This window comes from Dasypus novemcinctus, chromosome 12 (genome assembly GCF_030445035.2).
Source record: "Dasypus novemcinctus isolate mDasNov1 chromosome 12, mDasNov1.1.hap2, whole genome shotgun sequence".
NCBI classification, from domain to species: domain Eukaryota; kingdom Metazoa; phylum Chordata; class Mammalia; order Cingulata; family Dasypodidae; genus Dasypus; species Dasypus novemcinctus.
This window is the reverse complement of record NC_080684.1, coordinates 96,705,673-96,841,147: the sequence shown is the minus strand read 5'-3', so window position 1 is coordinate 96,841,147 and position 135,475 is coordinate 96,705,673. Positions and strand designations below refer to the sequence as shown.

Here is a 135,475-nt window from a genome sequence, read left to right as displayed (position 1 = left end):
CTATGATCAGAGAACTGGCCTTAGAAATAGCTGACACTGGATAGCAGCACAATCTGGGTTCTCCATGACTTCCCTGAGTTGCTCCAGCAACCCGGCCTGAAGCCACCCACCTCTGCACTTCTTGTTAGGCAAGCATGGGCATCTCATTATTAAAGCAGCCAAAAGCATCATAGCATTTAAAGATACTTGGTAACAACAGGGAAGGGACCTGGGATTTGGGGACCCTAGGATGCAGAGTCCCCTGGTGAAGAGGCCCCAGACTGATATCAGGTCTACCAATTGATCCTGAAGTCTTTTACCTGGTGGGTCTCAGGCCAGCAGCAGAGCCCACCCCCAGAGTGCCTTGCACTCTCAGAACATGCTCTACTCGTAGGTGATTGTTTTGGTTATCACTTTGCTCCAAACTACCCCAAAACCTAGTGGCTAAGAACAACGACTTATTTGCTCACAGTTGTGCAATTTGGGCAGAGCCCAGCAGGTCTGGGTCATTTCTGCTCCACGTGGCACCTGCTATGATGATGCCTCTTCTTCACCTGCCTAGTGCCGCAGCTGGGAGCTGTCTGGGCAGCACTTTCTTTCTACGTGGCCTTGCCTCATGTCCCGTTTGGGCTGCTTCACAGAACAGCACCTGGATTCCAAGAAGGAGTCTTCCAAAGGGATAAAACATGATGTGCAAGTGATTATCAAGCTTTGCACTGGCTTGCTAACATCCCTGTGGTCAAAGGGACACATGGTCCAACCCAGACTTGTCAGGGGAGGGACTGCATGAGGCTAATAAGGCAGGACATGCTCATGGGGAACCACTAAAATGACAGTCTACCACAGTGATCATCACATTTGGGAAAAATCAAATGCAGATGACTGCCAGGAGAAGGGGGAGAAATCTCCCTACATCCCCTCAACTGCTCCTTCTTCCACAAGAGGGAATGGCTTTTAGACAGGATTGGATCAGGATATAATACAGGGGCATGGATTTGACTTGATTTCCTATTTATTGAGTACCTACTGTGTGCAAGGAGCTGAGCTCAGCTCATCGTCTTTATTGAGCACCTAATTTTTGCAAGGCCCTGATCTGGGTGCCAGCAAAGCCAGCTTTCATCTTTATGCAACAGCTGGTATGTATCCTTCAAGCAGCAACCGAAAACAAAGAGCCACTCGGTATCATGGCTAAAACGGACTTCAGCCCTGCTGTGAGTTGGAAATGATAATAGGGTCAAGTATGTGTCAAATGCTCCACACACAACTTCATTTCATTCTTAGTGCTATTATCCTCAGTACTATTATCACCCCCTTTATGAGTATGAAACTGAGACTCTCAGTTACTGAAGCCAAGTAAATTGTCCAAGATTACTTTAATAGAATCCTGGGACTTAAACCCAGGCATTTCTCACCAAAGCCACTTTCTTCTCTACCGTGCAATCACATGGCCAGCACCACAAAGACCTAGCCATATTGGTGCTGTGGGGTACAGCGATAGGACTTCAATTCAGCCCTTGTCATCAAGGACTTCACAGTCTGCAGTGGGTGAGTTACAAGCCTAGAACAACCTTTTTGGAAAGTAGCAAGGAGGTATTTAGCAAAAGTGAAATTATATTTTACAACCTAGCAATTCCCCCTGTACATACCTAGAGACACTCATAAACGTGCACACGAGGAGCCCCATACAAAGATATTTATTGCGGCATGTTTTTAATAAAGGAACCCAAAAGTCTGTCAGCAGGAGGACAAATGGGAAAATATACTGCAGCTGAAAGGAATGAATCACTTCCACATCTATCAGCATGGAAAGATGCCACCATCTATCATAGTGGGTGCAAGTGACAATCTGCAGAGTGAGTCACACAGTGTGATCCGTGCCCTTTATGCAGCTGTGGCAAAGCACGCCCCAAACAGCACGCAACAGACACGGTCTTGAGTGCATCGGAAGGTGCGCTGGGAGGACACTGCAGAGAGCCAGCTTCCCCCTACATTTAATTTAGCGCGTGTCAAACACACCTTTACGCTCTAAATTGCCCTCCAACAAGAGCACTCACAGGCTAGAAGGGCGACCAAAGCCCACGAGGCCGACGAGCCAATTTAGAGTTAACTGAGCCATTTCAGTGGTGCAGCGAGAGGACAAACGTGGCACTTTCTATGACTTGATCATCAGTTAAAGGTTCCATCTCAGGACCTTGAGAGGAACCCTTTTAAATTAAACACAATACTTTGGAGAGCCTTTTGCTCCTTCTGAGCATGCAGGAGAGAAGCTGCAGTTGTGGCCAAATAAATAAAACAGGCATTGACTTTCAAAGGCAAATAAGACCTTTATCCCACTGGTGGCATTTCCAACAGTTTCAGGTTTGGGAAGTCCTTAGATGGATTCGTGGTGTTTTGGACTTTTCAAGGTAGTTCAGGGACCAGATTTCAAGCAGCATTAACCGAGTGGAATTCACGCAGGGCCTCGTTTCCCTGTGGGGATCCAGACTCCTCCCGTTTCACCTGTGGGGAAGCCTTGAAAGCAATTGCAGGGCTGTGACCTCGGGTGCAGTCGACCAGACCACGTCCCAGCCCAGCTCGCCCCGGCGGCGGTCTCCACCTTGCAGACCAAGTATGGAAACCATAAACCCAGCATGCTCATGCGCAAGGAGGGGATCTAGAGACCACTCGGTTGCATCTTTCTGACCATGCCCTTCCTTCCCTCCCCAGTAGCCACACAGGCCAGGAAACTGAGGTCCAGTGAAACGAGCTTATGTTCACTCCAGAAATAAAGAGTCTGCGTGGCTGGCTTTACAAATCCAACCCGTCAGTGATGGCCCCAGCTGGCGGGCAGGTCCTTTTCTCGGTCTCCCTCCGGGAACCACAGCCTTGCTGCAGACAGGGACATGCAGGGGCGGCAGCACACCTGGAGGAAAATCCAAATGCACACTTGCAGTCAAGAGGCAATAAGAGATGTTCTGGTCCTAACTGAGTGGCTAGCTGGATCTGTGTCCTTGGGAAGACCCTCACTTGTTGGAATCTGCTTCTCATTTCTGGAGTGGGGTGCTAACAGCTCTCTGGGTTTGGAAGGACTGCTTGAGAAAAGGTGCAGCAGGTGCCTGACACCGGGCCCAGCCTTCTCGTAATAAATGGCTGTTTCCTTCCTCCAGGCCTGGGCTTCCCAAATATGTTCCAAGGAACACCGTGACACGTTAATAGGTGTTAGGTGAAAAACTGTCCTATTGTCAAATGAATTTGGGTTATACTGGTTTAAATAAAACTAAGCAAATCCTTTAGTGCCAGACTTCTCAGAACTTTGACTATGCTCAAATTCATTGTATGGCTCAAAATTCTTGCATATTGATTTTACTGTTCCCCGCCATGCTTGGGGGAGAGCACACCATCAGTTGCTGTGACGGAGGCTGTGATTATGATAATGGTTTGTTTAAAATGGCAGGTTCAGAGGCCTGGGAAGTCAGCCCGGGCAGGGAGGCCTGGTTTTCGGGGGACGGTTCGATGGTGGTGGAAAGCAGCATGCTCGATATCAAGGCGAAAAAGAACGACGCTTGCCAAAGGGCCTGGCCAGTCCCTCCCTCTGGCCAACTCTGCAGACATCCCACCTGCAAGCAGAGTAATAATCAGAGAAGGTGGGAAGCCTGGCCTCGCGGCAAGGGGAGCACGTTTCCTGGCTGGTACTGCACAGAGCAGGCTGAGCAAGGGCTAGTTCAACCTTCCTCTCAGCCCCAGGGCTGCAGGCGTCCCTGGCTTACCAGCAAGAGCGCTGAGGTGACCTGCTCAAGGCCATGGCCGGGAGGCAGGCCTGGGTTGGCCTGCTCCATATCCCTTTGCAGTGGGCTGGAGTACTTACTGAACGGCCACTAGGTGCTGGGTGCTTGGCACCATGGGGAGACAGGGATGAGTCATCCTCGTGCTCACAGGGCTCCAAGTCTAGAGGGTGACAGTGGAGGACACAGGTGAGAGTAAGGGAATGAAAGGGTCCAGAGAGGAGGGGAGCGGGGGAGAAAGGGGTGTGTGTGTGTGTTGGGGAAGGCTGGGGCTGGAATTCAACAGCCTGGGCTTCCCTGGGTGGGATGTTAGGAGCTGTGAAGCTCTGTTCCCGGTCATAGGCAATTTGGGGTGAATGTTGCTGGGGGCCCTGGAGCAGGTCAGGGTCCTAGTACAGATTCAGCGGGATAGAACATTGCAGATCTTCGGGGGGGGGGGAGGTTGGATATTTGTGAGTGCTGCTCTTGGGAGGTCAGAAGTGACGAGTTCCACAACTGTTTCCTTGCTCCTCGACTGGTTCCCGCAGTACTCAGCCTCTGGCTGTCGCTAAGCCCTCAAGCCAGTGCAATCAATTCCAAGCCATTATAAAGTCATTTCAAGCCCAGAGAGACTCCATAGTGCCCAATTATTTTAACCTGTGGCCTTTAAGGGACTTTCCCAAGGTTTGGTTTTATTTTCTGTTAGGTCTCTTTACCTCTTTGACAAAGGGGCACCTCCTCACTCCCCAGCCTCCTTCAAGTGTCCACCACAGAGAAGTCGAGTCACCCTGGGGAGGGAGAATCTATTTTCTTGCAGACCCAGTGGGACCACATCAAAAACAATGGCTAGCCCTTGGCTAGCACTGGACGTGCCCTCGTCAAGGAGAGCTGTGACTTGGAGCCATGTACCCCAGGAAAACGAGTTCTTAAATTGAATCCATTCCTGTGGGTGTGGACTCTTGTAAATGGGACCTTTGGATGAGGTGACTTCAGCTAAGGTGTGGCTCAGCTGAACCTGGACTGGTCTTAATCCTGTTACGGAAGGTCTATAGGGAAGGTCATGGAGAAAGGCCAAACGGGGCAGCCAGAGCTGAACATCAGTGGAGCCCGGAAGAGAAAGGAGACGTCAGGAGAGACCGCCGTGCAAGGAGAGGCTGCCGTGCACACCACCGAGAAGAGGCCACCGTGCAAGGAGAGGCCGCTGTGTGCACTGCCAAGGAGAGGCCGCCATGCACACCACCGACAAGAGGCCATCGTGCAAGGAGAGGCCGCCGTGTGCACCGCCAAGGAGAGGCCGCCGTGCGCACCGCCAAGGAGAGGCCGCCGTGCAAGGAGAGGCCGCTGTGTGCACCGCCAAGGAGAGGCCGCCGTGCAAGGAGAGGCCGCCGTGCACACCACCGAGAAGAGGCCACCGTGCAAGGAGAGACCGCTGTGTGCACCACCAAGGAGAGGCCGCTGTGCAAGGAGAGGCCGCCGTGTGCACCGCCAAGGAGAGGCCACCGTGGAAGGAGAGGCCGCCGTGTGCACTGCCAAGGAGAGGCCGTCGTGCAGGGAGAGGCCGCCGTGCGCACCGCCAAGGAGAGGCCACCATGCAAGGAGAGGCCGCTGTGTGCACCGCCAAGGAGAGGCCGCCGTGCAAGGAGAGGCCGCCGTGTGCACCGCCAAGGAGAGGCCACCGTGGAAGGAGAGGCCGCCGTGTGCACTGCCAAGGAGAGGCCGCTGTGCAAGGAGAGGCCGCCGTGCAAGGAGAGGCCGCCGTGCACACCGCCAAGGAGAGGCCACCATGTGCACTGCCAAGTGACAGAAGTCAGGGACCAAGGGTCAGCAGCAGCAGCCGGCTCCAGAGCACCACAGCCTCTGAGGAGAAAGCAGCGCCTTGATGGCACTTGATTTTGGACTTCTCCTAGCCTCAAAACCGTGAGCCAATAAGTTGCCGTTGTTTAAATCGACCCGTTGCATGGTATTTGCTTGGCAACTAGGAAACTAAAAAGGCAGATGCTTACATTGCCCCCATTTTATAGATCTAGAAATTGTGGCCAGCGATGTCCCCAGGTCCCCTAGTTGGCGAGTGGTGGAGCTGGGATTTGAATCTAGGCGCCTAACTCTGAAGCCCACATGCTGAACCACAAGCTGACCAGGCGCCGAGGCTGTGTAAACGCCTCTGTTCTCAGGAACCTGGGAGGGCGGGGTGAGGCGTCTACAATGTCTGTGTGAAGAGTTTAGAGGAGGAAGTTCACACGGAGATTTTCATATTTGCTGCTAGTCTTTAAGTTCTTCCTGATCAGGTAATGCCAGAGATCTTTTAACACCAGGGGAAGCGGGAAGAAAGACTGCAGTAGCAGCCTTCGATTTGGGTGAGGGCTGGTCAATATTTGCAAGGAGGATTCCTCCGAGCAATATTTTCAGGCAACCGTAAGTATGTGTCGTCTTAGCCTGTGGCACCTGAAGTCATCAGAGCACCAGAAAGGAGATGGGCTCAGAGGCTGGAAGGGCTTTAGAGGCTACCCACTGCCCATCCACTCCTGTACCTAACAAAGAGGGAAACTGAGGCTCAGAATGGAGAGAATGGTCAAGGTCCCAGAGCAGGTCAGACACAGACCTGGGATTCGAACTCAGGTCCCCGGCTTCCCACGTGGTGCCCTCAGCTGACTCAGCTCAAGGCCGGTACAGGCAGGCCTCGGGTCTCAGGGCCTTCCCTCCAGATGCCGGCTCAGCCCTGACCAGCTGCCAGGCCCTGGGCCAGTTACTTGACCCTCCTCTGGGGACAGTCGGAGACCCCTCCTCATTGGGCGGTGGGGAGGGGGCCCCTACACATAGCATGCCACCAACACGCTGGCACAGAGTACGCACTTGATGGATGGGGTTTAGTGTAATTGTTTTCCATACATCTTGCACCCCAGAAATAAGTTCAAAAGAAAAAGAAAGGGGTGGGGGGGACCTTTGCAGCTGGAAAGCACAAAGCTGAGGGGAGAGATGAGATCAGACCCGGGAGCCCTGTCCTTGGACTTGGAGCAAGCTTTGCCTGCAGGGACGCATAAACATATTCCCCACTAGCTGCTTGCCTTTGTCCTTCAGCAGTTGAACAGAAGAAAAAATTACTCCAGAAAGGTCCCTGGTGGCAGTCTCAAAAGCTGGGGAGCACCATGCCGGGTAGCACCAGAGCACAGGCCCCGGAAGAGACCCCGAAATAAGGAATCGTGCAGGTGGGGAAGCGGAAGAGGAGTGGGAAGGAAACCAGTAAAATGTGTCTTATTGCACAGGTGAGGGCAACCGGAAAGTAAGCCCCCCAGGGAATGTGGTCAACCGCGTGGAGCTCGGCCTCAGCCTGATCCTCCCTGGGGCACTGGGTGACAGCCGCTGGCCTTCGGAGGCCTCTGCTCCAGCAGCCATTGAGCACCGCCAGGCAGAGGGCAGTGCACCGAGGGCAGCTGGAGGCTGGGCCAGGGATCTGCAAGGGGAAGCGTCGGGGTGGGGGTGGGCAGTCGCACCTGTTGGAGGTAGCACCAGGAAAGCCAGCCCACTCGCCATTGCTCAGCTGCCTCAGGGTCAGCTGCCTCGGGTCCGGGAACATGGACATCTGTGTTCTCACACATGCATACACACCAATAAGCACAGATACACAATCCACGCACAAAGGCAGGATCACCCGAGCACATGTATTATACGCACAGGCAAATGTACAAACGTGCATATACACAAATTTACATATGTGTACATGAACACACATGCACTGCATATGAAAGGATGATGAACACACACACATCCAAATACTAGAGTGCAAGCAGGGACAGCTTCACAGGTATGCCACCTATGCAGATACGCAGGACCCTGCAAGGGCCCCCTGCTTGGTTTAATGCTCTACTGTTGTCAACCTTCTTAATAATTTCTAAAAAATCAATTTTATTGATACATATTAATGCTCTAATAATGATTGAAGTGTTGAATGCAGAACTATGTGATTACATCAAATACCATTGATTGTACACTTTGGATTGCATCCTTTATTAATATGTATCAATAAAATTGATTTGTTTTTTTAAAAAGGCAAACGAGAAAACCTCTAACCTTTAATAATCACTTCTCAATTTCTATGCTTCCCCTGCCATACATAGTTGTTATTCTGTCTTTCTAATTTAATTTCATAGTTTTTGAACCCCGTCTTTGCGTTTTCACTTTGCGCTGGGCCTGGAGGGCACAGATGCACAAGCAGGTGATCTTTATCTCACGCTGTCGTGTTCTCTGCCCCGGTCTTGCCTCACCCTGGAATTCCCACGAAGCTCCATTGTCAGCCCTGAAACCGAGGCTTAAACAAAAGAAAGCTGAAACGTGTGGCCGGAGTTGCTGCCCCGGCAGACAGTGCTTGGGTGATGTCTGCCGCCGACCTCTAGGTGGCAGCACCAAGCCGAGCGGAGGACGGGAAGGAAGAGAGCAGGTGTCCCGAGCCCCTCCCGGAATCTACCCTTTCCAGGAAGGTAGGGCGATTGCCCAGAGCTTCAGAGTCTCCGGGCATCGCCTAGTCCAGTCTTAGGGAGCCTATGTTATCATCTAGTGCAGTTCATTTTAAAAGTAATTGTAAAAAAATTTTGCTAATTACTAATATAACACGTTTATTATACAAAATAGCACACACACAAAAGTAAAAATCATCCGTACCCTGACACTTTTTGGTCTGTTTTCATTTTACAGGGTGTTTCATCCCAGGTGTTACCTATCAGTGACCCTCTAGGCTATGTTGATTTTCTTGGAAAACCCCGCAGGTCAGTTGTTTCCGTCCTCTGGAAAAGTCCTTCTTGGGAAGGAGTCTTCTCCCTAGTAAACCCCAGTGCAGAGGGCCATTTTACTTACTTAACACTTTTCCACTTAGTTTGTCCTGTTTTCAAGTTGGTTTATCTAGATCTGCCTTAGCTTTTAAACAATAGGAGCTAACATTTTGATTGAACAGTCTGCACTCAATGAGTTGCAAACAGGAAGCAGCTTTTTTTTTCTCCTTTTATTATTACCTGTGTCACCAGACCACACGGACTCCCCTCTTCTCACACCTGAGCGCCATCTAGGGGACATTTCACAGCTTTCTGGTGACTGCCAATACTTTTTTTTTTTTTTTTAATATTACATTAAAAAAATATGAAGTCCCATTCAACCCCACTGCCCCCACCCCCCACTCCCCCCACAGCAACACTCTCTCCCATCATTATGACACATCCATTGCATTTGCTAAGTACATCTCTGGGCATCGCTGCACCTCATAGTTAATGGTCCACATCATAGCCCACACTCTCCCACATTCCATCCAGTGGGCCCTGGTCCATGAAGCACCACCCAGGACAACTCCAAGTCCCAAAAACGCCTCCACATCTCATCTCTTCCTCCCATTCCCCGCACTCAGCAGCCACCATGGCCACCCTTCCCACACCAATGCCACATTTTCTCTGTGGACCTTGGATTGGTTGTGTCCATTGCACATCTATGTCAAGAGGGGGCTTAGATCCACATGGATACTGGATGCAATCCTCCTGCTTTCAGTTGTAGGCACTCTAGGCTCCATGGTGTGGTGGTTGACATTCTTCAACTCCATGTTAGCTGAGTGGGGTAAGTCCAATAAATCAGAGTGTAGGAGCTGAAGTCTGTTGAGGCTCAGGGCCTGGCTATCATATTGTCAGTCCAGAGATTCAAATCCCCTAAATATATCTTAAACCCCAACACCAACTACAATTCCAGTAAAGTAGCATGAAAGTCTTGTGAAAAGAGATCCCATCCAAGTCCAGTTCCAGATGGAACTGCCAATACTTTGTAAAGTTCACCCTCATTCCTCCCGCCAAGGCTTGACCCTGGCTGAGGGCTGAGAGAACCGGCAGGAGAGACCCTTTGTGGCTTGGTCCCCTTCACTGCCTCCCTCTCGGGGCTCCAGCTTCTCCCGGGTGTGAGGGTGGGAGCGGCGAGAGGAGGCACCTCTTCTCTAGGGCCTCTGTGGTCACCCTCTGTTGCTGCTTCTTGTTGGTGCCTTCCCTTGGAGGTGGGGTGCAAGAGGAGGGAGAGGCACTTGGTTCAGCTGCTCCCCATTCCACTTCGGGTCCTGTACTTCCTCCCCACCCCCAGCCCAGGATAAGGTTGGATTGGCCTGAATTTATTAATAGAGACGTGCTAATCAGAGATTCTGGATTCAGTCTGTCAGAATGAGGGGCTGGGAGTGGCTCTAATAGTTTTCCAAGAGCAGCAACCTGGACTCCGTGATTCAGTAAATGAAGTCGAGATGCTGGAACTTGCCTTGATATATTATAGAGGAAGGAATCCAAAGACTTAGAGAGGTGCATTTATTCAATGTGACCTGCTCTCCCATCTCCTGGGATCAGACAGAGAGCTCTCCCTTCTCCAAGGCCTTTAAAGTATGGACCAAAATAGACTTTTATTATTAATCTAGTAATGGAACAACTTGTACATTGATGTAAAGGCAGTAGTCACCAGAGGTTTTGAGGGCAGGGAGAAGGAAGAATAGGCAGAACATGGGGCATTTTTGGGACATTCGAATTCTTCTGCATGACGTTGCAATAATGGATACAGGCCTTCATACATTTGATCAAAACTTATAAAATTGTATGGTACAAAGTGTAAACCATAATGTAAACTATAGATGATGGTTAGTGAAATGCTTCAATATTTGTTCATCAATTTTAACATGTACCACATTAATTAAAGATGTTATTAATAGGGGAAAATGTGACAGGGGAAGGGGGTGGGATATGTGGGAATCCCCTATATTTTCGATGTAACTTTTCTGAATCTAAAACTTCTTTGAAAGTAAAGAAAAAAAATTAAAAGTACGTTAGAATGGAGAGAAACAGTGAGGTCTATACGGATCAAAAAGCCTCGTTCCAATTGGTCAGCTGGGGACACAGAGCTATGCCACAGCGCAGATTAGCACCTGCACAGAGACAAAAATATAAAATGAGTATGCAGGGTGCTTGCTCAGAGAAATCCCGGTTAGAAAAGTTCCTAACCATAATAATGTGCAAGTGCTTGCTGATTGGCAAAACAAGCTGGACATTCCGGGTGTGATTTTACTTCCCCCTGCAACCTCTGCTGGACACTAAGCGAAAGGGTCATTTCCTGTTGGAAGAGAGGAGAAACAGAACACTTACCTGAGGGACCATTAGCATCCCCGTAAATCCTTCCTCTCTTTAATCTGTTTGTATCGTTTTCTATTAAATAAGCCCTGTGTTGCACAGACCTCTGTGTGTGGTGATTCTGGCTTCAGGTGGCGAGAGGAACAGCAGGTTCCTAGAAAGGCCCTGGAGAGGAGGCCTCCGCGGGCAGCTGTGGTGAGAGGCGCCATATTTGAAGTGGTCAGCGGGGAGGGGGCCCTGGGGCATGAAGGCCACAGAAGGAGCTCAACCAGGCGGGTGTGGTTACCCTATGGGAGAGAGGGGCGGAGTCGCAAAGGCATGGTAGGACCTGAGAGATTTTGGCAGGAGCTAATTTGGTCATGGTGTACCTAGGCCTGGGGTTGTTGGGTGACCCATTAAAATCTTAATCTGTACAAGTGAAAAAACTAGTGTCAGAGTCTCAACCTGAGTCACCATAATAGAGAGGTATGCTCCCTTCTCCAGTTCCTAGAACTGAGCCAGTTGACAGACCCGGAGTCCCTTGCTGTAGGGGAGGGGGATGGTCCCCTTGAGGAGGGGTCCTGCTACACTGTCAAAAAGTTCTATGGTGAAGGCTTCTTCTATCCTTCTCCAAATGGACTGCACTGGGAAAAGTGAAAAATCAAGACTTTATGAAGATTACTGGGCACTGGCTCTGAACTGATGCTAGTTCCAGGTGACCCAAAATTTCACTGGCTTCGACCAGTCAGAGTGGGGCAAATGGAGGTCAGGCAACAAATGGAGTTTTGACTGAATTCCATGTCACAGTGGGCCCAGTGGGTCCCCACGCCCACCTTGCTGTTGGCTTCCTCTGTGTCATAAATACATGTTGGGAATAGACAAACTCAGAAATGGGAAAAATTGCCAGATTAGCTCCTTGACTGTTGAATGAGGACTATTTTCATAGGAAGGGGCAAATGAAAACTCTTAGAACTGCTCTGCCATATCGAAAAAAGTGACTTAGAGGCAATAACACATTCCTGGAATGTTGTGGGAAACTGGCTTCCCTGTTTCTTATTGTAAATGTTACACCTGTTCTAGTGTAGAGGTTGTGGCTGTTTCCCATCATAGATGATGTTGCAGTTTTTTTTTAAGTTTCCTACCGATATTTATTTTTTTAAAAGATTTATTTTTATTTATTTCTCTCCCCTCCCCCTGCCCCAGTTATCTGCTCTCTGTGTCCATTCTCTGCATGTTCTTCTGTGTCCGCTTCTATTTTTGTCAGCGGCCCCAGGAATCTTGTTGCGTTATCTTGCCGCATCAGCTCTCTGTGTGGGTGGTGCCACTCCTGGGCAGGCTGCACTTTCTTTCGCGCTGGGCGACTCTCCTTACGGGGTGCACTCGTTGCGTGTGGGGCTCCCCTACACGGGGGACACCCCTGCATGGCATGGTACTCCTTGTGCGCATCAGCACTGCGCGTGAGTCAGCTCCACAGGGGTCAAGGAGGCCCTGGGTTTGAACCACGGACCTCCCATGTGGTAGGCAGACGTTCTATCGGTTGAGCCAAGTCCACTTCCCAATGTTGCAGTTCTAATAGCAAACAGCTGCTTGATAGTTTCCAATAAATACGAAGCGGAAACTAGGGTCAAGGCTCTCAGTTCCAGAAGCTGTAAGTTCCCTGGTTCCATCTTTATCTCCTCTCTTGTGTCTCTCTCTCTGTCTTTTATTTCTTAAATTCTGCATTGCCTTCCCTTCGAGCCAACCTATTGTGAGCTGATTGTAGCACTGGAAGAATGAAAGAGATTAGCTAATTTCACTATCAAAGGCTTGAAGGATGCAGGGTGACGACTTCAAGCACACCCCCTTTTGTCTTGCCTGTTTAGCCTAGACAGGAGAGAGAGAGACAGATCTTGGAGAATTACAGGGGACTAGTATAAACTTAATACATTGTGCCTTCAACTGCAGCTGCTGTTCCAAATGTGGTCTCTTTGCTGGCGACAAATCAATATAGCCCCTGATGCTTGGTTTGCAACTATTGATAATTTAACGGCCTTTTTCTCCAAACCTGTTAGAAACGACCACCAGAAGCAGCTTGATTTTCCTGGCAGGAGCCTCTGGACACCGTCACAGTTTTAATTGCGGAGCTAAGTCCATTCTCAAGTTCTCTGTTGTAGTCGAGATCAAAGGGACATTTGATATTTGTTCCACTACCATGTTGACATGGCGTTTATTGACTGGATGATCAGGAAGTAGCAAATCTCCTAGCTGCTTTGGGAAGACACAAACATGCCACAGAATTTCAGGAATATGCCAACTGGTGAAGTTTCTAGAAGCCCAGGGGTTTGGGGCAGTGACAAGTTGTATTTTCTTAAAGACCACAATAGTGTCTCTCATCCTTGACACTTCTCCCTCCAAGAGGTAGAGTCTCTGTTCCAACCCCTTGAATCTGGATGGGGAATTTTTAATAAAAGGGGTGTACCTTCTGTCTGGCTCACTCTTTTTTAGAATGCTCATCTGGGGAAACCAACCATCTATTGTGAGTAGGCACAAACGATTCTGCATGGAAAGACCAAATGGAGAGTAACTGGGCCGCTGCCGGACAGCTAGTGTTGACTGCCAAACTGACTGAAGAGGCCTTTGCCTTCAGAGAATTCCCATTCTCACCCTTCGTGTCTTACATCTAAGCACCCAGATACTGCAGAGCAGGGACAAACAAGCCTTGCTGTGCTCTGTCCTAATTGCTGGTCTACAGAATTTGCAAGCATAATAAATAGCTCTTGTCAGGTTAGTTTGTTAGGCAACCATGGTAACTTGAATAGACATGTCAGAGTATCTTCTCCAAAGTGAAGAAAAAGTTCATGCATCTTGCACCTCATATCACTAATAAAATACCCAGTGAGCCTCTTGGATTCTAGAGATGACACGTTCTATCTTTGGGTGTGCTACTCTGGCCACTTACCAAGTAACACATAAGGCTGGCAGTTTTGAGTTTGGGTTAATTATCCTGCTATTAGTCTTTTAGGGTATCTCAGAAACAATTTATTAATTCATTTAAAAATGTCCTCTTGGGATTTTTATAGGAATTGCATTAAATTTAATTCTTAATTTTGGAAGGACTGAAACTTTGACAATTTTACGTTATTGGATTTTTCCATCCAGGAACTATGGATATCCATTTATTTGAGAATTGTACTTCAGCAAATTTTGAATTTTGTTTTCTTCTCAGATTCTTGTTAAAGTCATCTCAAGAGTTTTAAAATATATCAGGGTTTCCTTCCCTCCTTCTCTCCCTGCCTCCCTCCTTCTCAGCTTCCTTCCTTCCTCCCTCCCTCCCTTCCTTTTCTCTATTGTGGCTAATATCTCCCCCAACCTATTTCATTCCAATTGGTTATTATTAGTACAAAGGAAAGCCATTGATAGTTGCTTACACCCAGTTCCTTTCTGAAATCTTATTTGTTGAATAATTCTTATGTAAATATTATAGCTTTTCTAGATATGCAACCATATCATCTCCAAATTATATAGTTTTATCTCTTGTTTTTAATATTTATTTCACTTATTGTTCCTGTCCAGTTGCATTAGCTAAAAGTTAAAACGATGTTGAATAATACTTGAAAGTGGGTTTTTCTGGCACTATCTAGAAGATGGCTAATGGCTCGCCACTCAGCAAGAGGCTTGCTGTCTCTTCCTGAGAAACACTCTTGCTTCTGTTTGTAAAGCAGGCACTGCTAAATATATGTCACACGTGTAATATAGGTCTGTGTCCAAGGAGATGGGCCTGCCTCCACGTCCAAGCAGCTGTGTGAGGTGTGTTATTAAAATGAGCACCAGGCTAAGACACCCAGAAGGTTCCCGTGGGTGGATAGTAACGGCTGCTCACAGGGGGCTTCCAGCCTGGGCCATGACGGTCTCAGCGGTGGGACAGTCCCTGCAGACCCCACCCCTACCAGCCCTGGGCTACAGGGAAACCTCTAGAGCCATGGAGTTTACTAATAGTGTTTATCTTATAATTTATCGTACTGATTGATTCCCTATGTTATCGCCATCATTGCAGTGCCGGAATGAACTCTACTTGGTTAGCAATTCCTTTAAAACACAGCTGGACTTGATTTGCCAATATTTTATCATTTCTTCTGTCTGCGTTTATAAAGGTTAGTTTATAGATCTCTTTCTGCGCTATCTTTATCAGGTTTTGGAAACACGGAGGAAAGAGTTAATAATAATGACAATAAAGCACATCTTTATATTAATATTTATTATTTACATTTCAGGATAAAAAGATATCAAATAAAATTCATTAAAGCTTTGAGTATAGTAAAAGGATCAATACTGCAATCAACCACTGAGTTTTTAATAAAGTCTTTGAATATCATGCTTTTTCAAGAAAATTTTCTAAGCTTACTGTTGAATTATTTAAATACACTGAAATAATTTTTGAACCATCAAATTTCATGAATTTCATAAGTTAGCCTGAGCAAAGTTTCACAAGCATTTGAAACAGCTAAATTATTTGAAGAGTCTTAATATGTGCAATAAAGAGTAAACTAAAATGTTTGTAAGCACATGATTTTCTTGGGAGACAGGAGTTTGAGGTCAGGTAAAGCAAAATTCATTGATTGCCCGTGGTGTTGTTAATAAGGGGTGAATGGAAACAATATACAAAATATAAGCTATGGACCATAGTGGTAGTAGTCTGATTTTTTTCATTATCTGTAACAAATGTTCCACAGTAATGTTAGGTGTTGGTGGTGGGGTGATGTATGGGAATTCTACACATTATGCATGATCGTTTTGTAAGCTCACAACTTCTCTAATAAAAAATATATGTTAAAAAATGAGTTGGCTGGTCTTGAAGCGTTCTCCTTGGCCTTGAATCTAGCCTGCAAGCCCTTTTTGATTAGCAACTAGGTGACCTCCATTCCAAAAGAGAACTTAACCTTCCTGAATGTAGGTTTTCTTTCTAAACAGGAGCTGTGTGCTTTCTCCCCACATTTTAAGGATGTGGTAGCAGCAGTAAATGAACTAGGAAGTTTTCTTTCTATCTTTCTCTCTCCCCTGGTATTATTTAGGCGATGTAGGAATTGTCAACTCCTTAAAAGTTAGATTGAACTTGCCTGTATAACTGCCTGGGCCTGAGACATTTATAAATGCTAGTTTTTAAACAAGACTTTCCATTTTCTACGATATTCTGGGTTTTTGGTGGCTTTTTTGGTTTGTTTGATTTTAGTATTTTACCATTAAAAAGGAGGTTTATTTCTAAAAAAATAATTAAAAAAAAAAAGGCAACTGGATTCACCTCTCAAGGGTCTGTGTCCAAGGCCAAAAGACCCCTCCCAGGAATCTGTCCCCACCTCCAAGTGGGCTTCTGTGGCATCGTATTAAAACAAGCATCGGGTTAAAACAACATTAAACATAGACTCATCTTCCCCCCGCCCCCCCTTCAGCATTACTATTTCTTTTTGAATCAGTTTGGTAATTTATATAGCTGTGTATTTCATCTAGATTTCCCAAACTATTGGCATATAATTGCACATAATATTCCCTTGTAAGTCTATTAATTTTTTCTATCTCTACAGCAATATCGACTTTTCTCCTTATGCTTTCTCCCTTCACATGGTTTTCTCTTTTAAAGTTTTAATGTAGGCAGGGGCAGCGTTTCGGCACGTAAAACACTCTGAGGATACAAGGACAAAATCCACGTGTAATCGGTAATATCATCAATACCCTCAAGGCAAAAGGTTTTCTAATCCGGAAGCAGACAGAGTCCTGGCTATAACTTTATCCGTAGTAACACCTCCCCGTCCTCGTTCTGGGGTCCCCTCGGGGAAAACTCCCTAAAAGGAGCCAATACCTCCTGCTGCCGAAGCTCCCGCTGTCCTCCAGCGGGGAGGGGACTGCCAGCCCCACTGTGCGGCGGCGCCAAGGCTTCCACGCCCTTCTAAGAGCTTGCCTCTAGTAAGCAGGGAACGTACCACGGCCGAAAGTTCTTTGTTCAGTGTTGTCTTCTCAAAATTAGGTTAAAAAAATCTTCTGTGCTTGCCAACTCCACTCGCTTGCTGTTTATATATGTAAATGCTTCTTTAAAAAAAATTAGAGAAAAGCCATTGCATCCTTATCCCCACTGAGAGAAAAGAAACTTGGGCCCGGTTGTCGTGGGAGCCCTCGTCACCAAGTCCCCTGTCCTTGAGGCGGAGGCTCTCTCGGGCCACGAGCAAATCCTGCAGTGTTGACACCACCCGAAGGAGAACGGTTGAAACCTGGGGAGCTGGAAGAAGCCGGCTTCAAGCAGAGGCCTGGAAGCACCGGGTGTCGAGGTAGTGCCTGGCCGTGTCACGCCCAGGAAGTAAAAAGGGCCTCTCCTTGGTTTGCTCCCGGCTCTTGGTGTTGCACAAGTGCTGCCATTTCACGGGGATCCAAAGGAACCAGAGCCGACGGGTCCAGAGCGGAGCGGCGTTCTGGGGCGGCCCCGGCACACCAGGGGCCTGGGCCCCCTGTCCACTCTGGGGAAGGGCACGAAGGACCAAGGTGTGTCCTGTCTGCCTCCAGCCAGAGCCTGGTGCCAGCCCACCCCCGGCCACCTGGCCGCACTCGGCTTGAGGCTGCACGCAGTCTGCTGACCCCAGGCGTTGCCTCGGGGTTTTCCGTGGAGGGGTGGCGCGCCGGGCGGAGGGGCTCTGCACTCAGTCCAGCTCAGCTGCTGCAGTGTTCCCGACAAACGCACACGTATCCTGTGAGCTTGATACCTGGTGCCGACTCCCTGGAGTCCATCAGCTCTGGGACGCTGGAAACGGATATCAGAACTCTTTGGTAGTTTCTTTGACTTGTTCTGGATGAAAAAAAATTCAAAGTTGGTTCTTCCCCTGTACTGCTCTCCCTGCTGCTGGCTTTTTTTTTATTTTTTTATTTTACTCATTAATGAAAACTCAGAGTCTGAAAAACACTCACGTAGAAGTCTGGGAGCAAGAGGTGAGCAGTAAGTAACAGGACAGCGGCCCCACACACGTGCCAATGGCAGCGACAGCACCGTGGGCGCGAGAGGAGGCCTCCAGTGGAAGCGGAGGGTGCGGGGCCGGGAAGGGAACCTCCGAGCGGGGAGGGAACGAGGCAGGTCTCCATCGTGAGCTTTGTAGAACAGACTCCAGGGTGGGGGAAAAGGCTGGACTCCAGCTGGCAGAGGCTGGCACAGGGTGGCCCCTGGCTAACACGAGGCCTGCCCCCAGGGATGAAAACAGAGGCTGGAGGGGGCCGGGGGATCAGCTCTGGCCCTGAGCATCCCTCCTGCATGGGTGGGGGTGGGGAGGCAGGGGCTTCGCTCTGGGAGGAGGACTGGGAGCAGGAGACAGACAGGCCGTCTCTGCGAACGAGTAACCTGGGTGGACAGACCCTGCCCGGGAGCTTGACTCAAGCCGTGGACCTGCCCTGGACCGTGGGCTGGCGGGTGAAGGTGCTGAGGGAGGAGCCGGGAGGGCTGGGTGTGGAGTGCCCGGCTCAGCGGGGCAGGCTGGGCTGGGGGTGGCATAGCCACGAGCACTGGGGGGCCGGGCCCAGGTTGGAGGAGCCGGCAGAGGGGATGGGAGGGGGCTGGAGACCAATCCCCCTCCTGGGATTCCCCCATCGCAGCCATGAACAGGGACCTGCCCAGTTCCCGGGGGATGCCCAGCCTCTGGCTCTGAGTTCCTGGTTTCGTGAGAACCTACCCTTCTCTAGACAGTGGTGAACCCAACCCAACCTTCCTACTGCTCCCTCTCCATTGCAAGATGTGATTCTTTTGAATTGGCAGGTTTTGAATGAAGCAGGGGAAGTGGTGAGCATGTGTTCCCGGGTGATTAGAATGGGGTGCTTAGACAGAGGGCCAGTTCTATAATCTTCCATAGCTAGGAAACATTTTATTGGACGCTAGATGTTCATTTTACTTTGTTGAAATTTGAATTGTGCTGTCTTCCTTCAAAAAGTGTTCTGACAGATTATTTTTACTTGCACATCAGTTTGATCCTTTCAAGATTTGGTTTTAAGCTTGATTAGAGCAGATTTAGAGACGTCCTTACTCTGGGCTAACTAAGCTCTACCTAGTAGGCATTTTTCTTCTCAGTTCTCTACTGAATATGCTGGGTACTGAGTGAGGACTCTCCATTCTGCCTTGTTGGAACTCAGTCTTTTTCTCTCTCTCAGTGAGTGAAGGTATCTCTCTAGGCGTTATTCACTCTTGTGGGATTCTTGTAGAATTTCTCTCTACACATGCTTAGTTTTGGGAGTGGAAGGTTAAGTCCAGCCCAGTTCCACTGCCATGGCCAGGCTGGAAGGTCCCCCATTCCCCTGCTTGTATTTTGCTCTGCCTCTCTACTTTGCACCATTGGGCCCGTTCGTGTTGGTTTTGACGTGAGTCGGGGGGTGTGCCTGCACTGGGCAGTGGGTGCCTGCCTCAGGCACTGTGTGTGCTTCCGGGTGTGTGAGCTTGTGCAGAGGCTGGGTGTGCACGAATCTCCACATGGCCACACTGGGGAGCGAGCCTGGGAGACTGTGCCAACCAGCACTGGCGGAAAAGCAGGTTAGGAGCAAGTGGTATTCTTCCTGATGTGTAACAGATTCGAATTTTCTGCCCTTGTCATTTGTCATCGTCTTTTTTTTTTACATTCTAATTTTTTTTCAATAGGCAAAACTTCATTAATTTATTTTTAGCTACTTTGCCCCCTTATGTATGCTGCTTATATACGGCCATGGCAGTTACTACTCTTATTATCTGTTGGTTAGCATTTCCTTCAGTTGTTTGAAAGTTATACATCATATCTTATACATAGAGGAGAACAAAAAAAAGAACATGGTTTTTCTTAAAACTTACAGGTAAAATTTTAAGAAAAGTAATGAAATGAAATCAGGCTAGCCATCACCCATAGTCAGAAATTTATTTATCCCATAACCATATGTTGAGTATCGTTCTAGATGCTTAAGTACATTAGTGAAAAGGACAGATAAAAAAATTTTTGCCCTTACAGAGCAGGTGGGGATAGAAAGATGATGGAAAGAAATGGAGCTAGTGAGGAGAGAGAAACACTAATACAAAAATACATACATGATACAGTATGTTAGAAAATGACATGTGCCATGCAGGATAAGGAGCATCAGAAGTTTTGGGGGGAGGAGGTGGGTCAAGGCATGCCTCATTGAGAAAGTGCTCATTGACCAGAGACTGGAGAGAGTGAGGCAATTAAGCATGTGGATATCTGGGGGAAGAGTGTTTGGAGGAGAGGGAATATCAGTGCAGAGGCTGTGAGGCAAGAGGAACATCCAGGAGGCCGGGGGTCCAGATGACAGTGAGCTGGGAGTGGAGAAGAAGGACAGAGGTCGGTGAGGCCGTAGGGGGCCAGATTTTGTAGGGAATTGGAAGGACTTTGCTTTTACTCTAACAGTAATGGGAGAACCATGGGTTAGTTTTTATCAGATGACTGCTTCTGGAATCTGCTTCTGCTTCTGTCTTGCAAATAGATGATGTTGGGGGACAAGGATGGAAACAGGAAACTCTTTTAGAAGGTGTGGTGGTTTGAAGCTGTATGTACCCTAGAAAAACATGCTCTTAAATCTAACCCATTCGTGACCTTTTGAAGAGACTGCTTCAGTTACGGTGTGGCCCATCTCATTCAGGATGAATTTTAATCCTATTACTAGAGTCCTTTATAAGAGAATGAATTTCAGGCAAGGAGAGAGAAAGTCATGGAAGCAAGAAGGTGAAATCAACAAAACCTGGCAGAGAAGGGAGAGACCAGCAGATGCTGCCATGTGCCTTGTCATGTGGCAGAAAGGCCAAGGATTGCCGGCAGCCCGTCTTCAAGAAAAAAGCATTGCCTTGATGATGCCCAGATTGGACATTTTCTCAACCTCAAAACTGTAAACTAATAAGTTCCCATTGCTCAAATGGAATCATTTTGTGGTACTTGCTTTAAGCAGCCGGGGAAACTAAAAACAGGAGGCTTTCCCACAATTCTAGATGAGAATAATGGTGAGTTAGACCCACATGTTGACAATGGAGGTGGTAATAAGTGTGGGCAAATGTTGATTAGAATAGGATAAAGATAAAATGGACAGAGAGATGTGCAATGGTGAATACAGACAACTCTTTAAGAAGTTTCACTGCAAAGAGAAGAGAAACAAGATGTAAGATGGTGGGAAAACGGGCCAACGAAAGGTGTCATTTTTAAAAAGATGTAAGAAACTATATGTTGCGAGCTGATTGGAGTAACCCAGTAGCGAGGCCCAAACTGCGGCTCTAGGGGAAGCGATGGCGGGGAGGGGTTTTGCAGCCCTGTGCTCCAGCGCATCAGGGCGGGGTTGGCTGCGGACAGGAGCTCGGCAAGAGCAACGGGCGTGTGGGCGCAGCCGCTGGCGGTGGGGGTCTGCGGAAACTTTTCTCCTCCGCTTTCCCAGTGAGGCAAAAAGCAGGTGGATGCTGAGCGTGAGAGGGGCTGCCGTGGACTCGGTGGCTGTGGGGAGAGTGAGGTGCGACCTGAGCCCCCAGGAAGCGGAGAGCCCACGGGCGGGGGTGCAAAGTACGGTAAGGCCAGGAGCCGGTCAGGACTGTAAAGCGACCCGTGGGTGTGGGTCCCTCCCCTGTGCAGGTGCACGGCGCACCAACAGTCAGACTCAACCTAGGTTTTGGTTTTGCCTAACCTTGGGACAGGTGGGGGGAGTCGACAGTGAGTACAGGTGGCGTCTAGAACACAAGCGTTTTCTGCATGTTAGGAGCATCCCTTCCTCCCAGGAGCTCCACCCCCACCACTTCCTCCGTCCTCCCTCCTTCACGCTGACTTTCACAGCGAATTCCGCGTTGATTTCTCCCCTGTGCTTTTCTTTAGAGGTTTACCATCTGGCTATGCCCTGCTAAACAAATTATTAATTCTGAAAAACTGAGGGACAAGCCCGATCAGCTGATAAGCAAAGGCCACTGCGCCCACCGTTAGGTGAAGGCCCCCGAGTCCCTGGGTCGGAGCCGGGCTCCAGCTCCCCCACGACTTCTGAGCAAGGAGAGGACCTGAGCAATCTCCTCGTGGCCGTCCTGCCACATGTGTGCAGGTGTAGGTACACAGGTGTGCTTGTGTGTTTGAAGGGTTCTAAATTTTTGAGGAAGGAGAGAAGGGAAGATGCCCTCCTCTGCTCTCCTGTGACATATCAGGGAAGGGGAGGAAGGACGTGAGAGCTGCCCTAGCCTCCCGCAGGAAGAGGGAGAGGTAGCGTGACGAGGGGCTGGGGAGAGGCACAGCAGAGGGGGGCGCTGCCGGCTGGGGGCCGGCCCAGGGCTCCCGAGGAGTGGGCAGCCTCTAGACCCAGGAGAGGTGGGTCCCCAAAGTGAGCAGCCAAAACTCACCCGAGGTGCTAGGCACACAACCACAGCATCGCCTGCGTGGCAGACCTGCTAGAACACTCAGTCTCCAGAAACGCAGGCCAGACGCCAGCATCGTGGTGCCGGGGGTCCGGCTGCAGATAAGAGTGTGGCCCCACTGCAGGCCCTGCGCCGCCTCGACAACACGGCGCCATCACCTGCAGGTGGGCGACACCTCGGCCGCGCAGGGCCTCGTCCACGTGACCCTCCACCGCAGGCGGAACAAGGGAGTGACGCAGAGGTGGGGGGATGGGAGGGGCGGGAGGGGAAGCCCCTGGGTGGGGCTGCACCTGGCGTGGGGCATGGGGAGAGAGAGGGCCCCGGGTCAGCCTAGAGAGGGGCCTGGAGCGGGACAGGGGAGAGGGAGCCCACCCACCCAGGGCTGGTGCTGACGCGGGGGTTTCTGGGAAGAGCTTCCGTAGGATTGTCACTGTTGTTGACGATGAGGATGACAACCTGCTCTTATCTCATCACTACTTGACAAAACGACCCATGTGCCTTATCTTCGATCACCCTTGCCGTGGGGTGTGCAGGGCAGGGGTACATGCCCAGGTGACAGAGAACACCCTGACCTCACCCTGCCACAGGCGGGCGGGTGGGCGGCAGAGCAGGGCCAGGTGCCCTCAGCCTGAGGGGCGGGGGGGGCGCCTGCGCCTGCTCCCCAATCCCACCCCCTGGGGTTGGGGGATTCTCCCATTCTCCACCCGTGGTCACTTGCTCACGTGCCATTTGGGGACAGAACTCCCTTCCTTTTGGGGTGATGGTGAGAGTCGGAATCAGCCATGACAGAGTCCCAGGGGGCCAGAGCCCCCTTGGAGGCCCCCTGGGGAGCAGGCGCCCGTGTCCGCCCCCCACAGCGGCAGCCAGGGCTCCACTGGAGGCCTCTGCCTCCACCCCCTCCTTCAGACGGGCCCCCAGCGCTGACCTGTATCCCACTGCCCTGGCCCCCCGGAAGTCCCAGGAGACACCCCCAGTCCCGGGCTGCACCCACACCTGCTGCCCCCCTGCCTCTGGCCTTGGCCTCCGCCTCCCTCCCTGGCAGGGAATTGCCTGTCCAGCCCCGGCCGGAGGCCAGAGCCCCAGAGGCCGTCATGGACATCACCGTGGCCGCCGCTGGGCCCACCCTCTCCTGTGTCATCCCCGGTGCCCTCTCCTGGCTCATTCCAATCGCCCAGCAAACGTGTTGTCTCCACCCTACAAATGCCAACAAGCCTCCAGCACCCGCGCCTGAGCCCCGTGCCTGCAGCCACAGCCATTTCCCGGCTTTCCTCGACAGCCCAGTTCTGTTTACCTCCATCTGCCCCCCCGTGAACTTGCTCCGAGGGTTTCCCTCCCAACACTTCACCCAAATCCCTTATCAAGCTCCCCCTGGCCTCCGCGTGGTCAGGTCAATGCCAGCCCTCTCTGTGTGCGTGTCAGCGGCACCTGGCATCGTGGGCCCCCACTTCCCTGGGAAGGGCGTCCTCCCCTCGAGCTCGGGCCTCGCCGACCTCCAGTCCCCCTTCCTCCTTCACCCTTGGGTCCCCGGCTCTGCACGTGGGATGCCCAGGGCTCAGGCTTGGGCCAGCCCTAATGGCCCCAGCTCATGAGTCCTTCCCTGAACCCCCATTTCAAGTTGCACCTTCACCCTTCAAGCCCACACGTCCACCTCCCCGGCTTCATCTGTCCACACAGTGTCCTCCAGGTGCCACACCACACGTTTCATTCTGTCTAACGTGCGTCTCGTCACCAGGACGTCAGCCCCAGGGGCAGGAACACCCGTAGGTCTTGCTCAGTGCCGGCCCTGGCCTGGACGAGGCCTGGCACGCAGGGTCCACGCAGAGGGCTGTTGCCGGAGGGACGAGTCTAACACTCTGGGCTAACCACGTCCTCTCCTAGCAGTGAGGACCCCCAGCCGGTGCCATGCAAACTCGGCGACAGCTTGCCCTGGTCAGACTGCCCGGTGTCCCACTGCGTGCCCAGGAACTGCTCCATTCCCTACAAGGGCTTCGTCATCGCCGACAGAGACTACTACTCGTTCCAGCCCGACAGGCCCCTGGTCAGCCAGCGCACCTTCACGCTGGCCCAGCACGGTGAGGAGGGGACCCTGCTGGGGGGCCCTGTCTGGACAGTGGGCAGCAGGGGGCCAGGCTGCAGGGGGTGGGCTGGGGAGAGGGGGGTTTAGGTCTCTTGGGGGAGGAGTCTTTGCAGCAGGGACGACGTGTGGGACCCTGGCCACTGGTGAACCCCACCCCACTACTGGCCGCCCCCACCGCCTGCCAAGGCACTGGCTTCTGGGAAAGAGGGCTGCCCTTGGGAAGGACAACGCTCATGCTTCACGCAGAAAATGCCCAGCTTGCAAAATGCACTCATCAGCGTGCTCTCATCCAATTTCCACAGCAACCATTTTATAGATGAGACACTTGAGGCCCAGGGAGCCTTAGGTGCTTTTCCACAGCCCAAAGGTGAGCAGCAATAAACTGCCTGGTCCGACTTACCGAGTGCTTCCCACACTCGAGACACGGAGCTTCTCCTCTCACTGCACTCGCCGAGCGGCCCGTTTGTCTCTGCGAGGCCACGTGGTACCTGGAATGATGAATGACTTGGGGGGCTGTGGATCATTCGTGTATCAATTGTTAGGCTTTGCTTTACTGTATGTTAGAAATAAATGCAAGCAATTCAAAGTCACAGGTTCAAGGAAATTATTGCCTAGAATGAAGCTAAATACTAGAAGGGGAGACATTTTGTAAAAGTTTATAATCCATGCAAGTGGCTGGCTTCTAGGACATACTGGGAGCTCTTATTTAATTCTCAAAACAACAACAAGGTATGTGGTATTATTATTGCCATTTGACTGATGATGAAACTGAGACAGAAGCGGTTTGCCCGAGGCCACTCAGCTGCCAGTGGCAGAGCTGAGGCTCATCACAAGTCCATCTGGATCCCAATGCTCCCCCTTGCAAGTGTGCCTGTGGGGGGCCCTGGCCTTGCTTCCTGCCTCTTTTCCCACAGCTTCACAAAGCTCTTGCCTGGGAGAGGGATGGCACAGGCCCGGGGTTCATTCCAAACAGGGTCCCAGAGCGTGTGTTGGAAGAATGAGAAGGTCCTGTCCTGAGCGGAGCCCCCGGGCAGAGGCTGCTGGGAAGGCCGGGGACCACTAGACGTGGTGCGGTGGAAACTACGGAAGGCGGGCGTGTGCCACGACCAGAGGGCAGAGGGCGAGGACCCCGGGAGAGTCGCACAGGCTTCCCGGAGGAAAGAGCTCGGCCGCGACCTGAAGGGCAGTTGGGAGGGGAGAGTGGTGAAAGCATTCTTGGCAGAGCAAGCAGCATGTGCCAAGGCCAGGAGGCTCGAGGGGGCAAGGCATGTTGGGAAAGCAGCTAGTGGCTGTGTGCTGTGGGCAGTGGCCGGAGAGGAGAGGGGGTGCGGGCAGGTGCCCGGCCCTGGAGAGGCTTCTCTGCCCAGCAAAGGAGATAGAGTCCAACGTCTGGAGCAGGGGTTGGCAAATGTCTTGTGTAAAGGGCCAGATGGTAAGCATTTTAGCTTTGCAAGCCCGATTGCCTCTGCCGTAATTCCTGAGCATAGCTGAAAACAACACATAAGCAAGTGTGCTGCGTTCCACAGACAGTTGTCGTGGATACAAACTTTAAATTTCACTTATTTTCCAGATTTGAGAAATATTCTGTATTTGACTATGTATTACTGTCTGAAAATGTGAGCATCCACCACTGACACATGGGCCGGACCACACCAGGCTGGTGGCCAGATTTGTCCCGTGGGCCTTGGTGGGGCAGTTGCTGCTGCAGAGGACAAGGGGACATTGAATGACACCACGTGATCCCATGTTGAGGAAGTCGGAGTGGAGGGAAGCTGGGGTGGGGAGATGGGGATGAGGTTCAGGGACGGGAGATGAGGGGAAGGCTGAAGTAGGTGAGCCCAGAAAGAGGCCTAAGGCGTTTGGGGTTTGGCCCGGGGGCAGGGATGCAAATGATGGTTCCTAAGTAGCGGTGATTCATTCCTTATTTTGTTCCCTACTGAGCACCTACCTGTGCCAGAGTGCAGGGACCAAGCTGTGTCCCTGTCCCTGTGGAGCTCCAGGCCTGCTCTTGGGGAAGGCTTCCTGGTGGAGGAGGCGGAACGGCTCAGGCACGAAGGTGCGTGCTGCTCGGCCTCCGGGGGCATCTGTGGAGTCGGGAGGTCAGTTCCGGCCACAGGCGTTGGGCAATGAATCAGGGAGGCTGAGCAGTGGCAGGGGACAGATGCGCATCTGCTCTGCTCTGAGGTTCCCACTCAGAAGACCTTGGGCATTTCACTTCCTCTACCAGTTTCTGCCTCTGAGGAAGGAGTGGGCAGGCTAAATGTCGCCGGCGGGGTCTAGGTCAGGCTGGGGTTCCGGGTGCTCTGTTGGCGGCTGCGTCCTGGAGCTCTGTGCTGAGCATTCTCCCTTCATGCTGGGCTCAGGCGCTGGGAGTGCAAGGCTGGATTGACGACGCCTGCTGCGGCTCTGGGTGGGGACGGGGGTCAGCACGCTGTCTCTGAAGGGGGCCTGCCCGTGTTCGCTCATTCACTCATCGATACTTGACCCCACATTCCTGAGGGGCGACATCTCAGGCACTGAGTACAGGGAGGGGGCTCCACCTCTGCCGCCCCAGCTCCTCATGAACTCGGGGAGACAGACCCAGACACACGCACACATCAGGATGCGGTACGGGCTGGAAGGGACAGGCAAGGGAGCGGGGGCTCTGCCCCGTGGAGGAGCATCCAGAAGGTTCTTGGAGGAGCCGTCTCTCACGAGCCCTGGCAGAGGCTCAGGACCCTGGGCAGGCGGCCAGCAGACGCAGGAGGGGCCTGCGTCATGGCACCCTCTGCTGGGAGGAGGCCGCAGGGGCTAGAGGGTGGGCACTGGAGCTGGGCATCGAAGGCTCCGTCACGGTGGTCGGCGCTGCTCAGCGGGTTCGTGCTACACACGTCAAGCAGCCTGCGCCGCCTTCATTCCTTTCCGTGCGTCCCACCCAGCTTTCCAGACAACCCCTGAGGCCGGCAGAAGGGCGGGTCTTGCCCAAGGTCACTGCGCTGGTGGGGGCAGCGCTGGGCCTGGCCCCGGGGTCTGTGCACCCGAAAGCCCCAGGAGGCTGCCCTGCTGGGGCGCCCACTCCTCACACAGCCCCGCCTTCCTTCCCAGTCCAGCCCCCCGCACCCCAAGACCTGCACATCAACGGCTCCGGGGACGCTCTCGAGCTGAGCTGGAGCGTGGCCCTCGGGGGTCCCCGGGGAAGCTGGCTGTCCCAGAACGACCTGGAGTTTGAGGTGGTCTACAGGCGGCTGCAGGACTCCTTGGAGGTAGGCAACCGAGGCAGGCCCGCCCTGCGCCCGGGTCCTGGACCACGGGCCTCCTCCAGCACCCCCTCTCTCCCCAGGAGGCCCCCACCCTCCTCTCCAGCTCCCCCCAGGCCATGCTGGGGCCGGAGCTCCTGGTGCCCAGCAGCAGCTACGTGGCCCGAGTGCGCGCCCGGCTGGCCCCGGGCTCGGGCTTCTCCGGGCGGCCCAGCGAGTGGAGCCCCGAGGTTCGCTGGAACTCCCCGCCAGGTAAGCAGCCCGCGGCCGGGGGGCCTCTGCGGGCAGGGTGGGCGGCACGGCTGCTGGACGGGGCTCAAGGGCACACGGCGGGGCTCGGGCTCCCCCACTCCCTGACGGAGGGTCCCGGCCCGCTCCCCCCGTGGGCACTGCGGGGGCAGAGGCTGCACGTGGCTCCCTCCTGGCCTGGCTCCTGCACCTTCCGGCTCACACCCCCGACACCCGTAACCCCCAGCATTCACCCCAGCTGTGCTCAAGGCGCGCGATGTCTCCCCTCCAGGGGACGAGGCCCAGCCCCGCAACCTCCAGTGCCTCTTCAACGGGGCCGACCTGCTCAGCTGCTCCTGGGAGGTGAGGGCCGAGGTGACCAGCTCGCTCTCCTTCACCCTCTCCTACAAGGCCAGCCCCGACGCCGGGTGAGCGGCTCCTTCCCCCTCGCCCCTGCCCAGCCCTGGCCCTGCCCGCCCCGGGCCTCCTCCTCCCCTGGAGGCCCCGGCAGGAGCCCCCGCCCAGCCCCGGGCCCTTCCCCCTCCCGCCTCACCCCCGCCTGGTCTCCAGGGAGGAAGAGTGCGCCCCGGTGCTGGTGGAGAAGCCCAGGGCCCCTACACCCGGCACCAATCCCTGGGCCCACGGTCAGTACACGGTCTCTGTTCACCCCAAGAAGGAAGAGAGCCCCATAAAGAGCTCAGAGAACAGCGAGTGTGTCCCCAGCCTCCCGGGTGGGTGGTCTCTGGCCTGCGCGGCTTCGTTGTGCAACCAGAATAAACTCGGGGCCCTGCATGGCGGGTTCCTCAACTTCAGAGAAACCCAGTCCAGGAACCAAAAGTGATCGAAGTAGTTTTATCTCTATCTGAAGTTCTCCAAAAACATTACAAGTCATGCAATTGATAACCCAACCAGAGCAATTCCTAAAATACTTCCCCCATCCTCTTGCTCTGTGTTCTCTCCAAGTGCAGTTTTAGAACCTCTTTCCTCCACTCAGTCCCAACTGTCTTGCCATCACCTCCCTTGGGTGGGACAGTAGCTATTTCACATTTCGTATGTGTCTAATGAAGTTCCACAGGCCAAAAGTCCAAAATCAGTTTCTGTGGGTCAAGGTCAAGGTATAACAGGGCCGTGCTCCCTCCACAGACCCGCGGGGAGCATCCCCTCCTCCGCTCTCCCAGCTTCTAGAGCTGCAGCCCTGGCGTGCCTTCCTCCTGGTTCCCTCCTCCATCTTCAGAGCCTGCAGCAAAGCGTCTCCCAAGCTCTCGCTGCTTCCCTAACTCCCCTTCTCCTCTGCATGTCCTCCGTTCCCCCTCGGCCTCCTTTCGGAAGGAGCCCTGTGATTGCATTGAGGTCCACCTGCATAATCAAGGAGACGTCTTGACTTACTCGCATCGGCAAAGGCTCTCTTGCCAAGTAAGGTGACCTCTTCACAGGTTCCAGGGTGAGCGCGGGGACGTCCTCCAAGGCCACTGTTCAGCCAACCACGGCCTCTCTCAGGTCTCTACCTGGCAACCACAGGAGCAGCCCAGGGCAGGGGAGCCCAGGCAGGGCTCAGGCTCCAGCCCCCAGCCCAGGCGCCGCAGGGTGCACGGCAGAAGCCGCTGAGCCAGCCCCTGTCCCCAGGCTGGCGGTGGGGAAACCGAGGCCAGGAGGGGTGTTTCCAAGTAGAGCTTGAAGAGGTCCCGGGCCCCTGAGCACCTGCCTCAGAGGCAGAGTCCGGGGCACACCTTGCGTCCCTGAGGCCATCCCTGGACGGCTCCAGGCTCCTGTGGGCACGGAGGGGAAGTAGGGCCGAGGCGCAGGCACCGCAGCCTTCGCGTCACCCCCCTCCCAGCCCTGATTCTGGTTCAGGATCTTCATTCCATCCATCTGCCCTGCTCTTCCCCCTGCTCCCCTCAGCCAACCCCGCCTGGGGCCACCTTAACACCCCCCAGCACCCGCCCGCAGGCCGGCATTGAATCAGCATAGCAGCGCGGGCCCTGGGCTCACAGCCCGGAAGGCAGCCCCCTGCCCGGACCCTCCCTGGGCCACCTGCCCCAGCCCTGCCTTGACCCTTGGCCATCATTGCCAGGCTCAGCCAGCCCAGGGGTGACCTGACCTGCAATTGCTCCAAGTCTGTGGCTTCTTGCTTCCGGCTAGACTGAGCCTCCATGACCTGCCTCAGTCTAGGACGTAACCAATCTTGGACTCAGCCTCCCCAAGGCAGCGCTGGGGTGGGGGACGCTGGGTTTCTGACACACCAAAGCCTGGAGCCCTGCTTTGATGTCAACCGGCCCTACCTGGGGCCGCCCCAAGCAGCTCCCTGCCTGACCTCCGGGGCCAGCAGGCACCCCCACGGGCGGGCACGAGTGGGGGGCGAGCCGCGTGCTCCGGGCTCCCTGGAGTACCTGTGTCTGCCCCGCGGGGGTGCAGGTGCAGCTGGTCCCCCTGTCCCAGGCCCTGGAAGGAGGGTGGAGGCCCCTGCTGGGGCTGAGGGGAGCCCCTCCCTGAGGGCAGGGGATGGCCCTAGCCCACTCCCCTCGGGGCTGATGACAGGTGCATGGGGCCCCCAGGACAGCCCAGCTGCACTGCCCCCCGGGGGCCCTGAGGACGGCGCCCTGGCCTCTGGCTATGTCACCTCTATAGACCTGGCGCTCAGCCCACCCCCTGCAGCCCCGTGTGTCTCCCTGACTCCCCCTCTGGGCCTCTCCTCTGACCAAGCAAGTGGTTAAAAATTTCCAACTGGGACTTTAGTTTTATCAAATACTCTTCTATTTATAGTGGTTTTGCTTTATGATTTTTTCTGTGCTGTTCAGTTTTAAAAGCTTTGGGATCTTCATTATACCTCCATGGATAGTTAATTTTTTCATTGTAAAATATTCTTCTTGGTCCCATTTAAATTTTGTTTTATCTGATAATAACCCTGCCACCTGCATAATATATTTTGTCCATCCCATTATTTTCAACTTAAGCCATTTTATTGTGTGTGTTTTGAAGAGTCTCTAGATACATTAAAAAAAAAAATCTAATCCAAACTATGAATCCCTGCCTTAGTGGATCCATTCACTTTTATTGTGATAACAAATAGATATTTGGTTTTATTTCATTTCTTCTTTTTTGCTTTCCTTGGTCCCCGTTCCAGATGACTCCCTGTCTCTTTGCTCTTTGTTTGCACGTTGCCTGCTTATTGTTTTTGCTCATTGTCTGAGTGTTGTCTGCTCTTGTTGGGTTGTTTTATTTTCTCACTGTCTGCTCATTATCTGTTTGTTTTTTCTTTAGGAAGCACTGCGAACTGAACCCAGGACCTTCCCAGGTTTCTGGATGGGAAGCAAAATTGCAAGAAACCTCTTTGAACAGATGTCTTTGGGTATATGTCCAAAATAGCTTTTAAAGCGTCACGACGGAGCCCAACGAACAGTATGTGCATTTTAAACTTTGATAGCTATTTCCCCCAAGACTGCTTGCCACCAGGAAAGTACAAGAGTACCTGTATCCCCATATCCTTTCCAATTCTGGAAATTATCAGTCTTTGTTTTCAATATTTACCTATCTGGTAATTTGCATATACCTGATTACTACTGAAGGTACACATGTTTCTATTTGTTGATTGACCCATTTTTCCTTTTGTAAAATTACCCATTTAAGTAACTTGCCCATTTTTCTTCTAGGTTCCTGTTGATTTGTGGAGTCTTATTACTTGGTATGACTATTTGCTCTTTTTCTGCCATTTCAAGCCGGACGACCTCTGGGGCTTCCAGCCCTGAGTCCAGCAAAGCCTGGACTGGCCCTGGGTCCTTCCCCTCTCGAGGCTCCAAAGAGCACCCGCCTCATCTCGCAGCAGGACAAATCGACTCAGGCCCGCCCCAAATCTCTGCCCCCCACTTTGTGAAGTTCTCACAGGGCCCCCCACCAACACTTCGGCTTTGCGGCTCTCTCGGGCCCCCCCTTCTTTTGTCTCAGGAGCAAGGCAAATTCCTCTGCCTTTGTGGGCAGTGGTAAGGGAACGTGTTCTTTGCTTGGGCATGCTCTTTGGGATCTTGCAGGCACCCCAAAACATTTTCGAGGACTTCTGGCGAGTTTCGCTTTCCACCACCACACTGCAAACCATTTCTCACAAGCCGTGCCTTGCATTTCGATTTCTTTTGGGGTGCCTTTTGAATCAGCCCTCCTCCTGGGTCTGTAAGAAACTGGGGATGAGGGGCACTAACTGCCTTGTCAGCACCAACAGGCCATGGGAGGACAACCCCACCCCTAGGCAGTGATCCCTCTCAAGAGGCAGAAAACAGGAAGAGCTGGAGTCCAAAGTCACCCCTCCCCAGAGGGCAGCCAAGGACACAAGCATGATAGTTACTCCTCCCCAGAGGACAGTCAAGGACACAAGCACAAAGTCACGGGCTAGGTATCGCCGACAACCTGCTGCTTTCTTTCACACAGTTCATCCTGTAAAAGTAGACCTCCCTTATTCGTTTTTCGTAGCCTGCTAGTATTCGGGGGCATGGATGTGAACGTACCATGATGTATTCGAACCATCCCCCTTTTGATAGATATTTAGATTATTTCTGAGTTTTTGCAATGGTAAACAATGCTGTGATGAACATCTTCATGCATTTAGGTGCTGAGAATAGATAACATACAGAATGCTCAGTTAAGTTTGAAGTTCAGATAAACAACATTATACTGAAAAATGATCCGTTACTTATCTGAACTTCAAATTCAACTGGGCACTGTGTGTTTTCATTTACTAAACCTGGCAACTGCTTCAGGTTGAGTGATAGTCACCTCAGCTTCCTCCAGCTCGGCACACCTTTTCCCAGGCCACTAGTGCACCTTGGTTTCTCCCCAAAGACTGGAAAAAATGATGCAAAAAAATTCCATCTCCCCTCTGGCTCTCATTTGCATGGTTTCCATGGCAACGGAAGCAGTCAGGGATACGTGTTTGTCTTTGGCGGTCAGCAATTTGCTAAAGTTTTCACCCCTCTACAGAACAACAGGATAGGGGAGTTGCCCCAGCGGGGAGGCGGAAGATGACAAATTTCCAGAATCTCTCCAAGAACAGACGCCTTTAAGGCACACCCCCGGAAAGCATGCCAGATCCGAGCCAGGCCCTGGAGCCTGAGGTGAGCAGGACAGTGGTCAGGCCTCTGCCTGGTTGGGACATAAAGATATAAACAAGGGATTGCAATATGGTGATAAAGGGACATGTGGTATTGGACAGAGCGACTGAGAGGGGTTCCGCTTGGGCAGATGTGGGGGTTACAGAGTGAGCAAAGGGGCTTTCCCCAAGGAGCCCACACCTGCGTCAGGACTTGCAGGATGACTCACAGGGCCCCAGGCAGATGAGGACACCTGCACACGGAACCCACAACTTGCCCTAGGTCACTGCAATTCAACTTCTTGCCCACAAGCACCACTGGGGGCAGACCCTTTATTGGGACTGGGAAAAGAATTTCAAAACAACGGAAAGGCTCTTCTGGAGCACATAATCTGCTGGGGATAACAATTCAGTGCAGCCATCAGCCCTGTGTAAGAAGCTGCTGCAATCCGGGCAAGAAAGCATCTGCTGCTGACAACCTTGGCCCCTGGGCGTCTGCCCTGTGCTCTTCTGGGGCGCCCCAGCCAGTGACCGAGCCTGGCCATTCCTGCCCCAGGTGGGGCTCTGCCTTCAGGCAGGTTTTCTCCTTAGCGCCTCTGGGTGGGCAGGGGTTTTCTCCAAGCCTGCACAGCTATCTTTCAGCTCCCCCTGCCCAGTCTTAATTCTTTCCCTGTTCTTTCACCCCAATAAGTCTGTTACATGTCCAATTTCAACTCGGGGACAGCTGCCTGGAGACCCCAAGCTGTGACAGCTCCTTAATGACCGCCTGCTGTGCGCTCCGCTCTTACTGGGTGCCCAGCCCTGGTCTAAGGGTAGACAGGTGAGGGAGATGGCAAAAGGGCTTTCACGATCTCCCAGGTGAGGCCAAACACTCTTACCATTTAGATCCCAGGAAAGTATGTTGTCCCTAGTCATCTCTTCTCAATCTCCTGCCACCACCAAATCAATTCAGCCAAAGGATTTTTCCACCAACCAACCTGTGTCATTTTGGGTCCATGTATGGACCTTTGCATGGGAGATGTTGGTTTCGAGGGCGAAGTCTCAGCCACACTGCCAAGGGTTTGAATCCTGGCTCTGCCACTTACTGGCTGGCTGATGTTGGGCAAGTTACACGGCCTCTCTGTGCCTCAGTTTCTTCAATTATAAAATGGGCATGATAAAGAGTATTCACATCATAGGGCTGTGAAGATGAAATGAGTGGATCCAGGTAAGCTCTCACTAGTTCTTGGCTATTTGTATGGGAAATGCAGTCTCAGTTTTCCACTCTCATGACTAGGATTGCCAGATAAAATACAGGATGCCCAGTTAAATGTGAATTTCAGATAAACAATGAATAATTAGTTTTTACTATAGGTATGCTGCTAATAGGATGCTCCCCATCGTCCTTCTTTTTTCCTCAGTCCTTCTAGGATTTTCCCATGCATTCCACCTGCTTCTCATGCTGTTGGCAAAGAATTCAGCCTTCCACAGCCCCCTGTCCACACACCATCCTTTACTCATCATATCTGTCCCCCAACTCACTGGAATGCCTCAAAGAACAAAAGGCATTTTGTTTAACAGAATTCAGACTGCTTAGAACGTAATTGTGATTTCAAATAGCAACCCCTCATCAACAACTCCCACACTCTACAGCAGTTTAGGGTTGTTTGGTTTTATACTATACATATCATATTAAAATTTTTTCATTTAATGATGTCCAAACATTTTGAAATATCTTTTTTTTTTAATTAAAGTTAATAGATCACAAGGAATTTTGCATTAAAAACATAAAAAAACAAAAAACATAAGAAGTTCCCATATAACCCACTACCCACCCCCACCACATCATTCTTGGAAATTGTATTTTTTTGAAGATATGTACATCACACAAAAAAGTTACACTAAAACATATAAGAGGTTCCTGTACACTCCTCACCCCCCAGCCCCACTCCTCCCACACCAACAACCTCCCTCATCATTGTGTCACACTCGTCACACTCGGTGAACCCATTTTGGGGCACTGTTGCACTACACAGATAATAGTTTACCCTGTGGTTCGCACTCTCCCCCAGCACATTCAGTGGGTTATGGCAGGATATATAAAGCCCAGCATCAGACCCTGCAATATCATTAAGGACAACTCAAAATCCCAGAAATGTCCCTACATCACATCTCTTCTCCCCTCTCCCTGCCCTCAGCAACTACTGTGGCCACTTTCTCCACTCAATGCTAAAATTTCTTCTATTACTCATCACAATAATTTTATAGTAGAATATCAGTAAGTCTACTCTAGTACATATTTTATTCCGTAATATCTTGAACTTCTTTCTAATGCATGGAGGTCCACTTCATTTTGAACAGCATAGCCTACTTTAGAATGTACCAAAATTTGCATATTAACTCCACTATTGACAGTCAAGTTGTTTTATTTTACAACAGACATTGCTGCAATAAACAGGGAATTTGAGAACAAAAATAACAAGAACAGATCTCTGCCATGTATCAACAAATAAACCTACATACTCAAAACAGTGGGATGCCAAAAGAGAGAACAATGTAATAAATTGAATGTCTAGAAACTAAGATACAAGGACTTTCTAGATCATAAAAGTGGCATTTCAACTACATGGACAAAGGATAGATGACTTCTCATTTGGGGAAATCACAAAGCTGATTTGTGAAAAGAATTTCACAAATGAAATTCCAAAATACTTTAAAAATTTAATGGGAAGCTTAAAACCCAAAAAGAACTAGAACAAATATAAATTGGCACAAATGCAATTTTGAAGTGGGGACACCAAAAGTGGAGCCATTGACATCAGGAGCTCCCTGGTGGAGCCAGTGACAACTGGCTTTTTGTGTATACCAAAAAGCCATGCGTACAAAATTAAGAGGCAAACCACAAAGTAGGAAAAAAAAAAGTGCACCGTTCTTGAAAGGCCGCGCACAAATCATTTAAAAAACTTCATCAGAAAACGCTGACCACGCAACAGAGCAAAGGCCTTGCCGGGCTTAGCTCACTAACATACACCAAAGCCCCAGAAACTAGGAAGATGTGCAAACCTGGTGATTACCAAATAAGGCAAATTAAAACAATCTGATGCCAGATTTTTTTTCCATATCAGAAAGGCAAAGATTTCAAAGAACGGTAATCCCCAGTGAAGGCCCGACATCCACGGAGCCCTTCCACGCCGTCAGTGGAAGCCTGAGTGGGGATGGCATTTGTGGAAGGGAGGAGCGCTAGGTGCTTTGCACTGAGCGTCCTGAGACGTCCACGTCCCTCGACCCTGTTCCGTATTCCTGCTCTTGAGCAGTGCTTCCCCACTCGCCTACGGCAGCCCCTGGGTTCCTGCTGCCGCTCTCCTTGCGCGTTTCCCCACGTGCCCCCAGCTAGCCCGTGAAGGGCTCCCGGCAGCCCCTTTCAGCCCTTCCCAGGTCGGTCTGTGCTCGTCTCACTGCAGGGCCTCGGGGGCCCCAGAGTCCCGGTCATCATGGGAGAGCCCGCAGGGGCTTCCCGGGGTGCACAAACAGCTGCTCGCGTGCCTTCCTTGCAGCCCCCAGCCGGCCTGGACGCCCCATTCCGCGGAGCGGCAGGTAAGTGTGGGGAGCTTGCCCAGTCTCCGCTGCTCTTCCAAGCCCACAGCGCCCCAGGGCCACCTGCCTCGGGCCTGTCCTGTTGGGGGACGGGCGGCTGACCGGCCTCAGGTACAACCACAGGGGCCTCAATTTCAGAACAGGCTTGGCTCGAACCCCGACTCACTCTAACTTAGACACTTTTAAAAATCACTGAAAAAGAGCAACAGCAAAAGAAACTGGATGAAAAAGAGCACAAAGGGGAAACAGTATGAGCACCTACGGAAACGCTAACGATGCCAGATCTGAGAATAAATTAACTGGAAAGTGTGCGTGTAGACGTGATTTGCTGAAGGTCAAGCACAGGAGGCCTGGCTCACCCCTTTTCCAGGTTTCCACCCCGTTCCGCATGGAGGCCCCTCCTCGGCTCTGCAGGGACACCAGGGAGCAGGACAGCGGCTCACTGGGCGAGAACGGCCCTCTGTCCCCGCACTCCTTCCGCAGTCCCGGGGGTCTCAGCACACCTCCCAAGCCCTGCTTGCGTCCCAAGGGGGCAGCGACAGGTAGTCCTGTTGCTTCATGGCTTTGAAGAGCTGAACGGCCGGCACTTGGGGCACGGCCTGGCCCGGGGGCTTCTTGGCGTGGATAAGCTGCTCCAGGCCCCCCGTCTCGGGACCAGGTCCAGGAGAAGAGGGCTTGCTCCTGGGTGAGAGGGGGCCGGGCCCGAGGCCAGGGAGGAAGCAGTAATCGCCCACCTGCTGCAGGACCAGCAGGCCCTCGGGGTGCGGGGACACCGGGGCCTCGGGTGCCCGGGGCTGCCCTGGGCTCGGGGCTGAGCTGCCGGCTGCAGGGGGCTTGGGGCTGCCCGGAGTGGGCTTGGGGGGCTGGCCCATGGTCGCAGGGAGCCCCACATAGTCCTCAAAGCCTGGCTGCAGAGGGGCTGGGGCTCTGGGGGCTCCAGCGGCCAGGCCAGGACTGAGGCTGGGGTTCTGGTCGGAGGGGAGGTCCAGAGGGGAAGTCAGGGAGACACACGGGGCTGCGGGGGATGGGCTGAGTGCCAGGTCTGCAGAGGTGACATAGCCAGAGGCCAGGGCGCCGTCCTCAGGGCCCCCGGTGGGCAGCGCAGCTGGGCTGTCCTGGGGGCCCTGTGCACCTGCCATCGGCCCAGAGGGGAGTGGGCTAGGGCCATCCCCTGCCCTCAGGGAGGGGCTCCCCTCAGCCCCCGCAGGGGGCCTCCACCCTCCTTCCAGGGCCTGGGACAGGGGCACCAGCTGCATCTGCCCCGCCGCGGGCAGACACATGTACACGAGGAAGCCCGGGGCAGGCGGCTCCCCGCTCACGCCCGCCTGTGGGGGTGCCCGCTGGCCCCCGAGGTCAGGCAGGGAGCTGCTGTGGGGTGGCCCCAGGTAGGGCCCGTTGAAGTCAAAGCTGGAGACCCGGCCCTCGGGCCTGCCCGAGGGGGCCGACAGCCCAGGCCGGGGGCTGGGGGGCTGCTCCGGGGGCAGGTCGGAGGCGGCTGGCGCCGAGCCAGGCCCAGATGGCGCGTCACGGGCATCCCTAGGGCTCTCTGTGGTGAGAGGGGACACCTCGCTGTCCCCGCAGACGGCAGGGAGCACCCTGCGGGGAAGACAGAGGGGAGACGTTGGGACCACCCCGTGCAGGTGCCCCAGCTCAGGCGCGGGGCGAGGGGTGCCTCGGGACTCCCGAGCCCACCCCGGGCTCCGGTGCGCATTTCAGGAGGGCGACCTGGGGGGGCTGGGCTCCAGAGAAGGACGGGCTTTTGTCTCACCTCCCCGCGGACCCCGTGCCCAGACCCCCCTGCTTTTGCTCTCCCTCTCCCCTGGCCTCGGGGATGTCCCACCACCCTAGGATGAGGCCACCCGTAACTCCTTCAGTCCGTCAATCAGGCACCCAGCTCTCCTTAAGGAAGAGACTGTGTGAGCTGAATGCCCTGGCCTGAGGGGCTGCACCCACTGCCCCCACTGAGGCTCCGGGGAAGCCTGGAGGCCTCAGCAGTGAGGAGCCTCCCAGGCAGGGGGGCAGGCAGAGCTCGTAGGTTCCAGCCTCCTGGCGCTCTGCTAACCAGGGGCCTAGGAAGTTCTTACTGATGTCCACCTGAGGTGCCTCCTGCTTTAGCACAAATCATAAAGACTTCTTCACAGTGAGCCACAGCCCAAAGCCCCTCACCAGAGACCCTGATGTGCACGAGGAGGTCGCCCCCTGTCCTGCCCGGGGCGCAGACACTCACCCCTCGAACTCAGGAAGGTAGCCGCCCCACAGCTCCTTGTGTGGGGTGCTCCTGCTGAAGGCCGCCGTGCTGCCCGGGAGCTGGAACCCCTTGCCTCCGTTCTGGGAAGAGGAAGGACGTTTCTGCCTGTGGGGTCTGAGGGGCCTCGGGAAGGGGGCGTGGGCCAGGGGGCAGTGGTGACCAGGAGGGTTCCTTGAGCCTCCCAGACCTGGAAGGACTCTCACGGGCGTCAGGCCGCGCCCCGGCCTCCGAAGCAGGGGAGCGAGGCCCAGGGCGGGTCTGCGGCGCCCCCGAGGTCCCCGAGCACCAAGGCCAGGGGTTCTGTTCCCAAGTCCTGTCCCCAGGGGGCCCGAGCCCCTCCCACTCCTCCTCCAGGCTGGCCTCCCCCCCCCCCCCAACCAAGGGCCCCGGGAGCAGGCCACACCCTGCCCAGCCCCAGCCCAGTTTCCCTCCCAGCGCCGGCTCCCTTCACGGAGGCTCCTGGCCCACCTGCAGGCCTTCACCTGCGCCGTGCCCTCAGCTCACAGGCACCTTGCCCACCTCCCCCCGGCGCCACCCCGATCCTGCCAGATGCAGCTCAGACTCCACCCGCCTCCCCACCCCAGGAGAAGGCGTCCCTGCCCTCAAGTCTCCTGCTCCTGCTCCACCTGGAGCTCCCGGCCGGCAGGGCAGGCTTGTTCGCCGCTGGGGCCCGGGAACGGCATTGCTGACCTCTTAAAGCTCCCCCGCCACGCCAAACCCACGGGGAGGGGAAGGAGGGGGTGGGGACAGAGGCACCGGCAGGCAGGAGCGAGAGCCCACTCCCCCCACCCCACCCCGCTGCAGCCGCCCTCAAGGCCCTACCTGGAACAGGTGGCTTTTGCTGGGGTTGGGGATTTTCTCCTCCCACTTCCGGTTCAGCCTGGGAAGACACCAGGGAGGTGAGAGGGGCCAGCTGCTCCCATGTTCTCAGTCGGAGGGGAAACCGAGGCCCAGGGAGGAGGTGGGATTTGCTCAAGGCCCCACGGGAGGTTGGTGACTGAGCAGGGGCTGGAGGGAGCCCCCGGCTGCGTGACGCCCTGGCACCGCCCGCCTGCCCCGTGGCGACCCCTTACCTGTAGCCGTACATGCCGCAGAAGCGGAGCGCTGGGACCAAGGCGAGCGTCAGCATGACCAGGATGAGCGCCAGCACCCACACAGGCAGAGCTGCCAGGGCAGCCAGGACGGGAAAGGGGGGTGAATGCTGCAGGAGGGGCGGGCGGAGGCTCGGGCGGCGAGGGGGGCTGGGGCAGGGCCGGTGCCCTCCCAGACCCTGCTCTGGGTGGGCATAGAACCCCAGAAGGGCCTTGGCACAGGGGATGCCCGGGTGTGGGGGCGGGTACATGCTAAGCATTGGGCTGACCCCCCCCACAACGGTCAGTGCGCAGGGAGGACTCGGGACAGTAAATCGTTTCCAGTGGCAGCTGATACATGGGGAGGCAATGGCTATAACTCATGGCAATCAGGGAAGACTTCCTGAAGGAGGCAGCATGTAATTGGGCCTTGGGGAACAGGGAGGTTTTGGAGAGGCAGAGATGGGGGAAAGGCATGTTGGCAGAGGAAGGGCCCTGACCCCTCCTGCTGCTCAGACCTTGATGCCCCCACAGGTCTCCTCCAGGACCACCCTCTCTGCCTTCCCCTGGCCTGGAGGCTCAGCCCTCCCTTCTGCCTGAGCTCGGTCCTGGTGGCTGTAACAGGTGCATGCCCCCACAACCTGCTTTGTCCCCCTGACACCACGCACAGGCCCTCGTCATCGTACGTGTCTCCAGTGGTCACCATGAGAACAGGTGAGGGGCCAAGGAAAGGGACAGAGGTGAGGAAGATTAAAAACTATCACAACGTTCCGATCCCAGGCCGCTGTCGGCAGGTCCTGGTGTCTGTGCTTCCAAGGCAGCCGGAAGCTCGGGCTGAGGACGCACTGGGATGTGACTGCCACAGATGAAGCCATGGGTCACATTAACAGAGGCCTAAGCTCCAGGCTGCGGGAGGGCTGAGGGCGAGACCAGCTCTTTAGGCCTCTCCCGCAGTCTGGTGGCACCCCAGCTATCCTTTTCCAGTGACCAGCCATGAAGGAGGAGAGGATGCCTGGAGAAGGGGCTTGGGCCCTCAGATCCCCCCACTGCCCCTTGCCCACCGTGCAGCTGGGCTGTGGCAGAGGGGCTTTGGCCGCCAGGGACACATACCCCACTCCGTGGTCCAGGTGTACTCCTCACTCCATTCGCTCCAGGGCCCATTGTAGCCTCCGGAAGTGGGCTTGACCCTCACCCTGGCCCTGGCCAGGTACGTGGTGGACGGCTCCAGAGGTGTCAGGGACATGCTGTGGGTGTTCTGGAGGGTCTCTGTCTTGCTCTTCTGCGGGGAGAGGGGAGGGGGCTGAGGCCGAGCCACCCTCCCGGGCCCTGGGGCGCAGCTGACGCCCTCCCCGTGCCCATGCCCTGGCTCTCCCCGCCTCCCTTCCGTCTGTGCTGCGGCTGCCTCCCCAGAGCTGCTGCACCTCCCTCCCCCCCGGGTCCGCCTTGGTGTCCTCAGGGGCAGCGCTCAGATGGCACTGGGGGCTCCACCTCTCACCGAGCCCCTGCGACAGAGGAGGCTGCAGTGCCTCAGGGTCAGCCCTCGTTTTGAGACCCCCAACCTCCTCCTCCTCTTGGGGTGCCTGGGCCCCAGGGATGGCTCCCGGGGATGCAGGGTGTGCCCCAGCCTCTGCCTTTGAAGCAGGGCCTCAGGGTCCCGGGGCCTCTCTGAGCTCCACCCGGAACACCCCTTCTGGCCTCGGTTTCCCCACCTCCAGCCTGGGGACTGGGCCTGGCTCAGTGGCTTCTGCCATGCACCCCGTGGACCCCAGGCTGGGGGCTGGAGCCTGAGCCCTGCCCGGGGCCACCCGCTCCATCAGAGCCATCTGCTCCCAGAGGCTGCACACGGGGGTTCTGGAGAAGATTTCGCTCAACAACTGTCCCCAGGGCTTTGCAGCTCTTGAAAATCCGTCCCAGTGGTCTCGGGGCCCTCCTGGCCTGGTGGTCTGTGACCCTTTGTAATTCAGTGTCGAGTGAATTCATTTCACCTGAGTCACAACTGTCCTCTGAGTCTCAGGAGGTGGGAACGCGGCCAGCTGCCTACTGAGGTCAGGATAGCAAAGTCCCTGTGGCCACCCCCAATGGGTCCCCTGGACCCCTGGGAGGTGGCAGCCCTGCTAGGTGCCTTCCCGTCGCGCCCTCCCCGCCGCAGGGCCTCACCTCCCAGGTGGCCGCCTCCTTCCTGTACTGGACCTGGAATGTGTACTCTATGTGGTTGTAGAACAGCTTCTTTGCCGACCAGTGCAGGCTGTAGCTGCCCCTGTCGTTGGTCACGTTGAGGTCTGGAGGCTCCATCTGGACTGGAGGGAGGGAAGCCCACAGGGGTGGTCCTAGCATCGGCCCTCAAATGGGATCGTCCCAATGTCCACTGCTGGCAACGGCCTCGGTCTGCGCTGGCCCCAGGCCCTGGGAGGCCGGGCTCTGCCTTCCCACATCCTCCCTGTTTGGAGCTGAGCAGCCCTTCTCTTGGGATATGCTGAGATCCGCTTACTTAGAGCAAGGCAGCCCTAGGCATGAACTAGTTCTAGTGGTAAAGTAAAAAGAAAAGCACTAGGGATTGGTTTCCCCTTTAGAGCGGGGACCATGTCCCCGCACCGTTGCGCCTGCTGGCCCTGCGGCCATGGTTTCCTTCAGTCCTAGAAGCAGCCCCGCATGGGAGGTACGAAACACCGTTCCCATTTCCCAGAAGGAAAGCGCCGCGGAACACTGCTGTGACTTGCCGAAGGACAGGCAGCCCATCCACGGGAGGGGCCAAGCCTGCGTCCGGGAGCCCGGCCCCACAGCTCCGCGCACCTGCTCCAGGCGCTGGGCCCTGAGCTCAATGCCAGCTCCACCCCAGGCATCACCCAAAGACAAGGACACCTCGCAGGCCTCCACTGAGCCACGGAGCCCCCCTCTGTCCAGAAAGGGGAGCCCCGTGCCGACGGCACCTCCCGCTCGGTGGGCTGACCAGCACGTTGGAAGGAGCAAAGGGCAGAGAAAGGAGAAGCCAGTCCTGGAGTCAGAAGCTCTGGTCCCACCCCCACTAGCCAAGCAGCCTTCAGGCCTCTGATAAGCATAGTGCTCGCGACTGGGGCTGGCTGAGGTCCCCCATGTGCCACGCTTCTTCCCAGGGCTTTTATAAATGTCATGCACTTGAACCCCAGGAGTCCCTTTTGTCAGTAAGGAACCACAGAGGGTATGTGGTGGGTTCAGACCAGACGGGCACACACCCGAGACGGAGGGAAGGAGAGCAGGGCATCATGGGACAATTCCAGGACTTTCCTCTGCACTGGAGCTCTTGCTTCCTGCCAGGAAGTAGGGACAGTACCCTGCCCAGGTCTGCAATCTACTTGCACACAACACGCAGTGGCAAATGGAAGCAGGAGATCATAGACCAGTTATGCTGGTGACTGATTCGGCAGCTAGTGGAGAACGTTGGAAATCAGGGAGAGAACGTGGGAAGGCAGGAGAGCAAGGTCAGCAGGGCAACCTTCAGAGAAGCTGCAGAGTGAGAGAGGAGAAGAGAGCAGGAGAGAGGGGGAGAAAAGAAAAAAAAGTAAAGAAAAAAAAAAGAGGGGAAAGGAGCTTTAAGAAGTGTCCCTTGGGTTATCAACTGTATCTTTCTAAAGATTTTTTTTTTTTGCTACCCTTTTGTACTTCTTGAGAAGTTCAAGTGGAGATGGGAACTATTTTGTTCATGTTTAGTTCCTGATGTTCTCTGAAGTTGAGGAACCCGCCATGCAGGGCCCCGAGTTTATTCTGGGTGCACAACGAAGCTCGCAGGCCGGGGACCACCCACCCGGGAGGCTGGGGACACACTCACTGTTCTCTGAGCTCTTTATGGGCTTCTCTTCCTTCTTGGGGTGAACAGAGACCGTGTACTGACCGTGGGCCCAGGGGTCGGCCACGGGGATCTGACATCGGTGCCGGGTGTAGGGGCCCTCGGGCTTCTCCACCAGCACCGGGGCGCACTCTTCCTCCCTGGAGACCAGGCGGGGGTGAGGCGGGAGGGGGAAGGGCCCGGGGGCTGTGCGGGGGCTCCTGCTGGGGCCTCCAGGGGAGGAGGAGGCCCGGGGCGGGCAGGGCCAGGGCTGGGCAGGGGTGAGGGGGAAGGAGCCGCTCACCCGGCGTCGGGGCTGGCCTTGTAGGAGAGGGTGAAGGAGAGCGAGCTGGTCACCTCGGCCCTCACCTCCCAGGAGCAGCTGAGCAGGTCGGCCCCATTGAAGAGGCACTGGAGGTTGCGGGGCTGGGCCTCGTCCCCTGGAGGGGAGACATCGCGCGCCTTGAGCACAGCTGGGGTGAATGCTGGGGGTTACGGGTGTCGGGGGTGTGAGCCGGAAGGTGCAGGAGCCAGGCCAGGAGGGAGCCACGTGCAGCCTCTGCCCCCGCAGTGCCCACGGGGGGAGCGGGCCGGGACCCTCCGTCAGGGAGTGGGGGAGCCCGAGCCCCGCCGTGTGCCCTTGAGCCCCGTCCAGCAGCCGTGCCGCCCACCCTGCCCGCAGAGGCCCCCCGGCCGCGGGCTGCTTACCTGGCGGGGAGTTCCAGCGAACCTCGGGGCTCCACTCGCTGGGCCGCCCGGAGAAGCCCGAGCCCGGGGCCAGCCGGGCGCGCACTCGGGCCACGTAGCTGCTGCTGGGCACCAGGAGCTCCGGCCCCAGCATGGCCTGGGGGGAGCTGGAGAGGAGGGTGGGGGCCTCCTGGGGAGAGAGGGGGTGCTGAGGAGGCCCGTGGTCCAGGACCCGGGCGCGGGGCGGGCCTGCCGCGGTTGCCTACCTCCCAGGAGTCCTGCAGCCGCCTGTAGACCACCTCAAACTCCAGGTCGCTCTGGGACAGCCAGCTTCCCCGGGGACCCCCGAGGGCCACGCTCCAGCTCAGCTCGAGAGCGTCCCCGGAGCCGTTGATGCGCAGGTCTTGGGGTGTGGGGGGCTGGACTGGGAAGGAAGGCGGGGCTGTGTGAGGGGTGGGCGCCCCAGCAGGGCAGCCTCCCGGGGCTTTCGGGTGCACAGACCCTGGGGCCAGGCCCAGCGCTGCCCCCACCAGCGCAGTGACCTTGGGCAAGACCCGCCCTTCTGCCGGCCTCAGGGGTCGTCTGGAAAGCTGGGTGGGACGCACGGAAAGGAACGAAGACGGTGGAGGCTGCCTGGCGTGTGTAGCACGAACCCGCTGAGCAGCGCCGACCACCGTGACGGAGCCTTCGATGCCCAGCTCCAGTGCCCACCCTCTGGCCCCTGTGGCCTCCTCCCAGCAGAGGGCGCCGCGACGCAGGCCCCTCCTGCGTCTGCTGTCCGCCTGCCCAGGGTCCTGAGCCTCTGCCAGGGCTCGTGAGAGACGGCTCCTCCAAGAACCTTCTGGATGCTCCTCCACGGGGCAGAGCCCCCGCTCCCTTGCCTGTCCCTTCCAGCCCGTACCGCATCCTGATGTGTGCGTGTGTCTGGGTCTGTCTCCCCGAGTTCATGAGGAGCTGGGGCGGCAGAGGTGGAGCCCCCTCCCTGTACTCAGTGCCTGAGATGTTGCCCCTCAGGGAATGTGGGGTCAAGTATCGATGAGTGAATGAGCAAATACGGGAAGGCCCCCTTCAGAGACCGCTCCTGAAATGACCGCAGCAGCTGACAGCGAGGGGTCTGCTGGGACACACCCGCCCAGATGGGAAGACACACCGAGGCGAAGGGCCTGGCTCCTGTTCTGAAGCGTCTGCGCCTGATTTGAGGGATGGCGCTTAACCACAGAGCCAGTCACAGCGCAAACAGGAGGGACGTGTTCCAGGACTGGAACTCGGCCTTCAGGCCTGCCGCGGCCAGAGCCCCTCAGAACCACTCCTCTCTGCACGGCAGACACAGCGTGCTGACCCCGTCCCCACCCAGAGCCGCAGCAGGCGTCGCCAATCCAGCCTTGCACTCCCAGCGCCTGAGCCCAGCATGAAGGGAGAATGCTCAGCACAGAGCTCCAGGACGCAGCCGCCAACAGAGCACCCGGAACCCCAGCCCGACCTAGTCCCCCGCCGGCGACATTTAGCCTGCCCACTCCTTCCTCAGAGGGAGATACTGGTAGAGGAAGTGAAATGCCCAAGGTCTTCTGAGTGGGAACCTCAGAGCAGAGCAGATGCGCATCTGTCCCCTGCCACTGCTCAGCCTCCCTGATTCATTGCCCAACGCCTGTGGCAGGAACTGACCTCCCGACTCCACAGATGCCCCCCGGAGGCCGAGCAGCATGCGCCTTCGTGCCTGAGCCGTCCCACCGCCTCCACCAGGAAGCCTTCCCCGAGAGCAGGCCTGGAGCTCCACAGGGACAGGGACACAGCTTGGTCCCTGCACTCTGGCACACGCAGGTGCTCAATAGGGAACACTCTTCCTTACTCTGATTTGCATCTTCCTCTCGTCCCCCTGGCCATATCTACTTCAGTCCATACGAGTCCCTTCCTGCCCTTCCTGCTCCTTCCAATCCTCCTTGCTCTCCAACCCCGCTGCCCCCATCTTTCCCCCAGACCATGTCACAGTCCTTTAATCAACTGCATCAACAGAGAGTGAACTCTATCTCCTTTGCTGGGCAGAGAAGCCTCTCCAGGGCCGGGCACCTGCCCGCACCCCCTCTGCTCTCCGGCCACTGCCCACAGCACAAAGCCACTAGCCGCTTTCCCAACATGCCTTGCACCCTCGAGCCTCCCGGCCTTGGCACATGCTGCTTGCTCTGCCAAGAATGCTTTCACCACTCTCCCCTCCCAACTGCCCTTCAGGTCACGGCCGAGCTCTTTCCTCCGGGAAGCCTGTGCGGCTCTCCCGGGGTCCTCGCCCTCTGCCCTCTGGTCGTGTTACACGCCCGCCTTCCGTAGTTTCCACCGCACCACGTCTAGTGGTCCCCGGCCTTCCCAGCAGCCTCTGCCCGGGGGCTCCGCTTAGGCCGGGACCTTCTCATCCTTCCAACACACGCTCTGGAACCCTGTTTGGAATGAACCCCGGGCCTGTGCCATCCCTCTCCCAGGCAAGAGCTTTGTGAAGCTGTGGGAAAAGAGGCAGGAAGCAAGGCCAGGGCCCCCCACAGGCACACTTGCAAGGGGGGAGGGGGCCCAGCATTGGGATCCAGGACTCTAAATTCAGACACAGCAGCTGTGAGTGTAGGCAAGTCTCACTCTCTCAAGGCCAGTTTCACTGTCAGTGAAATGGGATCAAAATAGAAATGACTCGGGAAACGGACTTTGGCCCAGTGGTTAGGGCGTCCGTCTACCATATGGGAGGTCCGCGGTTCAAACCCCGGGCCTCCTTGACCCGTGTGGAGCTGGCCATGCGCAGTGCTGATGCGCACAAGGAGTGCCGTGCCACGCAAGGGTGTCCCCCGCGTGGGGGAGCCCCACGCGCAAGGAGTGCACCCGTGAGGAAAAGCCGCCCAGCGTGAAAGAAAGTGCAGCCTGCCCAGGAATGGCGCCGCCCACACTTCCCGTGCCGCTGACGACAACAGAAGCGGACAAAGAAACAAGACGCAGCAAATAGACACCAAGAACAGACAACCGGGGGAGGGGGGGAATTAAATAAAATAAATAAATCTTTAAAAAAAAAAAAAAATAGAAATGACTCAGCCTTACTTTAAGGATTACAGAAGACCAGGCAGCTTCCTAAAAGCTAGCCACCTGCGTGGTTATCACACGTGTCTATTAGTTTCTTAAAAATGAACTTCCAGCTTTATTTTAGGCTCAGTCTGAGCACTAATATCTTTGAATCAGTGAGTTTGAAGTGCTGGTGGTATTTGTTTAAAATATACAGTAAAGCAAAGCCTAACAATTGATACACGAATGATCCACAGCCCCCCAAGTCATTCATCATTCCAGGTACCACGTGGCCTCGCAGAGACAAACGGGCCGCTCGGCGAGTGCAGTGAGAGGAGAAGCTCCGTGTCTCGAGTGTGGGAAGCACTCGGTAAGTCGGACCAGGCAGTTTATTGCTGCTCACCTTTGGGCTGTGGAAAAGCACCTAAGGCTCCCTGGGCCTCAAGTGTCTCATCTATAAAATGGTTACTATGGAAATTGGACGAGAGCACGCTGATGAGTGCATTTTGCAAGCTGGGCATTTTCTGCGCGAAGCATGAGCGTTGTCCTTCCCAAGGGCAGCCCTCATTCCCAGAAGCCAGGGTCTTGGCAGGCGGTGGGGGCGGCCAGTGGCGGGGTGGGGTGCACCAGTGGCCAGGGCCCCACACGTTGTCCCTGCTGCAAAGACTCCTCCCCCAAGAGACCTAAACCCCCCTCTCCCCAGCCCACCCCCTGCAGCCTGGCCCCCTGCTGCCCACTGATCAGACAGGGCCCCCCAGCAGGGTCCCCTCCTCACCGTGCTGGGCCAGCGTGAAGGTGCGCTGGCTGACCAGGGGCCTGTCGGGCTGGAACGAGTAGTAGTCTCTGTCGGCAATGACGAAGCCCTTGTAGGGAATGGAGCAGTTCCTGGGCACGCAGTGGGACACCGGGCAGTCCGACCAGGGCAGGCTGTTGCCGAGTTCGCACGGCACCGGCTGGGGGTCCTCACTGCTAGGAGAGGACGCGGTTAGCCCAGAGTGTTAGACTCGTCCCTCCGGCAACAGCCCTCTGCATGGACCCTGCGTGCCAGGCCTCGTCCAGGCCAGGGCCGGCACTGAGCAAGACCTACGGGCGTTCCTGCCCCTGGGGCTGACGTCCTGGTGACGAGACGCACGTTAGACAGAATGAAACGTGTGGTGTGGCACCTGGAGGACACTGTGTGGACAGATCAAGCCGGGGAGGTGGACGTGTGGGCTTGAAGGTGCAACTTGAAATGGGGGTTCAGGGAAGGACTCACGAGCTGGGGCCATTAGGGCTGGCCCAAGCCTGAGCCCTGGGCGTCCCACGTGCAGAGCCGGGGACCCAAGGATGAAGGAGGAAGGGGGACTGGAGGCCGGTGAGGCCCGAGCTTGAGGGGAGGACGCCCTTCCCAGGGAAGTGGGGGCCCACGATGCCAGGTGCCGCTGACACACACACAGAGAGGGCTGGCATTGACCTGACCACGCGGAGGCCGGGGGGAGCTTGATAAGGGTGAAGTGTTGGGAGGGAAACCCTCGGAGCAAGTTCACGGGGGGCAGATGGAGGTAAACAGAAGAACTGGGCTGTCGAGGAAAGCCGGGAAATGGGCCATGGGTCATTTTGTTAAAGTGTGTGGCAGTAGGAGATTATCACCCTCATCATCCATAAGGACAATCACACGGAAGCTCTTGCCAGAAGCCCCGACGTCAGCACCAGCGTCAGGCAGGCAGGTCGCCCTCACGCCGGCCCTCTCAGCCCCATCCCTAGGCTGACCCTGAGCCCCTCTGTCTCCGCCACAGGACCCCCTCCAGGCCCAGCTCCACCCAGGGGCTTCCCCTTCCTCCCTCCCCCTCCGGCCTCTGCGTCACTCACTCGTTCAGCCTGCGGTAGAGGGTCAGGTTGACGAGGCTCTGGGCGGCCTGGGTGTCCGCCCACTGGCAGGTGATGTGGCTGGTGTAGTTGTTGTAGCAGCGCAGTGTCTGCAGGGGGACGGTCTCTGCCCGGGAGAGGCAGGAGGGCTCACACCTCTCCCCTCCAGTGGCCCTAGCCACGGGCCCCCAGCTCCGCCGGGCACCTGGCCCTGGGGGGGGCTCTCCCGGTAGGCTGAGGGGGCTCTGGGCCTGAGGGTCCCGGGGGTCAGCAGTTCTAGCTGATTCCCAGCACCCTTTCTGAGCCCCGGGCTCTGCTCAGGCCCAGGCCCCACCCCAGCACCCCGCAGTGTGGCCTGGGAGGAAGGCACCCCCACCCCCACGCCGCGGGACAGAGCCAGGCCGCAGGGACCCCCGGCCTGGGCCCCTCGGCCGCCTGGGGTCTGCCCGGCCTGCAGCCTGGGAACGGGGTCTGGTCCCCGCAGTTCTCAGCGCGGCCCAGGACTGTGGGAGCCCTCAGGGGGGCGTTCCTCAGAGCCAGAGCTTCACCCCCACTGGACCCCAACGTGAGGAGAAGGCGGCGCTGGAGCGGGGAGCAGGGCGCTGTGGCGCCTCAGGGGAGCGGGGGTGGAAGGAGCGGCAGAGAGAGGCTCGCCGGGGACATGGAGGCCAGAGGCCTCGAATGCGGGGAAGCGGCACAGCCTGAGGCGGCTTGTGCCGGCAGACGCGGCCTGTGGGAGGAGGGACTAGGGGAGCGAGGAGAACTGAAGGCCGCGGCCTCCTTGTGTATCCACGGGGTGGCCTCCCCCAGCCCCAGAAGGGAGCCTGGCGCGGCGGGGGGCAGGGAGCAGACTCACCTTGGCTTCCCGCCGCGCCGGGCCCCCAGCACAGAGCCAGCAGGGCGATGGGGAGCAGCCCCCAGGTCCCTGCCATCTCCCCGGTGGTCTCTGGCTGGGCGGGTGGCTGGACAGGGGAGGCTCCTCCTGAGGTAGCTTCGGGACCCTCAGCACGGGGCCCAGGTGGGCCGTGTCACAGGCTCGTGAATCCGTCCTCTGGGCCCTGGCTCCTCTGGCGCCTGCGGAAGGAGATGTCAGCTGGGAGTTTCTCCTCTGTGACCCCCGCCCCACGACCCGCACCCCAGGGACGCCACCGGTGTTGGTGGGGAGAATCCGGGGATGCGCCCCAGAGGCGTTTGCTGCTGTCCCCACTGCTGTCTCAGCCTGGCACCCTGGGGACAGTCCCTTCCTCTTGAGCCCTAGAGTCTTTGGGTGTGACCACCAGGGAGGCGGCCTTGAACAAGGGCGCCCGCTCCGGTCAGGGCCTGGTGATGGGAGACGCTGAGGGGGCTCCTGGCCGTAGATGAGTGCCACGTTCCCCTGGGCTGCTGTGTGTGCATGCCGCCCTGTCCTGCCCCGGTGTGAGCTCACACACACGCTCTCTTGCACAGGCAGAGCCTCTCGCTAACCCGCCCCCACTCCACTTACCGTCATCCCTCCCACCCCACCCTCTGAATGCCAGTTCCCTTTTCTTCTCAGAAGCCTGGGGATTTCCTCATTTTCTTTCTCTCAGGCCCTGGGAAGTTCCCAAGAGGTGCCTTTTCTTCCAGTAAGATTGAAATTTCACCCAGGATGCACACATGCTCACACCGCCTGGGAGAAGCTTGGCTCCGGGCCCAGCTGACCCGAGCTCTGCCCCCGCCAAGCTGGGCGCTGGCTAAATCCCAATATTCCTGAACTCTCTGTCCATAGCAGTAAAACGGGCACAAGTACCTGGATCTCCTGTGACTGTCGTGAGAACTACATGTGATGTCCAGCAAATGCTCAGGAAAACAGAGGGTGCTCAGAGCTGGGACCGAGTGTTTGCCCACGTAAGCGCCTCTAGATGGGGACAATTGCCATGGGTTGGCACATGAGGGTCCCCGGGGCTGGTCGGCCTCCCCGGACCAGCCTAAGAATTCCAAAGCTTACGTTTCAGTCTTATCACAAATAGGAACACCACGTGTGTAAAGAGAGCAGTTCGCCCCAGAGTAAGTTACAGATTTATCTCAATTCCAATCAAAGTCAAACTGGATGGTTTTGCAGAAACTCGTAGGGAAAAAATATGTGAATTTTTTGTAAATAAGGAGGCTCTAACCAATAGCAAAAATATATCTCAAGGATCTGATAAGTAAAGTACGGCGTGATGTCACACACATACACAAGAGGTAGGTCAATGGAGAGACTGGCTGGAGACAAATTCTACTTTACCCCAAGAATTTACTAAATGCTAAAGGTGAGATCACGAATCATTGTGGAATGATGGAAAACTCAATAAAAAGTGCAAAGATCATTGAATAACAACATAAGAATATATCAGTTTAAATCCCCATTTCATGCCACAGACCAAATATGAGGTTAATTTTAAAAATTGAACGTAAAAAGTTAAAACATATTAAACTTGCAAACCATAAAAGTGATACTTTTGAACTAAGCTTAAAAGAAGTAGAAGAGGGAAGTGGATTTGGCCCAACAGATAGATCGTCCGCCTACCACATGGGAGGTCCAGGGTTCAAACCCAGGGCCTCCTGGCCCATGTGGGGAGCTGGCCCACGTGCAGTGCTGATGTGCGCAAGGAGTGCCATGCCACACAGGGGTGTCCCCCGGGTAAGGGAGCCCCACGCACAAGGAGTGTGCCCCTTAAGGAGAGTCGCCTAGCACAAAAAAAGTGCAGCTTGCCCAGGAGTGGTGCTGCACACACGGAGAGCTGACACAGCAAGATGACACAACAAAAAGAGACACAGATTCCCTGTGCCACTGACAAGAATACAAGCGGACACAGAAGAACACACAGCAAATGGACACAGAGAGCAGACAACTTTGGGGGGGTGGGGAATGGGAGAGGAATAAATTAAAAATAAATAAATAAATCTTTTTTTAAAAAGCAGTAGAAGAAATCAGATGGGCAAAGACGAACAGATGTAACTTCATAAAAACAAAAATCTGTATTTTTTAAAAATAACCGAAGCATAAAGCAAAGGACAAAGTGCAAAAACTGCAGCACAATTATGAAGGTTAATATCTTTACCCTGTAAAAGGCTAATACAAAGTAATGTCATCCACAAATACAAGCAGAAAATTCTCACACACACAAAATTCATATTAGCAGTTGATCTGTATTGAATGTTTACCAAGAGCCAGACAGTGTTCAAAGGGCTTTACAGTATTAATATGTCGGTTGCTATTAGAACCCCACTTTAGAGATGAGAAAACAGGTCAAAGGTGTTAAGTAACTTGTCCGTGATCACACAGCTAGCAAAGGACAGGCTGGAATTGGAGCTCACAGCAAGTTGGCTGCGGGGTCTGTGCTCTTCACCACCACACCAGTAAAGTCATTTCCCAATCATCGTTATCGTACATGTTTATTCGACCTATACTGACTCAGCAGACACTCCTGCAGACATGCATAGATAGAGTAGAAACTAAAGAAAACTTTAAAACAACTAAATTAGCACCCTCAAGGAGATCTGCAGCATGAAAGACATTTAAAAGAACTGATTGCTACACAAAAAGCAAACAGAGTTCTTGAGATTTGAAGGTTTTAGATCCATAATTACACACACACACATATATATATACACATATAATCTCAGTAATGGTCTAAATTGCAGAATGAACACTGCAAACAAATATGTTTGTTTGCCCAGGAGGTATGGGCTGGGAAATGGAAAATCAGAGAAAGTTGAGACTTGAAAAAGATATCTCAAAAGTCCAACACCCGGAAAAAGAGGACAGCAAGAATTAAGGACAGGTATGTAAGACAGAGTCAGCTACCTACCTGTCCCCTTCTTCCCTGGTAACAGAAACCCAGGTTTTAGCTGGGCTTATTGCTACATAGAATAAACAATATCCTATACTCCCTGGACACTAGGTATGAGCATATGACTGAATGTCATCCAAGGAGATGTGACTGGAAACATTTGGTGTGCCTTCCAAAAATTCTCCTCAAAGAGTGTTGACTCAGGTGAGGGGATCCATTTTTGCCCTTCTGATTGTCCTCCTTCTTCTGGCCTGCAACTCAGAAGTAAATGGCTGGAGCTTCAGCAGCCATCACCGACTATAAGGTTACCTTGAGGACAGAAGCCACAGGTCAGGATGATGTAGCAGGAAGATGGAAACTGGATCCCTTTTGTCCCTGTGGAATAACCATACCAGCCTAAGATTGCCTCCTTTTGGACATCTTTTATGTGAGGGTAAAATAAACTTCTTTGCTGTTTAAGTCACTATTGTTCGTGATTTTTCCATCTGAATCCAAACAGATACAATTGGAAATAGCAGAAGAAAATTTCACTGGGCATAAAAAGCAACAACAGACCTCTAAGTGAAGAGCAAGATTCATTTATTAAAGCGACTATCCAGTCACATGCTGGGGAAATTTCAGTCCCCCAAGAAAAAAAGAGAAATCCTAGATGCTTCCAGGAGACAAACAAACAGAACATGTTACCTTTAGTGGAACAAGATGAGGTTAGTAGATTTCCCAAGAGCAACCCTAAACTCTAAAGAGTTAATGTTCTCAAAATACTAGGGAATATATGTTTAAACCTAAAATCATAAAAAGCCATGTTTTCTTTGAACTGAAAGAGAAAAAAAAAAAGGGTTATGTAAGGACAAAGACAGTTTTTCAGAGGTTTTCGTCACAAAATTACTCTAAGCTGATTTTCAGAGGGAAAAAAACATTCAAGAAAGTAAGATGGCGTGCAATACCAGAGCCAGTGGTGAACAAAAAACTGAGACTTACAGTTAAGTAAAGAACCTGTTACGCATGAAAATAAATAAATAGGGAAGCAGACGTGGCTCAACTGGTAGAGTGTCCGTCTACCATATGGAGGGTCCAGGGTTCGATACCCAGGGCCTCCTGACCCCTGTGGTGTGCTGGCCCACACGTACAGCTCTCATGCACAAGGAGTGCCACGCCACACAGGGGCGCCCCTGCATGGGGGTGTCCCACGCTCAAGGAGTGCACCCTGCAAGGAGAGTCGCCTCTCATGAAAAAAGTGCAGCCCGCCCAGGAGTGGCACCTCACACATGGAGAGCTGACGCAGCAAGATGATGTAACAAAAAAAAAGAGACACAGTTTCCCAGGGCCACCGAGTGTGCAAGTGGACACAGAAGAACACACAGTGAGTCAACACAGAGAGCAGACACCGGGGGTGGGGGGGGGGGAATAAATTAAAAAATAATAAACCTTTAAAAAAATCAGTTGACTATAAATTTAAAAATAAATAAATAAATAAATACACAGTAACAATATGGAACCAAAACCCAGACGGTTTCAATGTGGGAGTTGGCTGTGAGATTAAGGAAGGACAGCAGAGAATTGAAAGCTCGCTTAGAGTCTTGTCTTGTTTGGGAAGAGCATGTAAATGTTAATTAAACCCATATACTGAGGGAAAACTTATGTTAAAATATATGTGCTGAAAATGTAAAGCTGGAACATCACTAAGAATGAGGGAGAACATCGGGGAAGTCGCATGACAGAGGGAGTGAGAAAGAGAGAAAAAGGAGAGGAACAGAAAGGAGAGGAACAGAAAGGAGAGGAGAGGAGGGTAGAAGAAAGGAGAGGAGGGAAGAGAGAAGAGAGAAAAAATAAGCGTCTTCCCTCGCTAAATAAAAATGTATGACAAAATTTCTAAACTCATGGAGAAATGTAATGGGAGGAATAAAAGCTGAAAAATAAAAAAGCAAACCATAAATTCACTCAAGACAAAAGCAATTTCATATAAAAATCTGGCAAACACATTTTAAAAAGAGTCATAATCAAGGAAAGATTATTCCAGGAATGTGAGGAGAGCCATTAAGAAATCTATTCATGCCATTTAGGACTTAGATTTTTTTAAAAAAATTTATCTCGACAGATGCCTCCACATATTTGATAATATACAAGTCATTCCTGATTAAACAAACAAACTAATAAATTTCTTGGCAAATTAAGAGTTAGAATTTTTGCATTTCTGTATCCATCAGAAACCAATGGCCAATGTTAGTAGCTTCCATGTCAAAAGGCTCAAACTGGAGAAGACTGCCCGCCATTGGGTTGCTGCCCAGTAGTCAATTCTTCCCCAAATTATCTCTCAATTCGGTGCAATTTAATCAAAATTCCAAAAGGATTTTTAATAAATTTGACAAGCTCATTCTAAAATTAAAAATAATTAAGCCAGTGTGGCCTAGGAATATAACACTCGACAATAGGAAAAGAAAAGAGTAAGGAAAATAACCTAGGATATGTAGGAATTTAGGAAGTAAAACTGACAAAAAGATGGACCACTTACTCATAATTAATAATCTTGAGAAAATTAGATGATAATTTAGGAAAAAATTAGATTACTACTTTATATGTCACCCATCCTTCCAAATTCTCGGTGATCTAGATTTTTATCTTTGATTGAAAAATCAAAGATAAAATGGAAAGCATGAAAAATATTCTTGTAATTTCACAGGTTGAGCAAGACACTAAAACAAGAAAACATGAAGGAAAAAATTATGACGGATTTGACTAATAAACAATTAAACATTTTTATATGATGCAAGACGTCTTAAACATGGCAAAGAAGTAAAAGACAAATGACCATCTGGGAGAATATATTTTCAACATATGTAAGCAAATTACTAATATCATAATAAAGGAGCCACTCCTGAAGTTATGTAAAAGAAAAAGAAGATGTAAGAAAATGAACGAAGGACAGCTCCATGAATATCATTAAAGGAATCCAAATGTCAGTGAATAATATGAAAGATGCAGTCTCACCCAAAATCAGAGAAAGAAAAAAGATCCAGCAACACTGAGATAATTTTCATCCATTAAACTGGACAAAATTAAAAGATTGATAATTACCCTAGAGAGAAATTGGCCTTTTTATGCATCACCATGGGGATATATATTAGCTCAGCTACATTGAAGATGACTTGATAATATCTATTAAAAATTTAAATGCACAAACTGTAGCCCAGTAATTCTGCTTCAAGGAACCCAGGCTACAGAAGAACTTTAGTTACTGTGGAAAGATTGGAAAGAGCATTAAGTGTCCATCACTAGGGGCTTAAATTGTGGTGCACCCATACTAATAAATGCCACATATTTCTTAGGATTAAATTAATACATGAAATTGATATATGCATCATTTCAGAAAGTTGTCCAGGACATAATATTAAATGAAAAAATAAGTCACAGAACAATTCATATGTTATAATCTCATTTATGCAAAATGAAAAACTGTATACTTGCAAAGTGGTCAGAAAAAGATTTGGAAGGGTACATAAGGTGGAGAGTGGGAGGTAAAAGTAGGAGACAGAGATGACTGGGGTCTTTTCTCTTTTATGCTGCGTAATTCTGTATCGCTTACATTTTTTTATTTTTTTTTATTTTTTATTTTTATTGACTTTGTAATAATATTACATTAAAAATATATATATATGAGGTCCCATTGAACCCTACCACCCCCTCGCTTACATTTTTAATAAAGCAAATATCCATGTATTTACTTGTATGACATGAAATACAAACAACTCATGAACTCTCCCATAGTGTCGGGAGACATGCAACTAAGAAAACTGATCAATGAAGAAAAAGTGACCAAAAGCTAATAGGAAAGGCGATCTACTCATTTTAAAACTATTAGAAAGCAGGAGAGAGGATGACATGCAGAGGAAATTAGAAACCGGTTATGCAAAAACAGAACAGCCGGTCACTTGAAGACTAAAAATTGCACTTACATGACCTGTCCTGAGAGCCTTTCTAGCACAGTCCCATGGAGTCTGGCCCCACCACAGACCCCCGCCCATAGCTGCCGTCTCGTCCCCAGGACCAGCACCCGGGCAGACCCTGATGAAGCGCCCCCCACTTGGACCCAACACCGGGGTCCGTAACACACAGCTGGGCCCAGACCCAAAGAAGCAGCAGCTCACCACGGTTTGGGGCAGGGTGTGATGGTGAAAACGCGTTCTTGGCGGGAGAGTATGGTAAGCTGGCTAGGGCCACGGAGGTCTCTGGGCCCTTCCTCGGTTCTAAAGTGAGCTTCCCAAGCTGCTGCAGGGGTCCGGGCCCGAGCAGAGCAAGGTGCCGGGATTGCCCCCTCTGCATCCCTGTCTCTGCACGCCTGCACCTCCACAGACACACAGACACGCGCGCGTACACACGGGTGTGTACTCATGCATGCACACACATACACTCAGACACTCTTTCTAAACCAGGGTGCAAGAGACTGTCAGCCCTCTCCCCGTTCCACCGACGAGACATGAGCCCCCGGCGGGGAGGGGACGTCCCCACTGCCACCAACACCTTAGTGACAGAGCACGGACACGTAGCACCCAGGGGTCTGACTCCGGGCCCAAGCTCTCCCCGTCACCCATGCCTCCTCCCCTCGGGATCCCCTGATGAGGTCGGGTGCCCACCCACCCACCCAAAGCCATCTGCCCAGCGCCCTGGTCAGAGGTCGGCACCCCTGGCCAGCTCCTCTCCCTGGCTGCCCCTGGGCTCAGGTCTGCCCGAGAAGCCAAGTCTTGGCCTCCCAACGCCCGCAGAACACACACGTGCCCCTCCCAGGCGCTCCCCATCCCTGTCCATCCAAGACTCCCCACTCCCCCCACATAACATGCCCCCCCACCCATCAGCCCTGCCCTTGAAAGGCAGGTAGTACCTCTCGGCAGGGGGACCGCTCTGCCTTCTGCTGGAGTCCGCCGGCGTCTCCTGACAGCAGCAAGCCCCACGAGCTTCCTAGTCACACTGACACGCTGACGTTGTTAGGAAACAGAAGCAGAAAGAGGAAGCAGTGCCGTCCCTGCCTGTTTCTGAACAGCTGACTCTTCAAATGCAGCCCCCCCCACCGCCAGCTTCTTAGAATTGTGGACACTGTTGTTGTGCAAGGGTCCCTGACATTGCACTTGATTGTATCTTTCTGCCAGAAGTTAGTTCCCCTACTTGGTCTCCCTGAAAACTCCTATGCATCCTTTAAGTCTCAGCTCTCAGATGGGGCCTCCTCCATGCAGCCTTCCTGACTTACCCACAGGGGATGGAGGGGAGGTGGCTGCCATAAGCAGAGCAGGTGAGAGCCCAGAGCCAGGCAGGTCTGGGTTTGACTCCCACCTCCACTCCTTCTTAGGGAGTGACCTTGTGCAAATTACCTGCGTGTAACTTCTCCAAACCTCAGGACCCTCACCTGTTACTTTTACATGGATGTGCCAACCTCGAAGGGCTGTCGTGGGAATCGAATGTGAGGCCAGCTCAGAGCCTGGCAGTGGGACCCCCAGGAAGTGTTAGCTGGTATTATCTGGTCCCCCCGTCCTCTCTGCCCTGCACCTCCCTGCGCTGTCTTCAGGGCAGCCTGGCTCTGGTTCACGTCACTCTTCCCAGCATCCAGCACAAGCTCTGGCACAGAGCAGACCCCCCATGACTATGTGTGCGAGGAAGGAAGGAATGTACCCAAGAACAAACGAAAGAACAAGTGACTCCCTGAGCAAAGCAGGGCCTGGATTAGGGACAGGCAAGCAAGACACTCACCTTGGGTGCAAAATTTAAGGGGGCACAAAAAACTCAGTCATCAAAAGAAATAATATTTGAGTGCCGTATTATAAAAAAGTGAAAGCCAATGCAAAAAATTCTACAATGCACAAAATCTCAAAATTTTAAACAAAGATGGGGCAGGTCGCAGTGCCTCCTGGAGCCTTACTGGAGCCTGAGGCGAACGGGAAAATCAGCAATACAGACCCTCTGCTCCGCCGCGTGAAGGAAGAAGAGGTTCCTCCCAGGAAGAGCCGTCCCGTGGCTGGGGTGGGGACGAGGGGAGAGGAGGCGGTGGAAAAGCATTTGGACTTCGAGCCCGGATGGTCCTTTGATTTCTTCTGCCAGGAAGGGCAGGCCCAGCTGGGAAGAGCTTAGAAACCCGCCCCAAGCAGAGGGCAGGAGAGCCGGCTGCAGGCCGGAATCCTCCCTGGCGCTCCTGCCCGCGGCGCAGCCCCTTCCTGGCGTGGAGGGGGCGGGCGGGGGCCAGTGGACGGGATGGGTCTGAGCTGGAGTCCCGCCCCAGCTTCCGTCCCTCCTAGCTGACCCCTCGCCTGTCCTCCCTGAGCCCCGCCCAGGGAGGGCCACACGGAGACCTGGTCTCCAGGAGCTCAGTCGGGAGGACAGAGGCCCTGGCCGAGGTCGAGTGGGAGAGCTCCCCGCCGTCCGCTTGGCCCACCCTGGGCCCGGGAAGGCCACACGGTGCGGTGCTTCCCAGGCCTGCCGGGGGCTGCTGGGGTCTAGGAGCTGGGGAAGCTCGGTCTCGTTGCCTCAAGGGAACGACAAGGGTGACCCCTCGCTCACCAAGACAGGGGGCCCCCCCACGAGGATGCCCACCCTGGGGTGAGCTAAGGTGCACCCTCACCTCGCAGCTCCCTGCCTGACAAGGGCTGAGGGAGACGACGAGGACACCGCAGTGAGGAGGCCTGCAGATGGAACATGGGAACCAGGCAAAGTTCAGCTTTAAACAACGACAGTGTCATCGCATTAACAATAAGCAGGCAAACATCAGCAACTACAGCAAGCGAAGCAAAATAAAGGAAAGCTTAATTATGTTCTTTTTCAAACAAGACTTATTTTATTTATCCTCCCCGCTGCCACCTCACTGTTTGTGCTCGCTATCTGCTCGGCTTCTTTTTAGGAGGCACCCAGAACGAACCTGGGACCTCTCAAGTGTGTGTGGGGGGGCACCCAATGGCTTGAGCCACCTCCAGGTCCCTTATTTATGTTCTTGGGGAGAGCCTTTGCCCTGGATGTGAGATCCAGCTAGGGGAGATGTGGGGACGTCCTTACAACGTGATGTGATGAGAGAGCAGGAGAATGTCTGGAGCCATCAAAGCTCTTGGAGGTTTGCTTTTCTCAATGTTATGATTCTTGGACAACTACCTTAAAAGTCTGGGGCCTAGTAAGATTTTCTCATATACTTAAAAAAAAAAAATCCTGACCTGTATTTGTAGTCCTTTAATTTTATACTTACATATTCTAAGTATACAGATCAATTGGGATGACAGAAGCCTTCCGTGTGCAGTGCAATAAATATTTATAAATGTACACAACTATATAATCACCACCCAGATCAAGGTCTAGAACATTCCCAGACCCCAGAAGGCTCTTTTGTGACCCTCCCAGTCACTGCCTCTCAAAGGTAACCACTACTCTGATTTCTCTCACCATAAACTAGTTGTACCTGTGTTTCAATTTCACTTGTAGGGAATCACCTTAGACTTGGTTGTGACTTGGGTGCTTCACTGAATGACGTGATATGCAAAGGCTTTCTGATACCCCTGATCTCTTATCTATTCTAATTTGATTAGATTGTTTCCACGGGGATGACTCCTTCATCTGATTCTTTCTCAAATTTTGGTCCAAAGACCATCTGCAATTTCTGAGATGCTGTTAAAAAGTCAGACTCTAAACTTTCAGGCTAAATGACAGAGTGAAACGAAATCATAGATTAGATCTCTCTGGTACCAATCAAATTAACAAATAATTAAGAATATTAGACAAAAATGTACCTGTAGCTACAAGTGAATAAATGGAAATAATCTTATACTCTCAATTTTACAATGAGGAAGTCAAGGAAAGCAATAGAAGTGGATGGCAAGTGCAGCACTGGATGTGCCTTAACTGATTCAGTCAGAAGAAATATCAAACAAGGTGAGACAACAAAATCTTAGAGAAATACCCTGCAATATGGAGAGGAGTAGGTTGAGATGCTAGATAGAGAGGCTTGCAAAAATCTAAGGAAAGGCCTTCAAGTATAGTAGTGCCAACTTACCACCTGTTTGCGCCCCAACCTCCCCCCCCAAAATAGCTAGGACAGCCTCAAACTTCTCCACAGTGACTTTCCACGGTGAGTAAAAGAAAATGGAAGCATGATCACGTCAGGTAGCATGATGGTCGAGATCCTCCGAGGGTCCCAACCAGTACAAAGCTACTAGATCCTGGATAAACATGCATTTTTGGTACATTGCTGTGCTCCCAGGAGGTGAAGGAATTCTCTGAGTGCTGAGAAAAGCTCAGCGATAGGTTGGCTCAAAGCGAAGGCAATGCAGAACTTTATGAAATAAAAGAACAGAGAGAGAGACATGGGAGGAGATAAAGATGGGACCAGGGGACTCACAGCTTCTGGAACTGAGAGCCTCGACCCTAGTTTCCACCTCGTATATATTGGAAACTACCGAGCAGCTGTTTGCTATCTGAACTGCTACATCATTTACAATAATAGGGAACAAGCGCAAAATCTGCAATAAAGCACCATCTACAATAGAACAGGTGCAACATTTACAATAAGGAACAGGTCATACAAAGTTCAAATACAATTTAAACTCCTTTTCCCACATCTAAGTCAACCCCGAAACAAAAACAAAACAAAACAAAAAAAGCACAAAACTACACAAAAATAGTGAGCTGAAACTTGAGTATGGAGCAAACAGGAAATGTGGTGTCAAATTGGCCATCAGTACAAATGATGATGATAGTTCTGAACACCTGGAATTGAAGCCTTGAGGTTCTAACAACGAGGGTTTGCTAAACTTAAGATTCTCACCTTAAACTCAGGGCTGAGGAGGGAACCCAAATCTCTTCCAGGGTAAGATTGTTTCTGCATGCAAAAAGAAGCAAATGCAAATCTCTCAGAGGGCAAGCGTTCTCATTTAAGTCCCCAGGTTTCCCATTTATAAGCTGACAATTAACAATCACTGAACTCCCAAGAAAACAAACCACCATGGGTTTAAGCAGAAACAACAAAAGTAGATATAGACACTTAAGAAACAAAGATAGAGGAATTATCAGGTATTGTGTATAAAATATATGTGGAAGATATACAGAAATAAAATGTGTAATCACAAAAATGAGCAAGTGACAGGAACTGAAAATAAAATCAGGCATGATACTGCTATGCACCCACAAGGATGACTAGTATGTAAAAAATAGAAAATAACAATTGTTGGAAAGGATGTGCAGAAATCAGAACCCTTATGCATTGTTGGTGGGAATGTAAAATAGTGGAGCAACTGTGGAAAGCAGTATAGAGAGCTTCAAAAAAGTTAAATATAGAATTCCCATGTGATCTGGCAGTTTTACTATTCAGTATATACCCCAAAAATTTGAAAACAGAAAATCAAACAAACATTTGTATGCCAATAGTCATAGCAGCATTATTCACAGTAGTCAAAAGGTAGGGTCTTTGAACAGATAAATGGATAAACAAAACACAATGGGGAAGCGGATTTGGCTCAACTGATAGAGTATCTACCTACCATATGGGAGGTCCAGGGTTCAAACCCAGGGCCTCCTGACCCATGTGGTGAGCTGGCCCACACACAGTGCTGATGTGCGCAAGGAATGCTGTGCCATGCAGGGGTGTCCCCTGCACAGAGGAGCCCCACGCACAAGGAGTGTGCCCCTTGAATAGAGCTGCCCCATGCGAAAAAAAAACCAGCCTGCCCAGGAAGGGTGCCACACACATGGAGAGCTAATGCAGCAAGATGATGCAGTAAGATGATGTAACAAAGAGAGACACAGATTCCCAGTGCCACTGACAAGAATGCAAGCAGACACAGAAGAACACACACAGTGAATGGACACAGAAGATGGGGGCGGGGGCGGGGGGGGGGTGCGGGGGTAAGGCAAGAGAAATAAATTGAAAAAAACAAAACAAAACACACTGGAATATTATTCAGCCATAAGAAGGAATGAAATTTTGAGACATGTTGCAAACTTTAATGAACTTGAAAGCATTATGAACTGTAAAATAAGCAAAACACATAAGGACAAATACAGCACGATTTTTATGAATATTTGATTATATGAAATATCTAGAAATAAATTCATGAGGACAGAAGGTAGAATTGAGCTTACCAGGAGGAGGGGAGAAAGAGAAGTTGTTGCTTGGTAGGTATAGACTGTAAATTTTGAAATAGAATTAATTTTTAAAATAATTAGGCAAATTTGGAAAAGAATAAAGTAGAACTTCTAGAAATGAGAAAGAGAACTGTTAAAATAAGAAAGAAAGTGGGTGAGTTAAACAGTAGATTAGGTGCAACAGAAAAGAGAATTAGTGGTCTAGAAAAGAGAATTAGTGGTCTAAGGAATTATTCAGAATATAGTGTAGAGAAGTAAAGGGATGGAAGACATAAGGGATATATAAGATACAAGAAGAAATATTATCAAATCTCTGAAAGATAATAACAGAGAAGAGAAGGTAGGGGTGGGAATATTTGAATATATAATATTTCAGAGTTTATGAAAATTTTCCAATACTTATAAAATATATGGATCTATAGAAGAGAGTATATACCAGCACGACAAAGTAAAAGCAATCATTCCCAAAGCACATCGTAGTGAACCTTTTGAACCTTAAAGACAAAAGTTGAAAGTGGCCAGAGGGAAACGGACTTTGGCCCAGTGGGTAGGGCGTCCGTCTACCATATGGGAGGTCCGCGGTTCAAACCCCGGGCCTCCTTGACCCATGTGGAGCTGGCCATGCGCAGTGCTGATGCGCGCAAGGAGTGCCGTGCCACGCAAGGGTGTCCCCCGCGTGGGGGAGTCCCACGCACAAGGAGTGCGCCCGTGAGGAAAGCCGCCCAGCGTGAAAAGAAAAGTGCAGCCTGCCCAGGAATGGCGCCGCCCACACTTCCCGTGCCGCTGACGACAACAGAAGCGGACAAAGAAACAAGACGCAGCGAATAGACACCAAGAACAGACAACCAGGGGAGGGGGGGAAATTAAATAAATAAATGAATCTTTAAAAAAAAAAAAAAAAAAAAAAAAAGAAATCATTCTTTAAAAAAAAAAAAAAAAAAAAAAAAAAAAGAAAGTGGCCAGAGGGAAGAGACTGGTCATTTACAAAGGAAAAACAGCAGATGTCTCCACAAAAACAATGAAACATTGGTAAAAAGTTGAAACTTACTAGGTCATAAAGTAAGGCTCGACAAATTTCAAAGTATTGTTTTAAGAAGATACGAAACGATTTCCACAGAGTTCTGTGGGAAATTATCACAGCTAAGTTGTCACTCAATTATGAAGGCAAGAGAAGATGTTCTCAGTGATGAAAGAACTCAGGGAACATGACATTCATGAAGAAGAAGAAAAACTTAGTGATAAAGTCCAGCTAACGATATTAAAATAAAAATATAAATAAAAGTGAAAACTCAGGAAAGGTAAATCCACATGTATTTGTTAGGAATCGTGCATGGAACGAAACCCAACCTCATTGGCTTAGCCAACAAGGTTTTCTTTCTTTCCTTCCTTCCTCTGCCTGAATGTATCAGAATGGCTGGGTGCCGCTGGCGGAGGGGGTGGGAATCCCAGGAGCGCAGAGGAGCACTGGGGGGCGAAGCTGCCCGGCACACATCTCTACGGCCCAGAGGTGTTACTGGTGGGAAAGTGACGTCCAGGACTCGGAGTCAAAATGAGCACCAGAATCCAGATGTGAAGAAGTTTCAGGAACACCTCAACCAATTTATGTTGCTATAATTTCCTATTTATGGGAGCAGTGGAAAGATATGGGCTAAAAGCCTGGAGCTAATACATCTAAACGGGCTCTCTCAGGAAGTATTTGAGATGCACTTTGTCAGACTTCAGTGGGGCACCCCCCCACAGGGGCTCATAAAATAGTGGGGTCTTCCAGTTAATGACCTCTTAGAGCCTACGAAATACAGTGAAATAGTGGCAAGAGCATGATCATAATATCATAATAACAACCGTGGACTGAGCTTTTATTTTATGGCCAGACTTGACTCGGTACTTGATTCACACTCTTCCTCACGGTATTCCTTGGGAGCTGTGAATATCTTCACTTTACAGATGAAGAAACTGAGGCATTAAAGGTGGAATAGCTTGTCAAAAGTAACTTAGCTGGCTTATGGTAGCGTGGGAATTTTTCTTTTTACTTTTTATTTTGAAACAGTTTCAAAACACCGAAGTGTTAAGCGCTGTACAAAGAACTGCCCATGGACGCCCAAGGAGCCTTTGAGGAGACCCTGCTCAAGTTCAGCTAACGGCCTCAGCGATGCCTTCTGTGACAAAAGATCCTATCCGGACCACACACCGCGTTAGCTGTCATGTGCCTCCAGGCTCCTGTCAGCTCGAACAGATGACTCAATTTTCCTTGACATTTTGAAGACTATAGGCCGGTCATTTTACAGACCGTGCCTCCATTTGGATTTGCCAGATGTTTCCTTCAGATTAAGCATTTGGGCCAGAACCTCCCAGCAGTGATGCCAAGGCCTCCCAGTTTAAGTTTTCAATTTATCCCATGACGGACCATGCTCGCTCTGTTCACTTGAGTAGAATGGTGTCTGCCAAGCCTTTCCATTGTAAAGCTCCATTTTTTCTGCTTCTGTAATTAGTAAATATTTTGTGGAGAGATATATTGAGACTATATACAGTTCCATTCCTCGTCCCACTTCCCCCTGTAATTTTAGTATACAGTGATGTTTCTTGACTAAATTAGATATCACAACAATGGTTGCCAAGTGTAATGTTTAAATCCCATCATTTCTTCTACATTTAACATTGGCATTCTACTGTAAGGAAGGGCCTTCTTTAGCCTCATGTGTTTATTGGCTCATTTAATCGGTGTGGACTCATGGATTGAGGTTTTATTCAGTGGGTTATCATCAACTACTATCACTATTTTGATACTTAAATCATCTGTGATTTGACCAGTGAGAACCCCTTCAAATTGGCCCCTGTGTCCTTTTGACATATCCCCATCATTCTTCAAGATCATCCTGTCTTTCTGGCACCCTAAGATTCTCTGGGCTCTTCCTGTACTTCTCTTCCCCCAGTCCTGGAACCAGAGCCTTTTAGTGGCAAATGTTATTTCAAACCAAGTTCCAGGCACAATGCATGCTCACAGCTGCTGTAATAGCCTCACACCTGTCAGGCCCTCTGGAGGACAGAGCCAGAAAATGAACGAACACACAGATTTGCATCCATTTCTATATCTGTCCTTTCGAGAATAGAAAGTTCATACTGAAGCTCTCCTCCAATTCCAATGCAACACCACAGGGCCCGTTCTAGCTTTTCCCCTTTCCTTGTGTGTGAGACACACAACTACTGCTGTCCGCAGGGCACTTACCTACCTGCTCGCCCCTTGCACGAAGCCCATCTCCCTGCTAGGCTGCTCTGACGCCCTCTCTGCTGTGTCCTGGATGCTGCTGGGTTGTCTTTTGGCACTGATCAGGCATGCCTAGTGGCTTTGATTGAAAAGGAATGAAGGAGGGAGGGAGTCTGAAATCAGAATTTACATATGACCCATCTGTCTTCAAAGGGTATGTTGGTCATTATTTTGCTCTTTTTATACTCTAATAGGAAAGGCAAAATAAGTCTATTAGAGTGCTGATCCTAGTAAGTTTTATAGCCAGCGTTGATAAACTATGGCCAGTGGACCAAATATGGCCTGCAGCCTGTTTTTGTTCAGCCCATGAGCTTAAAAAAATGCTTTTTTACTTTTTATTGGTTAGAAAAATATCAAAAGAAGAATTTTATTTTGGGACACATGGAAATTATATGAAATTCCAATTTCAACATCCATAAATAAAGTCTTGTTGGAACACAGCCATGCTTATTTATTTACATTTTGTCATGGTCACTTTCAAACTATGGTAGCAAAATCGAGTAGTTACAGCAGAGATTGTAGAATATGTTTGCCTACCCTCGTTCTATAGTGGAAATTCAAACAGCATCCTATTAGCATATGAGGAACAGAGACTTGACTTCTACCTTAGGAGGTAAGGCGAGGATTCCAGGGGCAGGGTTGTTGGTGCCAGGTTATGAAGGAGGAAAAAGAATTTTGACATTCGTTCATTCAACAAGCATTTATTTTGCACCTGCTACATGGTAGGTAATGGGAAATGAAGATAAGCAAACCAGGTACCTGACCATGTGAAATTCACAATCTAGAGAGGGCGATGCATAGACGCCCTCTCCTGTACACCCTGTGGACCTCCACTTAAGTGGGAACAGGCAGAAGCCATCTCCTGGGAGATCTGCAGAGGCTCATAGAGGAGCTGTCCCTGGAGCTGGACCCTGGAGTGGGAGGAATGTGGTGGGTTGAATCGCGGACCCCAGGTTGGACATGCTCTTGATCTTGGTCCACGTTCTGGTGGAGGTGGCCCCACTGTAATTAAGATCTCTTCAAGATGTCACGTCAGTGAAGGTGTGGCCCCACGGAATCCGCTTCGGCTTTAATCCAGATGACTGGAGTCCTTTCTAAGCAGAGGGAAAGTCAGATGAAGGGAGAAACCTCGGGAAACAGTCAGGAGCTGGAGGTCAGCGGAACCGGCAAGGAAAGGAGCCACTAGGAGAGGCTGCCACGTGCATTGCCACGTGACAGAGAGGCCAGGGATTAAAGACCTCCAGCAGCCACCTCCAAAACGCCTGTCTTCTGGGAGAAAGCACCGCCTTGCTCACGCCTTGCTTTTGGACCTCTCCTACCCTCAAAACCATGATTCAAGAAATACCCAATTGTATGGTATTTGTTTTAGCAGCCAGGAAACTAAAGCAATGAGGCTCTAGAGAGATAGAAGAAAGGGGTATCTTAGAAGTCTTTGTGGAGGTGGAGACTTTTGTCCGATGGCTCATCGTTCCTAGACTTTACTCACTGAACAGCTGGCTAAGGAGGACAGACGGCACCAAGAGGACATTTCTGAAGGACTGGGCCCAACTCCCTTCCAAGATGAGATGCACCAAGCAGCTCCTCCAAGGTCACAGCCAGGTAGAGTCTGGGTTGGGGCCTGGAGTACCTCATGTGACTTTAAGCCCAAGAACAGATCCCACGAGCAGACATGGGCGCTTTCTGTACATTTCCCCCAGCTGCACATGCCAGCTTCTGGGTTTTTGGGAAGAAAGATGGCCAAGGCAGGCTCCACAGGAAACTCAGCAAGAGACGGAACCTGAAGTCCCAGTCTCTCCTGCCGCCATTTTAACTTTCCATGTTCCAAGGCCAAGGCTGCTTGCACTTCTGTTGCCATTGATAGCCTGACAGCCAGTCGAGTACAGAAGCCCTGGCATTTATTTCTATCCCCAAAGCTGAAGAGTTGTAGAAGCTCAATTAAAGTCTGCGGAGTGGGCTAGAATGTAATTGAACTGAGTGGAGTGGCCAGCTGCAACTGACCAAGTAGGAATGGTAAGGACACCGAGAGATGATTTCAGGGGACATAAGTGGCCTCCCTATGACAATTTCAACGTTACAGGCTCTTCCAATAGTCCTTTTTTCGGTAAGTGCTAAATTCCTTTACAGGTCTGACCTGGAAACTTATCTACAATCATACTTTTTTTTTCTTCCAATTTTGTGATATCTACGTAGACTTCCTTCTTCTTTCTTGAGTAATTGCAATGACCAAAACCTCAATTCATTATCTCCCCAGCACAGCCAGCCCCTGTCCTGAAGGTCCCTTCATAAACAACTTCCATTCAGGCCCTCTGACCCTCTTACCTTCCCATGTGCTAGCAGATCTGAATTTGTGTTAACTCTGTGCCAGCCAAGATTCATGCATCTGTCACTTTCTACCTTTCCCTTCTGCCACCCCCAAGTCAGGCCTTAATTATGCCCTCCCCCACCCCAGAGCTCCCTACTAGACCATTCTGCTTCATGTCCCTCTCGGCTCCAGCCCTTCCTTGCTGGGCTTCCATTCTGCACAACTCCAGGGGGCACCAGTCACATTATGTTCTATGGGATATGAATGATGTCCCCTGAATTGGACCACACAGTGGCCCTCAGGGGTCACCAGAGTCCCCTGTTACTCCTTTGCTCAACAAAACCATCACGGCTTTCCGTGACCCAAAGAACTCATTCTGCAATTAATTCTCAGACTTAGTTAAGACACTCTATGCAACTTCCCTAAACCTGGCCACTCTTTCCAAGTATGTGTCATTAATTCCCACCCCTCTCTCCTGTGATCTCACACTGGGGAGCTTCCCTCAGTCCTCAGCATAAGCTGCTCCCATCTTTAAAAGGCAAAACCCTCCTGTGCCCAGCCTTCTTACCCCATCCTTTCCCCACTCATGTTTTCATTCAATGCATTTGACCAAATTTTTTAACACCTGCACGTGCCAAGCACCTGTTGTAGATGCTTAAGATATATCAGTGAGCAGAACAGACCAGGGCCTCTGACTCTGGGTCTCTTACAAACTTGTAGAGGAAGTACACAGTCAACAATGAACATAATAAATGTGTAAACCATATAAAGTACTGAGTGGTTTGGAAGGTGATAAGTGCTATGGAAAAAAGATCAGGGCTGGCTAAGGCGAGCTGGGAGGGCTGAGGGGGGCAGGTTGCAGAATTAAATGGGATGGGATGGAATAGCCTCCTTGAGAAGTGGAGATACTGGATGCTTCTAAAGGGACCTCTCTACATTCACCCATCATTTTCTCACTTCCCACACATTCTTCCACACGGTGAAAACTGCCCCACAAGCACTGCTTTCGGCAGGGTCAACAGGACCTCCGCAAAGCCACATCCAGGGGTCACCTTCAGTACGTTGGAAGCAGAATTTGACTCTGTTGAGCAGTCACTTCTGGACACATTTCTGTGCCTGGACCTCCGTGACATCACAGTTTTCCTGTTTTCTTCTGTTTCTCCAGTGGGGCTTTCCCAGGCTCCTCTGTCATCTCCTCTTCCTTTGCCTCACCCTCAAATGATGGTGTTTCCAACCATGCTTCTGTACTTGCCCTTGTCTCATCTCGAGCTGCACTTTCCCCTAGAGAGTTTCATCCCCATGGGTGCTGTGTAACCCAAATCCCCGGCTCTCACCTTTGGAGAGGGCTGCAGTCACCTGTGTTTCCAAAGGCAGTGAGGCTCCTGCCTACCATTAACTTGCTCTACATAACAGGGTTTCGGGAATCTGGGAGGGGTCTCCTGACAGAGCAAGAAGAAGGTGGTTGAGGGCATGGGTTAGGGTCTGAGGTCTGGGATAAGAAGAGGAAGAGGAGAAGGTTTGTGGTGGGACAAGGAGACCCTGGCAGTGTGGTCAACAGTGAAGACCAAGGAGAGAGAGCCAGGGAGAGCTGATGGGGCAGGAATGGCCATTTTTGGTGGTGATGCCCCGTTCCAGGTAGCCCCACTCCTTGGATTCATGGGAAGGACAGGCCTCCAAGACTGTCCCAAACCCCAGGACAGGGCATAAGGAAAACAAGCATCCTCCTTGGCATGTTTGAGGGGTGCTGCTTTCCTCAGCTGGGGAAACTGAGGCAGCCATGCTGATAAGAATGTGTGTGGCAATGTGGACACACAACCAAGAGACTATTACAAACATCAACAATATTGCATTTAATTGTCGTTACCTCTTTAGTTTCTTTCTTTATTCCTTTTTTAATTGTGGAAACATATATACAACATAAATCTTCCCATCCCAACTTCTCCAGTATACAATTCAGTGGGGTTAATCGCGTTCACCTCACCACCATCCATTACAGTTAACTTTCCCTTCCACCCCAAACAGAAACCTTACACTCATTTTGTATTAACTCCCCATTGCCACTGACCCCCACCCCAATAATCTGTACTCTCATTTCTGTCTCCATGAGATAGAAATATTCTCTGATATTTCCTTTGTGATTATCATGGGTCTTAAATTTAACCAAAATATATACGAATCTCTTTTGCTTTGATTCCAACTTAACTTCAATAGCAAACATAAGCTATGCTCCTCTACTCCTCTGTCCCTCCATTTTTATGTAGTTCTTGTCAAACTTTACATATTTGCACATTGAATCCAAAATTATTGATTTATCATTACTTTTTATGCATTTACCTTTTAGATTGTGTAAGAAGTAAAAAGTGGAATTAAAGATACAAGACTACTGGGATTTATATGTATTCATGTCATTATCTTTACCAGAGATATTTATTTCTCTGCTTCAGCCAGTTATCTAGTGCGCTTTCCTTTCAACCTGCACAACTCCCTTTAGCGTTTCTTATAGGGCTGGTTTAGTGGTGACGAAGTCCCTCAGCTTTTGTTTATCTGGGAATGTCTTAATTCTTCCCTGACTTTTGAAAGACTGTTTTGCCAGAATCAGAATTCTTAGTCAGCAAATTTTTGTTTTCAGCACTTTAACCACTGCCTTTTTTCCTCCATGGTTTCTTATGAGAAATCGACAGTTAATCCTATTAAGGCTCCCTTACATGTGACACGTTGCTTCTCTCGCAGCTTTCAGAATCCTCTTTTTTTCTTTGGCATTTGACAGTTTGATTATAACAAGGCACAGTGTGGTCTGTTGGGGTTATCCTGTTTGGAGTTCCTTGGGCATCTCTGATGTGTACATTTGTATCTTTTGTTAAATTTGGGATGTTTTCAGCCATTATTTCTTTGACTATGCTCTCTGACCCTTTCTCTCTTTCTTCTTGTGTAACTCCCACAATCTGTGTGTTGGAACTTTCGATAGTGTCCCACAGGTTTCTCAAGCTCTTCTCTTTTCTTCATTCTTTCCTCTTTCTCCCCCTCAGACAGGATGATTTCAGTTGTCTTATCTTCAGGGTCACCGATCCTTTCTGCTGCCAGCTCCAATCTGCTTTTGAATCCCTCTAGGGAATTTTTAAGTTCTGTTACTATGGTCTTCAGCTCGGTCTAGTTCCTTGCCATAATTTCCTTTCTCTATTATTATTCTCTTTGTTTTCATCTATAGATGTCCTGATTTCCTTTAGTTTTTTGCTCATGTTTTCCTTTAGCTCTTTGAGCATATTTGGGACCATTTTTTAAAAGTCTTGTCTGGTGTGTCCCAGGTCTGGTCTTCCTCGTTGATGGCTTCTAATGCTTTAATCTTTTCCTTTGCCTGGGCCATCACTTCCTGTTTCTTGTATGTTTTGTAATTTGTTGTTGAAAGCTGGATGTTTTGGTATTTTAATGTATTATTGCTGAAATTTAGACTCTGAGGCATCTGTTCCTCATGCTTATACCCAGCTAGTTGTGACAGAACTTTCTTTGAATGCCAGGAGCTAATGGGAAAAAAAGGAGGAAAAAGGAACCCCTTTCCCACCCTTGCCCCTTGACCTGTAAGGGTGCTCTCCTTCAGGCTTACCTGTAGAATCAATTTGGAGAATAGCTCTAGGCCAAAGCATCGGGGCCTCCCTGATCCTTTTTGCATGAGCCTGTTGTCTGGGGCACAAGTGGCTGCACTTGTGGCCCTAGGAATTTCCCTGTTTACAGAGATATGAATGTCCCCTCTTCCCTAGGAAACGGTTTCCTCGCAGTCCTGGCACGCACTGTATGCCTCACGATCAGCAGTCCCCTGCCCCAGGCAGCCACTTGACAGCTCTCCCACAGCATTAGGTAGGAGAGCTCTCTGAGCAGCCTTCAACTCGCAGGGCAAGTTGTGGGGCAGCAAGTCCCTTAGGCCACCACCAGACAGGTGGGGCCACACAAACACGCTCCCATCATGTGCACGGGGGTTCTCTCCTCCCTCCTGAATCGGGACCAGTGACTCCACTGGGAGTGCAGGCCAGTTCCGTGCCAGCACCAGGAGGTCCTACTGCTTTTAAGTAGGCTTTGTCTTGATGTGGCGCTCACCATGTTGCTGCAATCCTTTACCTGCTTTCTGAAGCTTTTAGGAAGATGTTTCTGCCCGTTCTTAGTGCCTGCCCTTTTGAAGCTCAAAGCTTTGTTCTGAACACAGATAACTAACAAGCAAAAGTGTGACGAATCTTATAAAATTTTGCAAAAGGAGAAGTCTAATGGCTATGGGAAACAAACTGCAATGGTGCCTCCTTTAGTCTGTAGATGAGGGAAGGTGACCCAGGGGCAGTTTCACTTAAGCTGAGACTTGAAGTGTGGAGGAGTTGATTGGGGAAAGAGCCAGAAGGAAGAGTTCCCCAGGAAAGTCTCTGAGGTAGAGAATGTGGTGCATTTGAGCAAGGGGGAGAAGCCGAGGTGGAGCCCAGGGAGGAAGGGAGAAGAGCTGGAGAAGTGAGGAGATGAGGGCACAGGCCAGATCCCAGGAACGAGGGCCAGTGACTCACACTGGGAGTGCCTTTGGGACAGGTAAGGATTTTGGATTTTCTCCTAAGGGCACTGAAAAGCCATGAGATTTTCTAGCAGGAGAGTGGGACAATCAGATTTGCTTTAGAGAAGATTGCACCTGCTGCTGGGCTGAGAACAAATGGGGGCCTGGGAGAGCACCAAGGAGGCAGTCACCCTAGTGGAAGATGATGCTGACTGGGACCTTCACCCTGGACAGTGGGGAAAGAAAACTGAGTGGATTCAAGAAATATTTGAAGGATGGGATCACAGATTGGGCAGTGACATCATCTGGAGCCTGAAGAAGCTGGGACAGCAGCCGGCAGGTGCTTCCTTGTGCAGCAGGCGGGACTGGGTGCCTTCACCGCCGTGGAGAGCGGGGCCAGGTTTGGGGGAAGTTGTCGGCCTCCATATGCCAGCAGGTCCTTCAGTATGGGTGGAAGGAATTGGTTTCCCTGGCCATGGGCAGCAGGGACGAGCTGGTCTGACACCCTGGGATTGCAGAGCCATTTTGTTTTGAGCCCTCGTGACCCCACCCCTCCTCCTGGCAGCAGCCCCTCTCCCGCCCCTCCTGGACCATCTCAGTGGATGGCTACACTCTGACCTTCACCCTCCCAAGGTCAGAAAAGTACCCAGCGCACATCTCTTCAACAGCCAGGGCACCCTGAGCCAAAATGGGCAACTAGAGGAGGTCCAAGCCCCGTCCCCCAAAACCACCTGCTGTTTTTGGAGCCGATACCAGGTGGTGGAGCCGATACCAGGAACTGACCAGTGTGGTTTGAGTCATGAGGAAGATCCCGTCCTGGCAGCGTTTAATCTCCACAGACAGATAAAACAATTGCCTCCTGTGAAGAGTTATAGGAAAATCTTTGCTGGAGAAGCTTGATGCCTCCTTCTTAGACATGGGGGCTGTACTTCAAGGTCTTAGAGCAAAAGCTCAAAACTGAGGGACGTAACGGCAGCTCGCTAGGGTCAAGCAGCGGCTGCCTGAGGAGAAGGGCCGCCCCTCCCCAGGCTGGGTACAGTGGCGGGAAGTGCAGGGCGCTTCTCAGGGACAGGCTGCCCACGGGACCTGGGCCCCAAGCTTCAGGGCAGAGGGAGGCAGGGGCTCCACCACGGGAACAGAGCGGGGACCCCTGCCTCAGAAAACAAGGCTGGGCCCAGGGAAGGGACCAGAGGCTCACGGGGCAGGGGCTCAGCTCTATCCTCCCCGCCCATGCACCCCTCCAACCTGAGCCTGGACTGCCCCTAGAACTGAGGGGAGGATGTAGCGCTCTGGGCTCAGAGGGTGCAGCTGGGCTGAGGCTGCACAGCCAGGAGGAGCCGGGGACACTGGCTGGCAGCGGGGATGGGAGGGAGCTGTGGGCCAACGTGGGCTCCCCCTTCTCCTGGGGAGCCCCCCTCACTGCCTGTCCAGGACTGTGAATGCTCAGACTCTCTTCCTAGTTTCAGATGAATCTTCCTTGGGGCCCAGCATGAGACTTGGCCTCTCTCCAGACCTCCAGGCCACTCTCCTGTGTCTCTGTTGCTTAATTTGATTCCTTTGAACTGATAGTTTCTTGATTATGATGGAGGAAGTGGTGAGCATGTGGACACAGTCACTGCCAGAAGTCTGAGCTCCCAGGCAGCCCCCACTACCCAGCCTTCACCCTGGAGCACTCTGTTCACCTCCTTGTCTGACCCCCAGTGTATTAGTCAGCCAAAGGGGTGCTGATGCAAAATATCAGGAATTGGTTGGTTTTTATAAAGGGTACTTATTTGGGGTAGGAGCTTACAGATACCAGACCATAAGCAAGATGGCTGCCGACGTCTGTGACGGTTCAGGCTTCCTGGGTTCCTCTCTTCCAGGGTCTTGCTTCTCTCTAGGCTCAGGGTTCCTTTCTTCCTGGGGCTTGCTTCTCTGTCCTCTGTGAGCTTACTTCCCAGGGCTCCAGCTTAAGGCTTCAGCATCAAACTCCAACATCAAAACTCCAACATCAGAAGCCCTCAACACTGTTCTTTGCCATGCCTTTTATCTGTGTGTTCCCACCCACCAAGGGCTGGGGACTCAACACCCTAATCATAACTCAGTCATGCCCAGGTACAGATCAGATAACAAGCATAATTCAATATTTCTTTTTGGAATTAATCAATAATGTTAAACTGCTACACCACGCCTGAGCCCTCTCACCTTCCCAAGCCCTTTCCCTGTGCCTTTGGGCACTCATGATCTTACAACAACCAACCCTCTTGGTCTCTCCTATGTCGATTTCCTTCACCCTCTTGCTCTGACTCAAACCTGCTCTCCTGTGAGGATGCTGCATCTCCTCTAGCCCTCTTGAGTGGAGGATGTTTTTCCCTCCCATTCGCCCATTCCAAAAACTCCAGTTCATTTTAAGTTTAATGCTCGCCTCTAGGTTGCAATCCAGTTAACCCCTATCAATCATTAATGACATAGCGCCTGACACCTGTCTTCTTCCCTTTACTCCCTGGCTGTCATTTCACAAGGACAATCCATCCAATACATTAGCCTCCTGGTCACTCATCAGAAGTGACAGAGCTGGGAACCAAAGTCTGTCTCTTTCCACAACACTGGAGTCAGCCTTCCTGGAGGTGGTTTTGGGTCCCACCACCTGCAGCTGTGTGCTCTTGGGAAAATCTTAACCCCCTCCATCTCAACTTCTTTATCTATAAAGTGGGCATAATACTAGTATCAACTTCATGGAGTCGTTGTGAGGATTAATGAGAAAATACAAATGAGGAGCTGTGTCTGGCACATAATAAACCTAGTAATAAATGTTCTTATTCTTATCATATCTTGGAAATAAGAACAAGCCAGTAGATCCAACTTTGTAACTCAAAGGGATGGGAGCAGAAACAAGAGAGAGGCCAATCCAGGGTACTGTTTATTTATTACTTTAAATGCCAGTGGTAGACCTAGGTTAGGAATACAGATTATCTATGTCCAAGACTAATGCAAAAATATAATTAATTTATATTTATTATATCAGTTGGGTCCAGTCTGGAGATAGAAATCATAACAGCATTGTGAGCCAAGAGAATTAAACAATTGTTAATTAAATGTACAGTTGACTAAGAAACTAGAAAGAACAAAAAGAGAACTTTACAATATCATGGAGGTAGCAACTGCAGGAAGCAGTTTCCATCTCTAGGGTTGGGGCAACAAAGGGAAGAAGTTAGAATCATGGAGACAAAATCTAGAACCGGAGAGGAGGGGCCCTTGGGTCTGAAACTCCGAGGAGGAGCACTGTTCAGGTGGAGCTGGTATCAGGGGTTGGGGTTACTCAAAGAACATGGTCCTGCAAGTGGTGGAAAAAACCTCAAACTGGATTCAGCTGCTGCCAGAGTGAAGGAGCCTTCCTGGAAGGAGGCTCGCCAGGACAGCGAGGAGACAGGACGGAGCAAGGCCCTTCTCTCTCCTCCAGCCTCCGTCTAGCGCCCCCCTTTGGTGACAGAGCAGAAATGTGGTTGGGGAGGCCCAGGCCCAGCATCACGACAAAGGAAACAGAAGGGAGGGTGTGAGCCGAGAGACAAGAGCTTAACAATCAGCACAGGTGGGTTATTCGTATGGGAGGAAAATAAGGAAATAGGCCAACTGGGTTGGAAAGAGGCTGGACTACCCAGTAGAAAGATGAATCCCAGTGGCCAGGGTGACCAGGGAATTTCTTGGTTTTCTCTGTGAGGAGCGTTTTGAGAGCCACTGAGTGACATCCTCCCAGAATTTAGAAAGCAGATCACCCTCTAAGAGCCAAATTGTACAGTGCAAAGATATGCCAAACCCCCTTATGAGACCAAAAGAAAATGACAAACTAAGGGCCAAAGTTTGCAAAACGTATGCTGATACAGAGAAGGTATCTTCACCACCAACAGAAGTATGACAAATGCACAAGAAAAATATGAACGTCCAACAATCCCTAAAGGAGTGCATGTAATTGGCCAATAAATATGTGTGGGGGGTAGTTTAACCAAGAAAATGAAGATTAAAGAAGGAACGTCATTATCTTTTTCTCAATAAAAATGACAAATATTGAGAAAAATAATGATAGCCAGTATAGATAAAGGGGAGGGGAAAGAGAGGCTCAAATTCTCTCATACTATTGAGAGTGTAAATTGTTTTAAACTTTCTATGGGGCTACTTACTGATAATTATCAGCAACATGAAATATACGTATCTCTTCACCCAGATATTCCATTTCTGGGACTTTATCTGAAGAAGATTCTTAGCAAGATGTGCACAGACATGCACATGGGCAAGTTTTTTTGCAGGGTTTTTCGTAGTGAAAAAGCAAAAAAAACACCTAAATATTCAATGAGGATATCAGTTAAATCAATCAAGGTACTTAGTGTACAACCAAAAGGGAATAATGTTGTAGATATTTGCTTCGTATATATAAAAACAACATTCTTAGTGTATTACGTGAAAATCCTGGTTGCAAAACCGTGTTTGGTATGACCTAATTTTTGCCCTAAAAGTATTGTGTGTGTTTCCAAATATGAAAAGAAAAGACTGAAAGATCATACACATAACAAATGTGAAAAGTGTTTTTTCTGACCAGGACTATGGGTTGGTTTTTTGATTACTTCTTTTCACTTAGCTGTCATTTCTGATATTTCAACATATATTACTTAGAAACAGAGCAAAAAAAGAGAAGAAAACACTTAGTGGTCACCGGAAGTGTTAAGTCTAGAGACAGCATGTGTCCATCAGAAGGGGGAAGCAACCCTTGGACATGCAGATGTGGGCAGACTGGGAGGCCACCGCCACTCAAGCCCTGTTCAGAGGCTGGGGGGTCCTCGTGAAACTGAGGCACAGAGCTGTCCTGTGACGTGGACCCCTTAAGCCACCATAGCCTCACTTTTTTAAAAAATTTATTTTATTTATTTCTCCCCATCCCACCCCCACCCCCACCCCCACCCCCACCCCCACCCCCTCCCCCTGTTCCCTGTTCCCTGCTCTCTGTGTCCATTTGCTGTGTGCTCTTCTGTGTCTGCTTGTATTCTCATTTGGCGGCTCTGGGAACCGATCCTGGGACCTTCCAGAGTGGGAGAGAGGTGATCACTCTCTCACGCCACCTCAACTCCCTGTTCCGCTACAGCTTCTTGTTTTCTCTCCTCTGTGTCTCTTGTTGCGTCATCTTGCTGCGCCGGCTCTCAGCATTGGCCAGCCCTCCTGCGCTGGGTGGCATTCCAGCGTGGGCTGGCACTCGCATGGACACGTCAGCTCAACTAGTTAATCACTCACTTATCTTCCCATCCGAGGCCTTAAGGGTTATGATTCATCTCTCTGTGACTTGGAGAGAATTCTAGACAATGAATGTTTGGTCCCCTGCAGTTTTATCTCTCACTCTAGATCGATCGGCTGGGGCACGGGAACATGGTCTAGTCTGGAGCTTCCACCTCTCAGGCACCCTGCTCTCTGCCCTGACCCGAGAGGCCAGTGTTTGGCCGGTCAATGAAAGCCCTTGGGCCCTTAAGACTGCTGGAGTCATTGTCAAAGTCAGAGCGTTCCCCAAGGCCACATAACCTATTCCTCCAAGTGGAAGAACAAATAGAAAGATAGATCACAGAAGAGGAACCCCCCCTGCCCACCCGCCCCCGAGCCAGGCTGCCCGCTGTCCCTTTGGCTCCGCCAGCTCTCTAGCTCGAGGCAGTGGGCAAACCTCCTCACATCTGTCTGTGCCTCAGCTTCCTCAACTCCAAAAGGAACAGTGAGGTAAAGGAATTGAAAGACAGTGAGTGTAGACCAGTGCCTGGCACACAGGAACCACTCAGGCGACGCTCGCACCAATCATTTTTCCTCCAGTGTGCTTTCCATTCCTACAGCACGCCCAGATGCCAAAGGGAGAGCCAGCCTGTTCCTGGGTATCTGTACATGGAGCTCAGGAGAAGCATTTGAAGATGTTTACCCTCTGACACACGGTTGAAGGCCCAGGAGTTGAGCTAGTCTTTACATTTTATAATGTTCAAATTCAACACTTCCAAGAAGCAACAGGACGGCACCCTTTGTGAGGCTGTTCCAGAATACAGCAGCCTTGGTGTGGACTTGAAGCTTCCGGCCCATTTGCCTAAGCACAAGGGAGACCCTGATAATACACTGAAATGAAAGTACACATCGAACCAGGCTGGTTCCAAACACTGGGACGCTGGAAACTCAACATTAGAGGTCTCGCATCTGATCTCTCTAACCACATTACCATGTGAAAACAAACAAACAAACAGGATCTAGCTCAAACATGAGCTAGATGGGAGAAAAAACAATACTTCAAAAATTAAGATAAAGTGTTGAAAAGAATTGAAGCACCCAAATACGCCTGTTCCAAAAAGAAGCACAAACACCCTTGGTGGTAAATCTAAAGGGGTTATAAAAAAGTGAGTGGCAGCGTCGGATGCCTGGGTTCCAGCCAGTCCTCCAGCGGGACGGCAGGGTGTGCGATTTCGTGTCCTCATCTCTAAAATGCAGATACTTTCATTACCTTCCGCATAGGGCCGCTTGGAAGGTTCTGTGGGGTAAAAAGTGCTTACAGCAGGGCTAAAGACAGCTCCTGTTGGCAGGATGCTGAGTCAAGAGACTCAGAGTGGTTTTGCCTCTTCCATAGTCAGATTAATGCAAGACAGCCAATCACTGATTATTACACATGCGTGTCTTTGAACCATTCACCGATAGAAACCAATGTGTTCAGTCCACTTCAAAATATTTTACCTATTTTTATTTACTTTTTTATTTAAAAAAGCAAACATTATTTTTCAAAAATAACTTTAGCTTTTTCCTTTGCCTGTGGGTCCATTCTGGGCAATCGATGCTCATCTACTTCCTTTACCTCTACCCATTAACTCAACAGGGCACTCGCTGAAATGTCACCCCAAAAAGATTCTCGTAAGGGAATGTACTTTGTATTTTTCCTTTGAGGTTTTCCCCCTATAGAAGTCTTACAGCTTTAGGCTCCAAAAGCCTCAGCAAAGTGTTGAGACCATGCAAAGGAACGGAGGGGCTCAGCTTCAGGGGGCTCTGTCCTTGGGCCACCCCTTCTCTGTCCATCAGGGCTGCAGGTGGGCAAAGAGGACACTTCCCAGATGGCCTTGGCCTTCCCCCGTGACCTCTGATCCCTGACCTGCCAATGCCAGGTCTCTTCCTACTCCAGGCTTCAGAAAGTCTGTGTCCTTTTTGCACAGCTCTAACTCACACATCCCATGCTGGTTTTGCTGCTTCGGTGTTCTCCACCCTGCCCCCATCTCCCAACACACACCTGCACACACACCTACATGCACACACTCATACACACACATACATGTGCACACATGCATAGTCCCACAGGTGTGCATGCACACATACACACTCACACCCATTCACACTCACACATGTGTACATTCACACGCTGATCGTCAGAGGTTCAATGGCTCAGTGACAGGGCTTTTAGGACTCTAGGTGCCCAGGTGTCTGAGGTTATGAGAGTGCAGGTTTAGGATCTGCAAGAGCTGATGTTGCTTGTCACAGGCCCCACTTTGCAAGCAGGAGGGGGTGCAGGCCTAGACCAAAACTACGTGTCCCAACTGGTGTGATCTGTGTCCACGTGTAAGTTATTTCAGTGTTAAAAGGGCGAACAAGTCAGTCCTGCCCCCTGGGAAACCTGTTATGGGTTCTCGTGAACAGCCTTAGAGGAAAGAACGCCATTGTAAAGCCCATTTTGCCGAAGTAGTGGGGTTGCAAGCTCAGTTCCTAGAGAGGTTAGCCTTTAAGGCAGTGGGGACAGTATGACCGAAGTGCCAGGGCTTCCTCCAAATGCCAGCCAGGGCTCCTCTATTCCCCGCCATGCCACCCAACCTCAAATTGTTCAAGCCTAGGCGGCGCAGGCTTCTTTTTATGGTCAGCAGTGCCCGAGTGGGTGCTGTGGGCCAAGCAGTGTACATCTCCTTATCTGCACAAAAACCCTGAGATGACGTAAGGTGCACCTATTAGCTCAGTTTACAGATGGGGAAACGCAGTCTCTCACCCACGGTAGCCAGCTGGGAAATGGTGGAGACAGAGCCCGGCTGCCCCCCTAGTCTCAAGCCTTGGCTTCCCCTGCCTCACCATCTCCTTTCCTCCTGGCTGAGGACTTCTCCCGGGCCCAGCCACAGAATGGAGCACAGCTCCTGCCCTTCCTTCCTTCCTTTCCTCCCACTCCTTGTTGCCGCTGATGACAAGCCTCCGCACCATTGTTGCTATTGTGAGCATTTATTGCACTTGCCTGCCAGGAAATGGAACATTAACTGGAACTTTCAAAGTGGAAAGTCCCAAAGTTTTCAGTCTGGGAAGAAAGCTCTCAGTCCTTCTGACAACAGCCCTGGACTGGGACTCCTTCCTCAGCTTTCCCTCTCCAAAGCCGGGGCTCATCAATCTGCAAGCCCTGCCCCATCGTGTCTCTCTGGAAAACCCCAGGTCCGTCAGGTTGACCAGAAGACCAGAGAAAACCTAGTGTGCCCTGTTAGGAAACGTCCCTGGATTGCCTCCTGCAGGCTGGGCACGCCCAAGAACAGGAGCTGCCGGTGTCCTCCGTCACGGCCAAGAGGTGAACTGGCATTCTCACTCCTACGTGTTCCTGGAGCCCAGAGAGAAGGGATCGATCAGCGTCAGCTAACATTAAGCCCTGCGCAAAGTGACCCGAGGCAGGGAGGGCACGGAATAACCCATTCACACAAAAATAAAGCCAGGGGAATGGATGTAGCTGAAGTGGTTGAGCACCTGCTTCCCACACGTGAGGTTCCGGGTTCGATCCCCAGTACCTCCTAAAAATAAAACAAACAAGGAAACAAATGAAAAAGCCAACTCAGGGGAGCCGGTTTAGCTCGGTGACAGAGTGCCAGCTTCCCCCATACAAGGTCCTGGGTTTGATCCCCAGCCCCAGAACCTCAAAAAAGAAGAGAAAAGCCATAGTTCTGAAAACTGGAGAATATGAATCTCCCATGGAAACCATGTTTAAATTTTTCAGTCTGTATTACATCTTTAATGCAGATGCACACAAACAAATACATGTAACATACGTAATCTATACAGTATATTGTAATCAACAGTGTGAACCCACCACTGAAACCCAAGAACTAGAACCGACGGCCAGACACGTTTACCTGCCTACTCCTCCCCCCACAACATTCCCCCGAGAAGCAGCCGCTACCTTGAGGGTTGTCTGGATCACTGCCTTGCTATTGGTTGCTGTTGTTGTTGAGGTTTCTACAAATGGTATCATATCTTCTGAGATTCGTGTAGTCTTTTTGAGTTTGTTTCACTGTTATGTTACAATCACTGTGTAAATATACTCTGCACTGGGTGGGCGTTCAGATTATTTTGGAAGTTTATTACAAAGAGACCCACCATGAACATTCTTATTTCTGTTTTTTGGTCACGTGCAGAGTTCATTGCTGGGTTATAAAACATGTGAATGTTAGGCTGTACCAAATAATGGCAAACCATTTTCCAATGAGCTTGAATAAACTTGCATTCCTCTTATTGCTACAGAGCATCTTTTTTTACATGTTTTGATTGTTTTGTTTTCTCTTCTTTTTTTTTGAAAGATTTATTTTTATTTATTTCTCTCCCCATCTCCCCCCGCCCCCCAGCTGTTATCTGCTCTCTTGTGTCTATTCGCTGTGTGTTCTGTGTTCACTTGCATTCTCAGCAGCACCAGGAATCGGTGTCTCTTTTTTGTTGCATCATCTTGCTGTGTCAGCTCTCCGTGTGTGCGGCGCCACTCCTGGGCGGGCTGCACTTTTTTCACGTGGGGCGGGTCTCCTTGTGGGGTGCATTCCTTGTGCAAGGGGCTTCCCTACTTGGAGAATACCTCCCTGCGTGGCATGGCACTCTTTGTACATGCAGCACTGTGCATGGGCCAGCTCACCACACGGGTCAGGAGGCCCTGGATTCAAACCCTGGTCCTCCCATGTCGTAGGCGGATGCTCTATCAGTTGAGCCACATCTGCTTCCCTTGTTTCCTCTTCTTTAGTGGACTACCTACTCATGTTTTTTGCCCATTTTTTATATTGAGTTGTCTGTCCTTTTCTTATTGATATATGGCAGTTCTTCATATATTTTAGACACTAATGTTTTGTTGATTATATGTCTTGCAAATATTTTCTTCTAGTTTTTTACTTTTTTCCTTGTGTCTTTGATAAACAGACGTTCTTAAATTTAATGTACCAAATTTATTCATATTTTTTCTTCTCTCTTACTTAAGGAATCTTCCCCTACCTGAAGGTTAGCTAGTATCCTACATATTTTATTAATGCTTTTTTCCCTCTTATGAAATTGCTTTATTGGAATGTTTTGAGTTAGGCATCCAATTTCATTTGTTTTGTTTTCCCTACTTTCCAGTTGCCCAAGCACAATTCTTTGATTTTTTTTTTATTAGAGCAGTTACAGAAAAATCATGCAGAAAACACAGAGTTCCCATATACCACCACCCATCCACTCACCCCCCACACACACTTTTCCCTATTATTGACATTTTGGTGTGGTACCTTTGCTACAACTGATAAAATATTTAATAATTATACTATTAATAATTATATTAATTATAGTATCAATTATACTACAAATAGTATATTAATAAATATACTATAGTCCACAGTTTACATTATGGTTCATTCTTTGTGTTATATAGTTCTACAGTTTTGTTTTTTATTTTATTCTTGTAACATAAGTAAAGCCTAAAGTTTCCCTTTTTAACCACTCTCAAATACACAATTCAGTGGTGCTAATTACATTCACAGTATGTGCTACCATCATCACCATCTATTCCCAAAACTTTTTCATCATCCCAAACAGAAACTCTGTATCCATTAAGCGTCTGTTCCTCCTTTTCCCCACTGACCTGCAAAGCCAAGGCTTTCACGTATTGAATACCAAGATAGACCCACTGACTGAGGAGTTGGGGGATGGTGATGGGGCCCCAGCGCTCCCAGACGCCTACGCCTGTGACAGAGCCTTCCCCGTAGTGGGAGCTGCGTGGACAGAGGGGGCCCATCCTCTCAGCCGCTCCTACTTGGAACACCAGAGAAGAGGGCTCGCAGCCTTCCCTCGCAGGATGAAAGTCCGGCCCCAGCCCAGGCGCCCAGGCGAAAGGGGCTGTTATCGCCACCTTAGTTCCTGGTTTGGATGGACTTCAGATTGAAGAAATGCGACTTCAGTACAGGGACCATTTATTTGATTACAGCTCAGTGCTGTGGCTCACACCTGGCCGAGGCCAGGATGGAAGCGCACTTGGGGTGAAGGTGGGGGCGCACAGCCCAGAGTTGTTGCAGCTGGGCTCGGGGCTGCAGTCCGGCCAGGGAGAGGGAGGGAGTGTGCTCCTGGCTTTGGGGCTGTGCTGTATTTAGGTTCACTGAGCTGCCACCCTGGGGGTGGAGCCTTAAGTTGCGATGCTCCAATTGGTCAATCATCGGGTTCCGTGTGAGCGCATTGGCTGGGGTTGGGAACTAGATTAGCATTTCACGTTAATGGAGTATGCTAACTGGGAGGCATTGGTTGGCTGACTTTTAATTAGGGTCATGGCCTAGAATTCTCTCCCCGTGTTGGCTGGCTCTTCTGCCCTCTGCCTGGGGCTTCGAGTGGGTTACCAGCCACTCCTTCAGGGACCACTCAACTTCTTGGCCCACGTGCCCACAGTAGAGCACCCAGAGTAGAGTTATCGGCCGGGAGAGCTGGGCAATGTGGATGGGAGCAAGCGGGCGAGATTTAGTAGATTTTCTAGAATAGGAATTTCTCTGTTTTCTGTAAGCCCTTAGAACAATTTCCAGAGACTTTAAGTGGTTGTTTGTAAACAATTTTCACCTGTTGCTAGGAGGAGGGTCTGAGATAAGATCCTCACACCACCTTTCTGGAAGTCCCACCTACTCGAGTTTGATGGATTAGGTGAGAAATCGCTTCAGCTCGTGGAGGAAGTTCTCCTCCTCTGCGTCCCCTGCCCTGCCCCGTCCCCCCAGCTCACAGTGGAGACAAGGCTCCCCGTCCCCTCCTAAGAGGGTGGGAACAAGAGGGCAGAGGAAGCGCTGCCGACACTCAGCGCACAGCGGGGCACGCGGCCTTGGCACTGGCATGGCCCTGCGAGCAGAGAGTCACGTGGGTGTCCCCACACGTGCGGGGAGGGGAGGCAGGAGAAGCCCGAAGCCAGGGCCCCTTCCCACGCGGAGGGGCCCCTGTGGACGGTCGCGAAACGAGGTTTTACTTCCTCGCCTCTCTTCCCCAAAAGATATAATTTGCACCAGTCTGGTCCATGCAGGTGGACTGATTTATTTAATTCAGAGATAAGGAGGAGCGAGAAAGAGAGAGAGCGCCAAGGCCTGCGGTGCCGCGGACGCGGGCCGGGCCGTCAGCCTGGCTCCCAGCTTTCCTGGTCTTGATCTCCCAGGCCTGGAGGCTCTTTGCGGGGCCCCCGCGGCTCAGCTCAGGGGGCTGTGTTGTAGACCCTGTAATCCTCCTTCTGGGTGACGTGCAGCTTCCAGGGGAAGAGGCGCTTCTGGGAGGGCAGGCCTCGGGCCTGCCTCACCATGAGGCCCACGTCCTCGTCCGACAGCAGCCGAACCAGGTCCCCCTCGGCGTCCCGGTAATTGAGGGCGATGTCTTCCCTCTGGAACTCCCGCCTGGGTGGGGACGTCAGGGAGCCAGCGTTAACCAGGTCCCATGGGAGAAGCCAGGGGGAGAAGCCAGGGGCCTTGGACTAAACGTGAAGGGGGCGAGGGGACCCTTAGGGCCTGGATCTAAGAACCAAAGAAGGTGGAGCTTGAGACAGGCCTGAGGGCTGAGAAATGCAACCTCCTAATGCACAGCCCAGACCTGGAGGGGCGACGTCCATATACAAATGATGTGAAGATAATAACAATGGGACTGGTGAGGGGAAAGCTACTTTGTTTAGTCGTAATATTTTGACAATGCTCTTTAATCATTAGTTTAAAAAGTTTAAAAACAACCAAGTTATTGGTGGTAGGGCGAGGCATGTTCTATATGTTTGGTTTGTAAGTTCACAACTATTATACACTTATTGTTTAGGTATGTTTATGTATGAGTGATATATTTCAATACATTTTTTTAAAAAAGGGACTTTAACAATAAACAAGCGCCCTAGCCTGAAGTCCCTCCTATAAATGTGCTGGAGATTAAAGACCTGGGTGGGGCAGGGGGAGGAGAATGGGAGGGTCCCCACAAAGTAGAGCAGGAGAAAGCTCCAGAGAGATGCCTGTGTGCAGCTGATGCGGAGCACTTGAAGGATTGGGGCTGTCTAAAGTGGGGTGCAGGAAGATGCACCCTCTCCTACCTGCCTGGCAAAAGTAAAATTCAAGCCAAACTTTCCACAGGTAACTTGGCAAAATAGGTCAGAAGCCCAACAGACTCGCCAACCCTCTGCTCCCCAAATTCTTCTTCTAGAAAATTATTCTAAGACATAATCAGACAAGTCAACAAAGATGTGAACACAGATGTTCATCTTGGCATTGTCAACTGTAGACACAAGGCAGGAGGTGCCCTGAACGGCCACAAAATGCAGAAGGTGCCTTCGGCTCCGGGGCGGCCCTGGACTGTCCTGCGCAGCTGGTTAAAGTACCCCCTGCGTGAGTGTGCACGAGCGGCCCAGTGAACGCCAAGGAACGAGAGGAGTCAAAATGCAGGGGATTTCACTCTATCTACCTTTCTGTTATCCTGACATTCTTTAGGTACTAATTTCATAGTCAAAATAACCGTCCACGAATGAACTGGGGCTTGGGAGGTGGTGGGGTGCCTGCTGGCCCAAGCAGCGAATCTCATGAACATGGGGCTGCAGCTGAGCCCCTTCCCCTCCCCGCCGCCCCAGGGCCGGCTTCTAACCTGGGGAGACTAAAACAGACGGGAAGCACCCAGCACACAGCACCCGACACCTTGAGGGTGGCTCCTCGGGGCTCCCCACCAGGCTCCCTGAGCCTTCCAGCCCCGCCCCCGCCCCTCACCTCATGAGTTCCAGCAGGTCTTTGAACAGCGGGGTGCTGCTGAGGTCCTCCTCCACCGCGATGTCCCTGAGGGGCAATGGGCAGGGGGGAGGGGCATCAGGCCGGAAGGGGGCGGGTGGGGATGGCTGACCCAGAGGGCAGGGGGCGGCGGGCAAGGAGGCCGGAGCGGGGAGATGGGCAGGAGCGTGGCGTGGGGGCAGGGTGGGGGTGGGCAAGGAGGGTGCGCGGGCCCCGCCCTCCCAGCCACGAACTTGATGGTGCTGATGGTGTCTTCGTAGTAGTAGCAGCGCAGCCAGTTGGTGGGGTCGTCCTCCTCGGAGAAGTCCTTGAGGATCTTCACAAAGGAGAGCGGGAAGATGCCCGTGGTTCCCCGGACAGTGCCCTGGGGAGGGAGGGCAGGGGCTGGCGGGCGGGGTGGCAGCGGGGCCAGCCGCGGAGCCCCCAGCCCCTGCAACGCTGGGGAGTCGTGCTCCTTCCGTGAGGGACCGAGCTCCCCAAGCCCTTCACCCCAAGAAGATGGACATTTCATTTTTAAAATGGGCCGAGACCTGAACTTCTCTGGAAAGATGGTTTCGCCTCAGTCACTCTTTCACTCACTCATTCATTCATTCCACAGCAACTTCTTGAGCACCAGCTTCGTGGCAGGCTCTGGGCACCCAGTCCGGGTAAAACAGAGAAAGACACTTGGCAGGTGAACTACAGAGCGAGTCAGATGGCGGTGGTGAACAGAACGAGGAGGGAGGAGGCGGGAGAGCATGGGGGCGACTCCCACCCATTCATCCATTCCACAGACACCTCCCGCCACTGCTCTGGACGGAACGTGGGACTCTTGTTCCGCTGGCCCAACTCCTCTCCCACGCGGCAGCCCAAGACCCAGCCCCGGTCTGTTCCGTTCACGCTTTCTCTCGACCCTCCAACGCTATGGAAGACGTATTCTTTACTCCCCATGTCACAGATGTATATACAGAGGTTCAAAGCGTCCCCTCCCCTGCGACTGTCCTTCCCCCTGCCCGAGGACAGAAGTTAGCCGGCACACTGGCACATGGAATTTCCAGAAAATAGGAAGATGATAAACATTTCCTGCTTCTGGAGAATGACCCAGGGCTGACCCTCCGGAGACAGAGCTCCAGAATCAGGGTCATACTGAAACTGCCAGGTCCACAGAGCAATGTCCCTTGCTCCCCTCCACCCCCTGGACACGAGGGACCTGTCCCTACCCCGCACCCCTGTCCCCAGTGGAGCCGTCTCATCCAGAGCTCCCAGGGCCTTTGCACAGCACGGGGCTCTGTACCCAGGGCTCTCTGTGGACGCCCACCTCCCACTTGGCACTCACGTGTGTAAACGGCCAGTATTATCTGCGTTTACAGAAAAGGAAACCACCAGCTTGAGCAAGTTTCCCAAGGCTGTAAAACCAGTTAAAAACACAACCCCAAGCAGGCAGCTCTTCATTACCACCTTTTATTGCTGCGTGCAGAGTAAGCAGTGCAATCCCCGTATTATAAACCAGTGAGCAATGCAATCCCCGTATTATAAACCAGTGAGCTCAACCAGGGGAAATTTTGCTCCCCCCCCCCCAGACAGATGTCTGGAGACATTTGATTGTCAGAAGGAGGTGGAGTGCTATAAACATCTTACAAAGCACAGGGCAGCCTCCCCCAACAAAGAATTACGCAGCCCCAAATGGCAATAGTGCTGGCGCTAAGAGACCCTGCTTAGACCAGGAGGCTAAACGCGGTAGTTTAACGGACTTGACTGATCTGACAGTTTGTTGGAGTCAGAAACAAACGCAGGTAGCTTGGCTCCGGGGCTTCTGCTCCTGCCCCACACCTGCCTCCCCCAGGGGCTGCGTCTCTGGGTCTCTCTCTCACACACACACACACACACACACACACACACACACGCACGCCTCCAGGGCTGTCCCTGGCCTCGAGCCCCCACGGGCCCCTGAAGCGGCCTCACCTCCAGCCAGTCCTTGTTGACCCGACTGAGAAGAAAGATCACGTCCCCAGCTTTGAAACTCAGCTCCAGTTTGCTGTTCCCAGTGAAGTCAAACAAGGCCTGGGAGAAAAGCAGGGGCGAGGAGGGAGGGAACCGGCACTCACTAGCACCCACCCACGTGCTATTATGAACTTCGACATGCCCATCTTACAGATGACGAAACTGAGGCTCAGAGAGGATGAGGCAAGCCCATTGGCTGGTGGTGGAGCCAGGACTTGAACCAAGGGCTCCCTGCCTCCAGACTGCCTGCTCCTCCAGCCCAGCACCGAAGAGCACGGAGGGGAAGGGAGGAGCACCCTTGGGGGGCCCACGTTCCCTGGCCCCTGGGCCTCACCAGGTGCTTCCAGGAGCCATACCCTTAGCTCCTCGCTTCCAGCACAGCCTCACCCAGGCCAGGCCGTGGGCCCAGGAAAGCGTGCGGGTGAGTGGATGGATGCCCGCTCCCCCCGCCTCCAGGGGCTTGCCACGTCCCCTCCCGCTCCTAACTCATTGTCAGAGTCAGGCTGTAGCCCCTCACACCCACCAGCACCCCAGCCCCATCCTGGGCACATGGCTGGCGCCCGGGGGGACTGATCGGCCGGCCCGGGAAGAGGGGGCTGCTGCCCAGGCGAGGGGCCCTGCCGGTGCCCGGGGTACCTCTGCTCGTGGAGCTGCCAGGCCGTCAAAGCCGGGGCCTTGCGGGGACACGCTCTTGCTGTGGAGAGAGAAGAGGGTTTGTCGGCCCGCCTGAGTCCCTCACCAGGTGTGGGGAGGCAAGGCAAGGGGAGGATGCTAAAACACAACAGCACACAGCTGCAGCGCCCCTCGCCAGCACCACCCTGCCAGGGACAGCGTTCTCGGCGCCCCTGGAGGCGGGAAGTGCCACCCCCTTTGCAGGGCAGAGAAGAGGCTCGAAAGGCGTGGGGGGATTTTACCTTAGTTTAGTGCCTATAAGGTGACAACCCTTTCACATTTGTTTCTCCTTTGAATTCCCACAACCAACCTTTGGGGAAAACTCAGGTACTCTAATTGTTCAGTTGAGGAAACTGAGGCTCTGGAGGTGGCAGAGCTGGGATTCAAACCTGCACCCTACGTGCGCCAGCGGGTCGGCCAGGACCCAGCGGCATTTCACAGTGTTTGGGGAGGAAGAAGAGGGAAGGTCGGGGAGGAAGGCCAGGGGCTGGCAAACACCGTTCCCTACTTTTCCTAGAATTCGAGCAGCTGAAACCTCGGCTTTGGAAACCCAGCGCTACTAGAGCTGTTTGGATTTTCTGACTATTTCCCTAAGAAGGAAGTGGCGGCGCCTTAGGAATAAGGGGGTCGCAGCGCCCCCTGGGGGCCAGTGTGATACAGCAGGAACCCCCAGAGCTCAAACAAACCATCTCCAGGAGAGCTCAGGGAATGTTTGTTGATTGAGTGCCTCTTCCCCCTCCCCCTGCTCCCACTTTCTCCAGGCACCCAGTGGTCACTGAGCCGCCAAACCCCCGGTCAATGTGCCTGCACTTGTCCTCTTCCTTACTGCCCCGCCCACGCCGTGCCCTCGGTTTGCGGAGCTCACACCCTGCTGGAGAGGTCAGGGACAGGAAGAGCTGCTCCAGCTCTCCTCCCAGGGAAGAGAGGTAGGGGGCAGGGGGCACGCTTACACTTTCCGGGTGCGCGGGCGGAGCCGGCGCAGCGCCTGGGGCACCTGCTCGGAGTCGTAGGGCGACTGGTAAAAGAAGATCCGGACGTCCTCGTCCATCAGCACCCAGATGGGCAGGCCGAGAAGCTTCTGTGTTCGGGTGAGAGTGCAAGGTGGGGGAGGGGTGGTGGGCACCCCAGCCCTGTCCTCCCGACAGGGTCCCTCCCTCCCTGCCAATGCATTACGTGCCCAAGAACAGAAACGAGAGTTTAAAAATCTCATCAGGATGGGGGGCGGGGGCGGTGGGGTTGAATGGGACCTCATTTTTTTTAATGTAATTTTAAAAAAATAATAATAATAAAAAATCTCATCAGGATGAAGGTAACATCTCACAGGCTTTGCTCCTGGGCTCAAGGTCGGGGGAGACAACTGGCCTGAGGGCGGTTTATTTGGAAGAGACCTCCAGGTCCCCAGACATGAGGATGATGGTGGTGGCAGGTGACGTGAGTCGTCGTGACGGTGGAGGCACTGCCCTGACTGCCTCATTGCACCTCAGTTAGGATCAGAGACACAAAGACACCTGTCCAAGGCCACACAGCTAGCAAGTGACAGCGCTGGTGGCATCCAGGCCCACCCTCAGCTCAAGATGAGACAGCAGTGGGGAGAGGGACCCCAAGCAACCTAAATTATGGCCTGAAAAATGCTTCCTGACATTTTATTTCATAACACGGTAAAGGAAACTAGGTTCAGAGAAGGGAAGTGTCTACTCAGGGTGGCAGAGCCAGGAAGTGGCAGGGCCTGGGCACGACGCCACGCCAGGATGACCTGAGATGGAACCCCAGCCCTGCCCCTCACGAGGGGTGACCTTGGGCGAGCATGCCGCCATCTCCTCATTGATAAAAAGGGGGAAATCCCAGCACCTGCCTCACGGGATTGTGTAAGGATTGAATAAGTGGAGATGTCACAGCAAGGGCTCCACCTGTTAGGTGCTGTCATCTTTGTTGTCATTCTCATCACGACGTAGCCAGCGGGTCAGAGCACAAGCCCTGCCTTGACGCAGACGTGCATTCAAATCCCGGCCCTCCTACCTGCCGGCTCTGCACGTGGCTTCACCTGTCACCTCTGCATCCTTGTTTGTCAATAGGGATGATAGTACCCAAAAAGTTAGTGAGGGACTAAATAAGAATCTTCACTTATCCAAGAAACGTCTACCAGGAGCCTCCCGGCTGCCAGGCAAAGCCCCTCACGCAGTTCCAGCTATCACAGGTCCCGTATTCTTCTCAAGGAAGGCGACGGGTCCCCCAGGGGTGGGAGTTCCAGGGGCTCAGCCTCTTTGAATAGCTGTCCATCAATGGGACAGGCAGCCAGGGGCGGAGGAGAGTGAGTGGTAGTGAGCTCCCTGTCACAGAGGATGTGCAAACAGAGGGATGGGGTGGCCAGAGCAGGGATTCCCATATCGACTGATCTAGGAAACCAATCAGACACAAACAGGCAGGGATGGAATCCTTCGGACCGCTGGTTGTAAGACCAGGGGGAGCTGCTGGTGGGAGAGGAAGGGCCCAAGCTTGGCAATGAACTCCCCTCTTCCAGCCATGAGCCACCTGAGCAGTCAAGCGATTGTCACATCCCCTCCTTGAGGGGAGCCACCTCCAGGGCTGGAGCCCGCAGAGCTTCCCCACCCCCCTCCCTGTTCCCCGTGGCATCTGGTTCAGATCCCAGGACCCCTGCAGCCACTGGGCAGAGCCAGCCGGCCACCTCCCCCGCCCCGCACCTCCTCCGCAGGCCTCCTGCCCTGGAGAAGTCAGGCTCCCCCAGGCCAGGGCAGGCTTACAAAGCACTTTCCCACCCTTTCCTCAATAGATCCCAACTTCACTCCCAGGAGACTGGAGGATGGAGGCGCTGCCCCATCCCTAGCGAGGATAGGCAACTCACCCCCAAATCACCCAGCCTGCTACACTGGAGCCAAGACCAGAGCCCCTAGCTCAGTGTTCCTCAGCCGCGGGAGTCGAAGAGGAGGTGGAGCCTTTGGCTGCCTGTGAGGACTCTCTGGGCAACGAAGAGGATTTCCTTCTCCAGCTTCCCCAAGGTGCCATCTACTTTGACTTGTATGCCTCTAATGCTGGGCAGCTCACTACCTTGCAGGGAATACTGTTCCTTCCTTGGACACCCTGATTGGTGGGGCGGCTTTCCAGACCACCCTGGCTTTTCCTTTAAAATACTCTTCCCTCTGCTCCCATCTCGTAGTGATGCACACGGTTTGCAGATTGGGGGAGACACAAGGGCACCCAGCCAGGATCCACAAGGGTGACTAAAATCCAGCCTGCACCCCGGGGAAGGGTCTTCAGCCTCTCTCTAGCTGGCACAAGGGCGCAGCATGAGCGAGCCATGACCCCGATGGGCGCGCCCCCGCTGTACAGCCCAGGCCCCCTTGCTCTGTGGTTCCCTGTGTCGGTGTGCCTGCGGGGCAGGGGGTGTCTGAACACCTGCCCGGGGCTTAGGCCTCATGGGAGCATTCGCTGACTGCAGGGGGTCTCCTTGCCCTGGCGCCGCTGCCCCTGCCCCCCACCCTGGAGCCGTCAACACATGCTGCTCCCCTCCCAGGCCAGGCATTTAGGGACTGAAGATGGAGGGGGCTCCTCGGGGCTGGAGAGCCCGGCCCGTTCCCAAAGCCATGCCCCAGAGGCGGCGCCCCGGCCACCGCGTCACCCCTCCCCGCGCCCGCACGGCCGCGCCCGTACCTTCATGTAGGCGTTGAGGGCTGGGATCCGCATCTCGGCGATCTCCTGCTTCACGCCCATGTAGATCTTGGCTGAGGAGGGCAAAGGGCTGTTTGGGGAGCCTCACCCAGCACCGTGCCTCCAGGGCTCGGCTACCCGCCCAGGCGGGAGTGGACCTCCCTCCGCCGGCTCGGGGCGCTGCACCCTTATTTTTCCACGGTGGCGCCTTCTGCCCTGACCGTCTATCTGCAGTGGCCACACGGGCACCTCCGGCCTCCCGCCCCAGCTCTCTGACTGGCCCCTGTTTTTGTTGTTTGTTTATTGCCTGCTCCTCCAAAGACACACACACAGGGGGCTCTAAGTCCCAAAGGAATGGGACCCTTGTTCTGCACGCAGTTGTACACCCATCGAGGGCAGGGGTCCTCGCTCTGAGCTACACAGGCCAGTCACCTGTGGAGGGTGCCGTGGGCAGGTCCTGCCCCAGAGCAGCTGCCTTAGCGGCTCCAGGGCCAGGCTCGCCTCACTATTTTTTAAATCTCTCAAGGTCATTCCAATATGCTGTCAAGGTGAAGGCCACAGTTCTACAAAAATGGCCAAACCAATAAATGCATGCTGAGGGGATGCACAAAAAACTCCCCAAACTCCAGGCGGAGTGTTCTGGGGGAAAGGGACAGACGATGGCCGACCAGGAGACGAAGGTCCTCGGTCATTCAAGCAGGGCCTCCGGCGGGGCTGCTCCCAGGGGTCCAGCGTGGCCCGGCCTGGCTTACTGTCCCGAGATGGCAGGTGCTGGGGGCCGGGGCTGCTTCCGAGGCCCTGGGGGGGCCAGCCCTGGGGAGTTAGTAGCAGGAAGGTGGCAATGGGAGCTGAGGCACGGACGGGTCAGGGTGCCTGGACGAGCTTGGGGCGAGACGAGACAGAGGACAACAGCGGTGGGGAGAGCGTCTACCTCGAAAGGGGCATCTGAGAGGGAGATTCTAAACGGAGGAGCTGGAGATTGGGAAGGGAATCCGGAGGCGCGGGTGCCAGCGCAGGCAGCGCCGGAGCGCGGGGACGGTGGAGGAAGTGAGTCAGCGAAGCAAGGCCTGCGCTCTGCCTCCAGAGTCGGAAAGAAGAGGCCACGGATCCGGGGGCCGAGCCACATTTCAGGGGTACAAGCTGGGGGGCTGAGAAGGGGACAGGAGCCGAAAAGGTGAGATGGCGAAGGAAGATTTATTGGGAAAGGAAGGAAAAGAGACCTTGGAGGGCGCCGGGGACACGCGGATGGAGGGGGGTTCTGGCAGGAAGGTTTATTTGCAGGCCGTGTTTCTAGACAGAAGAGAGTGGAGCAGATGCTTAGGGAGGGAGAAGACTGGGGGTGCAGGCCGGGGGTGGGAAAGCACCGCAGTGCGGCGAGGAGAGGTTGGCTCGGAGCAGGGACAACACTTCCCTGCCACACAGGGAGGAAGGGGAAGACAGGTGCAAGGGGACGGGACGGGAGGAGCCCACGGGGGCGCTTTGGCTTCCTTGGAGGGCAACAGGGAGTGGAAATCAGAGGGAAGAGGGAGCTGGAGTGGGGTTTGGAGCTCGAGGGGAGGTCGGAAATGGTCTCAGGGCTTGGGGCAGGGCTGGAAAGGGTGCACTGTTCCATCCGCAGGGCATGGAGGGGTGCTGCGGTCACCCACCCAATCCGCACCCAGCGGCGGGGCACGGAGGGGTGCTGCGGTCACCCACCCAATCCGCACCCAGCGGCGGGGCACGGAGGGGTGCTGCGGTCACCCACCCAATCCGCACCCAGCGGCGGGGCATGCAGGGGTGCTGCGGTCACCCACCCAATCCACACCTAGCGGCGGGGGCGGAAAGGAGAAGCCAGAGGTTTGGAGCTGCCCATGGGGAGGAAGGACAAGGAGGCAGGGGTCAGGGGTGGGGGCTGCGCCGGCGGGAGACCCAGTGCCCCGGAGGACTGGGAAGGGGGGAGGGCCAGGGGAGGGGCAGCCGAGCCTGTGAGCTGGAGGGCAGGTCTCGTGGAAGGGGTGGGGGGCTGGAACACGCCGTTGGGTTTAGGGGGAGACCCTGGAATTCCTGTCTCCGAGGGGACGGTCAGACCTGCAGCCTCGGGGGCTGTAAATAAAGGCCATCGCAGCCCAGGAGATCACGGCCGGTGAGGCCGCAGTGCTGGCGGTGAAGGTCATGGGTGACGCAGAGAGCTGGGGGGGGGCACCTGGCTGCCAGGAGGAGCGCTAAAGGACAGGAACCCCCCAGTCTCAGGCCGAGCCGGAAGGACCGGCCGCCCCGGCTGTCGCGGGGCAGAGGGTCGCCCGGCTCCGCGGGGCAGGGCGGGAACCGCAGGCCCTACCTGGGAGCGTGGGGAGGCTGCAGGTGAGCGCGCTGCCCTTGCTCTCGGGCCCGAACCGCTCCTCCAACTTGGTCTGCAGGGCGTAGAACTGGCGGTAGCGGCGGTAGATGAGGTACTTGGTACCCCCTTTGGTCTTCACCTCGATGACAAAAACCTGGGGAGGGCGGCGGTCAGGGGCCAGGAGGGGCCGAGGCAGGGGCGGAGGCTCCCGGGCTGGAAGGGACAGGCACAGAGCCACAGAGGCAGAGCGGGGACCCAGCCGCGGCACCGTGGCCATCTGGGGCCACATAACTCTTCGGGGGGTGGGGGAGGCTGTCCTTAGTGTTGTGGGCTGGTCACCAGCATCCCCGGCCACCACCCCCTAGGTGCCACGAGCACCCCCACCCCAAGTCACCGTGACCCAAAAACCTCTGCAGGTCTGGGGGATACTCTCGGGGGTGGGGACAGGGTCAGCCTGGGGGCGAGCCGCAGGGAACGAGGCGGCGAGGCGCGGCCCGGGGGCGTCTCTTACGAAGTGGCTGGTGAAGCCCCTCTTCTCCTCGATGTCGGCGATGTTGGCCGAGATGGGGATGTCATCGGGAAGCTGTTCAAAGTCGCTGGCGGAGGCCAGAGGGAAAGGCGCCCGTTACCCCCTGGCGCGCCGGGGGCTGCTCGGCGCGGGGCAGTGCGCAAGGCGAGCCCGGGCGCCCCCTCGCTCGGCACCCGCGCTGGAAACGGATATGAGCAGGCCCCACCCAGGCCCCGAGGGCGGCGTCTGGGGAGGGGCCCACGTGGGGACCGTCCTCTTAGACCCCAACAAATTGCTCTGCAGCCGCCTGGACCGTTCCGGAGCGAGGCATCGGCCCCTCCTCCCGCAGGGCTCTGTCCTAGCCCTGTCCACGGGGGTGAACGAAGGCCACCACTCTGAGCAGGGGCTGTGGGAGCCCCAAGGGGAGTCGGCGGCCATGCCCAGGGGTGCGGGACCCTAGGAGATGACCCGTGGGGTGCCTTCCGGGCAGTGGGAACAGCGTGTGCTAAGGCTCCAGTGCCTGAGGCGTGGGCCCAGACCTCGCGCGGCTGGAGCCTGGTGTGGCCTGAGACTGAACAGACCGATGAGGGACAGTCCACGCAGGGCCTCGAGTGCCGAGCGCGGGGACGCCTCCCGGCCACCAGGAACCACGCGGGGCTTCAGACCAAAGTCAGACACGCCATGATCCCGGCGCTGGGAGACCAGTGCAGGCAGCCGCACGGAGAGAAAAGGAGGGACAGGGCCTGGGGGGGACTGGAGCAGTCCAGCTGAGCTAGGACACGGGCCTGAGCAGGACAGGAAGGCACAGCAGGGACAGGAGGAGGGGACATACAGGGACACCATCTTGGAGGCACGTGAGCATCTGTTGTGTCCCGGCTTCTTCCGGGCTGGCTGAGCTCCAGCTCGTTCAGGTGCCGATGGCCTAGCCCCAGGCAGGACTGGGCTGACCCAAACCTAATGGCCCTGTTTCTGTTTCCAGCCCCCCTTGCAGGTAGGGACAGCCATGTGACCAGTTTTGGCCCACGAGACCTGAGAGGAAATCTGCTGCAGGGGCCTCTCAAGAGCATTAGCTTTCCTGAGCCAGGGAGATTGACAAGCTCAGCATGGACTTCCCCCTGCCCCATTCTGCTTGCATTGAGAAAAGGTGTGATAGCTGGACCTGCAGCAGCCATGTAGCACACATGAGGCAAATCATGAGGAAGACCAAAGGAATACCCAGGATGTTAGTCCCAAAGTCGCTGAGCTACAAAACAGCTGTGACCCACCATTGGACTTCTATTTACGTGAAGAAAAAAAAAAATCTCTGCTTATTTAGCCACTATCAGTTCCTCCGCATTCCCTGCAGCCTAATGTATTTGCAATGGATACACTACCAATTTGTGAGTCGTTTCTGAGTTATGATCAGCAGGATTCAGGGACTGATTGGATGTGGGGTGAAAGCAAGGGTAGTGTCAAGGGTGACCCCCAGATTTCTGACCAGGACAGGTGGGAGGCACGGCAAAGTTGATGGACTCGGTTTTGGACATCTAATTAGGGAGGCCTCTTGGGCCGCCCCCCCCCCTCCGTTGATGTCCAGCAGGAAGCAGGGGCTCAGCAGGTGGGGGTGTCTCAGCAGGGGTGGCAGAGGTACGAGGCACCTGCTCACGGCTTGTGGTTAAGGCTCCAGGAGAAGAGAAGTCAAAGCGCAGAGAAGGGGGCTGGGAGGCAGGTGGAGAGAGAGAACAGCCAAGCAGGGCCACCGCGTCCCGCTGCTCGGGACAGACGAGGAAACAGTGCAGTTAGGGCTCTTCTGTTGTGGCAATTGGGAAACCTGGGGGCAGGGGGAGTGGGTGCCGTGTCCTGAGCCTCCGGGCTTGTCACGCCCCCAGGAGAACCTGGTCCCTGCGTGACCCGCGTCTGCCCGTGTCCTGGCTCTGCACAGGGCTCAGGGGCTGCTCCGGGCGGCGAGTCCAGGTGGCGGCGGGCGGGCAGAGGAGACCCCCTTCCCTGGCAGCCTCCCCACTCACTTTCCACCCGTGCCCTGTGGTGACACCTTGAGGGCTTCCTCCCCCCCCCTTCGCCCCTGACGCTGCACTTTTCATCTGCAGTAGGACGGGGTGGGGCGGGAGAGAACCAGGGGAGCGGAACAGGGAGCCGGGCAGGGTGGGCGGTAGCGAGACCCCTGATACTTCCTGAGTGCACCACATGCCCCAGGTGAGGAAACTGAGGCACAGAGAGGTGAACTAACTTGCCCAAGAAAGGCGGGGAGCTGGGACCTGAGCCCAAGGGGTTTGGCTCCCAAATTTTGCTCCCCACACCATTACACGGCCCCCGGGGTGACAGTTAACAGTAGAGCTGACACTGTGCTGAGCCCATTAGGATCTGACAGCCGAGTGGAGGAGTCAGACAGCCAACGAATAATTGAAATGGTCAGAAATGCGAGGAAGGCAAAGCGCCCGGGGTTTTGAGCTGCAACAGAGAGCCAGGCTGTTATACAGCCCCTCATAGAAGCCAGTGCTGGCCCACAGACCCTCTGGAGCTGGTGGGTTTGGGGATACCAGACAGGGAAGCAAGGACCCACCCAGACTGGGGGTGGCCAGGGAGGGCTTCCTGGAAGAAGCGGCACAGGTGGTGAGCTGGGAAAAGCAAAAATGAGTTGGCCACAGGATGGCGGGAAACCAGGGCTGTCAAGACGGGGCAAATTCAGGGAACCGTGGGCAGTGGCGAGTCAAGTATGGCCCTAGCACAGAGCTAGAGGCCGGAAGTGAAGAGCCATGAAGCCAGAGAGACGGCAGGGCCCACTCGCGAAGGGCCTTCGCCTTCTCCCTGGGGTGGCAGTGGTGAGGAAGGGGGGCGGCCAGCAGGGACGGACATGGTCAGGCTTGTGCAAAGCGGCCAGGGCAGCAGAGCCACCTGCAAAGATGAAGCCCCCGCCTCTGCTCTGCCGCGGCCCGCGGGGGCACGTTTCCTCCCTGCTCTCTGCTCCCCCCTCTCCTCTGTGACATGGGGCAGGAGGAGCACGTGGGGGTTTGGGTGGCTATGGACTCACATCTGTGACAAGCACAGCCCTAAAATCTCCACAAGAGCAGGGACTGCGCTTCCTCCCGTCCCCACCCCCACCCCCCCCCCAGGGCCCAAGCGGCACTGGGCGCATAGTAGGTGCTCAACAAAAGCCACCATCTTTATCTGTGTCTTAGCAAGTCCTCTGCCTGCTGGGCCCAGGATGCCGCAGTGGCCCGGGGAGTGCAGCCCCCACCCCTGGAGGGGCTGCGCCCTGGGAGGCCAGTGCTCGCCCAGCTCCTTCGGAGCCAGCGTCCGCTCGGGGCCCGCGGGGCGGGGATGCTCAAGGCTTCCGATGCCTCAGTGTTCACGGAACAGCTTGAGAGCCTGACTCGGACAGGCAGGGGCTTGGGGGCAGTTCATACAAGGGCCGTGGCGCCAGGTACACAGAAGGTGCTCCAACACCTCTGGCATCTCGGGTGTTTGGAGAGTCCTGCGACGTGACAGCCGTCACCCTGTCCCTGGAGCCTCTGCTTGCGCCTGAGCAAATCCAGGACCATTTCCAGAGAAGGCGCTGGAGGGGCAGGGAGGCCCCAGGCTGGGGCGGCAGGGGCAGGCTTTCCCCCTCCCAGGCTGAAGAGGGACGGGGCCTGGGGGGGAAGGAACACACGCGCTGCCTGCCCCTGAGCCCCAGAAACAGGAAGTGCCACCAGCCTCCCCCAGCGGCTGCTGTGAAGGTTCGGGCTTGCCCCCAGGCCCTGACTCCGGGGAGCAGCTGCGGGGAAGGGGGGCTGGAACCCGGCTGGAGACCTCAGCCCAGCGCCCAGCCCCGCCTCGGTGGCTCCGCTCCCCCTGGAAGCATCTGCTTCTGGGACCCCCTCCCCACCCCGCAGGCTGACCCTCAACCCCAGGCCCCACTTCCAGAGGCTCCACCCCGGGGCCCCGGCTGCCCGCTCAGGCCTCCGGCAGCCTCCCCCAGCGCAGCCACCCTCAGGCGCCCCCGCGGTCCGCACAGACACCCTCTTTCTGGTGTCACCCCTGTTCCCATCCGGGAGGCCGAGAACCAAGCCTTGTTTCCTCGGGGCCACCACGGCTCGCAGCACGGTGCTGTTACCGTGAAAACGTTCACAGAGCGCTGGCTGAGAGGCCAGGGCAGGCTCCGGCCACCAGGAAGCCAGGGTCCCAGCCCCAGCCTCGCCGCCTTCTCATCTCTACCATGACAGGGAGGGACTAGAAGGGTCTAGGGACGTTTTCCAGCTCAGAGAGCCGTTCATTAACTCAGTCAGCAACACTGAGCACGTTCTCTGCACAGGCTCTGCTCTGGATCCTAGGGACACAGCAGGGACAGAGCCCACGTGGAGCTTGCTGCTAATGGGGGGTGGCGATGGAGAAAAAGTGACAAACGAGTAGGTAATGCAGTGCCATCAGATAAACAAGTAGGTGACACAGTGCCAGCAGACAAGGACTATACAGAAAAAAGGAAGCAGGGTCAGAGAGTGGGGAGGAAGGGGCTATCGGGGAAGGCTTCTCAGAGGAGGTGGCATTTGAGCCGAGTCTTGGATAAGGAGGGAGAACGAGCCCCCTTCTGTGCTTCCGTCTGAAAGGAAGAGAAGCCATTTCTGACCACGGTGTGGAGACAGGAGCTCCGGCTCAGGACGCCTCGGTTCCCGCCCGGACACGGCCGCCCACTCGTGTGACCCTGGCGTGACTCGCCCCCGGCTCGGAGCCTCGGTTTCCACAGCCGTGCCAGGGGGAGGTGCGCGACCTCGCGCAGGTTCCTTAAAGCTGTTCTAAGAGCCGGCGCTTCTGCGTATTCGGGTTCTGACTCAACCCAGCCTGCGCGCCCGCAGGAAGCCCGGGGCGCCCGGGGGGAAGGGCGCGGAGGCCGGGCCGCGCCGCACTCACCTCTCGGCCCGCAGCTGCTGCGCCAGGGCCATGGCGGGTGCGCGCGCGGGGGGCGGGGGTCTCACTTCCCGCCAGCCTCCCTGCGGCGGGGCGGGTGCTCCTGGGAGTCCCTCGGGGTGGCCTCTGGGGAGGCCCCACCCCCTCCATGCTAGAGGAAGCGCCTCCTGGCGTGCGGCGCTGCTTCCTCTCGGCCCACCTTCCAGCTCGCAGCGATTGGGGAAGTGTCCGCCCTGGGAGCTGGTTTGGCAGGAACCCACTGACTTGGGGCCCTTGGGAACTTCCTTCGTGGGCAGGGCTTAGAAAACCAGAGGGTCCCGCAGCGACCTCCGAGCGTCACTCCCCATCCCTGGCACCTCCCTCACTGCCCAGCCTTGGGTCAGCTCCTCCCCAGGCCTGCAGGGCTGGCCCCCGCCTTGCCTGCCATCCTGCCATTCAAACGCCACCGCCTCCAGGAAGCCTCCCTGGTTCCCCCTGCTGCGGGAGAGCTGTGCCCACAGGCCCCGCTGTCGCAGGAGCATGTGACGGTTGCTCTGTGCTCCGCTCTCGCCTCACCCCGGAGCTCTGGGGCAAGCTCTCCTCCTCCCTAGATCCCGAGCCCAGGCCTGGCAGGGCCGGCCCTCTCCCCGCGGCTGCCAAGCAGCGAGAGCTCCACAGGAGAAACCTGAGCCCACTCCTCCCACTTCGCTCTTCACCTGCTCTGCCCTGCGGTCAGGAGAAGGTCCAAACCCCTTCCCGCCCTGCCTGCCCCCAGCCCTGGAGGCCCTGAGGGCTTCCCCAGCCTCCTCTCCTGAGCGCTTCCCCTTTCTAGAACGTTCCGTGTATAGCACGGCCTTCCCACGGCTGCTCCTTCTGCTGGAACGCTCCTTTCCTTGCCTCCTCTAGGCCTCGGCTTGGAAGTCGGCTCTTCAGAGGGGCCTTCCCTGACCTCTCACCCTAAATTACGCCCCCTCCCCCATTACATCTTTTCGCAGATCCCTGCCCTTTTGCTTCAGCGCCCTGGGAGCAGCGGTCATTTCCTGTTTGCCTGTGCGTCTATATGTTTAACGACCGCCTCCCCGGCTAGCGCAGCGCCAGGCTCCTGGCAAAGTACCTGGCCCAGGTTTGGTGAGTGAATGAAATGCTTCCGGCTGGTGATTCCGTGGCTCCCTCTAACCTGCGTGGCTGTTTGATTCGAAGAGAAGAAGTCCACGGGGGAGTGGGCACAGCCACACCCGGTAACCCCCAGCCGGTCACACGTTCATACAGAGCGGAAGGACAACCGAGGAAGGACGGAGGCGCCGCGGGAGCCGTGGCCTGAGGCCTGCGGTGCTGCGCGGGGGCCCTTCTGAGAGGCTGGCCCCTCTGCCCTAACCCCAGCCTGCATTAGGAATGCCCAGGAATGGGCGGGGGTCTGCGGGCACACAGCAGCTGATGGCAGGTGGGGCTGGGGTCCCCCCAGGCCTCTCACTTCCCAGACCAAGCAGTGGTGACAGGAGCCTTTCCCGGGTGCCTTCCGACTGTCTGGCTCCCAGGAGCACAGAGAGCAGCTGGCAGCCTCGTCCTGCTTCACCCACCTCCCCAAGGGAGCCTCTGCCCCAGACACAGCCTGCGCCAGGCCAGATCCCCGGGCGGGGCATGCTCTGGGCCCAGGCCACAGCCCTGACCCAGCCAGGATCTCCCCGTCCTCGTCCAGCCAGGCCAGGCCCAAGCACTCTTCCGAAACCGGGATCCTTTACGGACTCCTTGGGAGGTGGAGACGGAGTTGGTTGGAGATGACAGAGGCAGGTACAAAAAAAGGAAAAACCAGAGAGCCGTCGTCAACCACCATTTCTTGGGCAAGGCATTTGGAACACAGAGATTAATCAAGAAGGCAGAGTGAACAGAAGCTGCTATTCCCCATCCTGCCCCAAACATGTAAAAATGCTGGCTGCCGTGTTTGTAAATATGTTACACACACAGCCATGTTGAAAAGCAGAAATTGTGACTCAAAGGCTCTGAAAGAAGGGACAGGGAGCTGCCCCAGGGAGAGGAGCTGGTGCCCACAGTCGCTGGGAACCAGGGTGCATCCGGGTTGTGGGGGCTGAGACTTTGATGCCTACCCTAGGACTAGGTCTTGGCTACGCGTCCTGCTGTCAGCCTGGGCTCAAATCCGAGCCCCCAGCATGAAGTCGGGTGCCAGAACTAACGAGGGGAACAGAATTTCTCAGCCGTCAGCCAGGGTAACTGCAGGGACCCAGGTGCTCTCCCTGTCCACGGCTGGAACAAGGGACAGGTCCACCAGACCAGAAACTGAAGCCTGAAGCATGCACTGGGTGAGCTACCCATATGGTACAGAAATCCCAAGCCGAGGCATTACATAAAAATAGTTTGAAGTCACTGAGCCAACAGGGGGATAAACCAAACTGCCTCATGAGCTCACAGCCCCCGAATTTAAAAACACGAAAGGCACTCCTATGAAAGACAGCTGAAAGTCTCCATGCACCAGAGAATGCACACCTGAAGAATTAGAAATAATAAAGATGATAAATCCAAACCCAGCCATTGGTGTCTCAAGACTGCCAGTCTGGAGGACCAAGAATTAAATGAGCAGTTACAGGACAAGATTAGGTGTGCCAGTGGTGGCAGGCCTCTGTACATCCCAGCCATAGCTGAGGGGACAGGAGGACACTGGCCTGGAGTGGATCAGGAAAGACAGGAAGTGACAAGACAATTTCAGTGAGGAAGTGTGGTTCAGCACTGGCAGGGCTTGTGAGTGCAGTGCGCATCATGTGCATATAGGGGAAACTCTTATTTATGTATATAAATATGTGCATGAGCACATGCAAGTGTGAGCATGTTTATGACTGAGTCTATGCAACAGTATATAATGTGCGTGGTAGCAATGCTGTGAGTGTGAAAATCTCTGCAGTTGCTAGAGTCAAAATGAGTGAACGCTCAAGCGCATTTACAGCATGTGGACTCAGGCACACTATCTGCTCTTTTTCTTTTTTTAATTTCTCTCCCCTTCCCCGCCCCCCCCCCCCCAGTTGTTTTGCTCTCTGTGTCCATTCACTGTGTGTTCTTCTGTGTCCGCTTGTATTCTTATCAGCTGCACCCAGAATCTGTGTCTCTTTTTTGGTTGTTGTTGCATCATCTTGTTATGTCAGCTGTGTGTGTGTGTGGCGCCATTTCCTGGGCAGGCTGCACTTTTTTCACGCTGGGCGGCTCTCCTTACAGGGCGCACTCCTTGCACGTGGGGCTCCCCTACGCGGGGCCCTGCGTGGCACGGCACTCCTTGTGTGCATCAGCACTGCATGTGGGCCAGCTCCACACAGGTCAGGAGGCCCTGGGTTTGAACCCTGCACTTCCCATGTGGTAGGCGGACGCCCTATCCATTGGGCCAAATCCGCTTCCCTATCAGTGCTCTTTGATCCTTTCTTTGCTTATCTGTAAAAGAGGCATACTTAAGGGGGAGTCGCAGGACTTGCGCACATGTATGTAAAGTGCCTCAGCACATGGGAGTCTCTCGTTCTCATTCTTGTTCATGGTTTTCAATCTGTGTGTGTGACAGAGAGAGGAAGAGAGTAAGAAAGTGACAACTTCCTCATATGCTGGTTCACCCTGCCAGGTTTCTCAAGGCCTCTGCCTTTGATGCCCCCCGCCCCCCATCGGCTCTGACTCAGCCACTGGGCGGCCACTTCTAAGGCAGGGGACAGGGGCGTGCAGGGAGGGCCTGCAAAGGGGCAGCTCTCTCTGCCCTCGCTCCTTCTCTCCCTGCCTGTGGCACCGGTATTTCTCTGGCTCCCCCCACACAGGACACAGCTGCTAATTTTACGCCAGAGCTCTGATGTGGTGTAATTTGAGGCCAGACCCTCTGTCAGCAGCGGGCTCCCGACCTGCCGCTGAGGTTCCCGTGTCTTCTGCCCCAACGCCACGCTCGTCTCCAGCTGCCACAGGTGGGGAGAAGGAGGCAGAGGAAAGGGCTGGAAGAGGAGCCAAAGGCCCCACACATCCATCCAGCCGTGCCCGACGTGGCCTCTCAGGTGTGGAGCCACAACTTTTGGAAAACTTCACTCTCCACAGCCTGGAGGAAACAAACACACACAAACACTGGACACCCTGAGTTGGTATCTCAAAGTCCAGGCTCTAAAGCTCGTCCATCTTATTCCTAGAAGAAAGCCTCTGCCCTCACTTCCTGCCGGATTGCTCTGCGTGCACACACAAGCTCTGCAATGTAGAAATCTGAAACGGCAAGCGGAGGAGGCAGATGACTGCTAGGGGCAGTCAGAAGCAAATGACAGTGAAGCGACAGTCTGACAATGACAAAGAGGACGTGACTCAAGGACTCAAATCCAACCCCAGGGATCATTCGGAGAAGTGGCATTGTGACATCACGGACGTTTACAAATATCCATTCACAACCGTGTCTCCAGGGAAAGGTTTGATGTGCTCAGACTATACCGGAGAGATCCCCAGGCCTGAGTGAGCAATGGACGTTACCGAAATGCACAGCGCTTCTCAAGCTGTCCTCGCCAGGTGCTGGTGCAGAGCTGCGGCTGCGGGAGCCGGACAGCAGAGCTGGGCAGGGCCTGGCAGGAGGCGGGCCTCTTGTGCGGGACCAGGAGTGCCCCTGGGGGCTCCTTCGGGGGGCATGGGTTCGTATAGGCAAAGGATGGCAAGTGCTTAGTACAGTACAACAGATGTTAATGCTGTTGTTATGGATGATAATTTCCCTTGTTTGGCTTAGCTCCTCCTTTTTCCATCTCCTCTGCACACTTCACTCTTCTGTATCATAAGACTCATCACATAAAATTCTTTTTTTTTCTGTCCGTATCTGTCATCCATTCATCCTGGCGGAGCCAAAGCTACACTTGACCTATAGAAATGGCCTAAACTTAGTCAAAATGTTGAAAAAATCAGACCACCAGGGGGCGCCACGCCACCGCAGCCCAGTTCCTGCTCTGCAGCGCCACCTAGAGGGCGACTGTCATAAGCAGCAATGGAAGGGGCAGCCCGACGGACCGGGTCAAATTGTGAAGACGCCTGGCAGCGCACACTGCCTGCCGGATCCCGCTGCCCTCTCCAGACTGCTCCGCCAGTCAGCAACTGAGCAGGACTCCGGGGAAGATGCCCCCAGAGACTGGGGACCCTGAGCCCCCTCTCCATCAACCACAAAAATGATAATAGCCAATTTACTATGTCAGCCTCCCAACACCAGAACACTGCAGCGGGGAGCATGGGAGTTGGCACTCGCAGAGCCCTTAGAACGGTGCCTGGCCCACCGTCTGCACTCAGCACAGGTCGGCTCTGATTACTGTTACTTAATCCTTGCACCATTCCCCATAAAATAGCTCATATTCCTATCCCTGTTCTGGAGATGAGGAAACCGAGGTTCTATGGGACTGGGAGGCGAAACTGAAATGACAGATAGTGAGCCTCAGATTTTGACCCACACTGTTAAATACTGTGCTGGACTGGTCCCAACTCATCCATTTATTCAGTCCACAAATATTCATTTAGCATCCACCATGTGCCAAGTGCAAAGGATGTAGAGATAAATCCAGCACAGCTGGTGCTCTCAAGGAGCTCACACTCTTGTTGTGCACCTGCAAACACGTATATGCACACACATGCACATGTGCACATACATATCTGCACACATACAGGTAGAACCACATACAGCTCAGGGAGAAACCAGGAGACACATGTTTAGCACCCAGTTTCCCCTATTCCATCTCCAGTGCTGTCTTGAGGGGTTGCGACACAAATGTCTGCAGGGGCGGGGCAGCTGTCCTCCCAGTTTCAGATGGCACCAGGGGTGGGAAGGCAATGGGGACGGGCCACTGGCGAGGGCCTTCCTCTCCACGCCACCACTTCCTGGTACAGGACTCCAAGGAGTCCAAGAATTCTACATTTGAACCTGACCTTGCAGGTCATTGCAAAGGCATGTTTGTCAAGGTAGGAGAGACAGAATTTGTTTTACTAACAGTTTGTTGACTTGACTTATGACTTTCACGTATTTAGACCATGGTGCACGGGCCCTCGTTTGTGCTGTTGCTCCAGGTCCCATGAGTGTTGGGGCGAGCAAGCAGGAGAGGGACCTGCAGCTCACGAGGCTTCTCTGGATTTCATTCAAAGAGGAAAGAGAATCAGTCAGAGCACGTTAATAAGGGAATGATGTACTCTGAATGACATTTTTAAAAGATCCCTTTGCTGTTTGGAGAATGGTTCACAGAATGGTGACTGTATTAGTTAGTCAAAGGGGTGCTGATGCAAAATACCAGAAATCGGTTGTTTTTATAAAGGGTATTTATTTGGGGTAGAAGCTTGCAGATACCAGGCCATAAAGCACAAGCTACTTCCCTCACCAAAGTCTATTTGGAGCAAGATGGCTGCCGACGTCTGCGAGGGTTCAGGCTTCCTGGGTTCCTCTCTTCCTAGGGCTTGCTTCGCTCTGGGCTCAGGGTTCCTCTCTTCCTGGGGTGCTTCTCTTTCCTTACAACCAAACTCCTCTGTGTGCTTACTTCCCGGGGCTTCAGCTCAAAACTCCAGCATCAAAACTCCAATATCAAAACTCCAACCCTCTTCTTTGCCATACTTTTTATCCCACCCTTGGTGGGTGGGGACTCAATGCCCTACTGACGTGGCCCAATCAGAGCCCTAATCATAATTTAGTTAAGTAAATGTGAACCTTTAGACAGACCAGTTTACAAACTTAATCCAATATCTATTTTTGGAATTCATAACTATATCAAACTGCTACAGTGACATTGGAAGCGAGTGGAATAAAATAACATCAATCTAATTCAATTTTTAAAAATCAGCTTTATCGATACAATGCAATATAATAAAATTCACCAAGCTTAAGTGTACAATTGGATGGGATTTGACAAATGGATATAGTTGTGTAACCACCATCAAAATCATAATATAGGACATTTCCATTATGCCCCAAATATCCCTCATGCCCCTTTGCAGCCCCACCCCCACCCCAGACACTGGCAAGCACAAGTCTGCTTTCTGTCACTCTATTTAGCCATTTCTCAAATTTCATATAAACGGAATCTTAGAACGTGCAGCATTTCATGCCTGACTTTTTTCAGTTAACATAATGTTATTGAAATCCACCAATGTTGTCATGCGCATCAGTAATTTATTCTTTGTATTGTCAGGTAATATTCCATTGTACAGATATTACACAATTCGCTATCTATTTGCCAGATGATAAACTTTAGGATTGTTTCTAGTTTGGGGTAATTATGAACAAAATCACTACAAACATTCAAGGATACATCATTGTGTGGCCATACGTTTTCATTATCTTGGGTTAATATCTGAGAGTGGGATGACTACGTCCTATGGTAAGTGCACATTTAACTTTATAAGAAAACTGTTTTCCAAAGTGGTTGTATCACTTTGCATTCCTGCCGGCAATGTATGAAAGTCCATGTCCCTGCCAACACTTGGTATTATCGGTCTTTTTTATTTTAGTCTCTCCCGTGGTCAGGTAGTAATTCAATTTTTAAACCAAATCCGCCCTGGGTGAGTAAACAGAACCCTATGTGGATCCCCTGGCCTGGGGGCCACCAATGAGCAAGTCCAGCCTGGGCCCCCAGTTATTTCTCGTCCTCTTCAGTCTTAGCAGTCTGAGTCATGGTCCTCTGCCTGTGGATTCCTATGACTTCATGTGCTGAGTCCACAGCTCAGCACTGCCTGATGACCCCTTCCGCAAAAGCAGGGCTGGTCCCAGGGACCTCTGGGTGAGCCGTTTTGCACATGGGTTCCCTGAGGCTCAGGGAGGGGAAAGAGCTACGAAGGCTCAGAAGGGGAGTGGCAGAACAGCTCTCAGCCAGCACGCCGCCCTGCCTCCCTGGGCAGTGGCCTAGGGGAACTGCCTAGAGAGCTGGGTGCTGGAGACCTGGGTGCTGGCTGCTACTTTGTGGCATGAACTTGCTCAAGGCTCCAGCTTTCAGCTTCTGAAAAATAAAGGATGGACAGGCCAGGCGCTAGGGCCCCTTACGGGCTAAGGTTATATCCATGTGTGATGTGGGTGGATTGGGAGCCAGCTGCCGCTGTCTCTGTCCCCTGCCTGACTCTGCAGCAGTGCAGCCTGGGGCCGCTGATGCCAAGATAAAAGCGTCAACTTACAGCAGAAGACTAGCAACCAGCCTCTGTGCTGGTGTGGGGGCCGGGAGATTGAGGTGAGTTTTGCTCTGGGGCCAGGGCAGGGCCTGGAGAGCTCCTGCGGGAGGCAGATGCTACAGGACGGCAGGTCCACGGTGCCCGGGTCTGGAAAGATGGGACCTCTGAAGGCAGCTCTGGCCTCTGGGCTGCGAAACACACTTCTGCTTTGCCAGCTGGCTCCCATTCACCCCTGCCAGGAGGGGGCCCTAGCAGGAGGGGGCGGATGGCGGGCAAGAAGGGCCCTGCTCCTTTAAGGGGGCTTGCTGTACCCAACAGCTCTGCCCCTCAAGGGACAGTTGGCCCCAGCCGATTCCAGTTTCTAGCCTTTCCCACGTCCTGGAGCAGCCTCGCCCCACTCCTTCGGCAGAGGTCTTAAGTTCAGGGTCCCAGCTCCTTGAGGGCCCTTTGCTAAGCCCTAAGGCACCAGCACCAGCTGGGTGACAGCCCCCAGCCCCAAGCGCCACAGGGCCCCCCGTCCAAGCGTCTAGGTTGAGATCACTCTACCCTCTTCCTTCTGTTCCCACAGCCTTAGGGGTGGTGGCTCCTGCCTGTAGTTATTATCTCACATTACCTCGGTGCCCCTTTTTGTCATGTCAGTCCTCCAGGAACTCTTTAACCAACTACCTAAATTCCACTGTTAAGACAACTCGTGTGTGTTCCATTTTCCTGGCACCAAACCAGCCTGGCTGGCACCAAGGCCCAGCTCCCAGCTGAGAGGGGACCCAGGTGGGAAGAGCCCTGTGTGGGGAGCAGAAGGATGGCCCTCTCTAGAAATGGCCCTTTGGACAGCTCACCCAACCACTCTGACCCTCAGTTTCTTTATCTGTAAAAGGCACTTTGCAGGAACCGGACATGATCAAAGGCTCCATAAATATCTGAAGGAGGATGGGAAGGTGGCATTTTGTATTAGTCACTGACATGTGCTTGATTTGGGCATGTTACAAATTTTAGCCCAGTACCCTGAAGGGAGCACAAAATCTTCCCTCCCTCACTCTGAGTCTCCTCTTGCCAAGGTCACCAGCAGCCTCCTAGAGGAAAGCCTCCTGCCCTGCCCTACTCTGAGGGCCCCTTCTCCAGCCCCAGCCTCTGCTGATTGCCAGATGCTCCCCAGACACCCAGCCCCGCTGCCCCCGCCTCTCTTCCCATGAATCTGTGGGGTCCTTCCCAAGCTCCTCCTCATCGGCTTCTCTTCTCACCCTTGTGTTCTCTTTGGGTGTGGATTTCATCCCCTCTAACACACTCTATTACCATCTTCACACAGACACTTCCCTAGTCTCTCCCCTGAACCCCCAAACATGCGTCCGAACTGCCTCGTGGTCACCCTGTGCCCTGCCCAGACCCCCAGACCCTCCAAATGGCAACTCTGTTCTCTCTATAGTGGTTCCTGCTCATTCACCCTCCGCCTCCACCATCCACCAAAGCCAGAAGCCTGCCAGTCACCTTGGTGTCCTCTTCCTACTTTACTAGACACATCCAATTCATCAGAAATACATTCTGTATCTTCACGGTCCCTCAAATCTGCCACCCCCTCTCCACCCCCACACCCGCATTTTATTGAGACTTTTCTCTTGCTTGAACTATTTTCACAGCTGCCTACCTGTCTTCCTGCCCCATGTCAGCGTTCTGGTCTGTTGTCCACACTAACCCAAGGGAGATCTTTGGTAAATACAACAATCTCTCATGCTGCAAATCACTCTGAGTCTCCCCATTGCTAGGAGAACAAGTCCAGACTCCTTTCATTTAAGCCAAGCCCCTGCCTGCATCTGTCCTCATTGCTTTCCTCTGCCAACTCAAACACCACATTGCAGGATGGTCTCCTGTTGTCCTCAGACCATTCACACTCTGATATCTCCACTTGGAATACCCTCTTTTTTTTTTCCTTCCTTTTTTTAATTTTTTAATTTTTTTTGTCTTTATTCATTTTTTAATATTACATTAAAAAAATATGAGGTCCCCATATACACCCCACCCCCTTCACCCCCCTCCTCCCCCCATAGCAACATTCTCCTCCATCATCATGAGACATTCATTGCATTTGGTACCTTCTTCACCCCACACCATCTGCTTTACTAAATCCTACTTCTCCTTAAAGACTGAAGATACCATCTACTGGAAAGGTACCACAGGATTTAAAATGTATCTGCCTGGTGCACAGTAGGTGCTTAAGACAAAGGAATTAAGATTATTACACGTGCATGGGGAGGGGCATTAGAGTCCTGGAGTGATAACAATGATCATTATTTGACTGTTTTCTGGAAGACCTTACCAGTGGGCTTTACCCACTGATGCTCAGACCAGTGCTGCCGTGTAGACCTTCTCCAGCCCCCTACCTCCATCCCACAATTTTTTCCAAGAGCCCCCTTCTACTATGAGGGAGAAGAGGGGGCCTTATCTCCTACCTGCCATAATTTAATATACCACATGGATACAATGTTGACTTGTATCTTTATAAGACTATTAGCAATCGAGAAGTTTTCTTCTGTTCCCTGCATTATCTCTGTTTCTTCCTGATTCTTTTTTTAATCTTGTTATTTTGTTCTATCTGTCTGTCATGTTAGGGGCTTCCTTATATGTCTAATGGTTGTTCATTAATATATAAGGCAAAGGAACTAATAAGGCCCATTAGAAGCTCTGTGTGTATGGTAAGAGCATATAGGTTGGCAGGTATTCATATGGGTGTTGGGAAACCCACAAATGATAAAATGCATAAATTATTTTATCAAGTAAAATTTCCAGGGACTGGCCTGGAGTCTGGCACCCCAGGCTTGGAATCTAGGGAGGGACTGGGGTGAATTGTGGGGGAGGAGGGGTTTGGGGGTATGTTCCAGCCATTTGGAATGCAGATTTCCAACAAATGCCATTTTCAGCCCCACGTCTCATCCCCGCCCTCCATCGTCCTGGTCCCCTGGACTCCTGGGCATCTCCATCCACGGTCCCCAGAGAAGTAACATCCTACAGGAGGCTCAGGTTAAGCCGTCAGCTGCTGGCTTTCAGCTTGCCCCCGGCATCCTCCCCCCCTTGCTGCAGTCGGGTCTGCAGGCTCATGGATTTACTTCTGGCTGGATGTCATGGTTTCCGCTGCCCTTTGAAATGCATTAACATTCCTCCAAACAACTCACACCTTCCAAAAACGTGGGGAAACGTCCCCTTTCCATTCTCTCTGTCCTTTTGGGATTCTGTGCTTTATATTTTTTCTCCACAATATCAGGGAGTGTGTGGGAGGGATGGGAGACCACTGCCGGTACCCTTCATCTATGAAAGAGTTGATCACCGTTTGTGTAAATGTCTTCCCTCCAGGCTATACCCAGGAGGCACCCCGTTTTTTAACAACAAAATAAGTCATCAAGGTACTTACTTTCCTGAACTAGGAGGTCTTCTCCTACCTTTCCCTCAAGGACGCAGCCTAACAGTCATTGCATTTGTCAAAATTTGTGATGTTTCTTTTTCCTTTTCTTTTCCTTTTCCCCTTGGTCTCATAGATGAGGAAACTGCAGCTTGGAGAGAATGAAGGGTCCAAGGTTCCAGAGCTTAAGGTCCCTTCTCCTTTCAAAGTGCCTGCTGCTTCCCCTTGAGCACGTGACCTTGGGCTCCAGAGCTCACCTGATGGAGAGCACCTGTGCTTTACCTGCCCTCATCCAGGCAGGCTGGTAGCAGCAGGTCCTGTTGTAGAAACAAAGGAAGCTCAGTACTGCCGGAGTGACGCACTCATGTCCTCTGAGGGCAGTGCCCTGCTGCAGAGGCTGACCTCAACCACCTCTACTGCTTCCCTTTCAGACGTTTCTAACTTTCCTGCAAATCCAAAGATGATTTCCCGATGGACGCCATGGACATCCACAAGCTGACCCACGGGTCACCATAAAGAACATGGAGCAGCACATAGGAGAGCTTTCCCTTTCCAGACTATTGTCCTACTTGACCAGCGAGGACCCAGAGTCCCACAGAGGCTGAGGGCCAGGATACACGGTCCCCATTGGCCCAAGAGCTGGCACCACCTGAGATAGGGCATCATCCACTTTTTAATGCGGTTGTTAAACTGTTGTCTCAAAGGCTAATCCAATTTGCAAACCTATTTGGATGAAGGTCTCGAAAGGCAAATCATTATTTTGCAAGCCGCCCCATGCTGCTTGTTCCGTATGTGCTGGGGAAGGTGATCAGAGCAGGCGCGGAGCTCCCGTGCCCCTCCTGACCCAGGGCCCCGGGGCTGAGGGATCTATAGACCAAAGAACCAGGCCAGATGGGTGTCCTTAGTGCCAGGTGGTGAGGGAGGCTTTCCAAGCCCTGTGGGCAAACTCAGGGGGGAAGAAAAACGGGTCACCCGGACCCCATGCAGGCTTCAAAATAAAAGCTCGCAAATGGTGATAGATGGGAGGCTGGTGGCACAGCAACAGGGCAAGGCCTGGGGAGGCTGAGAAGATGGAGAGGGAAATCCGGGGGTGAAGACAGGGCTTCTCAGGGCGCAAGGCACAGCCGTACCAGTTATTAGGATGTCGAAATGCTTCCACGGCCAGCTGGTTAGAAAGCACTGCCCCCTCAGTGCCTCTGCCACCCCAGACCCTCCTCCTTGGTCCCTTCTCACACTCCAGCAACTGAAGGTTAATGCCCGGCCCAGCAAGACATTGCTCTGGACCCGACAATTGTGGTTAAAGACTTTGAACATGACCCCTGGCAAAGTAATGACATTCATGGATATCGGTGTTACCCTGGCTTCTGGAGCATCCCCGTGTGTGCATTATTCCATCTGGGCAGGCACTGAACAAGGGTTTCAGGACCCCTGCTGGGTGCCAGGCCCTGAGCGAGGCCCTGGGAAATCAGAGATCAGGCAGGCTCAAGGTCAGGCCGAGCTCCGAGACCTGGAAAGCTGACTGAAAATGGAGCAGGAAGGGAGAGGGAGGAGAGACAAGGCAGAGAGGTCAGTGGGGGACAGACCAAGGAGGGCCCTTTCAGTTCAGCTAAGGAGTCTGAACTTGCTCTGGCCAGCCAAGAGCAGCCATGGAAGGGATATGAGCAGGGGAGGGGCTGGCCCAAATTTGTGTTTTACCAAGAGGACCGCAGAAGTCAAGGGCAAGGCTAGAACTGGCCGATTGGGCGGTGCGTGGATTGGGTGGCGGCAGAGTCTGTGTCCAGGGGAGACTCAAGAGGGTCTCTGAGGAGGGTGGCAGTGGAGATGGATAGACAGAAGTAGGATCACAGAACAGAAGTGGAGCCCGCACGACCCCACCACATGGTGAGCACGATACAGCAGCCACCCCCAACCAAAAGAAAAGCCAACACAGCGCCCCCTTACCGAGGGCTCGCTGCGGGCCCAGCACTGCTCTACGACTTGACCTGTCGAGTACCCCGGGAAGCAGAGATTGCAGTGATTCCCACTGACACTGAGGTCCAAGGCCACGCTGCTAGTGGGTGGCAGAGCCAGGCCCAGGCCACCTGAGGACAGGGGCCTCAGAAAGAGGCTGATGCTGGCTCTGAAGAAAGTAGATTTATTCTGGAAACTCCAGGAACAGAGGCTAGAAGTGACTAGAAGGAAATGCTGGGTCAATATAAAGAATTTCCACCATCCAGGCCGTCTGGGGTGGCTTTTGGTGGCTGGAGGTGTGTGAGAAGGAGAGCGAGGCATCAGGAGAGGGGGCACGTCTCTGTGAAGGAAGCACTGAGAGGTTCAGTGAAGTGGGGGCACAGGGTCCAGACCGGCTGGGTTTGAGTCCCGACGTGCTGCTTACCAGCCGAGTGACTTCGGGAAAGGCACTTAGCCTCGCTGTGGCTCAGTTTCATCTGTCTTCGGGAAAATGGAACAAGGAATGGCCTCAATCGCATGGGTAGTTGTAAGTATTAAGGAGTTCCTATGAAAACGAACTCACTTATCATCGTCCTCAACGCTAGAAGGTTCAGGGAATCCGAGAAACACATCTGGTGTGGGGGGGTGGGGGGTGGCAAAATGGCCCTGGTACCAGGGCAGCAGGCCTGGAGCTAGGCAGAGTGGCCCATGGGGAAACGTCTTTTTCTGGGTTCTCTTGGAGGACAGGCTGCGAGCAATGTCGTGCGAACTAAGCGAGGCTGGCACAGATTAGTGCCCTCTTTGCGTTTATTTCCCAGTCGTCCTCCCTCCGAGTTGAGCAAAGTCTTTTGACAGTTGCGGTCTGATTCAGCCGCTCGAAGAATAAATCCGTGAAGGAGTTTGGGGGTCCAAATGGGGCAGTGTTGTCTCCCTGCCGGTGCAGCCCTCGAGGCTGACACGCGGGTGTCATCAGGGCCCGAAGCAGGCTGCAGGGGAGGCCCCGCGCCTTGTCACCTGGCTCCGTCTTCCTCCAGGTCTCCTTACACCTGCCGGGACTGTTAGCAAAAGCAGGGGCACAGAGACGGCTGAAGCCACATGAGAAAACCCACGTCGCCTGGTCCTGCTGGAGCCACCCTCGTCTCAGTGCCAGCACCGTGCCAGGTAGCCTGAGCCTCCTCTTTCTTCCCCAAGTCTGGGTTCTGAAGGATGGACGGCTACTCCCCAAAATCAGGCTTACCTCGTGCACCCTTCAGCGCTAGTCAAAACACCAGAAGGCGCAGCCGTCGTTTGAGCAGAGAAGCCCCCTAGGGAGCTGGGCGCGCACGTCTTGGAGGGCTGAAGGGCGAACGGCCACCCTGAGTTGACCTGACAGGTAACTGCAGGAGGGAGCTGTTTGTCAGGACAAAGGGGAGGCGAGGTGCTAAGGCACCTACTAGGTGGGAGAAGGGACCCCACGGAGCAGCGGCCCAGGTCCTCGGCTGCCTCTGGGATCTCTGAGGGGGGGCAGTGGGGTTGGCTCTGGGATGCTGGAGGGGACAGGAGACCACCCCGAGGAAGGGCGGCTGCTGGGGTGAGGCCGGCAGGAACAGCCGGCAGGTGCACAAGGCCCCTCCCCTCCAGCCCCCAGGGCTCCCTCGCGCGCCCCCTGGTGGCAGAACCTAACAGGCGCCCGCTGGCAGCTCAGAGACTGCCTTGCAGGTTCCCAGCCCTGCTGCCTGCACCATGAGCGGAACAGGAACGCTGGGCTGCTGAGATGACAGCTTAGAAACACACACACCCTGAAAGGAAGACGATCTCTACCACCGGAGACTTTCAAAGAAGTGGGTCACTGGCCCTGGGGCAATTCCCACAGCATAATTTCAAGGGCAAACCCCCACTTCAGAAATAAATTGCAATTAACCTAACACTTACTGCACACCTACTACGTTAGCAGGCAGTGTGCTTGATACAGAGGTTTGGAACCACAAAGAAATCTTCAGGGTTGAGTGTTCGGATGTTGCCTCCTCTGCTGCTTGCTAGGGGACCTCAGAGGGCGTCACCACATGGACCTGCATGTTCATAAAATGCAGACGGGGTGGTTCTCACGCATGGATCTCCTGGTATGGCATGATCAGAACAGCTGGCTGAGCTAGTAACTGCGAAGAGCCTGGCATGCAGGGGGCCTCCACGTGGCCCTTCCCTCCCCCCCTCTTTTTCCTATTCTTCTCCTCACTTCTTGCCCTCCCCTCTTGATCTCCTCTACCATTGGTAGCAGCATTTATTGCATGCCTAATATTTGGACACTGCGTTAAATGCTTTACATGCATCATTTTAGTGCTCTTCACAACTATACTACACAATGAGTGATACTATTATCCAGATTGTATGGCTAAAGAGCTTGAGGCTTAGAAAAATAAAAATCACTGCCACAAAGTCACAGGACAAAATGGAGATGATCATTCCCATTGTGCAAAAGAGAACACTGAGGTCCAGTGAAGGTAAGTCACTTAACAGAATCTCGGGCACCCTCTTCACTCTGCAGGTTTGGAATTCAGCTTGCCAAAGACCAGGTGGAGGTTTTTCTATTATGTTTTATATTACATGTAATAGGGTGGGGTTTTTTTTTAAGTGAGAAAAGAAAATTGGGTAATCACCTTACAATCCAGATCATCACCCCACTAACACTTTAAAATAAAAATAAATCGTGTAGGGAAGCAGCTGTGGCTCAATCAGTTGGGCTCCCATCTACCCTATGGGAGGCCCTGGGTTCGCATCCCAGGGCCTCCTTGTGAAGACAAGCTGACCTGGACACCCGCACACTGCAGAGTGCTGATGGCCTGTACCCACGGAGACCTGATGGCCCGCACCCACGGAGAGCTGGTACAGCAAGACGACACAACAAAGGGAGACAAGCAGACACAGAAGAACACACAGTAAATGGACACAGAGAGCAGACAGCAAGCAAGCCGCAAGGGGGGGGAGGCAGGATTTAAATAAATAATAAATCTTTTAAAAATAAATAAATCGTGTACATGGTAAAAACAAAACAAAACACCAAAGAACATTTCATTGTTTGGCGAAACCATACATGTCTCCTATTAACGGAAACTTACTTAAATTGTTTTTATTTACCCCAAATTTTCAGACATCAACATTTCTTTGGGAGACTATTCAAACATCTAGAGGGCAAGGGCAAGTCGTGGAGCCGCCGGGTCACAGGGCGTGCACACTTTTAATTGGGATAGAAACCACCAAACTTCCCTCCTACAAGGGAAATTTATGGTCCCAGCAGTAACACGAGTCTGTTTCCTCTCCTCTTTGCCAATGTGACAAGTTGAAAAGACATCTCATGTTGGTTTGTGTTTCTTTGACGGTGGATGAGGCTGAGCATATTTTCATGTTTATTAGCTTCTTGTATCTCTTCTCTTGTTGCCCTCCTGTCTATGCCCTTGACCCCTTTTATTCAATTGGACTGTCCGTCTTTTTCTCTTTGATTATGAGTTCTGCCTGAATCATTAACATTGGCCCTTTCCTATCATGTGGATTGCAATGATTATTTCTCTCATTTTGTTGTTTGCTTTTGTCTCTGTCAGTGGCGTCAATTGTCTCATAGAAGTTTTACACTTTCATGCAGTGACATTTGTCAATCTATTTCTTTAAGGTTACTGGGCAGCAGGAGGGAATCGCCCTGGAGGTCTCCCTGCCCTTGTCCTCCTCCACTCCCCGTGGGGCTGCTGCCCCTCAGAAAATTCAGCCAGCAAGGCCGGCGCAGACGGCTCCGCTGCCTCCCCTTTCACAGCCAGCTCTGGGTGCCTCTGGCTTTGGTCCCAAGCCCCTGCCATCCAGCTCCTTTTAAGGCACTTTGCATCTTACACGTTCCTTAATCCCCCAACTAAATTTACCAGCTGTTGCTCAGCCAAGACATTAGCTAAATTAAACTTTGGAGTGGTGAACGCGGTGTATCAGATGCACCTCGGGAAGAGGTGGGGGAGCAGCCACGCCCTGCCTGTCCTGAGTGACGGGGGTCAAGTTCTCCCCCCACCCATCTCCAGAGAGCAGCATCCTCCTCCACTTGTGCTGCCACCGGGCATCCTTCAGCCTGCGTTACTTCCAGGATCTCAAGGTTTCATCCAGTCCTTCAACAAATATTTACTACAACTCTAAAGGCAGGGAAGCACTTGAGGTTTTCATTCTAGTGGGGGAGACAGCTGACGAACAATGAAATCCATAATCCACAGTCAGGCAGCACGAGAGCCTTGCAGAAACTGCAGTGGGGGAGAGAAAGTGAGGGAAGGGGGGAGAGAAGAAGAGACATGGACCTCTCCAAGGAGGCACCATTTGCACAGAGTGAGTACTAGAGGAAGTACTAGAGACACCAGGGGAAGAAGGCTCTGGGAAGAGCAGGGCCGGCAAGAATGTGCTGGCATCTCCCAGGACCAGCGAGGCGGCCAGAGAAGCTGGAGCCTGGGGTGGCATGGAGGACAGTTCGGTGGCGCAGAGCCCGGTATGTCAGGGAAGGAGTCAGGGGTTTTTCCCCACGTGTGATGGAAGTCACGGGAGGATTGCAATTTGGGAATAAAGTCACCTCATTTCCATCTTTAGAGAGTTCAGCTTGTATTTCCCCTCTGTGGCAACATAATGCAGGAAAGGTCAGAAATCTTCCCTGCGGACAGAGGACCTATTGGCAGCTCCACGTCAGCTCCAAGGGTGGCGTTTCAGGCACCTGAGAGCGGCTCCTGGGAATCAACAGAAGGAGCAGAACCAGTGTTCCCGGTCCTGCCACAGTCACGCCCCAGGGACGTGCTCCAGGCTCTCCCTGCTCTGGGCACAGACTCCCAATGGAGCCGGGTCTACCTGGGCCCCGACCCGCTCTCCTGGCGCCAGGCTCCGTCTGTGACTCCGTGCCCTGACGCTAGAGCCCAGCTGCCCAGCCTGGCCTCCGAGGCAGGGGCGGAGTGGCAGGGGTGGTCATCCAGGTACAGACAGCCCGGGCCAGGTCTGGGCTTTGTGGAAAGTTCCAGAGTTGAACTGGCCGGCTCGCCCAGAGCTCAGCCAAACGTGCAGCCCTTGGCCAGCTCATCAGGAGGCTGCAGGAGGAACAATTACAAAACCCTCCAAACACCTGGTGGGCAGCAAGGGCTGGACAAAGACCAGCTGCCTCCCCGGTTCCCTCTCCAATCACACAGGCTCGGGCAGCCGGACGGCAGGTGAGATGCCCGCCCCTCTGTGACATCCGAGTCACGAGCGCTGGGGGCCAGTCCAGGAGAGGTCCAACCACAGTTTGCTGAAATGACAACCACCACACACACAGACGCACAAGCACACGGACTCACACACACACACACACGGAGTCTGCTCCATAGGAATAGACACTGGCAACAGTTGCTGCAGAGTGAGGGTCCCCAGACCCAAATATCTCTCCATGATTCTATTGCCAAGTCCCAAATGCCACCATTAAAGAGCATGTGCACCTGCAAATTCTGCGTATTCTGCACAAATTCTGCAAAATGAGTCTCCCTCATTTTGACTTTCTTTGAACATATAGCACACTGGAAGTTCATTAAAAATGTTTCTTGGTAATTCACAGTGTTCCAATAAATTGTGGGTGGATATTGTGCTGGTTAGAGAAAAGAATGCCTTTTGGGGGTAAATCATCAAAGCTTATATACTAGATCCTCCTTCTGAAGCATCCACAAATGTCATTTGTGCAAATGTAACTTGCTGGTCAATTAAATAATAAACACAGCTACTTCTTCATTAAATACAGCTACTTCTTCTTTAAGGAACCTTCCTCCAAACTGAAATTATCTTTCCAAAATAAAGGAGCACTGCTCTACCACATGCACTGCACATTAATTCTTTTTCAGTTATTGGAGATGACAGAAAACACGAGAGGAAAGCCGTGGGAGTGGGAATGAGTCAGCACGCTGGGGCGTTCTGGATGTAATCAAAGGGAGGAGCTGGAGGCTAAAGCGGCCCTTGGCAGAGGAGCCCTTCAGGTCCAGGGAATACGCAGCAAGTCTGAACAGAATTGTTTCCTCCTGGCATGAAATATTCCTCTGATATTAAAGAAATTCACTTGGAAGTAACTCCAGAAAACCATAGAACTGTTACAAAAGAGGTGCTGAGTAACAAATCATAACTTTGATGGTGACAAAAAGGAAAGAACTTTTCAGCTCTTTCCTATCATTATTAAAAAGTCCCCAATCCCCTGCCCACCTCCACCAGAGAACTGTAAGCCCTTCACACCCCAGTATGAATTAGACTGTTTATGACCAGATGGGCAGATGACCAGACAACCTGAGGGAAGAAAGAGCAAAAGGGCCAAGGACCAAGAAGTTCTGCCTGGCTCCAGTGCACTTTCCTGAAAGTCCACCATCTTTTGTCTCAGATGTCCCCAAAATGTGTTCCATGGAACATCAGTCACATAAGATTCTAGGGGAAAGAGTCCCAGAATACTTTCATATGCCATAAACCACCTCTTCTTGTCCCCCTGGAGAGAAGGCTACAATTAAAGAACCTTATGTAATTTTTCTTTTTCCATTATGTATTTCTCAAATTCATTTGCCAATGGATTGCACTATTCATCAAATGCCTGTAACAGTATTTTAAAATCAAAGTATTTCCATAGAACTTCTAGCTGAAGGTTCAAGACCAGTCAACTGCTCCCACATTCCAAAGTAAGATTCTAGACTAGAACTTAGCAAAAACTTTTCTTAAAGGGTCAGTAGTAAATACTTTAAGCTTTCTGAGGCCAGAGGCAAATCAAAGTAATTATGTAGGTACTTAATATAACCATTTAAAATGGAATCATTTAAAAATGTCAAGCAATTCTTAGCTCATGGGTCATTTAAAAAAAAACGATAAATGGTGGCTGGATGCATTTTTATTTGGCCCACAGACTACAATTTGTTGATCCCTATTCTAGACCTCTATGCTGGACTTGCAATTAAGATAGAGGGTCAAAAGGCGCTCTGTGACTCTTGGCTGCTTACCCAGTGGAAGGGATAAAGGAATTAAAGTTAGAGAGGCAGAGAAGCTTAAGGTTGCAGATTTTCTTTAGAGTTGTTGGGATGCCATGAGTTCCAAACCCAAGGGAAAATTGTTGACTGTGTTTCAGTTATCCATCATTGTGGGAAAACCATCCCAAAACTTAATTGCTAACAATCTATTATTTTTTAGAATTCTTGGGGTTGGCTGGGCTCAGCTGGGCAGTTCTGCTGCTCATGGTGTCCTAGGGGGTTATTCATGTAGTTGCATTCAGCTTGGATTTTGGCTACAACTAAAAGCCCAAGGTGGCTTCGCTCAAAAGTCTGGCACATTCTTTGGGGTAGGCTGGAGGGCTGGAGGCTGGCTGGGTCCCTCTCCCCTCCGTGTGGGCTCTCACCATTCAGTGGTCAAACACAAGCTTCTTTAGATGGTGGCTGGATCCTACCCAAGGGAAGATAGAACCTGCAAGGCATCTTGAGGTCTAGGCTCTGGGATTCATACAACGTAACTTCTGCCCATTCTGTTTATCAAAGAAAGTCACAAGGAAATCAAGGGGGTAGAGAAATAGATTCCACCTCTTGATGGGAGGAGGGGCATGCATGTATAAGGATGGGAGGACATCTTTGGAGATAATCCACAAATCTTCCCAGAGAAGTTTATAATTCTCCCATAGGCAAAGTGGGCATTCCATCCCAAGATCCCCAAAAGTATCATTCAATTATAGTATCCATTCAAAATCCAGTATTTCATAATCATATCAGCCCAGATGTAGATGAGGCTCCTTGTGTGTATCTCTTCTTGATATGGGGACCTAAGAATGAAAAAGATCATTTATATGTCTCCACTCACCCACCCGGACAAACACACAACTTCCAATGATGGGATGGAGATAAGATAACTGCAATGGACTTTTTCATTCACAAAAAGGGAAAACAGAAAGTTTCTAACAGTTATTGGTACATAGCAATTTGACATCCAGCTGAGCACATGTTGCCAGGAGATTTTTTGAATCCCACTTCTGGTACCAATTTCTATATCAGGTTTCTAATTCTTAAGCTCAAAATTTAGTGTCTTAAAAAAAACAATCATTTACTTACTCACAACTTTGCAATTTAGACAAGGCTCTGGGAACAACTTGTCTCTGTATCAGTTAAGTGGGGTCAGCTGTGGCTGAAGAAACCAAAATGCTTCAATACTATTACTAGCACGTCAAGAAAGTGACTGGATAACTGGGGCAGGTTGGGGCTTCTCTCTCACCACTGCTGTATCTCATCCTCCAGGGCCCCTCTCCAGAAGGTAGTCAGACTTCCTTACAGGATGCCCGGATTTCTGCTGTATTGTGTTATCCAAGCAAGTCATGGGACCAAACCAAATTCAGGGAGAGGTAGAAACAAGCTCCACTTCTTGATGAGAGAAGCTATAGAGAATTTCTGCCCATCATTAATCCACCTTAGTCTGCTCTTTGAAAGCAATTGTTTACTTTCCTCCCATATGCAAATTATACTCTCTCCCCAGACCCCCCAAATCTATCCCATTATAGCATCAGGCTTAAATTCCAGGATCTCATCGTCTAAATCAGGTCCAGATGCAATGAGGCTTCTCTTGGGGACAGTTTCCTCTTGATTCATAAACACGTGAACCAAAAAGACAAGTTTTCTGCACCACCACCCCCTACACGCAATGTTGATACATGAATGACACAACCACAGCAGACACTCCTAATCAAAAAAGGGAGAAAGGGGACACACATAGCAGTCACTGGCCCTTGGCAAAAGCCAAAATCCAGCTAGGCACATGCTACCAAATCCCCCTACTCTAGGGGCAGGAAATGCTTCTTGATTAGGGGTAATTCCCTAATCTATTATTCCCGTGACCCAGCTCAGCCTGCTGGGCTCTTGGCTTTACCCTCTGAGTCATCTTTCCTTTTCCACAAGAAATGGCTCACATTTACAGTTTGAAAGTTGGGAGCCCAAAGATCTCTTTTCAGTTTGGCCTGTCTCTGCTCCCTTTACATCCAGGTGGATAGTCCCTTCACCAATTGCTTCTCTTAAAAACTTTGTAGGTTTTCTATGAATCTTACTGAGATTTACTCTGTGCCCCAAAATACATACCCATAATTCTTTCCAAACCAGAGTTCTCTCTACTCTGAACATGGCAAACTATGGGAAATCCCCCTTTAGATTTTTTAAATTATTTTTTCTAGCTGAGAGGGTCTATGAAGAAAAACCTTAAATCTTTCAGAGGTCTTAAAAGAGGTCTTACCACCTTGATTTGATTTTTATCCTGAGACCCTGTTTTACTGGCAGTTTACTGACCATCCTGAGTTTTATCTTTTCCCTGAGACTATTTCTTACTTTGAAAATTTTTACTGATTGGAAAGACTATCTTGGGCCATCTATTTCCTTAAAATTTTGCTTGAAAATTGAACAGTTCCTTCTTTTGCTTATTCTTTTCTGGAAATACATTATTATACCTCACTAAAAGAAACCAATTTACACTTTCAACTTTATGCATGAAAATCTCTTCAGAAGAGCTACAAGGCTGTTGGGTACTTTTTCTGTCATCTACATTACTGGAGATACTCTACTGCCAAAAGTTCTGCCGCTACATAAATGAGTCACCCTTTCTAGCACTATCAATAGCAACTTTCTGGATTGGATGTTGGGTAGCGGATGTGCTTCAGGCGACTGGGCTCCCAGTAGCACGTGGGAAGTCACTGGTTTGGCTCCTGGTGCCTCCAAAAGAAACAAGGAAGACGAACAGACACAGCAAGTGAAAAACAACAAGGGGGTGGGGAGAAATTAATTAATTAATTAAATCTTTTTAAAAAATAGCAACTTCCTCACAGCTCTTGCAGCCTTCACTAACAAACGTCTCACTCTTATAATGGTTAATCTCATGCATCAACTTGGCTAGGCTATAATGTCCAGCTATTTAATCAAACACTAACCTAGATGTTGGGGTAAGGATATTTTGTAGATGTGGTTAACATTTACCATCAGGTGATTTTACGTAAGGAGTAGGACTCTTCCAATCAACTGAAGGTCTTAAGAACAAAAAAACAGAGGTTTCCTGGAGAAGAAGGTCTATCTCAAGACTAACATAAAATCCTGCTTGAATTTCCAGGTTGCCGCCTGCCCTATAGATTTCAAACTTGCCAGCTCCCACAATCATGTGAGCCAATTCCTTAAAAAAAAAATCTCTTTATAGCAAAAACGGAGGTTTCCTGGAGAAGAAGAAAATCTAACTCAAGACTGTAACATAAAACCCCGCTTGAGTTTCCAGGCTGCCACCTGCCCTATAGATGTCAAACTTGCCAGCTCCCACAATCGTGTGAGCCAATTCCTTAAAATAAATCTCTTTTTATACATAATCCCATTGGATCTGTTTCTCTGGAGAGTGCTACCACTAAGTTCCAAAGCCAGCAACACATCTTTTAGGTTTTATTTCCAGCAGGACCCCACTTCTAAGGAACAAATTCTACTTCAGCTTTCTACTGGTGTGAAACAAGCCACCCAAAATGTAATGGCTTAACACAACAATGAATTGGGTCTCCTGACCCGTGGATCCATTGGGCTCAGCTGCACGTGCTGTCAGCTGGCGTCCCTCCTGTGGCTGCACTCAGCTGATGGCCAGAGTGGTTGGAGTGGCAAGGGCTTGGCTGGCGCTTCTTTTTTTTTCATGTGGTTTCTTATCATTTGGTAGTCTAGCCCAAGCTTCTTTACGAGGCACCTGATCCAAAAACAAAGCAAATGTGCAAGATGTGTGCTGAAGTCCAGGCTCCAAACCTCACACAATATCACTTCTCTTTTCTGTTCGCTCAAGTAAGTCAGGAGGTCATCTCCATCCATCAAAGAGGTGGAGGAACAGAGTCCACCTCTTAACAAGAGGAATGGTGAGCACATACGGATGGGAGGAATTGTTAGTAGCCATCTTTGCAGATCAAGCCAGGCAAGGTTGACCCAAGTATCCTTACATGCATGACCCACTGGACTGATGACGCCTGACATATGCTGAAAAGTCTCCAGGGGCGGAGGCTGGCTGATGTGACCTGGGACTGCAGGGAACAAGGTTTAAATTGGAAAGTAACTATACTCCCAGCTACTGGAAGTCTACTGTGCTTGAAGAGCCTATTTCCTGAAGATGTGGCGGTACAAGAGAGCACGCTTGTCTTAGATCCTGCCCTTGACCGCTGCCTGGAGGGATGAATAGACTTCAGCAGAAAGCTCCTAGAGGGGGAGAGCGGGATGCCCAGGGGTGAGGAGGAAGAACTAGCCCCAGAGGTCCAGGGCGGGAGGTAGATTGAATTCTACTTGGAATTTGATCGTTCAGATTTTAAAAACACAAGCTAAGGACAAAGTATGAAGAAGTTTCTGTGTTTTGCTCTTTCCAAACATTTCTACTCCCTGTTCCTTCCTTCATTCAAGAAAACATTGGCTGAATACATACAATATGTTAAGTCCTGTGCTGAATCCAAAGTACGTGATACCTATAACACAGTTGTTGCCCTCAATAGGTTCACAATATAATTTGGGCAACAAGCAGGTAATAACAACAAGAAGAAGAAAAAGAATTATTGATACTTAAGAAGTATTTACTATGTGCCAGAAGCTGTGCTAAACAATTTACATACACAATCCTACTTAGTCCAAATAACAACCCTATGAAGTAGTGTATTAGTCAGTATTTCAGTTATCTATTGCTGTGTAACAAGTTAGCCTGAAATCTAGTGGCTTAAAATAACTACTGTTTTACCATCTCAAAATTCTGTAATCTGGACTGGGCTCGACAGGATGGTTCTTCCACTGGTCTTCCCTACAATCACTCAAGCAGCTGCATTCAGCTAGCAGGCTGGGCCAGGCGCTTGGCTTAGCTTGGGACAGCTGGCCTTCTATCTCTCCATATGGCCTGGACCTCTCCCTCTCCATGTGGCTTCTCCGCATGGTGTCTCCCGCAGAGTACAGTACCTGAAATTCTTACATGGCAGCTTTGAGCTCCCAAGAGCAAGGTCTTCTGAAGACATAAGCCCAGAACTCACCCAGCACCACTTCCACCCATTCCACCAGTTTAAGGAAGTCGCAAGCCCAGTCCACAGTCAAGAGGAGGTGACAGCCCGAGGGCATGAGTACTAGCGACTGTCAGTGTGCCAGGTTCTCACAGTCTCCTCTGTACTGCCAATGAAAGAAACTCCTACTAACTGACTTTTATAAGGAAGTGTGTGGGGAGTAGTGGGGGGTTATTGGCTGGGAAATATTGGCTGGGTGTGCATCTGAGTTCAGAAATGGCTGAATTAAGGGGCTGATATGAAATCCTCCTGGATTCATCTTTCTCTCCATTTCTTAGAGTTTCTCTAGGTCAGGGGTTCTTAACCAGGGGTCCACAAATCAAAAGGGTTCAGAGGGTCCGTGAGCTTGAATTGAAAAAAATCAACTTATTATCTTAATTTTCTCTGTCCTATAACTGAAATCTAGCATTTCCTTCACTCATGAATGTACACAATAATAAATCACAGTAGTATTCATTTCACCGACTGCCAAAGGGGTTCATGGAACAAAAAAGGTTACGATGCCCTGATCTCGCTGGTAGGCAAGGCGGCCACCCACAGCCCCGACATCCCATCCCACCCGCTTAGCAGCCAGCACTGTACCTGGGGCAGAGCACTTTCATTAGCCAGATCTGAAACGCCCGCCCACCCCCTTGGCCCCACCAAACCACCTGGGACTTCTGCAGTAAGTTCCAACATCAAGCCTCATACCCGCTAGCCGAAGGGGCACTAAGACCCACAGTAACCTCACATTTCAGATTTGCTGAGCTTGGCGTCAAATCTCCAGTTCTCCATTCTCCAAAACGCTCTCATCAGAATCTGGACTGCCATGTGGGATCAGGAAGTGAGCGTCTATGGCTGTGTGGCTTTAACCCCACGGGAGTGCTAGCAGTTCGCCCTGAGTGCAGGTGAGTAAATGAATTTAGATGGCATTGTAAGTAGGAATCCAAGAATGTTTTAGAGATAAAACCAACAATTTGATTTACTCTCCTTGAAGTCCCTCCTGGAGAGAAGATGGACACCAATGGTGGTGCTTCAAACTCCCAAATAAAAAGGCAGCTAGAAACACAGAGAGAACAAGCAGGCTCATGGGGCCAGGATCCCGCAACCATGATCAAGGTAAATACAGGGCATTAGGAGGCGCATGAGGTCAGTGGAAAGAAACCAAGGAGGACTTCCTGTCAGAGCTGATGCTGAGCTCAGTCATGAAAGGTGGTCAGCAGGTAGCGGGTCTGGCGGGAGTGAGAAGGCCAAAAGGCTCCGGAGAGGAAATGTGCTCAGTGGTTGTACTCAGGTAGCAATGGATGATGGGTGACCCCCTGCCCTTGGACTCCCTCTCTTTTTCATTGTTTCTTTAAAGAGCATATGGCTCTTTTACAGTAATTTTTTTTTAAAAGAAAGGTAACTGTCTTGAAGGACTTAGAAGGTTTGCACGAGAACGTGGCCCAGTGTCTGTGCTTTGACCGTGGCAGTGGGGTGCCCTCCCTCTTGCTCCCTGCCCAGCAGCCCCTTTCTGCAACTGGGGTACAGGTAATCAGTGGGAGGCGAATCCTTTATTAGTACTTGCCTGATTTTGATACAATGATGCTCGATGCTGGCAAGGACACATGTGGATCTGAGTGGCCTATCAGGCCCAAGGTGTTTCACTGCCCGGCTCTGGCCATTTCCAGAGCAAGTTCAGAGCACCAGATGGGAGTCCCCCCAAACCTGTGGAAACCCGCCCCCCAACACAAACACAAATACACGGGCCTCTTTCTAGGATTGTCCTAACTCTGCCATGGTGATGAGGGCAGAGAGGAAAAGACTAAGGAAGGGATGATAACATGAGAAAGACGCTGCCTTTGTAATCCCAGAACGCTCATCCATATGATCCGGACTCTCGATGTCGCGTCGTCCTTCGCCAAATGTCAGCAGGCATCCCGGAGTCGAGAGCTTTCTCCCAGACTCTGCTGACGGACCTCTCTGCCTCTCAACCCACATCGCCCAGCACACCCCAAGGAGGGAGAACCCCAGAGAGGGCACCTTACCAATTTCTCTCCTGTCTCCCAATTCCCTAGCCATGACCTTGACCATGACCTTGACCTTGCAGTGTCCTGCTCCCCTTTATCACTCCAGCCCACACGGGGGCCTGGTTGCCTTGAAGCACCACTGAGAAGCGATGGCCAGAGCCTCACCCCCTCTGCTCATACAGCCCCCACCGCCAAGTCACCTTCCAGCGTCCTACCCCCCACCTTGCACATCCTCTGGCCTCACACTTGCCCGGCGAGGGGCTCTGAGTCCTGGCCTTAGAGGCCTTCCCGGGAGAGTCAGGGGCTCTCCAGGTTTCCATCCACAAAGCCACTGTCCTCATTCAGTGCCAGGGCAGGGTCAAGGGCAAGTGCCTCCCAATGACACCCCCCCCCACGGCCATTCGTATCCTATAGGTCAGCCGAGTGGGTCTCCGAACCCCTTGTTGAGTCCTGAACCCCCGGCTCAGATGTGATGTCCTTTGTATTTGCCACAGCTTCTTCTTCAGCTCCAGGTCACAGATGAAGAAACTGGGGCCCGGAGAGGTGAAGTGGCTCAGGGCCACACACAGGGTAAGCGACACGGCCAGGGCTGGGCCCCAGGGCTATCTCCCAGCGTGTCCCCCATCCTCAGGACTCTTGAACCCTTGGCGCAAAGGTGGTGAAAGGGTGTTTAGGTAGGGGGAGGGGGGAGGGCACGCACGGCCACGGGCTCAAGATCCAGCTCGCAGGTATGCCCACGAGATTCCTTTGAGTTAGTACACGTCAGCCCCCTCGGCTGACCTCATAAATATCATTAGCTTCTGCAGCCTCCAGCCAGCCTGCCAGGGTCCTGGATGTGAGCCTGTGCCCGGCAGCAGCAGGTGGAAATAGTGAGAACTAATAAAATAGCAGCGGCGAGGCTGACAGCTGAATGCCCGTCTCCTGGCAGGCTGCCGCCTGGAGACTGCTGACCCACCACGCTGGCCCAGCTGCGAGGCCAGCGCGGGCCTCGGGGAGGCCCCGGGGTGGGTGGGGGTGGGGCAGGACAGCTGCCGGAAAAGGAAGACGAGCCGCAGCTGGGACCTGGCACAGACCATGGCCGTGAGACACGCCCGTGAAACCCTGTCTGGAACCTCCCGGGGGAAGGCTGCAGGAAAGATCCCGGGAGACCCCGGCCACCAGGAACCATTCAGGTCAAGGGGACGTCCCAGACACCTTCAAAAGGCCTCACCATTGGCCCCCTGAGAACTGGCAGGGGGGTAACCAATCAGAAGGGCAAACAGCTGGGGCCCCTCCCCCAACACTAGGGGGGAGGAGTCAATGATGGCTTAATATGGGTGGTCCCATGCGCCCAATCGGGGGCTCTCTCTGCCGGCACCTACACCTGGGGTGTGTGATTCTGTTCTTTCCCCTCGTTTATCAATAAACTCTGCTTTTTTATCCCATTCTGTTCTTTTCTCCCATTTCTCAATAAACTACTTGCCTACCCTATGGCGTGTTCTTAAATTCTTTTATGTAACATAGCCACAGGAATCCATCATCCCCTATGCCTCTGGCTTCAGAGGCAGACAGACCAGACTCTGGTCCCAGCTAGCTGTGTGACCTTGGGCAAGTGACTTGACTTCTCTGAATCTCCATGGCTCCATCTGTGTAAAAGGGATACTGGGATCCACTTCAGGGGCTCTGGTAAGGATCAAACACAGTACCACATATGTGTGCATCCAGGCACAGCACTGGGGGTCCAGCAGGTAGAAGGAGGTCACAGTGGGAGTGTGACAGCCATCCGTCTACCCAGGCGCCTGTTCAGAGCCGGAAATCCTAAAGCTGGAGGAACGTCCCGCTGGACCTCTGCCGTTGAGCGGAAGTGCAGAGGGGTGGGGGTGGCTGCCCACCAGTGCTCACGAGAGACAAGCTGGGAGTCGGCGTCTCAAGCCCAGAAAGGCCACTTGGGGCACCCAGAATGAATCACTCCCTTCGTCTGATGCATGCGACTGTCAGCCGCACCAGGGGTTTAGGGTCTGGCGCTTGGGTGCCTCCCCTCCCCCTGGAGACCCACCTCAGTGAACAGTTCATGGGCCTTTGCAACCCCGAATCCCTGCTCTCGGGCCAGGGACAGTCGTACCCCACGCGGTGTCAGTGGTGTTGACACAACCACCCCCCCTCCAGCTTGAAGGGTGCGTGGGACCCTGGCCGGCTAACCCACCCGTGAACCCCCTTCGCACTTGATGGTGTTTCCAGGATGGGTGTGTGACCAAACCGAGCCAATCACCACCAACGAAGCTCAACTCTGGGACTTTTGGTTGAGTTCTCAGGCCCTGGACTCCCTTTGCCCCATAGGACATGGGCCTGAAAGTTTACAGTACTGCAGGGGGACACTCACCTTGTCATCCTCAGGGGACCGTCAGCCTGAGAAGGCAGCCAAGGCTGCCGAAGGCTCTGCTGGGAAATACAGAGAAACTGGGCTCTGCTGACAGCTCTTGAGCTCTGGCCCAAGCCCCACCTGGACGCTCTGGCTTCTCAGTTGTATGAGTTCATATAAATCCCCCTTTTGTGTTAAGCCAGCTTAAGTCAGGCTTTCTGGCACTTTCAGTCAAAAAAGGCCTGACTGATAAACCCATTTTCTGACTTCAAGGCCCTTGAAAAATCAAATCAATAAAGGCTGTTTGAATTTAGCACAGATTCAGAGCAATAGGGACTGGATAAAGATTCAAGACATTCTGTTCAGGCTTCAGGACAGCCCTGCCCTACTTCAAGCGTTGTGGGGGGCGGGGGGGGGGGGAACATTTCAGAATGAAAGCATAAATCTTTAAGTTAAACTTAAGTTAAAATCGCAGTTCTACCACTTACTTAATAGCTTGATCTTTGACAATCTAGTAAGTGTCTTCAAACCTCTGCAGGCCCTAACGAGGGTGGAATGAGCTAATATGCATAATCTGGGTCTGTAGTGCACTCCCAAAACATGGTCCAAACCATCTAGACCTGTTTAATGACAGGTACACAAAGAAAGCATGTGGGGGAAGAGAGGAAAGCCAGCCTCATTCCAGAGAATTTGCTTATGGTGGGCACTGCCCCCAACATGTATCTTCTGTTGGTCTTATCCAAGAAACAGGAGAGCAGAGTAGAAAGAAGCAAGGGCTTTGGAGCCAGAGAAATCTGGATTTAAGTCCTACCCCTGCTCTGTGACCTTAGGCAAGTCACCTAACTTCCCTGAGCTTTGATCTCTACTCAGTAAAATGCGGAAGGTGATGCAGGCCTCATAGAGTGGGTACAAGGATGAAAGCATGGTGCTGTGTACACAGCTGCCAGCGCCATATGCAACAAACAAGTTCATTATTTCCCCAGTCCCTGGCCAAGCATCCTCCTGGCGGGTTGGCCCTCAAGACTCTGCCACATTCCTCTGTCCATGAAGTCACAAAGTCCTTGACTCCAGCCCCTTGACCTCTCTGATGGCCACCAAAGCTCTGTGCCAAATCTAGACCCCTTTCCAAAGTTCAGGCTTCCTGGGCATTTCCAGGATGGTCCCCGGGCACCCCAAACCCAGCACAGGATCCTGGCTCCGCCACTACTTGCTAAGTGGTTTGGGCAAGTCGCGTTGGCCTGGGTTTCTCCACCTGGAAAACGAGCAGGCTGCAATAGATAACAGGGAACCTGCCCCCAGGATTCTCAGCTCAAACGTGTCCTCTCCCCAGCCAGGTGCCTCCACCTCCCCAGACTCACCACCTTCCAAAAGAGCACCACATTTCTTCAGCTAACCAGGCTGGCAACTTCAGGGTCAAGTTGGACTTATCCAACTTGTTCATTCCACAGCCCCCAAGAGGCAAGAGGGAATGAATGAATGAACGAATGAATGAAAGAATGAATGAATGCTTTTCAAAACACACCCCTTAGACTGTCATCTCCAACCAAGACAGACAGCATCAGAGATCCTTTTGCAAATCTCATGAAAGCCATGGCCCTTTACTGCACAAAAGTGCATGTACATGGGACATTTCTCATAGAGCCTAAGTAGGTACTTGGTGCCCCCAAGCACTCCAAGCACAGGTTGCCCCTGATTGAGCTCACTTCACAGATGAGGAGGCTGTCTTTCTGCCAGGCATGAGATTACCATATGGAAGTGCCAGGGTCCCCTCCTGGCTCCTCCATCCCCCAGGCCTGGGCTCCGGCAGGAAAGCACTTACTATCTTTGGCTCCATCTCCTCATCGGGGCAAGAGTGCCCAGGCCTGCGCTGCAGAGCTCTAGCAAGAAGGTAGTGTATGGGTAGGCACTAGCCAGCCCCATGTAGGGCGGACAATGCCCATTCCATTCATTTCTTTTCCTTTTTCCTTCCTTTCCTTGCAGGACGTGAGAGGAAGGAAATGTTGCTGCCATCTGAGGTGGTCACGGAAGGCTTCCTGGAAGAAGTGGGTCCTGCCTGGGCCTTGATTTTAGGTGCTAGAGGGAGACGGGCCGGGATTATTAATAGGCCTGGCTCGATGGGCCCGGGGAGGCCGAATGTGATACAGACACCCAGCACCGTGGCTGGGAAGTACCTGACACCGGAAGGGGGCCAGGGGGAGCGCCACCTCCCAAAATAGCCAGGCAGGAGCCTATATAGGCGGCCACCCCCCCTCCAGGCTGACTCCCGGCAGGACCTCCCACCAGCCCAGGCTCTCAGTGCTCACGCCAGCCCTCCACCCCCACCCGAGGTGAGTGGCGGCTCCAGAGGCTGGAGGAAGATGGAAGATGCGGCGGGGCGGAGGCCAGCTAGAAGGGACAGCGACAGCCCCCCTGCCCCCAGAGGCCCTTGGGCAGGCCGTGGTGGAGTCCAGGCTGAGAGGATGATTCCGGGTGGCCCGTCCTGAATCCTCGGTGTGACCTGGCAAATCCCTCCCCCTGCCTGGGCCTCAGGGTCCCTACCTGTAGAACGAGAGGGGTGGAGCCAGAGAGCTGTGGGCTCTGGCAATGCCACCAGAGGGGACCCACGAATGGGCAGCGGAGGCAGGGGGGCACATGCAAAGCGGAAAGGGAGTCATCTGCTGCTCCAGCCTGGGGGCGGCGTGGGCCCAGAGGGGTGTCAGGCTGGTGGGAGGCACGGCAGCAGGGAGAGGTGGAGAAAGGACGGGGACATGGGTGGCCCTATTGAGGCTCCAGCCTCACTTCTTGGAGATCAGCATTTGGGGACACCGGGACCCCGTGTGTGGCTTAGATGTGTGGGATGTTGAAAGGGCTGGGACCCCGGCCCTGGGGAGATGTGTCCGGCAGTCACTGCACTCCACGCTAGCAGATCCAGGGACGGTCCCCACTCCACCACTTCCTTGCTGTGTGGCCTTAGGCCACTCACGGACTTTCACCAGCCTCAGTTTCCCCACCAGTATAGCACAAGGATCCTACAGCTGTGAAAACAGATGTACCAACAGGGCCCTGGAGTGAGCTGAGCTTGGGGGATGAGATGAGCGGAGAGGCCCGGCGTGTCGGAATCAGCAGCCGGCTCGGGGCGGGAGGCAGAGGTGGTGGTGGCGGCCGCGGCAGGAGCCGCTGCAGTCAAGGGTCCGGGGAGAGGGCCTCAGGCCAAGAGAGAGCAGGTCGGGGGCTGCAGCCTGCCTTCAAGACCAACTGCCGGGCTGTCCTCTGAAGGAGCTGACTCACAGGGAGGGGGACAGCCGGGGCCAGGAAGGGCAGCAGTCCAGGCCCGGCCTGGGGGAGACGGTGTCGACAGCGAGTGTGAAGGAAGCCGAGCCACAGGGCAGCTGGGCAGCCCTCCCGGCACCCACCGCAGCCCCTCCTCACCTGCCAATACCTTAGATTAGAGACTCAAGGTTCTGCCAGAAGGGGCCACCAAAACCATCCAGCGCAACCACAGAGAGAGACGAAAGCCCGGAGAGGGTCACGGGGAGGTGGTGTAGCCCCAGAGAGAGCTCGGGCCTCCTGATTCCCTGGCCAGTGCTCCACACACCCTAGAGGCCACTGGTGGCAGCCTGGAGCCTGGGGAGACCTGGAGAAAGGATGCAACTGGTCTCAAGCTGCATAAAGACGAGGGGGTGTCACATTTCCCAGACATGACATTCAGAACATAAGGTTAGCTTCAGATTGTCTAGAAAGTGTGGTCCGAAGGTGCTACCCACCCCCCGCACGCACACACTTCTGGGGTCTCCTAGCTGGGGGAGGATGCACAGAGATTCCAAGTAGCCTCTCCCACCCTAGCCTTCCACCGTCCAGGAAATCAAAAAAGCAAGTTGCTGGCGGGGATCTGAGAAGAGCTCTCTGAGAAGTCAGTTTAGGTTAAAAAAAACAAAGCCAGAATACACATCCCTGGCCAGATGCGGGATGGGGCGCCCCAGAAGAGCCAAGCGGTGCCCTTCCGCCCGTGCCACTCCCTCCTTGCATCTCATGGGTCAGGTTTCGCGACCTCAACGCTCAGATTTTGCAGCATACATTTGCATCCAGGACGGACTGGAGTAGAACCTGGGGTACGGGAAAGAGAGAGACCCGGAGCAGGGCCGAGGGGCCCCTGGGGGTGTAGGCCTGGCCCCTGCGGGTCCAGTATCCTCGGGAAGTGGCTGGACATCCTCCAAGGGGCACAGACCCGAGACCCCGAGCTGCACCAAGTCGGCGCCTTCCAGCGTGCCCTTGACGACGGCAGACGCTCCGGCTGGTGGAGCCGGCGCTCCCCTTCATTCGGGAGGTAGCTCCCATCCCTCCCTTTTGGCCACAGCCACTGGGATCCCGAGGACCCCAGCCGGCCGGGGCGGTTGCAGCTCTGCGCGGAGGCTGGGCGGCCCGCACCGCTCGCTGCGCGGCGGGGCTGAGCGCTCCTGGCTGCGCGCCCGGCTCCGCGCCCCCTGGCGCTGCGCCAGGCCGGGCGGGCGTGCGCCTGGCGCGCGGCACTGCAGCGCTGGTCATATGAGCAGAAATGATGAGAAAAGCACTTTTTAATCTTTTCGCACTTGCTCTGCCCGCTCAAACAGTTGCAGGATGTCGATGACAGAACTACTCGGCGCTGAGGAGATCAAGAAGGCGTTGGAGGCCTTTGCCGGTGAGCAGCGCTCCCCTCCCAAGTCCTCTCCCCTATCCCACCCTG

General features: G+C 52.8%; 4 protein-coding genes across 6 annotated transcripts in view; 2 read left to right on the top strand and 2 right to left on the bottom strand.

Annotated features, from left to right (window-relative positions):
* Positions 1–24,083: 24,083 nt before the first annotated feature.
* Positions 24,084–28,548, top strand: LOC131280714 (cytokine receptor common subunit beta-like). The gene is made up of 4 exons (XM_058309124.1): positions 24,084–24,238; positions 27,328–27,731; positions 28,000–28,135; positions 28,278–28,548. Exons 2-4 carry the CDS (start codon positions 27,599–27,601, stop codon positions 28,546–28,548), a joined length of 540 nt encoding a protein of 179 aa, XP_058165107.1. The 5' UTR covers positions 24,084–24,238; positions 27,328–27,598.
* A 5,933-nt stretch (positions 28,549–34,481) lies between these two features.
* CSF2RB (colony stimulating factor 2 receptor subunit beta) lies at positions 34,482–57,785 on the bottom strand. 3 transcript variants are annotated; one of them, XM_071219048.1, is made up of 15 exons: positions 57,695–57,781; positions 50,796–50,903; positions 49,884–50,101; positions 49,031–49,154; positions 47,958–48,148; positions 44,422–44,579; positions 44,177–44,345; positions 43,773–43,908; positions 43,472–43,629; positions 41,827–41,966; positions 40,780–40,948; positions 39,673–39,763; positions 39,422–39,479; positions 38,579–38,679; positions 34,482–37,947 (listed from the first exon to the last, which is right to left on the bottom strand). In XM_071219048.1, the coding sequence occupies exons 3-15, from the start codon at positions 49,957–49,959 to the stop codon at positions 36,846–36,848; spliced, it is 2,673 nt and encodes an 890-aa protein (XP_071075149.1). In that variant the 5' UTR covers positions 49,960–50,101; positions 50,796–50,903; positions 57,695–57,781; the 3' UTR covers positions 34,482–36,845. The 3 variants fall into 3 exon arrangements, with proteins under 3 accessions (XP_071075149.1, XP_058164741.1, XP_058164745.1); XM_058308758.2 differs by lacking the exon at positions 50,796–50,903 and having other exon boundaries at positions 47,958–48,151; positions 57,695–57,785; XM_058308762.2 differs by lacking the exon at positions 50,796–50,903 and having other exon boundaries at positions 57,695–57,785.
* Positions 57,786–85,259: 27,474 nt separating this feature from the next.
* Positions 85,260–101,255, bottom strand: NCF4 (neutrophil cytosolic factor 4). Its single transcript, XM_058308756.2, has 10 exons — positions 101,003–101,255; positions 96,122–96,206; positions 95,611–95,764; positions 93,297–93,367; positions 90,581–90,708; positions 89,595–89,652; positions 88,920–89,018; positions 87,212–87,342; positions 86,961–87,026; positions 85,260–85,625 (listed from the first exon to the last, which is right to left on the bottom strand). Exons 1-10 carry the CDS (start codon positions 101,032–101,034, stop codon positions 85,430–85,432), a joined length of 1,020 nt encoding a protein of 339 aa, XP_058164739.1. The 5' UTR covers positions 101,035–101,255; the 3' UTR covers positions 85,260–85,429.
* A 34,058-nt stretch (positions 101,256–135,313) lies between these two features.
* The window catches only part of PVALB (parvalbumin), a 13,503-nt gene continuing 13,341 nt past the window's right edge, over positions 135,314–135,475 (top strand). Inside the window, exon 1 of the mRNA XM_004456385.5 lies at positions 135,314–135,430. Coding sequence (XP_004456442.1) covers positions 135,370–135,430 — 61 coding nt within the window. The 5' untranslated portion in view covers positions 135,314–135,369. The remainder of the gene's footprint in view (positions 135,431–135,475) is intronic.

Excerpts from the sequence above, each read along its gene's own strand:
- LOC131280714 (XM_058309124.1), top strand. The coding sequence starts at position 27,599 with ATGCTGGGGCCGGAGCTCCTGGTGCCCAGCAGCAGCTACGTGGCCCGA. Across the intron at positions 27,732-27,999 it reads TCGCTGGAACTCCCCGCCAG|GGGACGAGGCCCAGCCCCGC; the intron begins GTAAGCAGCCCG and ends TCTCCCCTCCAG. Across the intron at positions 28,136-28,277 it reads AAGGCCAGCCCCGACGCCGG|GGAGGAAGAGTGCGCCCCGG; the intron begins GTGAGCGGCTCC and ends CCTGGTCTCCAG.
- CSF2RB (XM_058308758.2), bottom strand. The coding sequence starts at position 49,959 with ATGGCAGGGACCTGGGGGCTGCTCCCCATCGCCCTGCTGGCTCTGTGC. Across the intron at positions 48,152-49,030 it reads CTCTACCGCAGGCTGAACGA|CAGTGAGGACCCCCAGCCGG; the intron begins GTGAGTGACGCA and ends GTCCTCTCCTAG. Across the intron at positions 40,949-41,826 it reads AGGAGGCGGCCACCTGGGAG|AAGAGCAAGACAGAGACCCT; the intron begins GTGAGGCCCTGC and ends CTCTCCCCGCAG.
- NCF4 (XM_058308756.2), bottom strand. The coding sequence starts at position 101,034 with ATGGCCCTGGCGCAGCAGCTGCGGGCCGAGAG. Across the intron at positions 89,653-90,580 it reads CGCCCGCGCACCCGGAAAGT|CAAGAGCGTGTCCCCGCAAG; the intron begins GTAAGCGTGCCC and ends CTCTCTCCACAG. Across the intron at positions 89,019-89,594 it reads TGGCAGCTCCACGAGCAGAG|GCCTTGTTTGACTTCACTGG; the intron begins GTACCCCGGGCA and ends CTTTTCTCCCAG.